Here is a 129783-nt window from a genome sequence, read left to right as displayed (position 1 = left end):
ACCCTGAGATTTCACCTCACACCAGTGAGAATGGCGAAGATCAAAAACTCAGGTGACAGCAGATGCTGGCGAGGATGTGGAGAAAGAGGAGCACTCCTCCATTGTTGGTGGGGTTGCAGACTGGTACAACCATTCTGGAAATCAGTCTGGAGGTTCCTCAGAAAATTGGACATTGAACTGCCTGAGGATCCAGCTATACCTCTCTTGGGCATATACCCAAAAGATGCCCCAAAATATAAAAAAGACACGTGCTCCACTATGTTCATCGCAGCCTTATTTATAATAGCCAGAAGCTGGAAAGAACCCAGATGCCCTTCAACAGAGGAATGGATACAGAAAATGTGGTATATCTACACAATGGAATATTACTCAGCTATCAAAAACAACGGCTTTATGAAATTCGTAGGCAAATGGTTGGAACTGGAAAATATCATCCTGAGTGAGCTAACCCAATCACAGAAAAACACACATGGTATGCACTCATTGATAAGTAGCTATTAGCCCAAATGCTTGAATTACCCTAGATGCCTAGAACAAATGAAACTCAAGACAGATGATCAAAATGTGAATGCTTCACTCCTTCTCTAAAAGGGGAACAAGAATACCCTTGGCAGGGAAGAGAGAGGCAAAGATTAAAACAGAGACTGAAGGAACACCCATTCAGAGCCTGCCCCACATGTGGCCCATACATATACAGCCACCCAATTAGACAAGATGGATGAAGCAAAGAAGTGCAGACCGACAGGACCCGGATGTAGATCGCTCCTGAGAGACACATCCAGAATACAGCAAGTACAGAGGCGAATGCCAGCAGCAAACCTCTGAACTGAGAATAGGACCCCCTTTGAAGGAATCAGAGAAAGAACTGGAAGAGCTTGAAGGGGCTCGAGACCCCATATGTACAACAATGCCAAGCAACCAGAGCTTCCAGGGACTAAGCCACTACCTAAAGACTATACATGGACTGACCCTGGACTCTGACCTCATAGGTAGCAATGAATATCCTAGTAAGAGCACCAGTGGAAGGGGAAGCCCTGGGTCCTGCTAAGACTGAACCCCCAGTGAACTAGATTGTTGGGGGGAGGGCGGCAATGGGGGGAGGGTTGGGAGGGGAACACCCATAAGGAAGGGGAGGGGGGAGGGGGATGTTTGCCCGGAAACCAAAGAATTATTATTAAGTATTAAATAAATTTTAAAAAAAAGTCCAAAAAAAAAAAAGAAAATTAAGTTTAGGTATTTAATTGGATATTTTTCTTGTTGAGCCCTAGATTCTAATTCAGTTTGATAGGAATCTAAAATAAATGTCGTTATGCTTGATTATATTAGCTATTACTTCCATCCATTTTTTTTCCTAACTCTTTCCATTCCTCCTAGTCTCCCTGTCTACCTCCCTTCATTTCTCATCATTTTTCTTATTTTCTATTTCTTTTCTGGATATTAAGACTAGGCCATTAATTCACTGGAAGCCTCAGTGTTTGATTGTAGGAAGTAGTCAAGAGAGAGGAAAAAATTCTAGTGTTAGGCAGATGGCACAGTTAGTAAAGTATGAAAAAAAAGCTGTCTGTGCAAATATGAAAGCCTCAGTTTTTTCTTCAGAATGAAGGTAAGAAACTCAGGTATAGAGGTGCACACTTGTGACCCTAGCAATGGAATACAGAGACAGGAGTGCAATGAGGCATGCTGGCCAGTCAGCCTACCTCATTAGTAAGTTCCATGTCAATGGAAGACCAACCACATTTCAAAAACAAGGTAAATAATGTGGAAATAAACAAGTCTGACACCTGATTTCTACATGTACATGCACACATGTATGCACACAAATGTGTAGCTGAGCACATGTGCATGAATACATGAATACACATGAATGAGTAGATTAGCACATGTACATGCACATACATATATACATACAAATGAGTAGGTAAGCCCATGTATATGCACACATATAGAGAGATATAGATAAGCACATGTACATACACACATTCATACACACAAATGAGTAGCTGAGTATGTGTACAAAGATGGAATAAGAAAATGCATATAGTTTAAATTTCATGGTGTTGAGGGTTTTTTTAAATCTACCTAAAACAGTTTTTTTTGGGGGGGAGATCAAATATTCATTCAATATGACTTCATAATATAAACACGAGAGTATTTTATTCATGTGTTTTTTTTCAGTGAGACCATTTTACCTCATCTATGGTGAAATATAGACATCAAAAAGACTAGAGAGCTTCTGGTGTCCACTTGCATCCCAGAGCTATGACTGTGCCACAGGTCTGTGTATCCAAATGCCTCCTTAAGAGAGCTGGACTCTAAGGAGTTCTATCATTCCCTGGATCACAGGTAAAACCATCACTTTTGCTCCAATAACTGGCCAAAGAGGGGCCCACCAGGAGCTCACAGGGCACAGGAAAAATGAAGCAGCCAGGGACAGGATCCTTCCACTTTCCATCAGGTCCCAGAGCTAACCTTCTGGACATAGCTCTCTAGACACAAATTCTGCCCAGAGAGCACTGGTCTCCCAGGAGTGCTGACACACCTAAGATCACAGGCTCACAGGCTCATAGGAGGGACAACCTCCAGTCAGAGGCAGCAAGACCAAATAACATCAGAGATAACCAGATAGCCAGAGATAAGCACAAGAATCTAAGCAACAGAAACCAATACTTGGCTTCATCAGAACCCAGTTCTCCCACCACAGCAAGTCCTGGATATACTAACACACCATAAAAGCAAGATCCTGATTTAAGCACATCTCATAGTAATGATACAGGACTTTAAGAAGGACATAAGTAACTCACTTTAAAAAATACAGGAAACTTTTGGTTTTTGCCTGCACCTGGAATTGACCTGGTCCCACAGCTCTCTGTACCCAAATTCCATAGAGGAGAGAGCTGGACTCTCAGAAATGTGGACAATCCTTAGAGCTTCAGGGAAGACCACTACTTTTGCTCACATTCCTGGCCCAAAAGAATCTGGCCTAGAGCTGTCTGGACATAGGAACCTAGAAGCAGTCAGGAAGAGGATCCTTCCAGTCTCTGCATGTGCCGAGAGATTAAAGACCATTGCTAGGAGAGCTGACACACCTGAGAGCAGAGGTAAGATCACCACTTCTGCTCAGAGGGACCCATCTGGAGCCCTCAGGACACACAACCCAAGGAGCAGTCTGGGATAGACCCTTCCTTATCTGCCTGCACCAAAAGCTGACTCTATCCCACAGCTTTCTGCATCCAGATCTTACGGGAAGAAAATAGGTCTACAGGAGCACAGATACACAGACTTACAGGAGGGTCAAGACTCTGGTAGAAAGAGAAAGAGCAGATAATACCAGAGACAACCTGAAGACAAGAGTCAAGTTCAGGAAGTTAAGCAACAGGAACCAAGACTACTTGGCATCACCAGAGCCCGGTTCTCCCACCAAAGGAAACACTGGATATCTAAACGCACTGGAGAAGCAATATTTGGATTTCAATTCCTATCTTCTGATGACGATGGAGAACTTTAAGAAGGATATAAATAATTCCTTTAAAGAAATCCAGGACAATACAAGTGAACAAGTAGAAATCCTTAAAGAGGAAACAAACAAACAAACAAACAAAAACAGTTAAAGAACTATAAGAAAATACAAAACCAAACAGGTGAAGAAAGTGAACAAAACCATCCAGGATCAAAAACTGGAAATAGAAACAATAAAGAAATCTCAAAGGGAGTCAATTCTGGAGATGGAAAACCTAAGAAAGAGATCAGGAATCATAGACGCAAGCATCACCAACAGAATTCAAGAGATGGAAGAGAGAATCTCAGGGGCATAAGATACCATAGAAAACATTGACACAACAAAATATAAAATGCAAAAAACTCCTAACCCAAAACATTTAGTAAATACAGGGCACAATGAGAAGATTAAACCTAAGTATAATAGTTATAGAAGAGAGTGAAGATTCCCAAATTAAAGGGCCAGTAAAAAACTTCAACCAAATAGAAGAAAACTTCCTAAGGAAAAAGATGCCCATGAACATACAAGAAGCCTATAGAACTACAAACATATTATACCAGAAAAGAAACTCCTCCCATCACACAATAGTCAAAACACCAAATGCACAAAACAAAGAAAGAATATTAAAAGCAGTAAGGGAAAAAGTCAAGTAACCTATAAATGCAGACCTATTACAATTACACCAGACTTCTCACCAGAGACTATGAAAGCCAGAAGATCCTGGGAAGATGCCATACAGACCCTAAGAGAATATAAATACCAGCCCAGAATACTATATCCAGCAAAACTCTCAATTAGCATAAATGGAGAAAACAATCTTGTTTGTCATGATATTCCATGACAAAACAAAATTTACACAATATATTTCCACACATCCACTGCTACAAAGGATAGTAGATGGAAAACTTCAACACAAGGAGGGAAACTACACCCTAGCTAAAGCAAGAAAGTAATCTCCTTGCAACAAGAACCCCCCCCCAAAAAAAATGCCACACACATAATTCCACTTCTTATGACAAAAATAACAGGAAAAAGCAATCAATATTCCTTAATAGCTCTTAACATCAGTGGACTCAATTCTCCAAGAAAAAGACATAGACTAACAGAATGAATACTTAAAGTGGACCCAGAATTTTCCTTCATACAGGAAACACACCTCAGTGACAAAGACAGACACTACCTCAGAGTAAAACGCTTGAAAACAAATTTCCAAGAAAATGTTCCCAGGAAACAGCTAGAGTAGCCATCCTAATAGCAAATAAAATCGACTTTCAACTGTAAGTTATCAAAAAAAAAATAAGGAAGGACACTTCATATTCATCAGAGGAAAAGTCCACCAAGATGAACTCTCAAACCTGAACATCTATGCTCCAAATCCAAGGGCACCTGCCTTCATAAAAGAAACCTTACTGAAGCTCAAAGCACACATTGTACCTCACATAATAATAATGGGAGATTTCAACACCCCACTCTTGTCAATGAGCAGACTATGGACACAGAAACTAAACAGAGACATAGCAAAACTAACGGAAGTTATGAACTGAATGGATTCAACAGTTATTTATAGAACATTTAATTCTAAATCAAAATAATATACCTTATTCTTGGCCCTCACGATATCTTCTCCAAAATTGACCACATAATCCATCACAAAACAGGCCTCAACAGCTACAAGATGATTGAAATAATACTGTGCATCCTATCAGATCACCACCAACTAGGGCTGGACTTAAATGAAAACAAAAATTACAGAAAGCCCATATACTCCTGGAAGTTGACCAACATACTTCTCAATGATAACTTGGTGAAGGATGAAATAAAGAAAGAAATTAATGATGTTTTAGAATTTAATGAAAATGAAAGCACAACACACCCAAACTCATGGGGCACAATGAAAGCAGTGCTAAGAGGAAATCTCATAGCTCTGAGAGCCTCCAAAAATAAACTGGAGAGAGAACACACTAGCAGCTTGACAGCACACCTAAAATCTCTAGAACAAAAAGAAGCAAATATACTCAGGAGGAGTAGATTGCACCAAATAATCAAACTCATAATCAATCAACTAGAAAGAAAAATAACTATTCAAAGAATCAACAAAACCAGGACCTGGATAAACCCTTAGCCAGACTAACCAGAGGGCACAGAGAGTGTTTTCAAATAAACAAAATAAGAAAAGGAAAAGGAAACATAACAACAGAATCCAAGGAAATTAAAAAAATCATCAGATCCTACTACAAAGCCCATATTCAACAAAAGTGGAAAATCTGGATGAAATGGACAATTTTCTAGACATATACCAGGTACCAAAGTTAAATCAATCAGGGTCAGATAAACTGTATAAACTGTCCAATAGCTCCTAAATAAGTAGAAACAATTATTAAAAGTCTCCCAACCAAAAAAAAAAAAAAAAAAAAAGCAAAAAATACCTCAAAAACCCAGAACCAGATAGGTTTCATGCCAAATTCTTTCAGACCATCATAGAAGACTGAATACTAATACTGTCCAAACTAATCCAAAAAATAGAAACAGAAGGAGCACCCAATTCCTTCTACAAAGTTATAATTATGCTTATATCTAAACCATATAAGACCCAACAAAGAAACATAACTTCAGGTCTATTTCCCTTATGAATATCAATGCAGAAATATTCTATAAAATTTTCACAAATTGAATCCAAGAACACATCAAAAAGATCTCCATCATGTTCAAATAGGCTTCATCCCAGGGATGCAGGTATGGTTCAGTATATGGAAATCCATCAATATAATCCACAAACTCAAAGGAACAAATCCATGATTTTCACATTAGATTCTGAGAAAACATTCGACAAAATTCAACACTTCTTCATGTTAAAGGCTTGGAAAGATCAGATTATCGAAGCCCATACCTAAATAGGGTAAAAGCAATATACAGCAAACCAGTAACTAATATCAAACTAAATGGAGAGAAATTGAAGCAATCCCACTAAAATCAGGGACTAGACAAGACTGTCCACTCTCTCCCTATTTATTCAATATAGTATTGGAAGTCCTAGTCAGAGCAACCAGACTACAAAAGGAAGTCAAAGGGATACCAATTTGAAAGGAAGAAGTCTAAATATCAGTATTTGCAGATGATATGATGGTATACTTAAGTGACCCCAAAAGTTCCACCAGAGAACTGCTAAACCTGATAAACAACTTCAGCAAAGTGGCTGGGTATGAAATTAACTCAAACAGAGCAGTAGCCTTCCTCTACTCACAGGACAAACAGGCTGAGAAAGAAATTAGGGAAATGATACCCTTGACAATAGTCCCAAATAATACAAAATACCTTGGTGTGACTTTAACCAAGCAAGTGAAAGATCTGTTTGAGAAGAACTTCAAGTCTATGAACAAAGAAATTGAAGAAGATCTCAGAAGATGAAAGTTCTCTCATGTTCATGGATATGCAGGATTAATATCATAAAAATGACCATCTTGCCAAAAGCAATCTACAGTTTCAGTGCAATTCCCATCAAAATTCCAACTCAATTCTTCATATAGTTAGAAAGAGCAATATGCAAATTCAATAGCAAAAACTATTCTCAACTATAAAAACTTTTGGGGAATCATCCTCAAGCAGTATTACAAAGAAATAGTGATTAAAATCTGTGTGGTATTGGTACAGAGACAGACTTGTACATCAATGTAATAGAATTGAAGACCAGGAATGAACCCACACACCTATGGCCACTTGATCTTTGGCAAAGGAGGTAAAGCCATACAGTAGAAAAAAGATAACATTTTCAACAAATGGTGTTGGTTCAACTGGAGGTTAGCATGTAGAAGAAGGTAAATTGATCCATTCTTATTGCCCTGTACAAGGCTCAAGTCCAAGTGGATCAAGGACATCCATACAAAACCAGATACACTCAAACTAATAGAAGAAAAACTGGGGAAGAGCCTCAAACACATGGGCAGTGGGGAAAAATTTCTCAACAGAATACTAATGGTTTATTCTCTAAGATCAAGAATCAACAAATCCAAGAATCATGAAATTGAAACAACACTGTCTTTAGGACAAACCAGCAATCAACAGATTGGAAAAAGTTGTTTACCAATCCTACATCTGATAGAGGGATAATATACAAAGAACTCAAGAAGTTAGAGTCCAGAGAGTCAAATAACCCTGTTAAGAAATGGGGCACAGAGCTAAACAAAGAATTCTCAGCTGAGGAATTTTGAGTGACTGAGAAATACCTAAAGAAATGTTCAGCATCCTTAGTCATTAGGAAAATGCAAAACAACCCTGAGATTTCACCTCACACCAGGCAGAATGGGTAAGATAAAAAACTCTGGTGACAACAGATGCTGACAAGGATGTGGAGAAAGAGGAATACTCTTCAATTGTTGGTGGGATTGCAAGCTGTTATAACCACTCTGGAAATCAGTATGGAGGTTTCCTCAGAAAATTGGACATAGTACTACCTGAGAACCCAGCTATACTACTCCTGGGCATATACCCAAATGATGCTCCAACATATAAGGACATATGCTCCACTATGTTCATAGCGGCTTTATTTATAATAGCTATAAGCTGGAAACCCTGATGTCCATCAACAGAGGAATGGATATAGAACATATGGCACATCTACTTAATGGAATACTACTCAAGTATTAAAAACAATGACTTCATGAAACTTAGGAAAATGGACAAAACTAGCAAATATTGTCTTGAGTAAGGTAATCCAGTCAAAAACTACACATGGTATGCATTCACTGCTAAGTAGATATTAACCTCCAAATTCAGAATACCCACGATACAATTCCCAGACCATATGAAGTTCAAGAAGAAAGAATACAAAAGTGTGGATGCTTCCTTCTTAGGAGGAACAAAATGTGTAAGGGAGGTATGTGGTAGGAGGGATTTGGGAGGAATGGGGGCAAAAATAGAATAGGATCAGGTATGGAAGGAGACTAGGATGATAATGGAGAGGATTAGGAATTTGGTCAGAGGTGTGTAGCAATGGGGGATGGGCAACTGGGAAGAGCCTTCTGCAAGTTCCAGATTCCAGGAAAGAAAGAGTCTCTGAGGACCCAACAGAAATGAGATTAGCTGAAATGTCCAACAAAGTAGAGAGAACCTGTAGATACCATATCCAGAAGTTAGGCATGACCCTTCAGTTGGGGGATGCCGCCACCCATTCATCTCAAATTGCTCCTGTCTAAAGGAAATATGGAGACAGTGTGGAGCAGAGACTAAAGGAAAAGCCATCCAGAAACAGCCCCACCTGGGGATCCATCCAATATACACCAAACCCAGACACCATGGTGGATGCCAAGAAGTGCTTGCTGACAGGAGCCTTTTATAGTTCTCTCCTGGGAGGCCCTGCCAGAGCCTAACAAATACAGAGGCAGATGCTCATAGCCAACCATTAGACTGAGCACTGGGACCCCAATGGAGAAAGAAGTTAGAGAAAGGACTGAAGGAAGTAAAGGGCTTTGCAACCCCATAGGAAGAACAACAATATCAACCAATCAGATCCCCCAGCACAAACCAAAGAGAATACATGGAGGGACCCATGGCTTCAGCTGCATATGTAGTAGAAGATGGCTTTGTGTGGCATCAAAGGGAGGGGAGTCTCTTGGCCCTGTGAAGGCTCTATGCCCCAGTGTAGGGTGAGGAGGCAGGAATGGATAGGTGGAGGAGCACCCTCATAGAAGTAGGGGAGTGGGGATGGCATAAGGTGTTTCTGGAGAAGAATCTGGGTAAGGGGTTAAAATGTAAATAAATAAACTCTCCAATTAAAAAATGACTAGACAACTGTATTCAATTCATAAGAAATGCAATATCAGACATTTTTGTTTCTATTGAATATATCAAATTAAACGATATATATTATTTCTACCAACTTGTTTAAAATTGGAAATATGCAAATATTCATGAACACTAAAAAGATGTATAAAATTTTTTTTCTAAATCAAGATGCTGATCTTAATAGTTAAGCTTTTTCCAGAGGAACCATCTTTGTAGAATCTTTCAGTGTTAACAAGAAATAAAATAATAGATCATTATATGATGACTAGATTAATTTTAAAGATATTCCTGAAACTTATGAAACACATTTCATTATCACTTGACTTCACAATGCCACATTGAAATCCTGCTTTCAAAGGGCTACGGATTTTGTTCACCTAAAAATTCTGGAGATGTTAGTTATATTTTATTTATTTTTTGTTCTTCTCTAGTATAATACATCCCAACTACTGGCTCCCCTCTTCCCAACTCCTCCCATTGTTCCTCCTCTGTTTCCCTTCAGACTCCTCCCAGTGATATCATATTGTTATAATTAGACTCTTAGCATTTATTCTGCCCATAACTCTAGTGGCTTTCTGTCACTACAACAAAATACCTGGCACAAAAACTCTTAGGAAGGAAGGTACATTTTGGCTTGCAAATTGCAGTCCTTAACACCATTCATTTTGGAGATATCACTTCATGGTGGAAATGATTGGAAAAGAAATGATAGGAAAAGTTGCCATGATCAGAGATGGAGAGAGAGAGAGAGAGAGAGAGAGAGAGAGAGAGAGAGAGAGAGAGAGAGAGAGAGAGAACTAGTATTTTCCTTTGTTGAGGTCTTTTTGGCAGCCCAGACTGGGGAATGGGATGATACCTTCTCATCTTCCTCATCCTCTTTCTCCTCTTTCTTTCTGGAATTTCCATCAAAGATAAACTCAGAAGTGAATCTTACTCAGTTGCTCAGGACACCTCATTTCAATGAAGTTGACAATCATGATTAGCTATCACAGAAATTTTATCTTAGTTTTCTCATGTTTCAAGTACATTTATCCTGTCCATTTGTTTTCAAAACTTATGCTAGCCTCCATCTAAGACAGACCTAATTCCTATGTCAATTCTGAATTTTTTTTTATTTCCACCACACCAGGTAACATCAACTTTTCAAAGTTGATGCAGTTCTTTGCCTCACTTCCTTCAACCCAATTTAATTAACAATATAATCATATTATACCCATCTTACCACCTGTGAGATTATAAGATTCAGAGACCTAAACAATCAACTAACCTATAAACATAACATACCCAAAATAAGGAGGACAAGAAGCGATCTCTAGCTTTTCTTTCCCCGCCTTTACTAACTTGAGTATTTCTTATTTACATTTCGATTGTTATTCTCCTTCCCGGTTTCCAGGCCAACATCGCCTAACCCCGCCCCCTCCCCTTCTGTATGGGTGTCCCCCCCCCATCCTTCCCCCATTACCACCCTCCCGCCAACAATCACGTTCACTGGGGGTTCAGTCTTGGCAGGACCAAGGGCTTCCCCTTCCACTGGTGCCCTTACTAGGCTATTCATTGCTACCTATGAGGTTGGAGCCCAGGGTCAGTCCATGTAGAGTCTTTGGGTAGTGGCTTAGTCCTGGAAGCTCTGGTTGGTTGGCATTGTTGTTCATATGGGGTCTCAAAGCCCCTTCAGCTACTTCAGTCCTTTCTAAGATTCCTTCAACGGGGGTCCCGTTCTCAGTTCAGTGGTTTGCTGCTGGCATTCGCCTATGTATTTGCTGTATTCTGGCTGTGTCTCTCAGGAGAGATCTACATGAGGTTCTTGTCAACCTGCACTTCTTTGCTTCATCCATCTTATCTAATTGGGTGGCTGTATATGTATGGGCCACATGTGGGGCAGCCTCTGAATGGGTGTTCCTTCTGCCTCTGTTCTAAACTTTGCCTCCCTATTGCCTCCCAAGGGTATTCTTGTTCCACTTTTAAAGAAGGAGTGAAGCATTCACATTTTGGTCATCCTACTTGAGTTTCATGTGTTCTGTGCATCTAGGGTAATTCAAGCATTTGGGCTAATAGCCACTTATTAATGAGTGCATACCATGTATGTTTTTCTGTGATTGGGTTACCTCACTCAGGATGATATTTTCCAGTTCCCTCCATTTGCCTATGAATTTCATAAAGTCATTGTTTTTGAGAGCTGAGTAATATTCCATTGTGTAGATGTACCACATTTTCTGTATCCATTCCTCTGTTGAAGGTCATCTAGGTTCTTTCCAGCTTCTGGCTATTATAAGTAAGGCTGTATAGCTAGCTTTTTAATTGGCCTGCAGATGGACAAAACGTGAGCTAAAGTTAGATAATATAGCATTTCCTTCATTTCTTGATCAAACATAGTTAAGAAAAATACAGAATAGAAATTCTGATTTTCTACATTTAGATAAATACCCAGGGCTTTATGATTTTTAGAATAAGAGAAGAGAGTTAACCACTCCCATAATTTTCCCTCCATGTGTGTGTGTGTCTCTGTGTGTGTGTGTGTGTGTGTGTGTGTGTGTGTGTGTGTGTGTGTATGTACCGATCCTCCTTGGCCATTCGGAAGGGATGGTGTGATATGGTTTCATGCCCCTGGAATGGAGCCAACAGGGTGTAGGTTGATTGTTGCTAGTTGTAAGGCTTTTTTTGTATACTTTACTTTATTCCACCTTTGAGGGAATGTTCTCTCTGCCAAGGTTAATGACTCCATGATAATCAGAAAAAAGACAAGTCCAGGAGATGGTGTGTCTACTGTCTCAGGAAAAAGGTAAATGCTAAGACCTTCAGGACAGCACTTAAGGTTGTGGCAAGAACTCTGGAAACATGAATTCAAAAATACGTAAATTTGTCAATTGTAAGTTACATGAGGAACTTCATGGTCATGAAAGAAGAAAGGCAACTGCATTGGGAGCCAGTTTGTCAGAAAGATACATAGGTAGGCAGATACAAAGGCAGGAAAGTTCAGAGTTCAAGCCTGGGACAGAGCTAATTTATATCCAGGCATGATCAGGATAATGATCTTAGAGTGAGATCTTGCCCAGCTAACTTGTCTGTGCTTATAATGGCAGGCAGAGCTCTTAAATTATATTCATTGTTTGATATTTTTTTTTGTTTTTTTTTTCTTTTTTGTTTTTTAAAGTACTTGCTGTTTCTTCCTGAGAGTCAAGGGTCTAACACCACGGAATGCTGATTCAGGGGATAATCAAAAGGGAACTTGAAATAAATGACTAAGTTGATCTGTAAATAAAAGACTTTACTTTCAGTCTACATGAGATTAGCTAGTAGAGACCGATAGCAGTACTCTTTTAGAATTTTTTTTTCTTACAAGAGCTGAACTGTCTGGAGATCTCTGGAGAGCAAACAATTCTTTTAGAATTCTTTCTAACAGGATTTTCTATTTTGGCAGGAAAACCCACGGAGACTGAACAAAGCTCCTTTAGAATTTGTCTAGTGGAGAGAGCTGCCTCAACCAGAACGAACTGTCTTGAGCAGAAAGCCATCTTGTGCAGACTACAGTGTGTCAGTTTGAATCCCTTATTTGACTTTGAGTCTTTCTTTTCACTGCTCCCAAATACCATTTCCTCAGGACTCCTGAAAAAGCTGAGGTTCGACCTTGTCATGCATACGTGTACATGAATTCGTGTGCACTTGTATATGGATGCCAAAAGAAAATTTTGGATGCCATTTTTCAGAAATTCTTTGACACCTTTAGAACATGGTCTCTCATAGGCCTCTATCTCAGAAATAAGGCTGGATTGCCTGTCCAATAAGCACAAGGAATTCTCTTGTTTTGGTTCTCTTCAGATCTAAGATTAGAAAGGTGTGGCTCCATGCTCAGAATTTGTAAGCGGATTCTAGGAATTGAACTCAATTCTTCATGATTGTTAAGAACGTTAACAACTGAGATAACCTTCCTGATATAGGCTACGGCACTTTTAAATTTTTTTTTTAATTTTGTTTCTTCTCTATCCTCACTATAACCCCTCCTATGTCTCTGTCCTTTAGCCCCTCCCATTCCCTTGCTTCCTGTCAAATGCATGGCCTCTTCTTTTTTGTTATTTTTTTTTGATTCTTATTCCTATAGACATGCACAAGCATATGCCTGTCTAAATAAATAAATACTAATTGCTGGACCCATTATTGTTATGTGGAAATGATTTGAAGACAGTTCACTTGATATTAGTTACCCAATTAAGGGGCTTGTCTCTGGGAAAGACTAATTCTTCCTCATTTTGTTGTCATTAGTTGCTTACAATTGTCTAGAGGTGGGGTCTGTGAGATTTTTTTCTTCCATATTAACAGGTCTATTGGTATTAGACTTGTTGAAGTCTTTTTTAGGCAGCCATATTGTTATGGTAGCATGAGTTAAGCTTCCCAACTTTTTCTGGGATAGATACTCTCACAGAGTTCTTCCTAGACCCCTGGGGCTTATAATCTTTCTGCTCCTACTTCAGTGATGTTCCCTGAGGTTAGGTGTAGGAATTGTTTCATAGATATATCTTTTTGGGTTTGGGTTCCCAAACTGTTGTTCTCTAGCAATCACAGGTTGAAAAGACATGATTTGGAGAAATTTTGAAAGTGCATAGAATCAGAATTATATAGTATCTGTCCAAAAATCACTTCGCAAAGTACCCTCCACTGATAGAAAATAAATATACCCCAATAAAATGATTCTGAGAAATTTTTCCATCTTTTCTCCAACTTGGACTTTAAATCCCAGATTCCATGGAGGAAATAATTTTTATTAACTCAGCTTCTCCAAATTTACTACACACACACAGTCTTTTTCTTATTCTAGTCATTTGGGGAATACTGACATGTGAAAGAAAGTTTTCATAGAAGTCCAGCAGTGCAGGGAGAAGCTACAGAAAGAGAGGTCCCAAGAAATGGCTGAGGAGCTGTGAGTTCCAGACTAGTAATTTGAAATAAAAGCTCGGACTCCCACCTAGGAAAATATTCTTTATTTATAATGGCATCAAGGATGCTGAAGACCGAAGTACATGCAGCTGTGGAAGCAAAGAACGTAATGTAATATCCTTAGCCCTGACCCCAGGAAGCTTCTAAGTCTAAGACATAGCTGCTTCAGTGAATCCTGCTGCTGTCCTGGAGACCCAAGCCAAGCCAAGGAGTGAACTAGCTAGAAGTGAACGAGTAATGTGATATCACTGGGATACCTGGATGACTGAAATTATCCTAGGACAACAATTCAGTGCTCTGTAAGCCAATATTTTTTATTTGTTTTGTTTTTATAATTTTACATTTCTTTATTTGAATTTATTTCCCTTTCTAATTTTACTGATAAAATCATTTGTAAATTGCTAGGTTATCTAGAAATAAAAGAGATATTTAATATATTTTAAACTGAATTCAGAAATTATACAGTGTGGTGTATATATACAGTAGTATAAACAGTGAATTTATTTGTTTGACTTCTCCCACAATGGTGGGTCCCTAGAACTTTCTTGAGGTAAATGTCATACTCGAGTTATTTTGGAAGATTCCCTTTTAGGGGAATCCTGTTAGGAAGACCACCCCCTGACACACACACACATACACAAGCACACATAAATTGGTTTCCCTTGTGTTTCCCCCTTGTTCATGGGTAAAAGACAAACCATGCTTAGCAGGTAACTTCACAACTACGTAAATCCAATTTTCTTACTACATCCCTACATATTCTACTCTGAGGACACACTTTCTTAACATGAAATGTGTACTTTTAGCATTAATCACACCTTTATGTGCCACATGTATTTAAATACAACTAAAATAGAGAAGAATGCTTATTTCTCTGTTAATAGATATAGAATTCTTTGGGGATATTTTTATGCTCATTCTTTGGTCACATACAGACATGTGCCACGTGTATGTGCAAACACACACACACACACACACACACACAGAGTCCCTTATAAAACTCTTGGAAGAACCAATATAAGAACTAACAAAACAAAATAAACAAACAAACAAGCAAAAGCAAAGCAAACCATACCACCTACACTTTAAAACGTCTTGACTGCTTTTTAATATAGAACATGTTCTCTTCCCCTTCTTTAGCTGCACCACAGTTGTGTTTTTCCATTCACAGGCCTTGTAATTAGGTAACTAATCTTGTTTTTTTAAAAAGCACCCAGCCAAAATGTGCTGAGCAAGTTGTTTGTTCCTAAACCCCAAGGAATCAAAAGTAGCCTGTAACTTTATTATGATGACATTTTAATTATGACTGCACTCACAGCTTTTTTTTCCCCTTTTGATCTTTGAATCACTTTGTGATTCTGAAGGTTAAGTTTGTGAGCTTGGGGGATAATTATTTTACTAAAGAGTAATGCTGACTCTATGTTTATTTATAAATAAAATTATATGAACTTGTCTTCCAGATATTCAAAATTGCAATTTACATTTTTGCTCTGCTCTGGATTTCATGGATAAAATTTCATCTGTTTACTAAACAGCTGTGATACTACCAAAGTAAACTCTCTCCTCCCCTGTAGTTCTCTTCCCACTTGACTTGTTTGTTTGCTTATTTGTTTTTGTAAATAATGAAACTGAAAGGAAAAATGGGAAATGGAGTCCTACAGTCATACAAGAGGGATAGTTGATTGAGATCTGACCTAAATCTGAGCCATGGAGTCATAACTCTACTCTCTGAGGCAACAGGGAAAGACCCAGTTCAATATGTGTGTAGGCATGTGAGAAGTATGAAGATTCAAGAAAGGGCTTTAATAAACAATGACAAGAACTATAAATATACAGCTATGTGCAGGGTCTTGAAAGGAGCTATACAAAAAGCAGTCTCTCAAGTTTAGCATCAACATGGTCTTGGTAATAGAAGAAGGAAGTTCAGGCAGAGATACTTGAGCGGTTGCCATCCAGAGACAAGTGTGCTTGGTAGGCAGTGTTGGTAATTGTACCAGCTTAGAGGCTATCATAGACAGCATGTTTAAAAAATCTCAAGAAGAAAAAGAAATTAATCCCTTATAGAAAGAGCCCAGTGATGATATAAAGTAGTATTTCATCCCACAGAAATTATTCTCTAATATTTTTAAAGTGATTAATCTTGAACAATTATAATTCTTTTCTTGGGGTTTTATTACTTTGTGGGAGTATCTGCACACTCCTACTGATTTGCATGTTAATGCCTAATCCTCAGTTCAATGACATTCAGAGGCAGAGCCTTAGGAAATGACAGCATCTGGGTGGAGGCATCATGAGTGGGTTAGGGCCCTCATAAAAGAAGTACAGAGGACCTGGGTTGCTCCTTTCACCATGTGAGGACACAGCAAAGGTACCACCTATTATGAATGGAGCATGCTTACATAGTGAATCTTCTGGATTTTTGATCTTGGACCTCTGCCTGAAGAGCTGTGAGGAAGCAATATGTGTTGTTTGTGCATAAATTAAACAGTCTGAAATAACTTGTCACAGTACTCTGAGCAAATTGAGGATCCCTAGACTAAAAACATAGTTTTGAAGAGTGGAATCCTCAAAGAGACTTGGTCTATAAAATGTGGACTTAAAGTAAATGTGGGTGGAAATGATGAGAATTTTGTCTTCTGTGTACCAAGGCTTTGCTGAAAAAAAATTGTGTTGAATGCCTCCCAATGTGTACAAGGCAAGTATATCACCCAGCACTTATTAGGTAAGTCAAATCTAAAACTGGTAAAGTGCAGAATGTTCAAATGTCTCCCTTTGTAAATGTCATTAGTTGACTTGTTTGGTAAACAAATATTCATTGAGTGTTTCTTTTATGACAGGTGTGATTCTAAGCTCGGAAGAAACAAGACTGAAGAAAATAAAATGAAACCTTCAATTTACTGGAGCTTGTGTAACTGAGAGAAAACTCATAAATATAGTTCAAATAAAGCTTGCTTAGAAGAAAAAGGAGAGAGAGAATGAGGGGAAGGGTAGGTGTTGGACCATCGCAGTGCAGGAAGGGGAAATTTTCATAAGTATCAGAAAAGGTTCTAACATGAGCTCCACAAGGAGAGATTCCAGCCAGTGCCACATGCACAATGATTTATAAAAATCTATGACAAGGACAACTAACTATTGGATGTCATAGCATTTGATTTATGTTTAATAATTATGGATGTACAAATAAAAAACTTACAGTGCTGAATGTAAATAATTAATAAATGCTTATAATTATATTTGATTCACAGTTTCTGAATGATTGATTTATTTCAATAAGTTCTCTTTAATGTATTCTTTGACATCTAGTAAAATAATACTTAAAACCTGTGTAGTCTGTCTCAAACTTTGTTTTATTCAGTGCTGACTGACTATTTTATCAATTGAGTCTATTTTAGGCATTGAGAAACCTTGTGTAATACAGACAGGAACTGGGTTCAGCAAATATGTCCTTTGAGATGTGTTTAAGTCTATTTTGAGTCTTTCCTTCCATATCCTTCTGGGAACTTGAATTCAGCTGGCTTCATTTCTAGTCAGCTTGTACACTTTTTCCAAGTCAGTTGCTACTCTAGCTTCTTGGGTCCCCAGAAGTCAGTTCTCAAGAGTGCTACTACACACTGTTAAACCTTTTGATTTCCCAAGGCCATAGGTAATAGCCAGTTGTTCCTTAAACTTGATTTCCACAAACAACACTCATAGTAGGAACTCTTGTGTGCAAAAGACTATATCAATTGTTGGGGCAATAAAGTTACGTTTTATCACTTCCAAGAATTTTAGAATTATCACTCAGTGGGAAAGTTTCTCAGCAGTCTCCGGCCATTAACTGTGTTCTCAGTCCCTCTGCCTTCCAGCACGTCCAAATCCTTTTCTCTTTGCTGTTATTTACCCATGTCTGTTTATTTATTTATTCATTTGTACTGAGAAACTTAGCTTTCTCTTTGTTTCACTTTTGGAAACTTATCTCTGTCTTTGCCAAATATATATATATATATATATATATATATATATATATATATATATAAACTCAGTTTTGAAGTTAGGAGGTTATTTTACTCCCTTGCCTGCCTATGACAACTCTGGAAAAATATTATCTCTTTTATAGAGAATGAATTTAGAACTTAGGCAACTTATTTAGCTGGAGGCCACATAATGGATTCTAAGTTTATTTATCCCCATATCTATGCCCCAGATAAATTCTGCAGTGCCATACAGGAAATATATGACCGGCATGTCAGGCGGAGTCTTATTAGAGTCCTAGGAGAGAATTTGTTCTTATTATTATGCTATTGAAATATTTTAAGCAGGCCATGGATGTCATAAAAATAGTTTCATTTTTGGAAAAGTGTCAAAATACTATTAAATCAGAACAAGTTCCTCATGCATGAGATGATAGATGTGTAAAATTAGAATCCCTTGAGGAAAATAAATGTAAATGGACAAAAATATAATCAAAATTGTAAAATCATAAATCCTGTGAAATTAATATAACATTTTCCAAATAATCATATACTTTTTTATAAGTGGAAATTAGAATGATACAGGACAGCATTATTTCTGTTCATGTTAAGGAATACTATGTGGTAATTAATACTGATAAAACTGGCACTTTTTTTTACTACAAAGCCTTTAATGGCATTTTTAACCTTTAAAGTAAATTTTATTAAGATCTGATATTATTAACTATAGCCTGAGTCTTTCAAGTTCATTTCTGGTGATTTACTGATCCAATCAATAATTTTCCATATTTTTACATGTCCTATCCGGTGTGAAGTGTTATTTTATAAATGAAAAGTCTTAGTTTCATGGGTATTTCAGTGCAGAGAGCATTTCTATGATGGCTATTGTGCAAAGAGAATGTTATTTATTTTATGTAACACATGTTGATATTGGCTGGATTAATTCAAACAGGAAGATGCGTAAAGGTATATAACAAAGGACTCTGCCCAAATGTTGGAAGTTTATTGGAAGCAAATGGCCAGGCTCCTGTGTAATAGCAGGTGATGATTTAGCAAGAATATGAGGGTTGGGAGACTGGACATGCAGGTCATCCTAAAGCATCATCACCACAGAGACAGTGGAAGACAAGATATAGTCTGTGAATAGTGCAATTTGGCCATACCTGATCCTTTCATCAGTATTGGGAGTCCATTAAGAGGAAGCTCTTGCTCTTACGTGTTGTATCTATTCCCAGCTACATATGACGTGAGTTAATCTATTTGTCCATTCAGTCACCTGGATAAGCAACCCCCAGGAAGGCTAATTCATTCTAAAATTGGAGAAATAATTATTCCCTTAATGAGATGATTGTGCATGTTTATTTCTCAAAATCTCAGCCCTTGCAGTTGCTTATGGAGTAGCAGCCCTGTACCTCTGTTAAACCTGCCCACTTTTTGGAATTATCCAGAAAAGGAGTCACTTCACTTCTTTCTTCCTTTCTTTCTTTCTTTCTTTCTTTCCTTCCTCCTTTCTTTCTTTCTTTCTTTCTTTCTTTCTTCCTTCCTTCCTTCCTTCCGTTCTTCCTTCCTTTCTTTTGTCCTTCCTTCCTTCTTCTCTCTCTCTCTCTCTCTCTCTCTCTCTCTCTCTCTCTCTCTCTCTCTCTCTCATGCCTGTCTGTATTCCCTAAAATTCTGGGATTTTTTACACTTTTGGTATTCCTCCTAGACAGCTGCCAGGATTTATATCTTGCCTATTCTGTGGATTCTCCTTTAAGCGTTAATAATAAAACGTGTTAAAACATCTCCACAAGTTTACTTCTTTCATTAAGAAGACTGAGAAGCCCCCAATTTTCTCTATAACATTAGGATCCTTAAGGTGGGGCTCCCTAAACCTGTGGTGACACTATTAAGATGAACTGAACACAGCATCATGGTACTTAAAGGTAAAGTATAAATATGACTATGTACATCAGAAATGCTCAGTTGGTTATAACTGCATAAGTTACACAGTTCTCTTTTTCTTTCCTGAGATTATGTTCTCCCTGATTTTAATTCCCTGGGGCCAATAGCTGTCTGAAAGTATCAAATAGAAAATTTCAGGAATAAATAGGTAATATTTGAAATTACATTATTTTGAGTTAGATTGTGAGATCTTAAAGCACCCTGCTTCTCCCAGCCCAAGAATTTAGTCATCCCTTTGTTCAGAGTGCCCATATTTTAAGTTACCTGCCCACCTGTCTGCTAGTAATTTAACTATTTATTTTTAGGTCTACTTTTAAGATTGCCTGTTTTCACCCTTATTTCATTAATGGCTCCAAAGGAAAACATTGTGCTTTAAGCAATTCAGAAGTCATACTGTGTCTTCTTCAGCTCTCACTACAATCTCACATAATGCATAATATCCTTTACCCTGCAATAAAGTACTCTGAGTGAGAAAGAGGGGCAACATTCACAGTCTACTGGTATACTCATTTTATTCTATTGTAAATTTGTTGATGTGTCTAATTTATAATTTATGTCATCTGCTGTTATAGACACCTGCTTAGAGAAAGGAAGTAGTGTAATTCTGAGATAGAAATTACTTACTAGGTGAACTCTGAAAGGTATTTTACTTATTTAAATTAATTTTTGTTGTCATATCATTTGTTGTGTCTGTTGTTGCTACATCCTAAAAAGTTGGTTTCTTTATAAATATTATTGCTCAATTTTTAAAAAAAGATTTCCTACCTCACAGCAATATTAAAAGCAAATATGAGAAGTTAAATTATTTTAGTTTCAAAACTGTAACACTACATAGATGCAAAGATCCAGAATACTATAAAACTTAAAATAAAATTTCTGGAAATCATTTTAAACCTGTAATGGTAGCTAATCTCTAGACATACTTAGGCTTTCTTCTGATGCTGCACACCGATGTGCATTTTAAAATGCAGAAGAGTCACCTTTAAAATGATATTTGACAGAAGAAACACAAATTAACCACTGTGTGGTCACAAGAAGTAACTCAGACCCAGTGGTTTACTCCCACACTCTCACACAGCAGACAAACAAGGCTTTACCTGCTCTGCCTTTGGTCACCCTGGGGACAAATTCTATTAACAGATTTGCCTCCAACATGATGTTGGTTTGTGAGTACTGAAGGAAGACTTGTCCCTATAAATGGTTTTAGCATGTCAACATTTTAATTAACATCCACATGTAAGGGACCTGTTGTTGTTGGCTGATCTGCCTTTTGTAATCCTAACAAACCAGTCAATTGAAAAGACCTGTTCATGAAGTGTATAGCAGCCTGTGGCTTTGGATTTTTTTGTTTGTTTGTTTGTTGGTTGGTTGGTTGGTTGGTTTTTGGTTATCTTTTTTGAAAAGGGATATTAAAGCTGGATCCAAATTACAAATGTTTAACCTGGCAAGTAACACGATGACCTCTCAAGTAAATATTGTGTCATGAATATAGTAATATCCACACTTGGGGTTGGCGATCTGAACTGTGCTGTCTGTAAACATCTTCAAATTATATTTGAGATCCTTAATTAACCCCATTAGGCTTACTGATTGAAGTCAGCACCCAAATAACACTAAAGTACAACTGAATAAAAACAGAAATATAGTTATTTTGTGTATATTTTTTACATAATTATTTTTGTGTACATGACTCTAAACCAATCTAATGAAACTTTAAATTCACTTTCCCCGTAAGGATCATGTTTTTACCTAGTAGAAAAAAATATGAAATTAATGGTATCAAACCCAGTCAACGTATGCCTTGTTTAGAATTTGAAAGTTACCTTAAATCCTATGTGCATGGACTCAACTTAAAATTAAGAATGGAGAGGTGAAGTATGTAAGTTACTGACACATACATGTTGACATCGAAATGAAGAGTTGTATTATTATGTCTAATAAGTTTCCTTATATATATCAAAGTTTTAAAATTGAGAACTATGTAATAAATTGATCCAAAATTTTATTCCAACAACATTATGAGCTGATGGTAGGTTTCAAAAGTCCATCCTTGCCTCTACATTCACCATCCCCATCACAGTGGTATGACTCTATGTTGTAAATTCTCTATTATTTCTCTATGCGTCTTGTTTCTGAGCCTGATGTAATATTTGATCACTTTATTTGTACTACTTACATTGCTTTCTTTGCCATGATAATAGTCTTTTAGCTTTTTTTTCCAGTGCTGGTATTGAACTCAGGACCTCCCATTTGCTAAGCAGACACAAGACTGAACTAGGCACTAGTCCCCTGTCCTCAGATTTGCTGTCCCAGTTATCTATTTGCATTGCCATCATTTGCTGCTTTTTATCTACTGTCTTAGCCAGTCTTATTGTGTTCAGCAACCAGCATTTGTGTCTTCCATCACAGTTTCCTAGGCAACTTCTCCTCTTACATGTGAAAAACACTTTGGTGTGTCTTCTTTCAGTCATCATCTCTACATTTCATGATACACATCATTTCTCAGTAGCTTTGCATTCTTCCTGATTGCTATTATCATAAATGACTAAGTAGAATTTTGCTGTAGTGGTTTTGTTCCAACATTGTGTAATATATCATACTGGAAATTCTCCTCACTACCAATTCATTACTTGTGACTAGAAACTAAAACAAAATATTAATAAGAACATCTTCATTTTGATGAAAGTCTACTATGGACTGAATATCAGAGCATGTTAGTCACAGCTAGAAACTGGAGAGCACGACTACATAGTCTTATAGGAAACATTTTAAAAGTTTCAATTTTAGAGTGCTCATAAGGGAAAACTATTTTTAGATTTTTAGAAACATCCATACATATTTGTATAGCGACTGGAATAGTTTGCACATATACATATACACAATACATACATACACAATATATACAAATATATATATGAATATATATTCTCTCTGTCTCTCTGCTTCTGTCTCTGTCTCTCTATGTCTCATATTTCATGTCCCTTGTATAACTTACTCAGACCTTCATAACTTTTTCAGGCCTTTTTTATATTTCTTTCCCACTCTGAATAAAACACTCAGTCATCCTAATTTTATTATATATTAAAAAATCCATCTTTACTAAAAATATTTGCATTCTTAAACATTCTTCTCCTTCTTACTGGTTTTCTTTCCTTTTGTAAACAGCAATGGCACAATAGTACCATTAAATAAATTTATCTTCTTATCTAAAAAATGTTCAAACTGCATATATAGCATAATTTAAAAATTATAGTTACAAATTAAACTGCGGCTTTGTAAGTACTTAATCATATCCCATAGAAAGCATAAGATAGCCCATCTTGTGCATTGTATAGTCAGAATAGTGATCTGCCATGATTTTGATCTGAATGAATGAAAGTAGTAGACAAAAGCAGCAGACAAACAGCAAAGCATCCTCAAACTGGTGTTTATAGACTCCAGCAGGAGTCAGAGGAGGAAGACACTGTGACACTGGAGAAAGTGTTTGGGAGAGTGTAAGTCAAGTCTTCTCTGTCTTCTCCCATTTGCTGTTTCCATACCCAGGAACTTTATGTCATGGGGTAAACACTAGCAACACCTATTAGAAGGACTTTAGTTTTCAGCTGTTCTCAGAGGCACAATGCATTCACTCAAAAACTAGAAAGCCATCCTGACCCAAGAAGGGAGTTTGGGGTAGATATTTTTAGACTCTGACTAGAAGTCACTTACTCCATTCATTAACTTATATTTGGGCCAAGCACAAATATATAAAAAAAAATGAGGCTTTTTTTCCAGGGCCTAGGTAGTCAAGTGAATGGTGGCTAGTTACCATCTTTCTCATCAGAGCATCCCTTGGTTATTCCCTTGTCCTTCTCTTCTCGAGGAAAAGAGGAGTTTTTCAGATTCAGTAGACCCTCAAATTTATGTTCAATCCTCCACTGTGAGCACTAGGAAGATGAAGCCTTCCCAGGCACGCAGAACTGTGACATTGATGTTATTTTCACATTTTGCCTGGTTAAGCTTTCCTGCTTGTGAAGGAACAACACAGCTAAAACAATCTCTGAAGTACATATTGACCCTCATGCATCAGGAAAATCAGCTAATTTCTAACAATTAGATGAATTATGGCAGTCTAGATTTCTTGTGGATTGGAATCTATTTTCCTTAGATGGACGTTTTTACTCCCATGTCTTTTTATAGAATTTATTATATGTCAGTCTGTGTTTCATTTCTTAATTAAGACAGAAGGAATGCTTGTTTACGAGAGAATCTTGGCAATATGTACATGTATCTTAGATTCATCTCTGTATTCTAGAGACTACTGAACATAGAAAATAAAAACAACAAGACATCTAAAAAGGACTCATAAAGGGATAATATCTGCTTCCTCTTTTTTCTCTAGAATGTCTGTTTCACTGTATCTGAAATGTGAAAATAAAAGCAAGGTACAACATGACAGCATAATCTAGAGCAGAGGAAAGAACATGTATAGAGAAGGAAACAGTACACAATGTAGCTTAGATGTATGGGTTTGAAACAATAAAGCAGGGGCAAAAAAGAGGAAGAAATTCAATGGCTTGTACCCATGGTTTCATGGGACTTACCTTAAATTTTAACTGGGCTTCCAAAACCCAGTTATTGGGAGAGGAGCCATTGAAAGAAGCAGGAGTAAGTAGGTATGCGTAATGTCCATAGGCAGTGTCATTAGTTTGAAAACACATGAAAAAATGGAGGAGAAAGTAACCATGGTATTGTTTGTCCCACCAAAGAAGTACATAGGCTGAGATCACACAGACCTGTGACTTTCTCTGTTGGACATAATACTCATTAAAAATAGTTGATATTTACATAAGCCCTCAACAGCCTTTGTGAGTTTCACAGGGAAAAGCAATTGCAGTTTGTTCTTTCAGTTAGTCACATTGAGAAATGTGCATGACACCCAGATTTGGCACTGGGTCCTCATGAATCTATTGATTTGAGCTCTTTTCAAAGTGTTCTCTCAGCATCTTCTGCTGTGGCTCTTCTTTCTAACCAGGACTAATATCAGTCACTGTCTCTTTTACATCTCTGCTCCTAGCCTCACAAGCAGCAGAAGGGGGAAGGAGAGTAGAGAGGGTCAATAAAGACCCTACATAAATGCAATTCAAATTAAGATGACTGCTTCCCCAGAGGAGTTTAAAGTAGAAAGAGAGAGATCAGGAATGGAGCAGATCCTATCTCTTTCCTGAAGGAAGATGGAACATCAAATACATAAGGACCAAAAAAAAGGAGAATGTTGGAAATGTACTTTCACTCTCTTTCTGATTCCCTAGCCTGGGAACTCATCAAGAGTTTATTGTCTTACGGAAAGTAAATTTATTGTTAACATGGACAATATCTCTCTCTCTCTCTCTCTCTCTCTCTCTCTCTCTCTCTCTCTCTCTCTCTCTGTGTGTGTGTGTGTGTGTGTGTGTGTGTGTATTTATTTCCTTGTCTCTTCGCTGCAACATAACCATGTTATATAACAGTCATAACTGAAACTCATTGAATAAATTATGAACAAGGGTAGCATTGTTCAATGTAGTTCTCCAGGAGTACTAACTGGATGGGGGCAGTTCTGGCATCTTTTAGACCTGGGAAGTTACCTTTAAAAATGGGCTTGTAGTATTACACTCTGCCCACATTTCTGACTCCAGAGGAAAACACCAAAGGCCATCTGGGACCCTGGTGCACGGGGGCTCCCGGAAAGGGCGGCGCAGGTCCTCCTGGTTGCTGCCCTCACGGAGAGCTCATAAGCAACACCCCACGAGCAAACTTGAGCCTCGGGACCACAGGTAAGACCAACTTTTCTGCTCCAAGCGACCTGACTGGTGAACTCAGGACACAGGCCCACAAGAACAGCTGAAGATCAGTAAACAGGAAAGACTACACGCCTGAAAGCAGAACACTCTGTTCCCATTACTGGCTGAAAGAAAACAGGAAAACAGGTCTACAGCACTCCTGACACACAGGCTTATAGGACAGTCTAGCCACTGTCAGAAATAGCAGAACAAAGTAACACCAGAGATAATCTGACTGCGAGAGGCAAGCACAGGAACCCAAGCAAAAGAAACCAAGACTACATGCCATCATCGGAGCCCAACTCTCCCACCAAAGCAAACAGTGAAAATCCAAACACACCAGAAAAACAAGATCTAAAATCAAAATCATATTTGATCACGATGCTGGAGGACTTCAAGAAAGACATGAAGAACTCCCTTAGAGAAACGCAAGAAAACATAAATAAAAAAGTAGAAGCCTATAGAGAGGAATCACAAAAATCCCTGAAAGAATTCCAGGAAAACAAAATCAAAAGTTGAAGTAATTAAAAATGGAAATAGAAGCAATCAAGAAAGAACACAGGGAAACAACCCTGGATATAGAAAACCAAAGGAAGAGACAAGGAGTCGTAGAAACAGGCATCACCAACAGAATACAAGAGATAGAGGAGAGAATCTAAGGAGGAGAAGACTCCATACAAATCATTGACACAACTGTCAAAGATAATGTAAAGCAGAATAAGCTACTGGTCCAAAACATACAAGAAATCCAGGACTCAATGAGAAGATCAAACCTAAGGATAATAGGTATAGAAGAGAGTGAAGACTCCCAGCTCAAAGGACCAGTAAATATCTTCAACAAAATCATAGAAGAAAACTTCCCTAACCTAAAGAAAGAGATGCCCATAAGCATACAAGAAGCCTACAGAACTCCAAATAGATTGGACCAGAAGAGAAACTTCTCCAGTCACATAATAGTCAAAACACCAAATGCACAAAATAAAGAAAGAATATTAAAAGCAGTAAGGGAAAAAAGTCAAGTAACATATAAAGGCAGACCGATCAGAATCACACTAGACTTTTCGCCAGAGACTATGAAAGCCAGAAGATCCTGGACAAATGTCATACAGACCCTAAGAGAACACAAATGCCAGCCCAGGTTGCTGTATCCTGCAAAACTCTTAATTAACATAAATGGAGAAACCAAGATATTCCATGACAAAACCAAATTTACACAATATCTTTCTACAAATCCAGCACTACAAAGGATAATAAATGGTAAAGCCAACATAAGGAGGCAAGGTATACCCTAGAAAAAGCAAAGTAATCATCTTGGCAACAAAACAAAGAGAAGAAAAGCACAAAAACATAACCTCATATCCAAATATGAATATAAAAGGAAGCAATAATCACTATTCCTTAATATCTCTTAACATCAGTGGTCTCAACTCTCCAAAAAAAAGGCATAGATTAACAAACTGGATATGCAATGAGGACCCTGCATTCCTCTGCCTACAGGAAACACACCTCAGAGACAAAGACAGACATTACCTCAGAGTGAAAGGCTGGAAAACAATTTTCCAAGAAAATGGTCGGAAGAAGCAAGCTGGAGTAGCCATTCTAATATCAAATAAAATTAACTTTCAACTAAAAGTCATCAAAAAAGATAAGGAAGGACACTTCATATTCATCAGAGGAAAAATCCACCAAGATGAACTCTCAATCCTAAATATATATGTCCCAAATATAAGGGCACCTACATACATAAAAAAAAAAAACCTTACTAAAGCTCAAACACACATTGCACCTCACACAATATTAGTAGGTTATTTCAACACCCCACTCTCATCAATGGACAGGTCATGGAAACATAAATTAAACAGAGACGTAGACAGACTAAGAGAAGTCATGAAACAAAAGGACTTAACAGATACTTATACAACATTCTATACTAAAGCAAAAGGATATACATTCTTCTCAGATCCTCATGGTACTTTCTCCAAAATTGACCATATAATTGGTCATAAACAGGCCTCAGCAGATACAGAAAGAGAGAAATAATCCCATGCGTGCTATCAGACCACCACGGCCTAAAGCGGGTCTTCAATAATAATAAGGGAAGAATGCCCACATATACGTGGAAGTTGAAAAATGCTCTACTCAATGATCACCTGGTCAAGGAAGAAATAAAGAAAGAAATTAAAGACTTCTTACAATTTAATGAAAATGAAGGTACAACATACCCAAACTTATGGGACACAATGAAAACTGTGCTAAGAGGAAACCTCATAGCTCTGGGTGCCTGCAGAAAGAAACAGGAGAGAGCATATGTCACCAGCTTGATCTAAAAGCCCTAATACAAAAAGAAGCAAATACAAACAGGAGGAGTAGAAGGCAGGAAATAATCAAACTCAGAGCTGAAATAAACCAAGTAGAAACAAAGGACAATAGAAAGAATCAACAGAACCAAAAGTTGGTTCTTTGAGAAAATCAATAAGATAGATAAACCCTTAGCCAGAATAACGAGAGGACACAGAGAGTGTGTCCAAATTAACAAAATCAGAAATGAAAAGGGAGACATAACTACAGAATCAGAGGAAATTCAAAACATCATCAGATCTTGCTACAAAAGCCTATATTCAACAAAAGTTGAAAATCTGCAGGAAATGGACAATTTCCTAGACAGATACCAGGTACTGAAGTTAAATCAGGAACAGATAAACCAGTTAAAAAATCCCATAACTCCTAAGGAAATAGAAGCAGTCATTAAAGGTCTCCCAACCGAAAAGAGCCCAGGTCCAGACAGGTTTAGTGCAAAATTCTATCAGACCTTCATAGAAGACCTCATACCAATACTATCCAAACTATTCCAAAAAATTGAAACAGATGGAGCACTACCGAATTCCTTCTATGAAGCCACAATTACTCTTATACCTAAACCACACAAAGACCCAACAAAAAAGAGAACTTCAGACCAATTTCCCTTATGAATATTGACGCAAAAATACTCAATAAAATTCTGGCAAACCGAATCCAAGAGCACATCAAAACAATCATCCACCATGATCAAGTAGGCTTCATCCCAGGGATGCAGGGATGGTTTAATAAACGGAAAACCATCAACATGATCCATTATATAAACAAACTGAAAGAACAAAACCACATGCTCATGCTAGATGCTGAGAAAGCATTTGACAAAATTCAATACCCCTTCATGATAAAAGTCTTGGAAAGAACAGGAATTCAAGACCCATACCTAAACATAGTAAAAGCCATATACAGCAAACCAGTTGCTAACATTACACTGAATGGAGAGAAACTTAAAGCAATCCCACTAAAATCAGGGACTACACAAGGCTGTCCACTCTCTCCCTACTTATTCAATATAGTTCTTGAAGTTCTAGCCAGAGCAATCAGACAACAAAAGGACATCAAGTGGATACAGATTGGAAAAGAAGAAGTCAAAATATCACTATTTGCAGATGATATGATAGTATATTTAAGTGATCCCAAAAGATCCACCAGAGAACTACTAATGCTGAAAAACCACTTTAGCAATGTGGCTGGGTAAAAAATTAACTCAAATAAATCAGTAGCCTTCCTCTACACAAAAGAGAAACAAGCCGAGAAAGAAATTAAGGAAACGACACCCTTCATAATAGTCCCAAATAATATAAAGTACCTCAGTGTGACTTTAACCAAGCAAGTAAAAGATCTGTACAATAAGAACTTCAAGCTTCTGAAGAAAGAAATTGAAGAAGGCCTCAGAATATGGAAAGACCTCCCATGCTCATGTATTGGCAGGATTAATATAGTAAAAATGGCCATTTTTACCAAAAGTGATCTACAGATTCAATGCAATCTCCATCAAAATACCAATCCAATTCTTCAAAGAGTTAGACAGAACAATTTGCAAATTCATCCTGAATAACAAAAAACCCAGGATAGCTAAAACTATCCTCAACAATAAAGGACTTCAGGAGGAATCACTATCCCTGAACTCAAGCAGTATTACAGAGCAGTAGTTATAAAAACTGCATGGTATTGGTACAGAGACAGACAGATAGACTAATGGCATAGAATTGGAGACCCAGAAATGAACCCACACACCTATGGGCACTTGATTTTTGACAAAGGATCCAAAACCATCCAATGGAAAAAAGATAGCATTTTCAGCAAATGGTGCTGATTCAACTGGAGGTCAACATGTAGAAGAATGCAGATCGATCCATGCTTATCAGCATGTACAAAGCTTAAGTCCAAGTGGATTAAGTACCTCCACATCAAACCAGATGCACTCAAACTAATAGAAGAAAAACTGGGGCAACATCTCGAACACATGGGCACTGGAAAAATGTCCTGAACAAAACACCAATGGCTTATACTCTAAGATCAAGAATCGATAAATGGGATCTCATAAAACTGCAATGCTTTTGTAAGGCAAAGGACACTCTGGCTAGGACAAAACGGCAACCAAAAGATTGGGCAAAGATCTTTACCAATCCTACAACAGATAGAGGGCTTATGTCCAAAATATACAAAGAACTCAAGAAGTTAGACCGCAGGGCGACAAATAACCATATTTAAAAATGGAGTTCAGACCTAAATAAGGAATTCACAGCTGAGGAATGCCGAATAGCTGAGAAACACCTAAAGAAATGTCCAACATCTTTACTCATAAGGGAAATGCAAATCAAAACAACCCTGAGATTTCACCTCACACCAGTGAGAATGGCTAAGATCAAAAACTCAGGTGATAGCAAATGCTGGCGAGGATGTGGAGAAAGAGGAACACTCCTCCATTGTTGGGGGATTGCAGACTGGTACAACCATTCTTGAAATCAGTCTGTAGGTTCCTCAGAAAATTGGACATTGAACTACCTGAGGACCCTGATATCCCTCTCTTAGGCATATACCCAAAAGATGCACCAACATATAAAAAAGACACATGCTCCAGTATGTTTATAGCAGCATTATTTATAATAGCCAGAAGCTGGAAAGAACCCAGATGCCCTTCAACAGACAATGGATACAGAAAATGTGGAATATCTACACAATGGAATATTACTCAGCTATCAAAACAATGACCTTATGAAATTCATAGGCAAATGGATGGATCTGGAAAATATCATCCTGAGTGAGGTAACCCAATCACAGAAGAACACACATGGTATGCACTCATTGATAAGTGGCTATTAGCCCAAATGCTAGAATTGCCCTAGATGCACAGAACACCCGAAACTGAAGACGGATGATCAAAATGCGAATTCTTCACTCCTTCTTTAGAAGGGGAACAAGAATACCCTTGGCAGGGAATAGGGAGGCAAAGATTAAAACAGAGGCAGAAGGAACACCCATTCAGGACCTGTCCTACATGTGGCCCATACATATACAGCCACCCAATTACACAAGATGGATGAAGCAAAGAAGTGCAGGTCAACAGGAACTGGATGTAGATCTCTCCTGAGAGATACAGCAAGAATACAGCAAATACATAGGCAAATGCCAGCAGCAAACCACTGAACTGAGAACAGGATCCCCGTTGAAGGAATCAGAGAAAGGACTGAAAGAGCTTGAAGGGGTTTGAGACCCCATATGAACAACAATGTCAACCAACCAGAGCTTCCAGGGACTAAGCCACTTCCCAAAGACTACATGGACTGACCCTGGGCTCCAACCTCATAGGTAATAATGAATGGCCTAGTAAGGGCACCAGTGGAAGGGGAAGCCCTTGGTCCTGCCAAGAATGAATTCCCAGTGAACATAATTGTTGGGGTGAGGGTGGTTGGGGGGAGGATGAGGAGGGGAACACCCATATAGAAGGGGAGGGGGAGGGGTTAGGAGGATGTTGGCCCAGAAACCGGGAAAGGGAATAACATTTGAAATGTAAATAAGAAATACTCAAATTAATAAAAAAAAAGTGGGTGGGGGGACAAGAATACCCTTGGCAGGAAATAGAGAGGTAAAGATTAAAACAGAGGCAGAAGGAACACCCCTTCAGGGCCTGCCCCACATGTGACTGACACATACAGCCACCCAATTAGACAAGATGGATGAATCAAAGAAGTGCAGGCCGACAGGATCCTGGATGTAAATCTCTCCTGAGAGACACAGCCAGAATACAGCAAATACAGAGGCGAATGCCAGCAGCAAACCACTGAACTGAGAACAGGACCCCCATTGAAGGAATCAGAGAAAGGACTGGAAGAGCTTGAAGGGGCTTGAGACCCCATATGTACAACAATGCCAACCAACCAGAGCTTCCAGGGACTAAGCCACTACCCAAAGGCTATGAATGGACTGACCCTGGGATATGACCTCATAGGTGCAAAGAATAGTCTAGCAAGAGCACCAGCTCTTAGCTGGAAGCATACACTACATTATACAAGCATGGGTCCGCCGTGGCTCCAGCTGCATATGTAGCAGAGGATGGTCTTGTTGGGCACCAATGGAATTAGAAGCCCTTGGTCCTGCCAAGGTTGGACCCCAGTGTAGGGGAATGCTGGGGGGGGGGCAGAAGGGGGGAGTGAATGGGGAGGGGAACACCCTCATAGAAGTGGAGGGGGATGGGATAGAGAGCTAGCAAATTGAACAGAGATGTGTTGCAGTAGGGCAGGGGGAGCTGAAGGGGAGACACTAATGGGTAGGACTAGGAGGTAGTCCTAGATACCAGAAAAGCAAGGGACTCTCAGAGCCCAAAAGGGATGACATTAGCTGAAATACTCAACAAAGGGAAAGCAAAACCTTAGAGACCATATCTGCTGATTAGATAAAGCCCCTGGTTAAGGGCCACGAGACCACCTCAAAATTGTTAACCCAGAACTGTTCCTTTCTAAAGGAAATGAAGAGACAAAGTGGAACAGAGATTGAAAGAAAGGCCATCCAGACTGCCTCACCTTGGGATTCATCCCATCTGAAGAAACCAAACCCAATGCTAAGAATTGCTTGTCAACATGAGCCTGGTATGGCTGTTTTCTGAGAGGATCTGCTAGCACCTGACCAATATAGATGGGGATGTGTGCAGTCGACCATTGGACTGAGCAAATGGTCCCCAATGGAGGAGCGAGAGGAAGGACTGAAGGAGCTGAAGGTGTTTGCAACCCCATAGGAACAACAACAATATCAATCAATCAGACTACCCAGAATTCCCAGGGACTAAACCACCAACCAAAGAGTACAAGTGGAGAGACCCATGGCTTCACATGCATACATAACAGAGGATGGCCTTATGTGTCATCAATAAGAGTGGAGGCTTTTGGTCCTGTGGAGTCTAGATGCCCCAGCATAGGGGAGTGCTAGGATCGTGAAGCAGTAGTGGGTGGGTTGGTGGGTGGGGGACAACCCTCATATAAGCAGGGGGAGGAGGATGGGATGGGGATTTGTGGAGGGGAAACCGGGAAGGTGGATAACATTAGACATGTGAATAAGTAAAATAACCAATAAAAAAGGAGTTAATGATTCTAGGAGCTCTGTCTTTAGAGTAGTTACCACAAAAGTAATTTTTCCCTAAACAGCAGCACCTATTTTGTATAAAGCTTTATATTAAAACTATGCTGTATATATTTATGAGATTAATTGCAATAACTATCATCTTTCCAAGTATCATATTTTTACATTCAAAATTAATATTTTTTCTTACAAGGGCAGAACAGCTGGGCTTCCTCTTCCTTTCATGAAAACTAGAAACAGCCTCAGGGGTAGACAAACAAAATAAACAAATAGCAAGGTTATATTAAGCACAGGTTGGGAATTTGGGGCTGGCCACTAGTCTGAGACAGCAGTTGCAATCAGCACTAGTGGCAGTCCAATAGGACAATGTGGTCCTTCCTAGTACAGATTGGGGAGAGAAGCCATAACTCATGCTCTGACTGACAGTCTGGGGCAGAATTCTTGATAGCCCTCCCCCAGTCCCCTCCAGGTATTTGCTGTAGTAAAATTAAGGTTCAAGAGCTTTTCAGCAATAAGGATGAAATCACATGGTTCTTTGTTCAAGTTACAGTAGTGTTCAGTTTCCAGCAGATGGTCATTAGTAGCTGGAAAAAGGCAATCATGGATGTAGTCCACTACAGTGTGCTGTTTGATGCACTAAAGGACTACCACAGGACCTAAGGAAACATCCAGAGAACATCATAGTACTATCTATACTGGTGTTTGGAGTATGAAGAAATTTGGGAGAATGATAAAAAACAGGAGCTTTAAGTGATAATTTATAAGAGGAAATACGAAGACAAAGTTTGGAGCAGAGATTGAAGGAAAGGCCATTTAGAGACTGCCCCACCTGGGGATCCAGTCCATATACAGCCACCAAACCCCAACTATATTGCTGATGCCAAGAAGTGCATGCTGACAGAAGCCTGATATAGCTGTCTCCTGAGAGGCTTTGCCAGAGCATGACAAATACAGAGACGGATGCTCACAGCCAACCACTGAACTGAGAATGGGGTCCCCAATGGTGGAGTTAGAAAAATGATTGATTGAGGTGAATGGATTCATAACCCCACAAGAACAACAATATCAACCAACTGAAAGAATAAAAAATGCAGCTAAGAAGTCAGAAGTTTAAAAAAGCCCCAAATACCTCAAATTCCAGACCCTGCCCTCTACCTGTACTGGCTGACCATAAAGTTAGATTAAAATCTTAGAGAATAATCTTGAGAAACAGGAAGCTCCTCCCAGGAACTGATGGACCATAAAGTTTAACAATCTTGAGAAACAGGAAGCTCCTCCTTGTGATTTTTCATTAGTATTCTCGACACTTTCCAATGACACCAACCCTGCCACCTCGGGTTGTGGTTTCTCCCTTTAAATACCCTTTCTCCCAGCCTTTCGGGGTCGAACTCCACTGCCCCTGCGTGGGATATGAGTCTCGACCCCAGTGCACTGGTTCCTATCAATAAACCTCATGTTTATTACAGCAAGGATAGTCTCACGTGAGTTCTTGGGGGGTCACATCATCCCGAGACTTGAGTGAGGGTCTCCCCGCTCCAGGGGTCTTTCATTACCAGAGTTCCCTAAGACTAAGCCACCATCCAAAGAGTACACATGGACAGACTCATGGCTCCAGCTGCAAATGTAGCAGAGGATGGCCTTGGGCATCAGTGAGAGGAGAAGCCCTTGGTCCTGCCAAGGCTCGATGCCCCAGTGTAGGGGAATGTTAGGTCAGGAAAGAGTAGGTGGGTGGATGGGGGAGGTGGGATGGGATAGGAGTTTATGGATGGGAAACAGGGAAAGGGGATAACATTTGAAGTGTAAATAAAAACATCCAATAAAAAAAACAAAAAAGAGATAATTTGTAAGTTATGGGCAAAGAAAGGACTCTAAGACTCAGCCTGTGTTCTTCCTACTTAATCTGGAAAAGCAATTGCATATAATTCATCCCCAGAAAGATCACTTGGTAAGTCTAATGCTCAATATGAATAAGATGAAGAATCCTACTTGTGTAAGCTTGATGCTAATATGAACTTCACCTTGACTCTTGTATTGCATCCGTGTCCTTATAACCAGTCTTTGAGAAATATTGCTAAGAGGGCTAAATTTTTTGTTTAATTCTCAGTTTCAGAGGAATTAGCTATGGCCACATAGTGTCAGTAGCACAAGTAGCAGTAGTTCTTTGTGAAGGACAGACAGAAAACACACAGAGGAAGTCAGGGACAGACAAGAAACACACAGAGCAAGTCAGGGAGGAGGTGAGGGAAAACACACTTCCCAGAATCTGTTCTTAGCTTTCTCCCAGCAGTCCGTCTCTTCCTAAAGTTTCCAGCACATCTCAAAATAATGCCCCAGCAGATGACTTGTACTCTAACATCTAAACCTGTGAAGGGAAAAGTTCATACCCAAATCATAACACACATTCATACTGAATTTCTGCCTTAATACCTGGCCTATTCATATAGATGGGGAAATTATTATTTCAGAGGTAAAAACTATGGTAAGAAAGAAATTTTGCAAACATTGTAACTCAAATACTTTGTTAAGAGCCACTTACCAAACCTTCTAAGCAATGCCTCAGTCATAACTATATGGTATGTACACATGGGTATCTGTCCTAGGCTGGTTTGCATAATAGCTTCACTTATTAGGTTTTGTTTTCAGGCAAGGAGACAATTATCTTCTTATAAGTGAATAACTGACTAGAGTTATCATTTCATGAGAAACCACAATGAATACTATGGCAGATGGCAGAATGCTTCTAATCATTATACCAGAGTCTGGATTCTTTTATTTTCTTTTTTTCTTCTTCTCATTGCAGATAAGTTAATATTTCCATCATCATTTGGAAGCTTAGTTTCCAATGCAATGATTCAGAGGTGGGGCTTCACAGAGATACTTGTATCATGAAGTTTTCATTTACCAATGGATTAGTCTCATTAATCTGATGAGCTATTGGTAAGGAAGATGGCATTGTAAAGAACAGATCCCTGGCCAAAGCTCTTAGGAGGTAGTCCTTGTCACCCAACATTTTCTCTCCCTGTATACTCTCTAGGAGCCCAGTTATGCTTGGCCATACTTTTAACTTCTGTGGAATTCCGCCTTGCTATAGACCTATGAAAATGGGGTTTTCTAAGTGGCCCTTCCCTTTCCACTCCTTCACATTTTCATGGGTTATTTGAAAATAGGAAGAGTCTCTCTATAAACACCCAGGTGTGAGGTGTTTAGATTCCATACAAGCCCTATGAAGTCATGTTGATTCCACAGACTTGCTTATGTAATCCCAGGGAAGTTATTATCTCACATTGTTACAGCGCCTTCATGGACATAATTTGTGGTTCTCACTCAGAACTTCACCATACATTAAAACTATGATCTAACCAGATTTTACAGTTTACCAGAGCTATTTTATTTATTTATGTACATCCAAATGCAGCCCCTCCTTTATCTTCCCCTAACAGAGTCCCTCCTCCCATCCCCCCATTCCTTTCTCCTCTTAGAGGGTGAGACCTTCTGGATATCCTTGCCCCTGCCCCTGGCACATCAAGTCTCTGCAGGATTAGGCACATCTTCTCCCACTGTGGCCAGACAAGGAAGCCCTGTTGGAAATGGATACCACGCTCAGTCTATAGCTTTACGGAAAGCTTCCATTTCAGTTATTGTGGGACTCACAACTTCATGTCTCAGAGGTTCATGTCTGCCACATATGTGTCAAAGGCCTGAGTCTAGACTGTGTGTGTTCTTTAGTATGTGAGAGGTCCCAGAGGTACAGGTTAATGGACACTGTTAGTCTTCCTGTGGTGTTTCTATCCCCTTCAGGGCCTTCAATTCTTCTCCCAACTCTTTCATGAGTCTCCAACCTCTGTTCAATGTTTGGTTGTGGGCATCTGCACCTGTTTCAGTCAGATGCTAAGTGGAGCCTCTCAGAAGACAGTTCTGCTAGGCTGCAGTCTGCAAGCCTAACAGAGTATCATTAATAGTGTCAGAGATTGGTGCTTGCCCATAGAATGGGTTTCAAGTTGAGTCTGTTATCGATTGGCCATTGCTTCAGTCTCTCCATCTTTGTCCCTGAATCTCTTTTAGACAGGACAAATTTGAGGTCACCAGAGCTTTTAATAGACAGCAGTTTGCTAGGAAAAGCAATCATAAGAATGCCACAGTCAGGAGATATTCTGTATTTCACTGCCATCTATTGGAGTTTAGCTGCATCCAAAATAGTCTCAATTTCTCACATGTAGATCAATTTACATGGGTATTCTTTAAGCAAAATGAACATTATTTGATAATCAAAGATTTATGTATATGGACATCAATTCTGACTTCAATGATTATTAATCACTTGCCATGAAATGCTAAACCAAAACTATACAATTTCCAAATCACACATGCAGTAATTTTAAATTTTATTTATATTTTGTTTAAAATTTTAAATTAAAATATAATTACTTCAGGGGTTGGGGATTTAGCTCAGTGGTAGAGCACTTGCCTAGCAACCCCAAGGCCCTGGGTTCGGTCCCCAGCTACAAAAAAAAAAAATTAAAAAAAAATATAATTACTTCTACCCATTTTTTTCTCACCAGCTAGTTCCAAGTCTCCTCCTTTCAACTTCTTTCATGTCCTTCCCTGTTTTCAGATTGAGAACCTCCCTTCTCTGATTACATTGTTACACACACTCATGTCTGTCTGTCTGTATATATGTATGTATTTGATATTTATATTTGCATATATGTTTTTTAGTCCATTTTTGTTTTATGGATTTCAGGACTGGCTGTTTTAGTTGATCAGTCAGGATGATTATCCCTAGGAGAGGCTAATTAGAACCATATCTCATATAGACCAGGCTGCCTGCTATGTAGTTGAGTATGACCTTGAATTCCTGATTCTCCTGCCTCTACCTCCAAAGCACAAGGATTACAGGCATATGCCTCCAGGTCCTGACAGATGAAACCACATTGAAAGAAGATTACACTGAAAAAATGTGTGCAATGGATAAGGTAGTCAGACTGGCTAATATTGGAAAATAAAAATTTTACTTTTAGGAAAAGATATGAATATAAGCTGGAAATTTGAACAGTCAGATTAGGCGCTAGTGATACTTTAAGAAGCAGTAAATATATCTTCTCATATGCCAGCATTTTAACACGGTCTTAAGCAACTTGAGGGGTATATATAGCAATAATGCAGAGTCATATTGCACAGACCATAGTGTTTTATTTTCTTGTTGAACATTTTATAAAACAATGCTACATACCTAGAAGGTGGATAATTTACTCTTTTTTGACAATTTACTTTTAATTCAAAATATATCAATCTTCTTCAGTATGTTAGAAAATATTTGTATATTCATTAAAAGTATTTTTTAGGAAATATCTACTTATAATATACTCTGAATTAAATTAGTTTCACTATATCTGCTTTTTAATCAGTCCCTTCTGTCTATTTATTTATTATTTGCCTGTCTTATTTTTAAAATTTGATTGTTGCAGACATTTGTGTACCTCTCTCTAAATGATTTGGCATTCTGATATTAATTACAATATAAGCTTAGTTTAATCTGATGGAAGAGTTACTATCAATAAGTTAAATATCTGTGAGAGTGAAGATGACATGCAAACACAAGGATTGTCAGCAATTCTATATGAAAGAACCCCAAATTGGGACTCTCGCTCCAGTCTCGGGATGGCGGCATGCCCCAGGAAGCTCGAGAAGCGTTCATGATGGAATAACAAGAGGCAGCTTTATTAACGAGATCTCAGGCTGACACCGAGGTCTCGGGCCGACATGCCATGCCTCTCACGCAGGAGATAGAGGGCCGATGACCCCGAGCCTCTAAAGGTGGGGGTTTATATAAGGAAAACCATGGAATTTCGCGAGGTTACACAGGATTGGCTAATTCAAAGGACTCACAGTTACTTTTGGCGTGGAGTTACATCAGCAAAGAGTATGTGCTACCTAGCCGCTCAGCAATGTGGGGTGGGATGATCTGTCACACTCAGCAGGGGGATGACTCACCTCTAGGGAGTGAAGGAAGGGGAGGGGGTGGCTCCAAATGGTCCGCCAAGCCCTATAGTCTCCCTCAGGTATGTCCGGACCTTGTTTATGACTAACTTTTTGAAATTTAACTCTTCACTATTTCTATTTAGATATAGAACTGCATTAAAGAAATTTCCTTTTATTTTCAGGAAATTTTCATTGATTTTTAACCCAAAGAAAATTTTTTACTGTTTTGTTTGTTGTTTGCTTAATAACACAGACGTGGCTGCCAGCATACACTCTGTATATATTTTTGTCAGTCTTCCTGGAATTGGGAATTAACTTATGTTGTTTTATCAATAGTTAACTATGCACTCATTTCTAAGTGTGATTCCATTATATTTGTTTATAAGGTTTCTGTAGATTGAAACTCAAGCTGTTTCCAGTGTTTGTATATTTGTGTAGAGCTGAAACAACTCACTTCACAGAAAAAGACATATTAATAATGAATAAAATATAAGTATTCAGTGTCACTGTGTTCTTCAAGGAAAGGACCTGAAGGCCACACTAGATGCCATTGAACCTCAAAAGAAGGCCGAGGTTACAAAGACCCATGAGACTAAATAGCACACACAGCATTTTAGAGCTACTAGATTCATATGCACTGTTGTTGAAAAGAATATAAAAAATAAAATCACTTTGTGAAGATTTGACAGTTAGCTATTCAAATTCAATAATATTTCAATAATATTTCAAATGCCTAGAATTCCCCCCCCCACGTAATATTAAACCTGGCAAATCAAGCTGCATTTGACTAAATATTGTGCATACAGACATTTTTAATAGATCAACCTGGTCTGCATGGTGAGACTTTGTCTGGTGGGGGTATATAATCTGTACAGTGGAACATTATTATTAAGGTACATGGTAAGTAAACATTGAATATTTTGTCAAGTGAAACAGAGGAAAAGTACACATTAATGGTTACATGCAACATGTGTGAAATCTCTTGATATTTGCGTACATCAACAGTTATGAGATGAGAGAGGAAAGGAAGTCATTATTGATGAAAATTCTGTTTCTCTGTGGAGCACTGTACATTTTCTGGAATTAAATTAAATGGCTGCACAACCTATTACACTTAAAAGTGGTTAATTGTATGCTCGTGAATTTCATGTCAGTTTTTTTTTAAAGATTTATTTATTTAATGTATATGAGCACACTGTAGCTGTCTTCAGACACACCAGAAGAGGGCACCAGATCCCATTTCAGATGGTTGTGAGCCATCATGTGGTTGCTGGGAATTGAACTCAGGACTTCTGGAAGAGCAGTCAGAGGTCTTAACCGCTGAGCCATCTCTCCAGCCCCTCATGTCAGTTTTTGAAGTGCACTAATTAAATAAAAAATGAGCAATTTATAACGGCATTGCATATGACTGAGCTCCTATCAGAACAGATATGTGGAAAGATCAATGATGTTGACACTCACAAAAGCAGGGTCTCTGGGAATTACCATACCAGATTGCTGGGAAATAAATTTGTTCCCAGCCTAGAGAAACCGTCCATCTGTGGGCTGGAGTATATGTGTGTATGTATTCGCATAGATACTTTAACACTATTACCTTGTTAAATACTGTATATGAGCAAGATCTTACTAATGAAAGACTTGTAATATAGGACCACACATGGAGACTTTTCTATGATGCAACAGTGCCACCTGCACAGCACTGACAAAACTTTTAAATCCAAATGGAAATAGTCTCAACCCTATACAAAGAATAACAGGCAACTGAGTAAACCTAGAAAGGGGAGAAATGTCCCTCCCCAGAGAAAAGCATGGCTGTTTACTGCCAAATTAGCCCTGAAACATGTACAAAGGGACATTATATTGTCAGCGCCTGCACCGACACGGTACCAAGAATCAGGCGAAAGCCTGTGGGATGAAAGAAACACACACAAACACACACACACAGGTTATTCTTGTCAAGCCAGAAGAGGAAGAAAGCTTCTGGTTTTTTTATTGACTGAACTATATACCCCAAGTACATCAGGTAGAAAATATTTGGGAAGCACAGTGGGAAACCCTGGCTCGAGACTTGGTAACAAAAGACCGACTACGTGACCTGAATAAGGTAGGGAAATATCCAGGAAGACCAGCCTAAATCATAAAGACAAAGACCGAGAAAACAAAAGGCAGGAAAGATTCACCCAGGTGTGAGGTACCAGGCGAGACTGTTCCTTTGTTAGGGACAGAAGGCTGTAGCAGGGCTCAGCAGGGGTCAAACCTTGTTGGAGACCCAGAAGGGTCTTGTTCCGGCTGGAAACATTCCGTGAATGCAAACTTCTTGTGCTGTAAATTACAGGGAGAGGCTTTTAGTCTACAATCTCAGTCACAAGGCGACCAGATCCAAATCCAATACAGCTCCCACATTATATGGACTCAATATGTGTATTTAGGAACATGTATATGTATATACAATATATATGCATACAATAACAATTAATTTAAAGAGGGCATGGACTTGACAGAAAGTAGGAAGGAGTAATGGAAGAGTTTGGAGGTAGGAAATGAAAGAGCAAACCCCTAAACGGGGAGCCGCGTCTCTCGCTCCGATCTCGGGGTGGGGTGCCCCCAGGAATCACGAGTAGCCGTCTTGATGTAACAGCAAGAGGTAGCTTTTATTAACGAGATCCCGGGTTGACGCGGGGATCCCGGGTAGACATGTATCTCACACAGGAGACAGAGGAATCGACCCCGAGCTTCCAAACTCAGGGGTTTATATAGGGGAGGTAAGGGGCATTCGCGAGGTTACACATGATTGGTCAATTCAAATGGTACACAGTTACTTTCGGCGCGAAATTACATCAGCAAGGAGTACGTGCTCTCTAGCAGCTCGGCAGGCAGGTAGGGTGGCTCATCTCACTCAGGGGGTGAAGGAAGGGGAGGGGGTGGCTACAGATGGTCAATGTCCTTGGGGCTGATAGCTGGTTTGGCAAGTCCTATCTCTGGCTCTCCCTCAGGCACATCCGGCCCTGCACATCCGTACTCTGACAATGAGTAACCTTTTTAAAACTCTAGTTCTACATTCCCTTCTTCTTTTTTGTTAATAGTTCTAATCTTAGAACTTCATGGAGAACTCAGCTTCATCTAGCATAACAGCTTGGTATTGTTGTCTTAACATGGGGATTCTAATCTGGACACTATCCAAGCCTATACACCAAGGTCATGACTAGCTTTTAGAACTTCTAAACCTATACAGACTGTGATCCCTGAGGCACAGTCCCAAGAAGTATTAAGAGTACTAACATACGTAATGTTACAACATTCGTAATAGAAATCAAGCCTATCCCCACACCTATCTTGATAGAACCCAGGGCAAACATGAAATTAAGTCTAGGGAGCTTTTTGAAGATCTGAGTTTCCCTCTAGTTCCCAGCTCTCAGCCCCAACATCTAGTACACGGCTGGTAAGGGCTGAGAATTGATGGCTGTCAGGGTGGTCAGCAGCACCAGGTACGGTCCTTTCCAGTGAGGCTTGAGTATCTGGGTTCGGTGCCATCGTATGTAGCCGAGTCTCCGATGGAACTGATGAGATGTCTCTGGGGTCCCCAGGACATAGGCTGCTGCCAGCTCTAAGCAGATTTCTTTCTGTATCACCTGTAGGTCTTTTAGCCTGGCACACAAATCATTATTACTATGGCACTATGACATCTTGGTTCAGTAACATCATCTAATACAGTCAGGGGAGCTGAGGCCCCATATAAGATCTCAAAGGGGGTAAGGCTGAATCCGGAAGGGGTATTTCTTGTTCTGAAGAGAGCAAGAGGGAAGGAGTGTCACCCAGTCTGAGCCAGTCTCCATGGTCAATTTAATTTGGTCAGGGTCTCTTTTAAAATTTTATTTATTTACTCTACCTGTCCTGAACTTTGAGGTCTGTAGATACAATGTAATTTCCAATCGACCTCTAAATACTTGGCCACACCCTGGCTTACCTTGGCAACGAAAATAGGGCTGTTGTCTGACCAGATTACCTTGGGCATTCCAGACCTGGGGAAGATTTCTTCCAGTATCTTCTTGATGATTGTAGAGGCTGTCTCTCGTTTGGTGAGGAAAGCTTCTATCTATTCCTGAAAAAGTATCTACAAGCACTAGGAGATACTTGTGATTATATTTTTCTGGTTTTATCTCAGTGAAGTTCACTTCGACTTTTCACTAAACTCTCTAGGTCTCTTTGCCCTGTTTGCTTGCTAAGCATTCACTTATTGACATACCTTATACTTTCTACTGTCTCTCTTTACTGGCTAAAATCTTAAAGTCTATTACATACACTTAACTACTTGGACAACCCTTTTATCTCCTAAATGAGTCCATTTCTGTATTTGGCAAAGTGAGTCTTTTGTTTGTTCTCTAAGGAATATAGTTTTCCCTCAAGTGTGCCATTGTCTTTTTTTTTTTTTTCATTTAAGCAATTTGGGCCTTTTCTTCTGTTGTACATTCTAAGTGAGGCCATCCCTTAGTCCAATCCCAGTTCCCAGTGGCTGTCTCTTGCAGGCCTGCAACCAGGATAGGCTCCTGCATAGCCATTTTTTGAGCCACTTGATCTGCTTCGTTATTGCCCCATGCCACTGAATCTCTTCCCTCCTGATATCCTGAGCAATGAATAGTACTCACAGTTGTTGGCTTCACCAGGGCATCCAAGAGATGGTAAAGGCATCTGCGGCACTGATGTACTGGGGGGTTGAGGTTCAGCCATCCCAGATGACATTGTGTTGTCCACCATGGCAGCACCCACTTATCTCTGACCTTCATGAAAAGAACTGTTCCCGTCTGTAGACAAGATAGCCTCAGCCTTCAGCAGGGGTCAATCAACCAGTCGCAGAGGTCTTTCCTCCACCCATGGGCTTCTGTCAGTGCTTGACACTCGTGCTGTGGTGGCTCCAGGTCCGGATTGGGCAGCAAGGTGACCAGATTGTGGTCCCAACCGGTGGAGAATCTAGTCCATGGCAGCTGACCAGTGGTCCCATCTTTTGGGACACTCTATTCAAAGGCAAAACATCAGCCACTCTATCACAATTTAAGTCCTGGATTGGGTGATAATTGTTAGTGCCCGGCTGGCAGGAGTGATATGTTCCAGGCAGAACAGGACTAAGTCACACATCTCCCAGCATCAGGTACTGGTGCACTGAGACAAGTCTCAAGCTCCACATACACAGTCTGTAGATATGCATACACATGGCCTCACCCAGCCATTTCAGCCCACACAAGCCAATTTGGAGAGCAATTTTCTCATGAGCAAGGGATAGGGGCAGTTAGGGATGACCATGAATTAGTGGGTGGGTTACCCAGTCCACGCCAAGGTCCACTGTTCTTCGGGCAGTCCATAAGTATTGTTTGTTGCCAGTAGCCCCTTGCACTCAAGGTCTTTGGATATTGGCCCACTGGGGGGGCATAGGAGCACAGAGCATTGGGTCCCTGTATCCACACTTCCCTTCTATCTCTGTACATAGCCAGCACTCTAGGACCAAGAAGCTCTCCAGTGGCCCCTCTTGTTCTTTCTTGGGCAGTCCCTGACCCAGTGTCCTTTTTCTTTGCATTAGGCACACTGATCTTTAGCCAGGAATTCTCTTCTGTTGCCAGGTACTATCTTCCTAGGTTCCCTAACTACTGTGGCCAGTATGTGTTCCTCTCTTGTCTTTTATCTCTCTTTAGCTCTCTAACTTCCTCTTCTTTTTGTCTCTTTTCTTCCCTAGCTTCCTGCTCTTTTTACCTCTTTCTTTCTTTCTTTCTTTCTTTCTTTCTTTCTTTCTTTCTTTCTTTCTTTTTTCAATCTCTCTGTCTGCATCTATTAGGTGCTGTCCACTTTTGTGCACAGACCCTGAACCACACATCAAACTTATTTTCTCTGCAACTTACAATAACTCTCTCAGTGACTTAGCTTAACCCTTCAAGTTTCTGTAACTTTCCCTTCATATCCTTTCCTTATCTTAGCCAGATTGGTGGGGCATTTTCCAGCCCCTCAGAGACCCACCCTTGGAGCCTGCCAGCAGACCTGGCACTCCCTACCTTCAGGCGTCTGAAGAGAGCAGGCAGAAGTGAGGGCCTTCTATCCGTGTCTGGAACACTTTTTTTTTTATAGCCTGTTGACAGCATTTCTGATCTTTTAGGCAGCTACGCACTAAGTGTCAAACTGGCTGAAACTCCGCCTTTAAGATTCCTTACTCCCAAGCAAAATTTAAATCTTTCTCTAGCTTATCTCAGCTGGCTGTGAGCACAAGCACAGATAAAACACTGTTTTAAAAATTAACTTTGGCTATCAACCACTACACCGCCACTAGAGCGGGGTCCATAAGATTATGTTTCTTACTCACTAAGCATTAAGGGGACCAAGTAAAACTCTTCAACGAACAAAGCAAACAGTTTCATGATTTCAAACACAGTCGTCGGTCCAAGATTTTAAACACAGTCAGATCTTTTTGACTGTCAGTTGCCGGGTCCTCCTGACAAAATCTGGCTCGAGGAACGTCTCTCTCACGGGTCCCAGAGCCTGCACAATTGGGGCGTCCCCCTGTGTGCTTTCTAAAAAGAAAAAGAAAGAAAAAGACTATTTGAAGTAGGAATCTTTCATCTACTCACAGGCGCCTATTCGGGGTGGGGAACCTTCTTCCACCCGTGCACAGGGCAGGAATCCTTCTTCTGCCCAGACAGTGCACTCTCAAGCTAGCTTTCTACGGGGCGGGAATCCTTCTTCCACCCGTGCACAGGGCAGGTATCCTTCTTCTGCCCAGACAGTGCACTAAGACTCTCGTGCACAGGGCAGGAATCCTTCTCCCCAGACAGTGCACCAAGACACTAAACCGGTACCGAAAAACACAGACTACACAACTTAATTCACACATACTCACACACAGCGGCCGCTTTCCAGCACTCACACTAACGTGCCTCCAAGTGGCATTCGGGGTTCCGGGGGGTCACGCTCTGATCCCGGATGAGCCCCCAGAAAGAAGGTAAAAATGTAATCAAATTACAATTTCAAAACAAACAAACAAACAAACAAACAAACAAAAAGTCATAAACTTGGAGGCTCCTCAATAGAATTATGGAATATCTGAGGAAAAAAGAAGAGAATAATGTTGGTAGGGCCAAAAAGAGAATTTCATAACTTTTAAAATTTTATATGGAGGGGAAGGAATAAGGGAGAAAGTGGAAAGAAACCTTCCCTTAACATTCTCATTTTTAATTCCACTGTGAAATAGCACTGTTTTATTTCCTCTTGAGCAAATGAAAATTTAAAGAAAACCATACTCTCACAGTTAAGAAGAAGCTCCTGCCCATGGCAAATTAAAGTCACATCTTTCAAAAATGTCAGGGCCAGAAGCAGATGGAGATTCTACTGGTGGCCAAGGCAGAGATGAAGATGAAAACCTAGAAGGTCTAAGTTACCAGTGTGACTTGAATCAACAGGATTTTGTCAAAGAACAAATAAAAAAAACCTAGGTAGTGAGAAGATGATCCCTTTTATCCTAAACGGTAAAACCAATTTACTTTTGTAAAAGCCTAATTCCCAATACATAATTCTAAATCTTTTTTTTTATTGGAATCAGACCTCTAAAAATCCATCCTGTTATGTCTAAAAGTGTCTCATGTCTCAGAGTTTCTTGTTTCCCGTACTGAAGGCATCTCAGGGTTGGGAATAAGCTTAAAAGCATAAGGCCTTCCTAACTGTGACACCAAGACTTCCTTACATAAGCAGGGGTAAAGCCTGCAGTAAACACTTTTTATGAAAATGAATGGAGAAACACTGAAAGTCATAGCATAGTTTCTGGTGCTCCGTCCCCTTTTCCCCTCTCTGTCACCATCTGTCCATCCCTCCTTCTCTCCTTTTTGCTCCTTATACCCTATTGAAATAATCAGCAAACTTCCTTGATTTTCTGAAAATTAAAAAAACAGATTTCCTAGAACTTGAATGATCACTAAGCAAGTTTAAACTTAAAATAGTTTACCTCTGGGGCTCGGGGGAGGGGGAGATTGCTCAACATAAGAACAATTGCTATTCTCTAAGAAGGCCCAGGTTTGGTTCCAAACACCCATACAGCTGCATATATATATATATATATATATATATATATATATATATATATACACATATACATATATATATAAACTTGCATACACACATAATAAATCTTTGTAAGAACAGTTTAACCTATTATGACTACTAAATGCAGGTGGAGAATAAATATTATGTAATGTTCCAAACTACACATAACTTCTTCTCTTTCCAAGTTTAAATTTAAATGCAAACATCTGTCAAAAAATGTAACATTGGTACAAATGGTGTTTTTATGCCTTGTCATTAAGTAAACACTCTGTGGTAATTTTTCCTATTATAAAGTCTTTTCAAGACACTGGGGAACTCAGGTTATTCTGTACATGTTTGTAGTCATGCAAAGCAAGTCAGGCTGTTGTATCTGTGTCTTGAGGATTGCTAGCAATTATCGCCATTCAACTAGAATCAACCAAAATATCAGGTCACTATTATTCTCACATCTCTTTAAAAATTGACAAAAGTACACCAAGATAGTGTACTGCCTGCTAATGATGTATTCTTTGGCACTGAGTATGTGGATGAGTATTTTAAATCTGAAAAGTTTTACTTTTTTTTTTAATAATAAGCACTCTCTAATGTCTAAACCCCTAGCTGCAATTTGCAATTTCATTATCGAGGTCATGTACAGAGTGTGGCAGCTGGGCTAAATTTGGCAACAGTAATTGGTTTCTCAACACAAATGAACCAAAAATTCATTCAAAAATAAAATGTGTAGTTTTGAGGTGCTTTGGGGAGCATTTGCCTGTAGTATATCATATTTGTTCACTGCAGCTTAGATTCTGAGCATATAACATTTGTACTTTGCACTGTGTAATATCAACAAACACTTCCCCAAACCTTCAGTGCAGAATCAGGACTGCAGTGTATTCTGAATTAAGTGTGTTACTGTCCATACACACTTCTGCACTTAGAGAAACAATTTCATTAGCTGTCAAAAATTTCTTTACATGAAATCAAAATGACAGCTGAGGTACATCAATGGTCTAATAATACTTCATATTTTAGTCTTGGCATTAGTAGCTAAAGATTTATAAATATAAATTGCTATGTCAGGGTTATCTACAGCAAAGCTACAAAAAGGACTGAAATCTAAATACTATAAAGATAAAAATTAATCGAAAAGAAACATTTTATTTTTATGTAATTGACAGTCACTATTCTATTTAGGGGAGAGAATAGGCCACAGTAAAAATCAGATCAAATCACACATATATCTTTCGAGTATTTTGTTAGAATTCTTTGTAGGTAAGAATCTATACGGCTTAGAGCCTTTCTTTTTTAGAAAAGTGAAAATCTTTTATGTGACTTTTATTTATGCTAATATTTAAGCATGCAATTTACTACATAAAATAAAGTTGTCATAAATTAAGTATTTACTTTTAATGGTACTTCTGAGTAAATTAGTTCCCTTTTTAACTCAGATTTGTCTTGCTATGGCAACATCATCAGTTCTCTCATATTCAAGTCACATGTTTTACTACTTAATTTGTACTCTAATAGTGATTAGGAACATTTTCAAACTTTGTTGATTATTGGCTCATTCTGAGGAATGGGGAGGGTAGAGGATAGTTTGGTAAAAGGACTGTAAGTGAATGCTAGTCATGATTGTTTTTATTGATAATTAATGTCTCACAACAATTTCAACTTGACCATTTAATAATTAATAATTAACCTGACATCTTCCTTATGATACTAAGGGGAAATAAAAAACACATAATTTAAATATTAAATTATGTTACCAAATTGAGATTGTCGATTCATTAAGAAAAAAAGTGCTGATTTGGGCTCACAGATTAAAGGTCTCCATCCATGGTTTGGAAAAAAGAAAACCTACTCATCTCATGGTGAGAAAGCAAAATAAAGATCATCTGAAGTTTCTATCCTGACTTCAGGCCAGCCTCCATGACAGGGCACCTTCCGTGAGTCTCTAGTAAAGTTAGCATCACTTTTCAATGACTTTCAGAGCATTTCCAGATGAACTACCCAAGCCACTACAAATTAAAACAAAGATAAAATGTTGCAATAATCTATCTATTGTAGAAATGTTGTCCATACCTGTAATTCCAGAATATCCGGGAAGAGGCAAGAGAATCAGAAGTTCAAAGCCAGCTACAGCTACAGAGTCAGCCTGGATTCCATGACACCCCTGTTTCAAACAAATACAAGCTACCAAAGACTAACTAACATGACTCTGGAAATCTCTGAGGTTCATTTCATATCAGGGAAAATTTTATTAATAATAATAAAAAATAAATAAATGCTTTAGATATGATGTTTAACAGAATAGACAGGTTTCCCTTATGTTACATATTGAGCTGGGCAATGATATGAGCTGTTTGATTTGGTAGCTTTATTAATAAACTTTTATGAGATGCCCACATTTCCCCTCTGGGAATTTAATATTTCATTCACATAAAGTGAAATCCTAGGTTATTGTTTAATTTGTTACATTTCTATTCTATTTCAGTTACAATTAAATTAGAATGTTAACAATGAATTGACATTTTACTAAAATTCTATCTTTCGAAGCCTCCACTGAAAGAACCCCGGAGCGGGGAGATCCACGCTCAAGTCTCAGGATGACACGACCCCCCAAGAACTCACGTGAGACCATCCTTGCTGTAATCACATGAGGTTTATTAACGGGAACCAGTGCACTGGGGTCGAGACTCGGGGCAGTGGAGTTCGACCCCGAAAGGCTGGGAGAAAGGGTATTTAAAGGGAGAAACCACAACCTGAGGGGGCAGGGATGGTGTCATTGGAAAGTGTCGAGAATACCAGTGAAAAATCACAAGGAGGAGCTTCCTGTTTCTCAAGATTGTTAAACTTTATGATCCATCAGTTCCTGGGAGGAGCTTCCAGTTTCTCAAGATTATTCTCTAAGTTTTAATCTAACTTTATGATCAGTTAGTACAGGTAGAGGGCAGGGTCTGGAATTTGAGGTATTTTGGCTTCTTAGGGGTGAGGTTGCATTTTTTTAAACTTCTGACTTTTTGGCTGTATTTTTTTTTTTTTATTCTTTCACCACTAGATTACTGAATATATAGCAATTCAAAATTGTATCAGGGGTATCATTCCTATACAATTGTTTATCTCTGTCAAATGTCAATTTGCTACTTTAAACAAAAATTCTGAACATCATACTTTTAAAAAAGTCTCCAAACCTGTAGAGACCATATCCGATGGTAAGAAAGGCCCCTGTTTGGAGGATGAGGCCGTCTACTCACCTCCAAATTTTTAACCCAGAATTGCTCCTGTGTAAAGGATACACAAGGACAAAGTCTGGAGCAGAGACAGAAGGAAATGCTATCCACAGACTGCCCCACCTGGGGATCCATCCCACATGCAGACACCAAACCCAGGCACTGTTGCTGATGCCAAGAAGAGCATGCTGACAGGAGCCCGAGATGAGATAGCTGTCTCCTGAGAGGCTCTTCCAGAGCCTGACAAATACACATGGGGATGCTCACAGCCAACCATTGGACTGAGTTAATGGAGAAGTTAGAGAAAGGACTGAAGTAGCTGAAGGGGTTTGCAACACCAGAGGAAGAACAATAATATCAACCAATCAGACTCCCTCCAGAGATCCCAGGGACTAAACCACCATCCAAAGAGTACACAGCAATGGACCTATGGCTTGGTCTGCATATGTAGCAGAGGATAAGCTTCTCTGGCTTCAATGGGAGGAGAGGTCCTTGGTCCCGAGAAGGCTAGATGCTCCTGTGTAGGGGAATGCTAGGGCGGTAGTGGGGAACTTGGGGAGTGGGTAGAAAGGGGAACACTCTCATAGAAGCAGGGGGAGGGGAAATGGTATAGGTAGTTTGCTGAGGGGAAACCGGGAAAGTGGATAACAATTGAAATGTAATTAAATAAAATATCCAAAATAAATAAATGTAAACAAAAGACAAGAAAAAATAAGTCTCCAAAAGAGTAAATGTCATTTACTAATCAATGTTTATAATTCTATCATATCTGCCTAAATTAATTTACTGAAAATTTCAGGTCAATGAAAAAAATCTTTGAAAAACTCGTTGATAAGTCAATAATATTTTTTCAATATAAGCAAATCAAATACATATCTTTACAAATCTAGAAAAAATGGAAATTTTCAGGCAAAAAATTTTGGTTCATATAGTTTCACATTTTAGCTTCCATGTTTACTTTCTACTAAACCAAACTCTATTGTATATCAAATATTCAACAGGATGCTATCAAATGATTAGAAATTACATCATCAGTATTTCAACATTTTTTCTAACTGCTCTTATAGACATGTTATTATTTTTCTTCATGATGTGTAATTCACTATAATTTACAATCTGTCTTATTCTTTTACTATCATCTGGAACTTATATTAGTAAGATATTTTTAGAATGTGTTAGTAAACGTATAATTTCCAAGATTTCCTTTGGAGTCATACAAGTAGGGCATGCTTCCCTATCTCAATTTCCCTATGTTTCGCTGTACAACTGTCATTTCATGTTGACTGACTGCCTTGCTTCACCGACAGTAATATTTATAGTTTGAAATATGTGCCTTCCCATGGCATTCTATTGGATGTTATAATTATTCACATTTCTATATGTGACATTTGGAAATCATGGTTGTATTAAAGTAAAAACAAGTTATATTACTTTGCATTTATGTTTCTTTACCTTATTTTTGAGGAAGAGGACCACAAAGGGTGTTTCAGGTTTTACGCCAGACTCCTATGACCAAGTCAACTATTAACTCAACTGGCCAGAGCTGATATCTTCACACTTGAAAGAAGGACTCGATTTGTATAGAGAAATTTTTTGGATGCCCTCTTTAAATAAAGTCTTCGTTGTTGTCTTTACTGTTCTAGTACCAGACAGAGTACTTTTCCCTCCTAACTAAACCAAGAAAGGAAATGCTTCCAAGTATTAAACTGCAACAGTTTCAAACACGATCCTGTAGAGGGCAGCAGGGTGCTCATTATTTCACATGGTGGCGGGGGTTGGGTCGATGGTGGGGGCGGGGTAAAACAAAGGGCTTTTACAGAGTAAGAGTTTTCATAGATGTTCTTCACTCACTTGACTCCCAGGCTGCCAGTTAGCTTGCCTTTCTTCTTTTCTTTGATATTTTACGGCTTTTTCCTATGGTTCTCACAGTTGGACATTACATCTTTATAGACAGAATCTTCAACACAACCTTTCTCCTCCACAGCAGCCTGGCAAGGCTTTCTGCAAGATCCACACCCAGAGGAACGTGATCATCTCCCTTCTGCACAATACAGGTTCACCTAACTTTTAGGAAACTAACACAATTTTACAGCTAAATTCTGTCAAAAAAATTAAAATTCCAAATCAGTGGTTTATGAATTAATTTAAGCCATAGGCCATCATCATCCTGGGTTCTAATTAGCCCTGTTTAGCAATAAGTAAAATAAAATAACCAAAATCTCAGGGAAAAGTGAGCTTTACTTTCTCACAGGATTGGAGGAAAACACTGTATTTAAGCCGATTCCTTTAACACATACAGTGCTTCCAGCCACAGCAAATACCATCTGAATTGTAATTATCTGAAAGCAGTGGTCTGGGAATCCTCTCAAGGGTTCCAAGGCCAGAAAAACCTTGCCTTTTACTAAAATCAAGAAAATATATGTCCACCTACCAAAGACCCACCTCTAAATCTCTTTCCTAAGGTCTCAGCTTGGGGACTTTGTTACTTCATGGGACTCTATCATAAATAATTAATAGTACAGTTAGGCTTTTGACTGATTAAACCTGAACATACGCCATAGAGTCACATTGTCTTTTCTTTTTAATATAGATCTACCAGAAGAGGGAGCAGTCCATCTAGTCTCTGGGCACTTGATCCTACATCATCACCCTTCCAAACACTAGCTATGGTTTTAAGTAAGTGTGCTTTTGACACCTTATGTTGTGTTTATTAAAATAAAACATGCAGGAAAGTAATAACTCTTACTTACACTAACTAACAGACAATGAGAGCATGGAATGGACTACTTTTAATTCTTTTTCCTGAAGAAATTAATGAGCCTTTGTGTACTTGGAATGAGGCCCTGGATAAAACAGAATCATAATTCGGAGGTAGGAGTTCAGCATAACAAGGATTAGTAACTGCTTTTCTCTGATTTGCCAAAAACATTGTGACCATTTACACATTAAAAGATCAAATGGTATTATGAGATTTTTTTCATGTTTTATCTCTTTCTTTTACATTATCTTAATAAATAGTATATAATTTGCCGATATTCAGTATAAAATTATTTTAATGCAGTCATTTGAAGATTGACTAGGTATGCATTATTATATATATTATATATTATTATATACTATTAATAATATACATTGTATTATCTTAACTGACCATCTCAAAAATGTGTCAATATTTTTATAGCCTAAAGAATAATGAATCTTTGTTTCAGTCTAATTTGTGATGTGATTAGACTGTGCCTATGGACAATACTAGGCAGAACAAGTGTTTTGGGAACCTTTTCTGAGGAGACATTAGTAAATATCTACTCACTGGAGATGGAGCACCCATGAGAAAAATAAAAACCAATCAAACGAAAAACATTTCCACACTAGTGTGCTTTGGTCAACCAATGAGTTTGACTGGGATTAATTACAACATCATGGGCATCTAATGGCTGGCAACAATACTCAAGGAATAGAATCTATTTGTCTAAATAACTATTAACTGCCTAGAAATCCGGAATGGGGTGCTTCTGTGCCCCTCCCCTGTCCATGGAAGAAAGTAACAAGCTTAATTCTGTGTAGGTCTTCTTCAGGTAAATACAGGTGCTTACAACTCAAGAGGGCCAGGATATTCCACACATTGAGATTATTATATTTACCCATATATTTTAAGTAATACTTGCCCAGTTTAAATATTAGATCATGAACATATATGAACTAAAAAACTGGAACCACAGATGAACATGTGGTACACCTGTAAGTATTAAATGCAGGACTAATATTTTTGCCAGGGTTCTGGTGAGGGAATGTTTGTTAAGTCTGTAGCATGTGAGCCCCTGATACCTGGAAACTAGGAAGAACTAGTATCTCTTTGTAGCCTGGCTCATCGCCTTTCAAGACTCACATAGCTGAATGCTCTGTTATGTGGCTCCATGGTCTTTCTTGTTGTCTCTTTTAAGCCACACATACTTCTCACTTCACTCAATCTTGGCGGAGAGGCTTGGGCAGAGTGGACATGAGCCAAGGCTATTACTGGAACTAGGGCTCCACAGGGCCAGATGGGTGTGAAGACAGTTTTGCTGTGGTCTATCAGGGTGTGTGTGTGTGTGTGTGTGTGTGTGTGTGTGTGTGTGTGTGTGTCCCTTTTTTGTGAAGCTGTCTCTATTTGAACTTCCAGTTCCTTCTTCCTCATGTCCTAAATAGAAAGGGAAACAAGAGCTGCATTTCATACTGAGCTCCACTTTCCTCTGCAGCAGATGGGGTGCCTAGCTATGGTCACATTCATATTGAGTTGCTCCATAATGGTAACCGAGCATGTACAGATTGATTAAGCTGCTATTGAAGTCCCATGTAGCCCATAGAGCTATCTGTTCATAATGATATGATAGGCAATACTATTTCATGTATTACATTTACTTCTCCCCTTCAGTGCCGTTCTAACCAAGTCGGCCAGACATTTTTAACAACAGTGTTGAAACACCTTCCTAAATAATTAATGCCAGAAAGGTCTTCCTAAAGTTAAGGGAAGCCATTTTTCATCACCGTATATGATTACGAACATGAAGTGGCATTAGGATTTTAATTTCTTTAACAGTGAGAACATTAACTTGTTGATGTTCTGCTCAGCAGTTTCCACTGGAGAATGACTTGAATTCCCTAATTTTCTTCCAGATTTCAAGTTGGTTTGACAACTAAGAGTATTCCAGGGCCAGGAGGAAAGGATTCAGGAGGAAACTGAGAGGACTACAGTTCTTCTGCCTGAATCTTTCAGATGACTGACATTGCTGTTTTCTCCATACATTAGGGCTGGAAGAAGGCATGCTGAAAAGAAGACTGCAACAAGGGCCAGTGAGAGGTTATCCATGATAGCCAGGGAAGGATGGAAAGCAGCACTAAGTCAATGATTTGCTTGACCCTCAGCCCAAACCCCAGGGAAAACACTAGAAACCTATATCTGCACTTATGTTTCTTTTTTACCACCACCACCTTTTGGGGGAAAATTTAAGACACTTTTTTTGAAAACCTTTAAGACTTACTCTTCCTGTTTTGGTTCTTCTTCCATGACACATCTTCTTTTGTCCAATAATAGAGAAGCATCCATAGAGTTCGGGGTCATGGGAGGGGAATTAGGCTGCTATCCATCACTTAGAATGAGAGGAATCGGTTTATATCATTTAAATTTGTACTAGGTATAAATTATTGCTAGCTTTATTTTTTATTTAGCTTCTTTAATCAACCATCCTAGAAGAAAAAATGAAATATTTTTCGATTGTATCTTAAAAACGGTCCAAATTGTTGTCATATAAAAGAAGAAGAAATATTATTTACCCCAGGATTAGAGGACCAAGGACTATGTGTTTCATATAGTAACATAGATTGAAATATATTTCATCATTTCTTAAAATCAGCTTAAGATCCTCCTTGCAGAGTGCATCGTCCTTGTAGTTTGTCACTCCTAGACACAAAGCCTAGCACATGCTTCCTGTGAAGAAGGGAATTTATTTAGCTCACAGTTTGGAAGATTCAAGAATGTGTCATATGCAACAATGCAGATGTGGTGAGGGCCTATGGCATATGGGATGTGGAAGATGGTGGCGATGTTGCTCAGAGCAGGTGATTCTATCTTCAGCCAGGAAGTAGAGCAAAAGAGAACAAGGCAAGACTGACTTCTGCTTGAACCACTTTCCCAAGAGAACTCAAAGGGTTGTGAAACTCACATTGTGAAAGTGTATAGTGTAGGACCTAGGAGCTTTCTCTAGGACCCCTCTCTTAAGGCCCTGAAACTTCCCAAAACACCAACCTCTAAAGCAAACACTTAACACATTACCATGTGAAGGTTAGAGTGTATCTGAAGGATCTCACTAGAAATGTGTTTGTTGGGAACTTTGGTAAAGAGCTCCACTGACTTAACTTCTGGTTTCCTATCCAGGCAATGATGTCATCATTATTAGGAGAGAAATGTGTATTTCGGTGTTAATGTAAAAAAATTATTTCCTATTCTAAAAAAATTGCAAGTAACCTTGAATTGATACATGGCATTTCGCAGCAAGTGTCTGCTAAAGTTGTTAACAACTCTTTTTTTAAGAGGACAATAACATAAGATACAGAGAGCCCAGAGTGTTTATGACTTCCCTGAGGTCAGAACACTGACATAGCTTTGTTTAGACCTCCACCCACATTGTACACTCCTGTCTCCTGAAACAACCAGTAGGAGGCCTTGCTAGAATGCAATCTTGTACCACGACAGTATCATTGGAAGACTCAATCATCAATTGATGGCTTTGAGCAAATCAATGAGGGTCTCGTGCTGTCTCTTCCATTGCCTTTTCAAAGGAAAATGCCATTTCTTAAACTTACCATGAGTATCTTCAGCAGTACTATCAGGAGAGCTCAAAAGTTCTATGAGGTCCTGGGGTAAAATACCTGGAAAAGTTTCAGAAGAATTCCCCCTCCCCCATACACATACCCCCTCTCTTCTTTCTCCATTTTTCTTCTCTCTCTCTCTCTCTCTCTCTCTCTCTCTCTCTCTCTCTCTCTCTCTCCTCTCACTCCTCTCTCCTTTAAGGATATAATAGATGACAGTATTTTATAATGATATTCTGCTACTACTCTATTAGTGTAAGAACTTCATAGCTTCTGTTTATAATGGTGTATCCTCCCTATGTGTGTTCTCTATTTACCCACAAAAAATTAAGTTGATAACAGAATATGCTTGAGTTCTTAGTATGAGAATCCACTTTTCTGTGCTTTCTATCAGAAATTACAATTATGAGTACTACCCTTATTTGTTTTAAAACCCAAATTTACATAATTAAAATCAAGATACATAATTGTCTTTAGATTACCATTTTTCTTTTATTTCTTTTAGCATTCTTTTATAATTGAATCATTTGTGTTTCACTGAGTGATTTTTGAGATTGCTTGCTTATTCTGAGCAAAAAAGCATCACATAATACAAAAGTTCCAGCAAATACTTGTTTAAACTTGAACTTGCTATTTAGTTTAATAGCATTTTCTTTTGTTATGCCTAATACCGTTAAATTTTAATTTAAATCCTTTTTGGAGAATTTTATACTTGAGGACTGTGCTTATTTTATCTCTACCCCTTCCTTTCTCCTTCTCCTATGTCAACACCCCCCAATACACTTCTCTCAAATTTACAAGCTCTTTAACATAATCAAATATAGAAAGTTTCCCTTCTGTGTTATGATTATTCTGCTTTATTTGTGAAATTCTTTCCATATTTAATAATACAAAGATACCTCTCTTGGTTGGGTGTGATGGCACATGCCTGCAATCTCAAACTATGCCATTTGAGACAGAATGATTTTAAGTTCAAGGCCTGTGTGGGTTACACATGTGAACCTGTCCCTAAGACACAAGGCAAACAATTCTCTTTTATATAATCTCACTTTAAGAGTCTTTAATGAAATCAGTGTCATATTTATATTTTTATACTGAAAACAATATTTTAAGACAATTTCTTCAATTTCTTTTTCTATACAATCAGAATCATTACACACTGAACTTTCAAACACACACAGAGCAAACACATACGTATACTATACACACACATACACACTCATAGACACACACACATAGAATGCACGAATGAAGAGTTCAGCACAGACAGAGAGAGATGGGGTTGTAGGAGAGGGCTTGCTGTTTGCTGATTTACAATTCCTGAACCTGAAATAACTTTTTTAGTGACAACAAGAGATTTTGTTTATATAAAGTATTGAAAGGGGCTTTATGGCAGCACGTATGGACAGAATTGGTTTCTGCTTCTCCCACACTGAATGATTTTGGCTGCGTTTGGTTTGATTAGGCAAGAGTTATGATATTATTCTCTCTACAGTGAGGACTTCAAGAATCAGCTAGGAGGTCACTTGGTGAAATTTGGTGCAAATATAATTCACCATAGGAGAAATGATTGAGTGACCTAACATCTAATTGACATGGTGATCTCTATAGATAAAACCTCTGAAAAAAGATGAGTGGGTTACCCATAACCCTGGAGAATCTAGTGGGTTTTCTCTCTTTTTTTATTGAATATTTTATTTATTTAAATTTCAAATGTTATCCCCTTTCTCTGTTTCCCCTCTGAAAACCCCTTATCCTACTCCCTTGGCCCTGCTTCTGTGAGGGTGCCACCTTACCCACCCACCCACTCCTGTCTCTCTGCCCTGGCATTCCCCTACACTGGGGCCTGAAGCCTTCACAGGAACAAAGGCCCCCGTTCCTTTGATGCCAGACAAGGCCATCATCTGCTACATATTTAGCTGGAGCCATGGGTCCCTCCATGTATACTCTTTTGTTGGTGGTTTAGTCCCTGGGATCTCTGGGGGGTCTGGTTGATTAATATTATTGATCTTCCTATGGGGTTTCAAACCCCTTCAGCTCCTTCAATTCTTTGCCTAACTCCTCCATTGGGGTCCTCATGCTCAGTTCAGTGGTTGGCTGTGAGCATCTGACTCTGTATTTGTCAGGCTCTGGCAGGACACAACTATATCATGCTACTGTCAGCAAGCACATCTTGTCATCTGCAATATTGTCAGGGTTTGGTGTTTGCATATGGGGTGGATCCCCAGGTGGGGCAGTCTCTGAATGGCTTTTCCTTCAGTCTCTGCTCCCCACTTAGTCTTGGTATTTCCTTTAAACGGGATCAAGTATGGATTAAAAAAGAAGAACTACCCTGCCAAACTTTACCAGTCATGATTCCAACAGTATCAAGGAACATTGTTTTTCCTAATAGCTAAGAGATAAGAAACTTGTGCTTATGATGTGGCTTCTTTCTACCTTTTCCAAAGTCAAAATCATGAAATCTTGTGCACTTTTATTTGAGATCATTTGGTCTTCCCAAGGTTTGTCCTAATTAATCCAAGCAAAGGACTGATATACAGATGGACATTGTGTGTTTAGACAGACTTTGCCTTGTTGGTCTTCTTAATGTAAAATTATGATTTTTATATTTGGGAAATTAAAACTTATACATTATGAAAATTTACCATCTCAATTGATTAAAAATAATTATGGTCTACATGGAAACCTTGTGCCCACATAAAATAGTAGAGTAGGACTCATTGGTTCTAGGTTTATAGTCAGGGGACTCACCCATTCACTCCATCAAAAGATGTGTGTTTCCTTGTACTGTTCCTTCCATACCTTGTTTGTTGTTAGCATCTGTGGTAAGTAACCCATCCGGTCTTGATAGCTAGCAAAGGAAAGGCTGCCACATTGTCAGGACATGCCTGAGACCTTCATCTGGCATAGCTTTAAGCAGTCACCTCAGATTTCATCCAAAGTAGTCAGTTTTGTTGAAAGTGCCATCAAGTACATTTTTTTGCCTAGACTTAAAAACCCTAAACTTCAAGACACAACATGGTACAATGTTCATAGGTTGGGTTTTATTTATAGAAAAGTTCAAAAACATAATAAAGGCCATAGAAAATAACCAGGTATGCTCAGTCTTTAGAATTAAAGTCCTAATGTTTGAAGTATAATCCTAGCAGACTTGAATCTAGAAGCAAAAGTGATTTCTTGTTTTGGAAATCTGGAAATAGCAATGAACTAAAATAAAATAGTGTTGGTGAAGTTAGAAAAATAGGTGGAAATAGTTTCTCAGAATATGGTTATGAAGGTTGTGTCCCTAGGAGACAGTATGGCCTTCGAATGTACCTTATAATTAAGGCAATATATAATGAATTTAGTATCTTGGGGTTTTGAGATGTTATCTTTTTTGCTTTTACTTCAAAAGTAGATTGACCTTGGCTTTCATAATTTTTCATAGTTATATAAATCATGATTTCTGCATTTCTGAACAAACCATGTCAAGCCAAATTTTGACACTTTCTTGGTAAGAAATTGTTAACATTAGATTTGATTTTTGTGAAGTTGTCATGCATATGCGGAGGATGGAATTCAACTTCAGGGGCTTTTCTAACCCACTCTATTATTTTTTGACACTGAATCCCTCAATGAACTTCCAGCTTACCGAATTGACTAAGTTGAATGGCCAAGGAACTCCAGAGACCTTCTATTGCGGTCTCTCCAGCACTGAATTATAGGTTTGGTCTATCATGCCTGGCTTTTTCCATGGGTGTCAGAAATCTGAGCTTGGGTTTTCATGCTTAGATGCAGTAGACATTTTACTGACTGACCCATCTCCCCAGTCCCACCTTTGCATACTTTCAATTTTTCAATTAAATGGAAATTTGGCTTAAAATAAATGTACGTAACATAACAGCACAGAGAATGGTCATTTCTTTGTCCTATATACTTGCCTTTTAGCAAACAAAAACAAACAAACAAAAACAAAAAAAATACCACCAACAACAAAATTAATAAAGAGAATGTTTTTTCTTCATACTTTATGATCTATAATGACAGGGAACAGCTCAGTTTTATAGTAATCTAAAGGTGTTTACCATGTTATTATAGCATAAATGACTAAGTGAAAGCTATGCAGTGAGGAAGATAAGTTTCCCAAGGGCTGCTATGAGCCTTGACTGGTATTTTCATGGTGTTGATTACCAGTGCAAATCACGTAGTCCCAGAACTTAAGCAGGAAGTCATGATCACTGGGTATTCCTGAAATGTCAGGACAAAACTATTTCTGTCTAAGGAAATTATATTCACCTTAGAAGGTTCCAGAAAGAGTGATGCCAGGTTTATGCCACAAACTGAAGATCAATTGCAGTGTATGTTTTACCAAATTAAATAGCTTTAGAAATGTTTAGAAAACAGTTGAGACATGTAAAGTTGCTAGTGCTCAATGTAGCACAGAGTGTTGCAAAGAAAAAGTTGTCTTTGGAAAAAGATATAGGAAGAAAAGGGAAATTGTGGGTAAAATAGTAAAAAGATGAGGAGAAAGAAAACAGGTCTTTATATCTTTACATGGTTTTTCTCTTGGTTTTCCTTCCTTTAATTCTATCCCTGTCGCTTGGATTAGCAAACTGAGCCAAGAGTCTACTTTAAAAAATCTTGAGAAGCCAGAAGTAGAACAGGAAATCTGGTTAGATAGAGGAAGGCAATTTGCTCAACATGTGGGAGCAATGTTCAGCTTGGTAATAGACAGTCTGTGAGCTGAATTTTTACAAACATGAAAGCCATTAATTTAAAGGAGAAGTCAAATCCATCTTCCACTTGATGAAGCAGATGATTTTTCTTGCATGTTCCCTTTGAAATAATCTTGATCTTTACATTTAGAATATATAATAAAATCACAGATGCACCCCAACTTACTCTATAAATTCATTAATGAGTTGGAGAGGCTGCTGCCTTGGCAATGGTGGAAACATGTCTTGAATGCTTCTGATTCCTTGCTCAGCCATTCTGTTGGCCATCTGGATCTCAACCCCTGTTCCCTTCTCAAAACACACATCTACTACTTCCTTCCTGGCACAAGCTTAACCTGACTCTGCAGAACATTGAGTCTTTTATATAATAAGGTTGAGGGCAGAAAGTCTTTGTACTTCATTTTATTTTTCCATATCAAGAAATGTGTTTCATCTTGGATTTGACCCTGCATGCTTCCTGCCATTTTTTTAAGTCAAATAAGTGTTCATGTTGCAGAACCAGCTCTTTCTAAAATAAGAAATCCTGTTTGGTTTAAACCATTCTTTCTTTCAGGGTTATACTTTTTCTTAAACATCTCATTTATTAAAATACTATGTAACAGTGGAGTATGATTGGCTAAATCATACATTTTTAAATGTAGAAATCCTTTAGAAAAATCAATTCAATTTTTCCAAGTGAACAATTTCTTAAAAAGGAAAGGGTTGCTATGGGGCACAGCTTAATGCAATATTTTATATACTGTTTCGATGCTTTCTTTTAAAAGTGAATCACCTACATACAATTATCCTTGTATTTATTTATTGTTTGGTTAAGAGAAATTAACTGGATTATTGACAGGATTCATAGAAAAACAAAACAAAAATAAAAATAAAAACAAAAACCCTGCAACATTTCAAATGACAGGCCATTTGTGAAATGAGAAGTAATCAAAGTATCTAAACTGCAAAATAAAATAATTAGTTCAGATGTCCCCTATGAGCTTGCTACTGCCTCCCACCTCCAGTTTTTTACTTGCACCTCTAAGAAAGTAGCAGTTTGTGGGAGAAGATTGGTTATGGGAGTGCTCTGGCAAGGACAATAATTTTGAGGAAAAGATGGGTCATTCGATTCTAGTTACCTGATCTCTCTTAACCTCAACAACACTTGTTCTACATGACCAGCTTATTACTTACAGTTAAGGGCTCAGCCTTTTCTTTGATGGTTCATGTGCAGACTACAACAGTAAAATTTCTGGAGCTTAGATCAATATACTTAAGAGTATTCATGGATCTGGTAGGTAGACTGTGTGGTCTTGGACAGGCTGAATTCTGTGGCTGAGAGTCTAATTCAAGGCCTATCTGGAAAGAACAACTATACACATGGCATGCTGTTTCATGACAAGCGAGGGACTTCAAAGATGACAGGTTCAAATTGATATATCTCCTGAATGTTAGTATGGAATCAATACTCTGTCATTTCTGCCAACATTTCAGTTGAGCAACAGAAGTCATTAGGTCAAGCTCAAAGTCAATGCAAGAAAAAGATTTGTGGACAGAACTCAATCAGTCACCACAGGAGGCATGTTTAGTTTACCATGGATACTCAAAGAAAACAAAAATTTCCATAGAAAAATTCTTTTTTATCCAAATTACAGAAAATACCTATTAAATTTAATTGTATTTATTATGAGGTTGCTATGTATTTATTTTATGTAAAATAGATTATATTTGGGGGCTGAAAAGATGGATTAGTTATTATGTTCACTACACAAGGATGGAGACTTGAGTTTAGATCTCTGACACATATAAAATATGTCAGGTATTGTGACATATGCCTATAATTGCAAATTGTGTCACTAGTGATGATAAGATGGGTGGATTCTTGGAGGGTCTAGCTGCCCAGATGGTCTAGTTGAACATATGAGTTCCAGACAGTAAAAACAAACAAACAAACAAACATATAAAAAACAGCAACAACTGAAAACATTGTTTCAAGAAATATGGTGACCTGAGCTCGAGGCATTTCTTGGTGATTAAGAGTACATAATGCTCTTGTAGCCCTGAATTCGACATCCAAGAGTAGTGCCTAGAGGTTCATATCCACCTGGACTTCTAGCTTCAGGGATGTCTGAGAGTCCTGTTCTCTGCAAATATGTGAATTCATGTGCAATACTCCCCCTGCCTCCTGCACACTCTTACACAAGCAAATTATTTTAAAAACAGTTAAAATAAACCTTATAAAAATAAGGTAAGGTTCAAGTGAGGATGACATTGTACGTCAACCACTGGTGTCTATGCACAAATGCACGTATGTGCACGTATACACAAACATACTCACATACACATACAAGATATATTTCAAAGAGTCTCAAATCTAGGCACCCATTGTAATTCAATCTTATGAGTTTCTTTAAGTCTAAAAGAAATTATAGTTTTTCCTTGCTTTTCCTTAAGCATTTTAAGCTATATGCAGATTTTAGAATATCTTTATAGTTGGGCAACCATGAAGTTTTTGAAAAAATTAAGACTTGAGAAAAAAGGAAAGAAGAGAGAAAAGAGGTAACTGTAGTTGTTGATATATATTATAATTTGTAAAAGAATTTGCACAAGTGCTGCAAAGAAAGAAATATTTAGAGGCAAGAAGATACCAAAATTGGTACTGAAATTAAGATCATTAAATGAAGCAAGAAATAGGCATCTCCTGTCAATGATGCACTTTTTAATAATGACCTTATGGATGTTTCAAATATGTTTGCAAAAGCTTGCTATTTAAGCAAATAATTCAACATTTTCTATTTGCCTATATGCTTTGCTTTTTGTTTATAAAATCATTGGTTACCTAATATTTTATTTAATAGTAATTCTTCCTACTCTCTCTGTATCTTCCCCTCTCCCTCTCTTCCTAGTTGTCCTTCTCCCTTTCTCTCCACCTCTTTCTTTGTGTGTGTATTATGTATCTATTCAGTATATATGTGCTTATGCACATGCATGCTGGGGGTTTATGTCATCTGTCTTACTCATTACTTCTTCATCTTATTTTTTGAGACTGGTACTCTCACTGAACCTGGAGCTCACTGAATGGAAAATGAGTTCCAAGGATCCTCCTGTTTCTGCCTACCCAATTCTTGTGCTGCCTGTCCGGTTTTTAAAAGGGCTCTAATCTAAACTCACTTCTTTGTGGTTATACACAAAATGTGTTATTGACATCTCCCCAGTAATGATATTTAGATAGAGAGCATTGATAAGATCCATACTAATCTTTGGTCTTATTTTCAGGAAAAAGTTGGAGGTTATATATTACAAATAAAAGGGTTGCTCAAATCCTCCCTATTTTCCATGTTTTCTGTACAATTTGTCTAGTTATAATCAATTTTTTAATAACTCCCATGATATAAATTGAAAAAACATTTAATCCTAAGGTACTACACAAACACACAAACACATACTCATTTACACATACATGCCCATTCTATGGTGTAAAGTGCATCTATATGTCAGACGCTAATGTTTTTTATTCAGTTTTATTACGCATAATTATATACAATTGTAATTTAAAATGGAATATAGGCTTTAGTCAACTATCTCTTCATAAGCTGAGGCTGAGGAAGCTTTCGTGCCTTTTAGGCTGGAATGAAAAACTTGTCACAGCCATTAATTCTACTGATGAAAGGGTAGAGACTTTCCCTGTAACAATGGTCTTTCAGCAGTTTTCCCCAGTAATCCTGGAAGACCTCTATCCCAAACTCTTTGTGGAGCACATCTGCAGATCTAGATGGGGATGGCTACCCATGAATGTGCCCTACAACTTGTTTCATTTGAAAAATACACTTGCATCTCTCTATATTATGCTTTAAGGAAGTGAAAATATACTGCTCAATCCAGATGGATAGTTTTGTCAATTAATGTATCTTTTTACCTCTGGGATGTGCTCTGGATTAAAAATCTGCTGACGCTGTAATTATACATGCAGGTTATACCATGATATGTAGAAAGATAATCCACTAATTGAAAAAACATTCATAACACAAATACAGCATCCTCCTGAAATATGTGACCTTTTTCTACTGTTAGGAAACATTTTCTAAGGTCATTAGGAAAGAACTATGGAAAAGAATAAATGGCTTAGACACGAATTGCATTTATTTAAGAGAGACTTTATATCTATAAATTTTAATTTAAATGAATGTCTTAGGACAGTACTCCTTAACTAAAAAATACTGAAAATTTATTAATGTTATTTGGTCTGGTGATACTTCCTATAATTGCTAATTTCCTATCCAGTTTTTACTTTTAAAATAATTGCCCCTTTCTCAGTAGCACAATTGTTTCCCACAAACTTACTTTAGTTGTAGATGTTTCATCCCAAAGGAAAAATATCTTATGTGACAAACAAGCATGATGAGCTCTGTTTATTTTGTAGATTCCAGTTGTCTGTTATGCACACGTACCCTTAGATTCAAGTGTGTTTATCCACTTGGACCTTGGTATTTATTTAGAATTTAGCATTAGGTCCTTGGCATTGTATTTAGAAGTTGTACAGCCTTTGGAACATGAGGCCTAGCTTGCATATGGAGGCCACTAGGACTTTAAGGGTCATTGCCTGCCTTTCCGTCCAGCCAGAACTCTTTGTTTCCTGAACAAGCTCTCTGTTTCTGGCTTCCTTCTGTGACCAGCCATCATCTGCTTAAACTGTTCTTCAGCCATATATCCTGCAATTAAAGACTGTATGTGCCCTATATTGTAAACCCAAACAAACCCTTTCTCCTTGTTTCTATATGGCATTTTGTTGAGGCAATAGGAAAAAATCAAGTCACAAACATACTTTCCCAAGATCATTTTTTGTATTTCCAAAAGTTCCATTCATCTGTGTATTTAACTCTATAAAAAATTATACCATTATTGGGAAGTGGGGCAAGTATACAAGTAGCTCTCACTTGAGGAACTGGAAGAGGGCAAGAAAGTGGCAGAAGGGATGGCTGAACCATGTAGACCTGTGGCAGGGGGTGGTTTGTATTAGATCATCAGACTGAATGTTTCAGATTTCCTAGGTAGATTAGAGTAGCAGAAAAGACAGAGAAGCATGAGGAAATTACTGAATACTTTATAAATGTATAGAGTGGCCTAGCTGCGAGCAAAGCGATCTTAAAGTGGAACTAACTCCTGAAGGTAGTGAATGAGGAGCACCCAAATTGAAAAATAACAACGTGTCTCATTAAAATCTAAAAACAGGCTATTTTTCTTTCCTAGACCCCAGGACACACTAAAAGAGTTACCAACTTATAACGTGAATGTGGGTCTGAACAGTTGCATTCTCTACTAACCCAACCGAAGTATCATAGCTTCTACAATGAAATTTATTTCTCTATCTTAGTTTTGAAATTTAAGCTTTATACTGTCCGATTAGTCTATATGAAGTGCCTTCTTCACATGAGAGCACCAATCCACCCCATTTGGAACATAGACATGATTCAAAAATGACTAGCAATACAGTTAAAACATAACATAGCAGTGTTTTCTTTATGACTTTGGGATAGGCAAGTATTTCTCATGCAGGGTCCAGGACTGGTCAAATGGTTCAGGGATTAAGAACAGGTGCTGCTATTGGAGAGAATCTGGGTTTGGCTCTCAACCCTGACTTGGTGGCTTATGACCTCCTGTAATTCCTGCTGCAGAGCATTTGTTGTCCTCTCTGGTTTCCCTGGGGACAAGGTATGACAGACAGACAGACAGGCAGACAGACACACACACACACACACACACACACACACACACACACACACAAACAGCATGCAGGCACTTACACCATACGTACATTAAAGGCTTCCTTGCGTACCAGGCATCATGTAATGTACATGTACACATATATGCAGGCACTGACATGTACACAGAAGAGGAAAATAAGTCTTTAAAATAAATAGATACATCCATACAAGTTCTATTTATTAAAGTACTAAACACAAGAAATGTATCATAATACATCCCAGAGAAAAGACTTGATAGATTATACATGAGGTTATGGCACTATGGAGTAACTGGCACCTCTTCAACATGTGTGCACTTAGAAATTCAGAGGTAGGCTTGCATACATTTTAAGGTAATTCCTTACTCTCCACATACATGGATAATTACAGCATGGGGAATATAACACTAGCAAAAGAGATTCATCTTTGCAGAAACATGAATTGCAGTGTTTTAGGCGACAAGTAGCTAATACTCAAGCCGAGCCAGTGTGGCCTAAACATGCACTTCTTACTTCACATAACACGAAGATGAGGTGAGTGGCCAGGAGCAGAGAGGGGCAGAGACTATTCTGTTCAACAGATAAACAGCTCATTCCTTTAGTCTGTCCCTTGTTTGTATTTTTCAAATCTTACAGATTAGCACTTAAAGATATATTTTTGTTTGATCACAAAAGAAAACCATTGCAACCCATTTCCTCACCTCTAAATACATCCCTGCTCCTCTAGAAGTATGAACAAGGGTTGCGTGAACTTTCTCACTCTCCAGGAATCCATTTTGAAGACTTTCTTAGAATGAACAACAGTCTCTTCCTAAGGTTACTGCTGATGGGACACCCCTTGTAAAACCAGAGGCTACAGACCTGGATGGAATAAAGAAGTGGGAGACCCTGTGTTGACCAAGTGCACAACAATGTCTGCCACAATAGAGTAGAAATGTTACAATCTACCATGGCTTTATGAGGGACCGCTTCAGCCATAAACCAAAATACCATTTTGACATGCATTGTATGTGGATAAGATGTTTTCTTCTGTTGACATGTGGACTTTGCAATAGTAAATAAAAATATGAACTGTATCGTAAAAGCTTATGTAGTGAGGTGGAAATGCAAGATTCTTGAAGATCAATGTTTAATATGATGAATATTTAAATCATTCTTATATTAAAATACGATAATTGTTTTGCCAAATTTCTTAATCATCTTTATTTACAGTCATTTGCAAATATTTCAAATATATACAATTACTTTTAACAGTTTTAACTCAATTCTCTCTATGATTTTCAATGACACATAAAGTGTTCAGTGTAAACATGATCTCCATCTTTAGTAATATCACCTGTCCTTTACCACAAACTCGCCTGTTTCAGATGCAAAAGGCCTGTTTCCGGAATGCCAGGGACAAGAATTATGAATTAATATTCCAAAACGACGAATTTGCAGCCATTCTGTGTGTACGATGCTGAAGATAAAACTTGTGAATCTGAGAAGGTTTGGTGTAGTCAACAACTTCCTCTTTCTGATAGTTCTGTTTCCCATTCTTTGCTGTTTCAGGCAGCAAGGACTCCTGTCTCCAGAGACCTCTGGGCCTGACTACAGAAGAGCAGCTGGATAATAGGAAGAGGCAGGTTGGCACAAACTGAGAATTTCTACCAGGGTTTTTATTTGGTCTTGTGAAACATTTCAGATATAGAGACAGAAATTTGAGATGAGAACTCTCAAAGGAGCAAAGACAGGGAAATTAGACAATCCACTTCAAAACAAAGTGTGCTTGTACAAGCTGCACCACACTCAGTAGAGCAATACTTTTTGAATTTAAAATTAGTAAATTCCTACTCTGGGATGCAACACAGGTATCTGTCCTGGGACTGAGATTTGAGATCTTGACAGTCTATCAATGATATGTTGTTTAAAGGACTCTTTTCTCATTTTCACAAATGCCAAGTGCCAGCGATCCCTTTTGAGAAGCCAATGCTGCATGTTTTATGACTAGAATTACAGGTCTTAACTGTCAGACAATATCCGCTTCAATCTTCTTCTGAAACTCTTTTTCCATCTGGTCCTCATTAAGGCCAAAAAGAGACTTCTCCCTTCTAGAAACTAGAGACCAATGGGGACCATTAGAGAAAATTTCTCTTCATCCCACTCCGTAGATTTTCTTTTGTGTGTACAAGTCTGGAAATTCTGAGCCTACCTCCATGCCCACCTACCTCACTTCTGGAGCTAGCTCCTTTGCAGCCAGACTTGTAAGGAATTTTAACATCCCAACAGAGAACTAGAGGGAGGGTGCCTGATCTGAGAGAGGCGGGAGAAGTTAGGGGCTCTCTTCCTGGGCAAGGCCCAGACCTTGCCCGCCCCCACTCACAGAGTCACAGCTCACGCCCACGAAAGCAAGTCGACTCCTGTGGGCCACCGGCCAGGACTGGGTGGAGGTGGAGGTGGAGGTGGAGGTGGAGGTGGGGGCTGGGCAAGGAGAGTTCGGGCATCACGTGCCTGCTCAGGGACCTCAATAAATGCCCGCGAGCGCTGAGGGGCGGCGGAAGTGCCTGGCGCCAGGTCTCTGCACGCTGAGATAGCACCCAGCTGAAGCACTAGGTCCTGCGGATCTTTCCTTTGTTCCACCTCATCCTCCAGCTCTGGAACACAGAGGAGCCCACTCTGCGAGCTGCTTTCTGGGGCCACACGGCTAACTTTGGAGCCTGTGCCTCGTTGCCCCTCCCAGGTTTTCGAGGAGTTGCAGAGGAAGGGACTTAGGTCCCCAGGGGTCAGCTCCTCACTGAGACTCCAGTGGTGGCTGGCCCTTCGCCTTCGTCGACTCTGTGAAGAGCAGAGTCCAGGCTGCGAGCAGCTGCAGAGACAAGCCGTCCTGCTAGGCTCTGCTCTCGGGGGTAACATCACACTGGAGAGGTAAGGGTGACTGATGCACAAGCCGCATCTAGACTAGTCCAGCTGCCAGGTTTTCCTGGTTCCCCATTTGGAAACAGGATCTAGGAAAAACGCTGACTTGTAGAGAAAGGTCTAGGAGAGACAGGGTAGACGGATTGCAGAGCAGAACCCTTGGTTTCACCTTGTCCTGGGGGCTCCCTCCCTGCAGGGTGCAGTGAACCGTGGGCTCCAGTTTTGTGTGAGGGACATGCTCTGAAGTTCTTCTGGAGCACTCTTGGTAGGGTATATGTCAAACTTTGCCGGAATATGGGAATATGATTGAATTCTCCCTCTGTGCATCGGTGAAAAAAAAATTGCTCCAGGGACCTAAGCCATTTATTTGCAGTGAATCACAGGGCCTTTTCCAAGTACCCAGGAACATGGGTATTAATAGTGTTATGAATAGCTATGAACCAGAGATGAAATGCTGAGATATTGTGCCTTAAAAATAAAATAAAACAAAGCAAACAACAACAACAACAAAAACCTTTAAAGTTACTACAGAGAATATCAACCTCTAGACAAAAATAAAACACTATAAATAGTACTCATTGCAGGATATGTCATTTAAAACCTTGTAATTCAGAAATTATTCTCAAGCTTTGAGCTTCCGTAGCTACTTTTGCCCTCAACTTTTGGCTTAGTGGGTAGCTTGGAAAAATATTTAGTGCCAACGGTGCAGTGTGAAATTTATGGAATAATGGAGAGATAAAAATGGAGAGATGTTCAGAATCGGAGTGCTTACGTGTTGGAGTTTGCTATCATAAAATAATTTCATCTGAATCGTATGACATGTCTTATAGCCAAAAGGAGTGGAAGAGCCTGTCTTGGAGATTTTCCCGGGTAAGCCCCGAGGCCATTCATTATGATGTGTAAGGCACAGGAGTGGCTCAGAATGACCGCACTGCTATTCGTGGCTAGAGCAGTTCCAGCTATGGTGGTTCCTAATGCCACTTTGTTGGAGAAACTTTTGGAAAAGTACATGGATGAGGATGATGAATGGTGGACAGCTAAACAAAGAGGGAAAAGAGCCATCACAGATAATGACATGCAGAGCATCTTGGATCTCCATAATAAACTGAGAAGTCAGGTGTACCCAGCCGCTTCTAATATGGAGTATATGGTAAGACATTGTTCACGTGGTGTATATCAAAGAAATGTTCTTGGTGCATAGAGCAACATAGGTAAATTCCTTCGTGGTGTTCTTTAATTTTTTTCCCACTCATTCTGCTTTAATTTTTAATGTTTTCTTCAAGTATATTTTTATCTGGACACTTTTCTGTTCCTGTTTCTGTTGCTAAGAGCTCTTTCAACTTCAGTGTACCTTCAGATTTACTATTCCTAAATATTCTAAACTCTGCTCTGATCAGAAGGAAGGTCATCCCACTCCTAAATAGCCGCTGTATGGACTTTAAATGTTTCTTTTTACATTTAATTCTTTTGTGTAGGGGTCACATGCCATGATGAAGAGGTGGCAATCAGAGACCCACTTTCAGCAGTCAGTTCTCTCTTTCAGCTCATGAACTCAGGTCATCAAACTTTGATCCTCAGGCTTGGCATTTAATCTACTTAGTAGAAAGATTATGCTCTAGGGTCCCATAGAACCTTCCTGTAAATAGTGGATCTACACAACTCAGACTGAGACTTAGTGAAGAGTTCTGAATTGTTGGCACACAAGTAGACTTTTGTTTCTTGCAAAATGAAAATCACTTTATATTTGCTTTATGTTCAACTGCTTTAACCAACTTATTGTTTGTGGGCTTCAAAGTATAAATATAACCCTAGACAAAAAAATCAAATTTTAAAGAATCATTTTGTCATTAATTACTTCATATAAATCAACAGGTTTGGGACACAAAATTAGTTCTTTAAAATTATTTGCATGCCTTACATATTTAGACAAACTTTCAAACTGTATTATATTATTCCCATGAACTCAGAATGCATTGTGCTAGCAAAGCCAGATAGCCAATACTTCAGTGACAGCAAAGCTTATTTAATGAGCACATTCAAAGGCATACCTTAGACAGGTTGTGTGATGTAAGTAGTTTTAGTGTGTTCCCATTGTCCCTTTTCACCCTTTATTTACATTAGTTCTGCTGGTTATTCCTTTAGATAAATCAATAGAAACATGAAAGTTCTAACTTTTCATTGCCTTTTACAAAATAGTACAATACATTATTTTAACTTTTATTTGAAAATTGTTTTATGCTAAAGAAAGGTTGCATTCAAGATACCTCATCAGAACCTGAGATTTTTGGGCCCATGTAGCAGGTAGAAATCCTGGTGCCATCACTCACACTGACTGTGTGAATGGCCACTTACTAATGTTTCTCTGATGCATGCTCCTTAAGGCTATCCCAGGAAAGGTTGTAGTGATTAACTGAAATAGCCTGCGGTTTAATTCTTTAAGATAAATATTACAAGGTGACAATATATCATTGTGAAATATGTCATGGATTTTTAGACTTCCTAGCACTATTTATACATGGTGTCTAAAAATATTGTTCAGTTCTCAAAATTCCATGCAGGATGTGATATCACAATATTGAATACAAAATGAATATGCTTAAGGGGAAAAAACTCTCTAAGTTCCTTTAGTAGTGAGCCTTCAATAAAAGCAACTTATGGATCCTCTCTAAGCTTATTTGATGATAAGCTTAGTCTTAAGTGGATTCATGTATGCATGTATGCTTGTGTGTATGTGGTGTATGTGTTTGTAAATGTTCATATGTGTGTGTACATGCTGTGTTTGTAGGTGCATAAGCACATGTATGTACATGCATGTTGAAGTTACTAGTTGGAAATAGATTTCTTCCTCTATCACCCGCAACCTTATTTTTGAGACAGGGTCTCTCACTGAATTTGGGATTCCCTGAACCAGCAAGAGTAGGTGGCCAATGAAAGCCATAGTTCCTCTTGTCTATGCTTCTGCAGTGTTACCTTTATCAATTTACACCACCTTCCTGGATTAGGAGAGTGCCTCACTTATGACAGGGCCTAGATCCTAGTGTTTATGTGGTAAGTATTTTGTGGATTGAACCATTGCCCCAGCTTCTCCATTGGCTTTTTTATTTACAATAAAAAGAGAACTTGGCTCAATCCTACATAAGAGATTGTGATTGGTCACTGTGTGGGACTTAATAATCAGATCATGAAAAATAAGTTTCATGATTCTCATGTCTACTTGCAAAAACAAACAAACCAACAATAACTGCAGAGTACATATAATGCCTAGTCTGGGATGTTTCTTTGATTTTCATTTTGACTCATTGGTTTCTTCCTATCCATAAAATGTAGATTCAGAAACCAGCCAGGGTTTATGTTGTGTTGCCCTTAGATATTATTAACATTGGAACTATGTGCTGAGTTTAACCAGGCCTGCAAATCTCTGTGCCCCACTATAATAGTAGGAGACATTAATTTTAGAATACATATTATGAAGGGTTATTTAAAAATAATTATTCTGACTATTACTGATTTTATGATGTTCATAAAAAGGAAAAACTGACACTTGTAGACTGTTGTGAGCTCAATTATTTAAAATGCTTTTATTTTAAATATTTTATTTTCAAAAGGATAGAGCTTAAATCTCAAAGTTGGACAAAGAGCCATTTTCTGTGTAACTTTTAATGCCCTCTTACGGTCTATATGCCTTTTCAGCTTAATTGTTGAAACAACTAATCTCCATATTTATAATTGGTTTTTATTATAGTCCTACAACAGCCAAGCCACACACTGACTTAATTAATGTCATATCCTCATTCCTATCTTTACCATCACTTAATGTGCAGATTTAAATCTATTGAAAACCAGACCTTTTCTTGAAGAGCTTATAGTTTGATGGAGAAAAATAAATAGATATACTTAAAATCCTCACATACCTGGGGCACAAAATTCTTTGATCTGAGGGTATTGAAATTCTCCTTTTTGTGAGAGCTCTTCCAGACTACTTGTGAGGTGTGTCCTGTTTCACAAAGATGATCAACACCATTAAAGGTAAGAGAAGAAGTTGTGGGTAAGAAGTGGAAAGTAGACAAATGCAGATGCCAGACACAGTCTGCTTAGGGAGAATCAGACTAGATAGGTACAAGCCTAGAGCTGGGGAAGAATCTGGAACCACAGACATGGTGATGGAAACTGGAAACCCCAGGGAGAGTTTGTTTCAGCGTTAGTTAAGAAATGAGCCTTAGGGCATCAAATGAAGAGACAAGAGATTACCAAGTATAAACACCGGCTTTTGATATATGTACAGCAGCAGGCTTAAATCTTGCCTCTGTTATTTATTGGAATGTGAACTCTGATAGTCTGCTACCCTACTGGGCCCAGGCTATTCAGTGGTAAAACTGGTGGAAAAATACAAAGTCCAGAGGTGACACTGAAGTAACTCTTTTTTCAAGCCTACCTTCCTATGGATTTATGACTCTGAAGTGTTGTGTGATCATCTATATCATTCTTTTTTTTCAACATTGAAAAATAGTTTCTCTGATTTTTGCTTTATCAGTTCAATTGAAATGTTCTCAGGCTTACATGGCTCTGTCTTTACTGTCTTCGTGTATTTCCTAGTATGCATGGGGTGGCCTCCATGTAGACACATTCTACAATAACTTCAAACGAAAGCCAAGGGCCTTATAATGTCTGTTCAGTCCTCTCCAAGACACAGACAAATAAAAGTCCACACATCTGATTTCCCCACCACACACATGAGTGTGCATCTGCTAATCCAGTTCCAGCATCTACATCACAGATGTTGTTGACCCCACCTCTTCTATTTTGTTCACACCTTTGTTTCTCTACTCAAATCTGCATTGGCATCACACCTTCCCATTTAGCAGACTACACTAATTCATTTGTGTTTTATAGTCTAGTGCATCCTCTTCACCATTAGTAAAGCTGACCTTTCCTTCAGTTTGTCTGTATGGGTGATTCAGTTGAACAAACGTTCTATTAACTTCTCCTTGGTTAAGAAGTTAAAGGCTCTAGTATTAACTCAGGCAAGGAAGCACCTGTAATCTGCACCATGGACCTCAGCTATCTTGATGCACTTGCTGTTTTGAATGCAGGACATGCTTCTGTAGCTTCTTAATCAATTGAGTATCTTCCATGTTTACATGCCTGTGTTCCACCTCTTCTTATCAGACTCCTGTTTATCCCTCAAAACTGAGCTCAAATGTCATCCTTCTTCCAAAGAGTTTTCTAGTGGACCCACTCATCTACCCCATTCTAAAATACCTTATTGTACCCTATTTATAATACTTAAGTTTCAGTGAAATATATGCATGTCATTTCTTTTCTAGACTTCAGTTCTGAATACATGTGTTAAATGAAGGCATAACAGAAATAATAAGTAATAATATCTGAGACAATTGTGGAGAAGAGGCATGAAAGAGAAATTAAAATAATATACAGGATAGCTTAATTTCTAATAGTCTTTCAATTTTCTTTAATAGTATTGCTTAGAAACAAAGTTATCTTTTTAAAAGTATTTTTAACTACAAAACCTAAATTCACAGGATTTATTTTTTGTAAAAATATCTGCACTTTAAAATTAATATGCTTTACTCTTTGGAAGTTTTTGCCACTATCATGGCAATACTGGAAGAAGAAATAACACAAAAAGCCAGCTTTACTGAAGTTCGTATTCATGGTTTAACTTGCTCAAGTTCAGGAGATGAAACAGAGGCTGACTATATAAGCTTATAGAGAGAAAGGGTATAAAGGGCTGGGGAATGTTCTGGGGCTTTGTTCCTCCATTCAGCATACCTTGGGATGGTCCTTTATATGAGGCAACACCAAGGGCTCAGCAGCAAATGCAAGCTTTCCCCCTTGACTATCTAGACTCACCATGCTGTTTGCCATGGCTGAGAGTGAACATGGGAAGTGGAAGAGAAAATGAAGACTGAGATTTTATTGGGAGGGACAATATAGGTTCCTTTAAATAAATAAATATATATATATATAACAAAATTTGAGCATTTGAGTAGTAGAAAGCTTGATTTCAGGATTCTTCCAAGCATAACTGGTTTAGGCTTTAAGTGGTTGAAACTCAGTTGACTACAGCAATACAATGGTGTTTTAACAGTTGTCAAGTTGATAGTGACCAGGAGTGGGTGACAGTGTGAAGGTGGTGAGAAATGGTGGCTATATAAATATTACCTCCTTTTAGTTCATGCATCCTGAAAAATTCAAAGAAGCCTTTCTTTAAGATACATAGTGTTGACCTGGCTAGCAGGCAGCCAGGAGACAGAATTCCCTCTCCTCATGAAAGGCCTGTGTATCCAAGTCGGGATACAGAATTTTGAAGATTAGTGGCAGTTTTCACTCTAGATTATATAAGAATGGAAATCATTATTCATCCTACAAACTTCCAGGAACTTTTAGAATGTTGTGAAAGTTGCAGAATGCTGGTTATATGGCATTCGATACAATCCCTGTAGATTAAAGAAGGCAGAATCCACATTTACCTCTTCCTTTCCCAGGACAGAATAGCTAGTTGTTTCCTACCTACTCTGAGCTCCTCTTTCCAAACCAGGTTTTGACTCATATTTCCTCTATAAGGAAATTTCCTTCATAAGGAAGATGAAAACTGTAACATGGTATTCAGAACAGCATAGGGACCAATGTCTTCCCCTGTCATCACTGTGCTATCATGGGTGGATTATATAAGCTTATTTTTGAAGCAGTACTGTTAGGCTTTGCATGTGGCAAGTGGCTATGTGTTCTTCGAGAACGGTTTTTGTTAGGGGAAACTAGAGTTTAGTGTTGGAGAGTGTGTAGATATCCACATGAATTTATTAAACTGTGGTTAAACAATATCAGTAGGATTCATGGTATCCAGTCTGCAGCATAAAGTTATGGTTCATGAGCATTCACTCAGTAAAGTCAGGATGAGAACAAAGATCTCCATAGATAAAGACATTTAAGACAGGAGCTCTAGTTGGGCTGTTGGGCACTTCTGGAGCATACTTTAATCCCAGCACTTGGATCTCTGAATTCCAGGCCAGCCTAGTCTATAGAGTGCGTTTAAGAAAACCTGTCTCAAAAAGCCAAACAAGCAAAAAACCAAAACCAAGCAAAACAACAACAAAAAGATGAGCTCTTGAAACTCTTTGAAAACTAGAGGTGTGGATAAAGGGAAGGAAATACAAAGTAAATGGAGGATTAGGAAGTGGGATGTGAGGGGTGATGATGGGTTGGGCTGAATACAAAATGGAGGAAAGCTGAAAGGTAAGTAACTCTTACAAATGCTTCTTTAAAATCTCAGAGCAAAAAAGATCAAGGGTGTGTTGTGATACTTGACTATGTGGAATCCACTGAATGATGAGATGGCCCAAGGCTGGTTCAATGAAGATTGGGTAGAAGAAATTAGCATGTTTTCTTGTTTCATTCTCTTTCTGGACCAGCATCACTTTATATAGCCAGTAGTAGTAACAATGCTAAATCTTTTTAAGCCAAAAGTTTTCAACTTCAATTACAGACCACATCACAAATTTAGTGACAGTTTATTTAAAAATGCATTTTTGCATATTCAGTTGTCTATATTGTGTACCTTCATGTGAAATTGAAAATATCCATCTATATAAATATAATCATAGTTAATAATGTTATTTAATTCAGGGATATTCTCTCTTTATAGTTTTGCAAATTTTGTTTCTTTACACATCTCTCTTAGGAATTTATATAATACAAACATTCCACAGAATTTCATTGGTACAGTTAAGGATGGTGAGGCCCTTCAAGCTCAGTTTTCCCCAGAAAAACCCTGTGATGTCATCTTCACTTTGCTCTATTTCTCCTTCTGCCACAGGAGAAACAAGTCTAAGTTAGGGATTCTCAATTAGTGTGACCCTTTAACCCAGTTCCTCATGCTGTGGATCCCCAATCATAAAATTCCCTGATGATACTTCATAACTGTAACTTCTCTACTGTTATCAATCATAATATAGATATCTGATATGCAGGATATCTGATATGTAATAATATGAGACTCAAAGGGATTGTAACCCAGAGATTGAGAACCATTGACCTAAGTTTTTTACCTTTAGTCTTTATAATTGTAAGAGTACATGACAAAGGTGTAATAATTTCTTAAACAATTTATTTGTGTCCGAAATTTTGAAATTTTTATATCAGCAGATCTGGGCTGTACATTCTTCCTTCAGAAATTGTACCTGCGTGTCAGGAATGAATTGATGTTTGAAAATGCATCTGGTTCACAAACATAAGCTAAGTGAGGTAATACAAATGACAGAAAACTAACCTGCCATTATTATTATAGCTTGGTAATGCCTTTCTATTGCAACTGGATTACAATGCTTCAGCTAATCACAGAAGCAGAGACTAATGTGTCAGACAGAAAGAAGACCATACACAAAATCTGTTACTCCAGTATAGGGTGGAATAAGATTGGAGGTTTACATTCCAAAGTGAGTGTACGTTCTCCAACAACTGGAGGAGTAAAGAATGATGTAGCATAAGCGTTAAGTAGAATCACTTTTTCTCTCAAGCAAAAAGAAAACTGGATTATAGTATTTTGAGTAAATGCAGCTTGTTTTACTTACAGTGTTGTCAAATGTCATAAAATTACTCTGATTAGACAGCCATGTGTTACAAGACAGAATTAAGTTAGAAAGACCTTACTGTACTCTCAGGGAGATGCTTTGGACCAGCACGAGACTGGTAACAATGGCGTAACAGGTAGTTTCAGAATGTGTTTCATTGATATTGTTGACTCACTTCATATAGAAGGACAAATGATAAAGAAGAATTTGAGGTTATATAAGAGTTCCCAGCTCCTTGATGACTAATTGAAGCATTTCCTGTGGCAGAAGGAGAAAAACAGAGCAAAGTGAAGATGACATCACAGGGTTTTTCTGGGGAAGACTGAGCTTGAAGGGCCACACCATCCTTAATTACATTTAATATTCAGTGAAGAGTTGGGGTTTGAGGTAATAGTAATAGGGGGGTTGTAGATATTGTCAGGAGTTATACTAGCTGAGGTGGAACTGCCTGAATGAAAGAAAAAATTGTTATGGACTAAAGATTGAATGCTTTGGATTGGCCCAAATTATGGTATTTGGTGTTAAACCAAAAGGAATGGGCAACAAAGAAACAGTGCAAGGACTCGGCACAGTTGGAGGTGCAGATGACATACACAGGTTTCTTGTAAGGCAGGAGGAGAGATAATGAGTTCAACAGTTTTTCAGTGTTGTTAAAAAGTTCATATGATGATGAGCAGTGGTTTCATCAGTGTGGGAGTCCTTGGTAACCTTCATTAAAAGAATGTTAATCATTGATTTGTGCACAGAAACGCTACTGAAGAAATAGAAAAAGGTGAGGGGAGCAGGTGGTGACATCACTTTGACTTTCTGAGATGACACTGGGGAGATCAGAGAAGTGAGAAAGCAACTAATGGGTAAGATCAGAACACTTTTGCTCTTCAGTTTAGGAGAGAATGTGTTAAAATAATGAAGGATCTTACATAATATAGAGAAGGTATAGCTTCCACAACATGATTCCATTAATTTCAGCAGCAAATCTGAGGCCACGTGTGTGAAAAACATTGGATTCAGTTGTTGAAGAAAAGAGATTATATTTGTGTGAATGCTATTGGTTTCTCCAGTGAGTTCTGGAGCTCAGATCAGAGGAAAATGAAGAGGGTCTGATGAAGGAACATTGTGAAACAGTGTCTATGGCTCTTCTATGCTAGGGGTCTTTGTGAGGTTGAGTGTAAGTGGGATTTCCATTACTGTAAGCTCTGTTTCACAGTGCCTAGAGTTCATGAGGACACTGGAGACAAAGATATGACTTGAAACAGAGAATATGTAAACACACACACACGCACACGCACACACACACGCACACACACACGATAATCAGAAATACTTGAAAGCCATTATATACATACCATATAGATACATATTCATATGTATTTATTTGTGTATATATATATGCATATACATACTCATACATATAAACCATCATAGTCCTTGTTTAGTATCATCATTTATATTTTAAATATTCAGGGAAAATTATTCCTCGGTAGTCTTTCAAAGTCTCATAGAAAATATTTTTATCAAACTGATTTTAATTCTTCTAGCAATTAAGAGAAACTGAGAGTATAGAGTTTATGTATCTCTCACTGAAAGATACAAATTTTTCACCTTTATGGAATAGTTATTAATATAGACAGCATAGGATGTAAATATGTAAATATCAGTGTAGAGAATCAAAGAGTACATACAATACATCAGTTGTGTTGAAAGCATGTAAACTCGGATTTGTGTGTTTATAATAGCAGTCTTTGATTTAATAGAAGTTTTGGAGTATATTGTGGTTTCAGTTTCTTTGTTTATGTAAGATTTTTTAAAACTAATTCAACCCAGGAGGAGATTTTCATTTTTAATCTTTAAAAAACCCTAGGCATAGTAAATAGAAACAATTAGCTTTCCCTTCAGCTTTAGAAACCTAAGTTATTGCTATTTATTCAGGTTGAGTGTGACGTGCCACCCCTAATCTCATCGCTTTAACACCTGGACATCAGTTAATGATGCTGTTCTGGGAGGTTAGAGGAGCTTTGTCCCTTGGAGGCCAGCTGGCAGAAGCCATTAAGGATGGGACTTGATGGTCATGCCTACTTCAGGTTCCCATCTGGCTCACTCCTTTCTAGTCGCTACCAAGTAACAAGCTACTGCTTTTCTGGTCACTCTGACACAGGACAGATGCTCTACCATACCTTCCTATTTGTGGTAGACTATAATTCTCGGAAACCTGATCCAAAATAAATGTGTCCTTTTTGACATTGTTTCTGACAAGTATTTTGGTTCCAGTGATGAGCAAAAGAGCTAATACATTATGTAAATAAATAATGTGATTTATTGTGAGAATTTTTACATCATGTATTTTTCTAGGTTTGATTTTCTAAAACTCGTTGGGATATAAATATAGCTAATGAAATTCATTTTTAAAATTTATTGGGCTATGAATGTAGCTAATGAAGAAATTCATTGTCACAAATTGATCACATATCCACCAATCAAGATGTCACAAAATAATATATTTGTGATTACACACATACACACATACACACACACGCACGCACGCACGCACTTGCACACGCACACCTTTGCATGTGTGCACATGGAGGCTGGAGGTAAACACTGGGAGTCTTCATCACTAAGCATCTTATTTTTGAGACAAAGTATCACTATTCCTTGAACTCACAGATTCAACTAGACTGGGTGGTCAAGGTACATCCCCAGTCCATAGTACTCCCATCTTAATAACACATCAGTAATGTAATGAAGACAATGTAGTCTTCGGATTATCAGAAAGTCTATTAAAAGGTAATAGTACTCACAAAAAGAATTCAAAGTATCAGAGTTTTGGGGTTTTTTTGTTGTTTTTTGGTTTTTTGTTTATTTATTTAGTGTGTGTGTGTGTGTGTGTGTGTGTGTGTGTGTGTGTGTGTGTAACACAGGTGTGTTATGGTTACTCTACCACTTGCACCTAAGTCACCCAAGTATGTCTTGCCCACCGTTGGGGATCTGGTGAAATGAGAAGCAGAGAACAAGCACACATGGACAATTAGATCTCCTCTGGGGCAAATAATTTATTAGGAGTCACAGAAATCTCACAAGATTATATAACAGATTTCTTCTTTTAAAATTCTCATTTGGGAATTAAGATTCAAAACAATGGAGACAGAGCAAGAAGAAAATATAACAACTATTAAGTTGTGTGTTTAAACAGATTGAAAGGGTGTTATGGTAAAGAGTGTTGGAGTGGACACTCCTTTGGAGAATCTCCGAGTAACTTAGAAGAAGGGGTAACAGTCCTGTTGAAAAGAGACTAATAAATTTAGTATCCAAGAAAGGTGACTGTACAAATGTGGACCTAGCTGTTCTGTGTTCTTACTGGTCTTGGCTCCAGGTATTGGGCATACCATAACTTCTGTCCAGTACAATTGAGTCATAATTTGCATTTTAACAAGAAGGTCTTCAAAGTGTGGTAGTGGAAGCTGTAGAGGGCCAGCAAAGAGGAAAGTTTGGCTGTAAAGGCCTTGACAGTTGCAAGGCAAGAGAGGAATAAGTACAAATTTTGTAGAGAAATATAGGAATGGTGTCAGATTAGTGTCTGCTCTAGGCTGTGAAGACAGGCTCATTAATGTCTGTGATGTTGAAATAGTATTCCTGGAAAAGAAGACTACTAATACTGTCTTGAGTTTATCTGAATATTAATTTCCATTTCAAAAATTAAACTTGATAAAGAAACGAAAATTGTTTGAAATGGTTATGTTGCTACTTTCTGTATGATCCTGGAGGCTTCGTTTGGAAGTAGATTTTAAGCGAAGTCCAATTCACATCTCTGTAGTTTCTAGGAAACCTTAATAAACATCCATTGCCTCAGGGTAATGTTGCTTCCTCTGCAGCCTCTGAGCCTTCTGAATGTTCCCTCCTACTACGCAGTCCTTCAGAACAAATGAGGCAGAGTAGTTACAACCTGAAGGCATCCCCAAATTGGAAGGAATGCATTGTAGCCCTTTCCCATAGGTGGGTGTATGTTATATATGTAGTTCGGAAATAACCATGTTTTCTTTTGACATACCTCATGTACCCATTTTATAAAGAAATGGTAATTTTACTGTAGGATGACCTCATATTAGCGCTGGGTGAATAGTTCAGAGGAAGAAAAAAGACTCTTAAATAATCTTGATTTGATTTACAAACCATTTAAATAGTAAGGGTATGAGTTATTGGCAGTCTAAAGTATGAAATATTCTTTGTTCTCAAATACATGTGTACTAAAAACTATATATACGTGAACCATGCTGTCATTAGGCTTTAGTAATAATCCCAGGACAGATAGATTTTTAGGACTTTATTCTGAAAATTTAAAAAATTTTACATTGTTGGTCTTCATCTAGACATTTAGGCATAATTAAATTTGATAAATGATCACTATAAGATTATTATTAATTAATAGTTATTGAATAGGGATTTAAAATTAAATTTAATTATTGATTTTCTGCTTTAGTCCTTAGAAATATATTTATATATATATATCTATATATAAATATATACATGTATTATAAATGAGACATTATAGATTCTGTTGTTTCTTGTTTCTCTTGTTTTCAACGTGTTAAGCAAAAAAATAGTTGTTGCTTTTTTAAAAAAAAATCTCTTTTTGAGATTATAATACAGTTAGATTATTTCACCCCTTTCTTCCCTATCTCCAAGCACTTCCACATTCTCCTCCTTGCTCCTTTTCAAATTCACAGCCTCTTTTTCATTAATTGTTGTTATATCTGTGTATCTGTAAGTACATGTAAGTGAATGAATACATTTTAGTCCTTAAGACATCTTTCTGAGTTATCTTGCATTTTATCTGACACACTTTATAATTAAGGAAGGTTAATTAAACATAAAGTTTGAGCATATTTTAAATTTTATTTCACTTTCTCTATAACAGATATAAACACTCTTTTGGAAAACACAAATTTGTGAGTTTAGAAGAAGTTGTATATCCTCTTTCAAAAGTTCCAGTCTCTATGGAAAAATCTCACAGGCCAGAGTTTATAGTCAAGTGCAAAGCAAGAAGAAACTGACCTTTGGTAGAGTCTCCAGGCCTTTTCCGTGGGCTCATCTGGGTGGTCCCTGAGAGTGGGTGGTGGAGTTGAGGCTTTCCTTTACTGCTGGACCTGGGCCACCATCATATGAGGGTCTGTACTCTCTTCATTCTCAAGCTGGGGCCAAAAAATCTCACAGCTGCTGATCCCTCTGTGTGGTCTCTCCACAATGTCCTTCCCGCCAATTTTCACCTGTGGTTGGCTGCATTCTGTGCTGGCTCAAGTTAGTCAAGATGTATTTGAAAAGAGAGCCAAATAGAAGCTCTGTTTTGTAACCTAGCCCCAGAATTCTCTGAGCCTCATTGCATTTGTTAGCAGTAAGTCTCTGATTGAAAGTGAGAGACAAAACGGCAATACCTTGTGGAAGATGAGCATTTAAAAATCAACACAATAGTCTCTAGATATCTTAATTTTAGCCGTATAAGTTCTATTTGTGGTTTTCCTCTTGTTTGTGTATGTCCCTTAACATGAGGTTGGCCTACTGGTAAAGCTATGGATTAGTGTGGTTTTGCAATGTGACTTAAAGCACTGTGGGAAAGGCTACAATCTTGTGTTTCAAGGTAGGCAACAAACCTTTTTTTGTTTGTTTGTTTCTTAAGGATACTTTACTTTCCAGGTGACTGCCTGGAAACCTGATTATTTTTCCAATTTTCTGATGCAAAAATGGATACAGCATTTTGCTTATCATCTGGGATTTAACTCAAATTCACATTTCTTGTGTAATTTTTGTTGAAGAGATAACAGTCACTTGAATGATATTTTGTATAATAAGTTAAAATGTATAATTTAACTTAAACAAGTAATGAAAATAATTAATAGCATACTTATATCAGTAAATAAAGTTCTTACCGGATTAATATTTGTTGGTAGCATATACTTATGATGTTTTTAGTAATTTGGAATATTTGATATTAATCCAAAATAAAACTTTTTAAAATAAAAAATAAAAAATTTTTAGTTATAACCAACTATTGTTTACCACTCTTTAATTTTTAGTTGAATGTAGAGATGCTTCAGTACTTTGATAGATAAATAATTGTACACTATAACAAGAATATAGTTATTTAATGTAAACTTTTATTTTTTATAGTGAAACTATTTTCCATATTTTATATTCACACTTGAACAGGAAGAAATACTTATTATGAAAAATTATATGAATGAACAAGAAAGAATTCCATACCCATATGTGTTTGTAAATATATGTGCATGTACTTTTGTAAATATGAGGGTGTGTACATGCATGTACATGTGGACGTGCACCTGTGTGTGTGGGGGTGTGTGTGTAGATAGGTAGGCTGTCTCCTTCAGGAGATCTTTCAGTTTGTGGTCATATTAGGGTGTTTTCAGTTTCTAAAATCAAGGAGAGAAAAGAAAGCATGGCTTCTTGGACCCCCACTTCCTTCGCTTCTCCAATATCTCACCCCTAAACTATCTGGAAAGTCAATGTCTGTGGTTTTGCTTTTCACTTGCTTTCTAACGTCTCTGGGCAAATTTCTCCATTGCTGATCTGGAATTGCTTTTACTCATCCATTAGTACTCAGCCAATCTCCTGTCTTGCTCTCTTCACATCATTACCCATATACTCCAGAAATCTTTCTGTTCTCTATAGTGGAATTTGCCACTAGTTTTCCTTTACCCTTTCTGAGGTATTTTTCTTGGCTTGAAAAGAATATTATATCATTCTTTACCTTCCTTCCAATTTTAATAATCCTAGATTTTTTTCATTACTCTCATTGTTCTATAACCTTTTTTTGATATAGATGTTATTTATCTCTACATAATTAACCAAGTATGTATATCTTCAGGACATATTTTTCCTTAGAATTGCTTTTGCATGTTGTTATAGTCTGTTGGCATGCTTATTACTATTCTCTTGATATGCATACTGCAATCTTCTGAAACTCCTCCAACAGGTACAGACACATGCTTATTTCCCTTATCTCCTTGTGACATTATTACTCCATCATTTCTTTTCTTTGACTGCTTAAATTAAGTCACCAATCAACTTTAAAATATGTACATATCTATGTGTTATTTTGTCCTGTCTGTTCTTCTACAGCCCCATCCCTTAAATGGTTCAAATGTTCCAAACTTGGGACTCTTTTCCTGTCCTCTTATCATATGGAGTCCTGCTCTGAAAGTGCCAATGTACTCATGTATATATGGTTTTGTCATTTTAATATTATTCTCATTCACAGCCATGTTTTGAATCAGTAAAACCTTGAATACTAAATCCATAACTTGTAAATTTTCATTATGTTATTAATTTGTATTTTGATGTTTTGTAAATTAGTTTTAAATGAGCCAGTCATCTTCATTGAATTTTGTAAATAAGGATAGTATATACATACTTTATTGTAGCCAGAATCAATATTTATTCATATATCCAACAAATTCTTATTTGTCTGTATCTATATAATGAACACAGGAAATAGGTCAAAGGTATAGGCATGAATAAAACAGCTACCTCAGGCAACCCATGCTGTCTTGGGAAAGGTAGACATGAAAAAAATATTGCTATGCATGGTAAGAGTGCCAAACAAAAGAATGTAACAAAGCTTTGAGAGCCTCATAGAAGGTGGAGCTTACTTCTGGGGGAGTTGGAGAGGTAACATAGAGAACATGTTAGATAATGCAGGATAGAAAGCCAAGGATAAATTCCTGGCTGGCCAATCACCTAAGGATGCTTAGATCAGGATCAAGTCTTGAAGATACTACAGGCTCTATAAGGAAACCTTGCTCTAGATATCTGCGGGATTTTGTTGGCTACATTAAAGGAGAAAAGTCAGGTAAATTCATTTCTTATCACTCTGGCAATTCCAAAAAAATTAGGGATACTAGAAGAGGAACAGGTGTAGACAGGAAAGTTAACTAGAAATGTGGTGGAGAAAAAATTCTAGGTGATATATGAGGGAAAACCAAACCAATGCATTCACTTAAGAAAGAAGGGGAAAAACAAGAAATACATATTTGAAGAAATGTTCAGTTGTGAACATTGTATGTCTGTGTTATATTTCTATTTACCCTGTAGACATGGGATGTGGAACTGGAAAGATCTGCAGAATCCTGGGCTGAAACGTGTTTGTGGGAGCATGGACCCACAAGCTTGCTGCCCTCCATTGGACAGAATTTGGGAGCGCACTGGGGAAGGTAGTAGAAAGCACAACTTTTTATTTCTGGAAACACAAATGTCATGAATGAAATGTTGATTAGTCCATCACTGGCAGTGTCCTAATGCTGGTTGCCTAGGATTAAAAGAGCAGAGCACAAAACAAAGAAAACTCAAATATCTTACCAGAAGAGTCACCTATTTCCTAGCTTCTTTTTGTATCATTTATGTCCTCAAGACTTGTAGCTTAGACAGAGGAGTTTTCTGTCAAGCCTTGTTAATCTACATTGGTTTTAAATGTTTTCTCCCACTCTTCTTGTTACTTGTGATTTTTTTCCTTCTAACAGATACAGACCCCCAACCTTTCATGTACAAGCATGGTATGATGAAGTGAGAGACTTTAGCTACCCATATGAACATGAGTGCGACCCTTACTGTCCTTTCAGATGCTCTGGCCCTGTTTGTACACACTACACTCAGGTAGGCTTTGTGTGAGCTACAGTTGTTTCCTCCAAATTCGCTACTGTAACTACCAGAGAACATACAAGCATGTGTTTTTATTTTTCTTTTTTTATTTAATATGATTACTTAAAAATGTGGAGCATTATTAATCCTTTAGAATAGGAATAAAGATTTCTATAAGCAATAACACTATCAAACAAATCTGAACACTTACCTTAAAAGGTTATTTTAATGACTTTACACATAAAATAATTTAGTATGGCCCCAATAAATATTGTTAAGGAACAATTTGCCCTCTTTGAAATAATTTGATGCCAATAATATAATTCATGATTGATTTTCACTATTTACATGTGTAGAATTTATAATATATATGGATATGTTTTATATTTCACATTCATGTTTAGGATTGCATGGATTCCTAATCTCTAAGTCAAACAAGGGAAGACAGGTTTGAGTAGACAAAGGTCACTGTTGCCCTCTTTCTAGAATGGGGGGATTTCTGAGCATTGCAGGTTTACTTCTTATACAGACTTCTGTTGCTTTAGTTAGTAAGCTTTTTTATAGAAATGGCCATTGCATAAGATGAAGATGTAAGTTTGAATTATTTAGTAGTTTGTATTTTGAAAATGCTGACATTGTACTGCAGAGAGAGCTCTTTGCTTATAAGGTTTTTTGTTTTTTGTTTGTTTGTCTGTTTTTTATATAAATTGCATAAGAAGCACAAACCAAATCACAGACAAGACAGATGTTGGGCACATCTCATTCTAGCATGAATGATCTCTCTGGGCTTCTTTAGTTTGGTTTTATCCATTTCTTTTGATACACTACTGTCTCATTTCATCTTAGCCCTCCCTGAGCCTCTCTTTTCTCTAACACAGGTGGTGTGGGCTACAAGTAGCAGAATAGGCTGTGCCATCAATCTGTGCCACAACATGAACATCTGGGGGCAGATATGGCCCAAGGCTGTCTACTTGGTGTGCAATTACTCTCCCAAGTAAGTAGACAGGGCAATAATTTCTAATGGATAGTTTTCTTACTGTGAAAATAATTTTGTAATCCTGATTTTTCTAATTTTCAAGGTACATTCATAAAGCATATTGGTTTAATTCCATTATCTTCCATTGCAGTGATTATAGTAGATTAAGTCAATGCATAAAGGGAAAGGATTATTGAAATCTAAAGAAATAAACATTTTTTGTGTTTAAGCTTCATTTGTTTTGCCATTTAGGTGTCCAAATTTACTGATTTTGATGAGAGGTTTTCAGCTACCCATAGTTGAGATATATGTTTTACATATGTGAAGAAGACATGAAAGATTTATGTTAAAAATTTCACACATCTTTTCTGAGAATCAGATTTAATTATTAAGATGCATAGGATAGGTACATATTCTGAATTCAGTTTTTTATATATGTTTGATTTTTAAATTTTTATTAACATGTCAAGTTAGTTTGAAAATTTTCAACATAACGAGGCAGTTAAGCTTAAACCAAAAGGAATCCATACCAAATATATGCAGAAATCTCTATCTTAAGATGCCTATGTCATTACTCAGGAAAGGATTATGTAATGATGTTTGCATGTCTTAGTAGTGCTGTAAGACGATGCTTTAATGGAGTGGACCATCTCTTTAGGGGAAATTGGTGGGGTCATGCCCCTTACAAACATGGAAAACCTTGTTCTGCTTGCCCGCCCAGTTTTGGAGGAGGCTGTAGAGAAAACTTGTGCTACAAAGGTCAGTGTTCCACGGGTATATTTTCACTTTGAAACCTTTGTGTGTCAGCTCTGTATAGCACTTTGCATGTTCCTGCAGGGTGTTGCAAAAAAGGCTAGGGTTTGCCACATGTCCATGAGGCCTGGAGTGGAATCCCCAGTGCCAAGAAATTAAAAAGGAGTCTAAACCCACATTAGTTGTCAGATGAACCAGAGCACCAGTTCAAGCACTTTGAAGAGGTGATTTTTAAATATGAATAATTATTTCAACTTGTTTTTAAAAGATTCATATAAGGAATCCATTGTGACAGGGATCATGTGCCTACAGAACAGTAACAAGAGTTTTAAACAACTGCTTCTAACACCTATTTCTACCCCAGAAAGATAGTATATATCTTAAAAGGCATCTTAATGTGTTGCTGTGAGATGTCTCCTCAGCTGTCATGTTTAAAGACTTAACACATTAACATAAAATTGGTGGTGTCAAACAAATTTGAAGTCTAAATATGAAAATATGGGACTTAGGAGGTAGAATGCTTGCCTAGCATGCAAGAAGGCCTGGACTGAATCCCAAACAGCAGCAGTAGTCAGACACGCCTTTAATCTCAGCACTATGAAGGAGGAAGCAGGAAAATCAGGAGTAAAAACTCATCCTCAGCTCTATTGCAGTTCACAGCCAGCCTGAAATACCTTAAATCCTGTCTCAGAACCATGTAATATGAATAAAATGCCCTGTTAATGATGCCTGAAGACATCATTTGTATGTCAAGGATTTGGGTAAAGCCATGATCTTGGCCATCCATGTGGCTATGTTTTACCTTATATTTCCTATATTTTGATGACAAAATGGAGGTTGATGTAGATCAGGTCTATTAGAAAGGCTGGAAGCATGTTCCTTTCCTGCTCAACACTCATGAAAAGCCATGTGTTGTTTGTATTCATGTCTGAGTGCTCCTCGGAAGTGATAAGTGGACCAGAAGTACCCATTCTGTCTCCCTATCAACTGTCCCTATTTGGTTTCCTTGCCCAATTTGCAGTATGCCCTCCAGTGATGGTCTTTGTACATATACCTTCAAAGCTGCACCTTCTCTGCCCTTCACCAATAATTGGTGTATCCCTCTTAAAACCAACACTCCTCTTTGTCCACACCTTTCTTCTAGGTTCTGAGTTTAAGAATACAAATGAAAATACACACTTTTTTTTACAGCAGGACAGCAATAAGCTCTTGTTATAGGCCAACCCAGGGTGGGAGAGTTTAGTGCCAACCTTGAAACTATTCTCTATTTAAAGTGGAAATCTTTGCATCTTGAAGTTTATTTTAAAAGTCAGAAAATCCAGTCCATAGGAATTGATGCTTGAACAAATAACAAGGGCTTACCCACCCTTTAGGGGATATTTTCAGTTGGAGGAGGGGGTCGAGATACAGATTTCCTAAGCCCTGGCGCTATTAGAGAACAGGGTTGGTTTCATGTGTCTTTGTGAAAATCAAACACTGATGCCATACTAGAACTAGATTAGAGATGATTCCATTAGACATTAGCTAGGTCCAACTACACACACACACACACACACACACACACACACACACACACACACAGATTGAAGGCTAATATGTGCATTTCACTTCAGTGTGGTATACACAACCATTGCCTGTGCCAAAAACCTGTGCTGAAAAGAGTACTGTATTTGTAGGTTTTAATTATTTAGGTGTAGAAAAGCATTTGTATAATAATTTGTGCTTATGTAAGTAAAATCCATATTTTTCAATCTTTTCCCTCTGGCAGAAGGGTCGGACCAGTATTATACCCCTCAAGAAGAAGAAACAAATGAAATTGAACGGCAGGAGTCCCAGGTCCATGACACTCATGTTCGGACAAGATCAGATGATAGTAATAGAAATGACGTCATCAGCACTCAGCAGATGTGTAAGAGCTTAATCACATATCAGATGCTTAGACTTTGCATGGATGATAACTCTCCTAGCTTTATTTGCACATTTTCATAATGTCAGAATATGTTTTAGCTTGGCAATGGCAGCACATCCCTCTTTTAATCCTAGTATCCGGGAGGCAGAGACAGGTTCCAGGCCAGTCTGGTCTACAGAGTGAGATCCAGAACAGCCAAAGCTACATAGAGAAACTCTTATCTCAAAAAGAAAGAAAGGAAGTAAGAAAGAAAGAAGGAAAGGAAGGAAGGAAGAAGGAAAGAAAAAATAGCATATCTTAATAGTATGTAAACCCCATTTTAGAACTATTGGAATTATTAAAACTATCTGGGTTTTGTTTGTTTGTTTTGTTTTTAGCTCAGATTGTTTCTTGTGAAGTAAGATTGCGAGACCAGTGTAAAGGGACCACCTGCAACAGGTGGGTGTCAGTTCAATGTCCGCTGACAAGTTAAAAGAACTGTGTGCATTCTGTGCTGGTGTTCAGAAAACTAAAGTTTCTTTCTCACGACCTTCACTTAGATATGAGTGCCCTGCTGGCTGCTTGGACAGTAAAGCTAAAGTCATTGGGAGTGTACATTATGAAATGGTAAGTGGAAATGAAAATTATTCTAGGATGCAAGCTCTTCATACAGTTATCTATTTTTAATGTGGAAATTGCAACTTATATCAACTGTATTATATTTTCCTCAGAAATGTCTATTTAGGTTAAGGTTATAGTCATTCGCTTCTTCATATAGAGCTTTAATATCTTCTATCTCTTCCTTCCCTGAAAGCAATCCAGTATCTGCAGAGCTGCCATTCATTATGGGATAATTGACAATGAAGGCGGGTGGGTAGATGTCACTCGACAAGGGAGAAAGCATTACTTCATCAAATCCAACAGAAATGGCATTCAAACAATTGGGTAAGAATCCAAACAAGTTATTCTCTTGGATGAAACGAAATTGTACAGAGCTAACATATTTTTGACCCAATCGTAGAAGAATTTATTAGTTCTCTAATTTTTCAAAATTCATTTTAACTTAGTTTCCATACATACAAGGATGGGATCTTTTTGTTTTGAGGCTTAATAAAATTCTTAGTTTCCCGGGGAAAGTAAGAGGTAAAAAAAAATGAAGATATCTTTAATGCAATTCTTGACTAGGTGAAGCTAGTTTCAAGTATCACATGGTGGATGACATCATGTGATGTCCTGTGGCAAGATACTAGCATTTTTGAAGTTAAACTCTTAGGCATGCAATGGGTCATGCTACTGAACAGATATATGGTAAAAACAGAGGAGGATCTTGACTTCAACTTCTGTAGGAGTAGAGCCTGTCTCAATCGACTTAAGGTAGAAGCAGTAGATAAACTGGTCCTGAGCCTGCATGTGAATGCTCACCTCCTCACGCATATTTAATTGCTTTAACATGGAAATGATGGCAGCTCCAGTTATGGAAGAACCCTGTGGCAATGTGGAAGGAAAAACCAATGGGGAACAGCTTGGGATTATTTTAATGCTTTACAATTTTTTACTGTGCAAATTTATGTAATGATATTTTCAGGCATGTATTTAGCATAGTTGGAGCACATTCCCCCATATTTCATATGCTAATTAGAGGCAACTTTAACTCAAAAGATATCTCCATCAAACTGGCCTAGAGGGATGTCTGTGGGAGCATTTTCTCGATTAATAATCAATGTGGGAGGATCTAGACCACTGTGGGTGGTGCCAGCCCTAGGCAGGTGGTCCAGAGTTGCATAAAATGCTAGCAATCCATGAGAAACAAACTAGGAAGCAGTGTTTCTTCATTATGACCTCTGTTTCAATGTGTGCCTCTTAGTTCTTTCCCTTTGCGATAGACTATAACCTGTAAACGAAAATAAACCTTTTAATCCCCCCTCAAAAAAAATTCTTAGTTTTCAAGAGATTCAATAAGTATATTAAATGTATAGTTAGTCTCTGGGCTGAAGAGATGATTCCTTGGTTAAAATCACCTTACTCTTTCAGAGGACCAGAATTTGGCTCCCAGCACTCACACTAAAGGGAACAACTGTCTGTAATTACAGTTGCAGGGAATCCAACTACCTCTTCTTGGAATTGTCAGGCACCAATCAAGCATATGATGAACATAAATACATATGCAAATAGGCAAAACTCTTACAAGTATAAAATATATTTTTAATTATATATAACTTTTAAAGTAAAGGAATACATCTTTCAGCTATGACAGAAAATACCTTAAAGAAGGCTAATTTGTTGCATGTTATTTAATGCAATGAAATATTTTATTTCATGCAATGGTAATTTGGCTAATACAATAAATATGATTACTAAGTAAGAGAAGATTTTAAAGAATTAAGCATGCAATGTACTCTTATCATTTTTGCTTGTTTATTTAAGTGCAATTTAAACACAGGAAAAGCTTTGATTCACTTTCTGAGTGTTTCAAAAATTTAGTATGATGTGTCTCATTCTAAAAGGGAACATTTTCATGTGTGCTTCAAAGTAAAGCAGTGTACCCTTTTGAAATGTCTTTGAGTAGTGTCATTTTTTTCTACGTAAAAGACAATATTGAACTTCACAGAAGAAACTTTCCTTAGAGATTGGAACATATATTCCTTGTAAGTGTGAAATTGCATGAACTTTAACAGATGAAATTGGAATTCATTGCTGAGTATAGTGGTGCACTTCCTAATCCCAGCATTTGGGAGACAGAAGTAAGCATATCTCTGAGTTAAAGGCCAGCCAGTGAGTGTCAGGACAGTCAGGACTCATGGTGAGACGCTGTCTTGAAAAAACAACAAAAAATGGAATTCATAATTATAAAAAATAAACTTTAGAATGCTCCTTTCAAATCGGTGTCCTGACATTCTGTGTGTATAGTTATGTGGTTTTACTCATTGACAACGTCTCTTCTTAGTACAATTTATTAGTTTATTCACTTAGGAAAATGCATAAATCATGATTAATAAATTATAGTCATTATTGAAGCAGCATTATTGAACTGGTAATGTTATTCTAAGGGACAGTCTATCTTAAACTTCATTTTTGACTATCATAGAAGTACTAATGAAATATTAAATGTGATACATTTTTAGTTTCTGCATTTTGTGAAGAGAAAGATCTTAATTTGTAGGATCACTTAAATGAGGAATATTAAGCACTGAATATGAAACTGGTAGAAATAAACTATTAAGGTTTTACATCTTTAATACTAAACAAGATGAAATATCACTTGCAAATTAAACAAAGCTCAATAACATGATTTTTTTAAAAAAAAATTTAGTCTATGCTATCCTGTTAAAAATTATAATATATCGTGGTACATCTAATCTTATTTCCATTTTTTGACTGGATGATTCATACAATAAGATGTTTATTCATTTACTGAAGACCTTTTAACAAAAGTGAATAATTGAATAAATAACAGTTGTCATTTTGAGACATTTAAGACAGTTGTCATTTTGCAATTTTTTATGTTGATTCTTTAGACTTAAACTGTCTGTGAAAAAAGGACGAGTCTATAGATTTACTGTGAATAAATGATGTGTGCTTACACTATTTGTCCAGACAGTTAACAAATGTTTTTAAAGATTTAAAGTCCTAAGCAGTACCAGGAGTTACATTGTATAAAGCCCAAAGTGATTGACATTTCTTTTTTTTTTGTCCTCAGCAAATATCGTTCTGCTAATTCCTTCATAGTCTCCAAAGTAACAGGTTAGCACTATTTTCTTAACTTGTTCTCTTACTTTGTATGGGATGTTTTGTAAAGGAATTCACTTATTTTCTGCCTTCATTCTTCAGTTCAAGCTGTGACATGTGAAACCACAGTGGAACAGCTCTGTCCATTTCATAAACCTGCTTCACATTGCCCCAGGTAACCCTTTTCAGAGTTTCTTATCCTTGTAATAAATTTAGCAATTTGCATATGTGCACATGTATCTGCATAGTCACTTAATGTGTACCACTTTGGTCTGTAATACCCGTTTTTATAAAATTCTGGTTCTAAGGTTTAGAATTTTTTATGATCTAGTCTTGCTTCTTAGAGGGAGTAACAACATGTGCCCCAGAACCTCTACTGGAATTTATGCATGTGATCACATGTAGATGTGCCACACAGGGTTTGTACTAGTTCACATAATCTATTATAATAAATGTCACATTGGGTTGTATAATCATCACGAATTTATTTGTCATATTGCTGAAGATTTGAAGTCCAAGATCAAGGTGCCACTGACTTGATCACTGATGTGACTCTCTTTCTAGCTTGTAATTGTCCTTACATGATGTGAAGAGTTCTTTCCCTTCCACCCTTTTTGCAGGGGCACTAATCCAAGTGGATAAGAGTTCATCTCTTCCGACCTCATTTAGCCAAATTCACTCCACAAAGGCCCTGCCTATCTCCAGAGTAATGTGGGTTAGGATGCATGTGGGACTGTCTATAACATTCATTCTACAACAATTTCTTCTAACAGAAATCAATGTGATTCACACTTAACATTGACATGTGATTCCTAAATTAGAGGAATTTAATTGCAGCTGGTAACCTAAAATAATGCCAATTAGATAGGAAAAGGATTCTTCTTTTGCTGTGTATTGGGAGGCTCTTGCTTTCAGATGTGGTGTGAACAACTTATCTTAAACATAGACACAGTTATCCTGTATCCTTAAAGGAACTACCTCAAAAAGTATGGGAAGATGCACAATTTACAGAATTTTCATGTCCTCAAGGAACCCAATAACCTTTGAAGTAAATATTAAATATATAATTATTCTTCTTCAATATTGATGTAACCTTATATGCCTCACTGTGAATAATTCAAAATTTAAATACCTTTTGAAAGCCTAAATGAATGATGAGCAATTTTATTCACAGCTTATAAGCAAATGGGAGTCAAGTTCTGGCTATTAGATCACCCCTTATCAGGAACATATGGAATAATAGTACAAAGAGCATAAACAAGCACCTCGCCCCATCTTTCTTTACTTGAACTTGTTCAAGAAGGAAGAGGATCAAGTTGCAGCTGTTGGTGCAGACAGTTAGGGGTAAGAACACAGTTTATACACACAGCATGAGCCTAGGGAAAGGTAGGTGGTTTGATAGCCATAGGAGGAAGACGAACTCCCATTAGTTTTTACATTTAATGAGATCATTTCTAGTCAGTGGGGACATATTTCAGCTTTCAGAATCTCCAGCCATGTTCTTTATAATAATCCACCCTCCAAAAATTATTTATCATTTACCTTTAAATGGTTTTTGACTTATGTATTCAACAAAGTATACATAGTATTGAGTGTTATATGATGTTACAAAAGTTTTTGAAGTAACAACTAAAGTTATTTCTTGAGGAGGATATATCTTAATTGGTAAGGGTATTATTACTGTTTTTATTATTATTATTACTGATATTATTAGAAAACGCATGGATGTGATCATGTTCAAGGTATTTTCATATAGTTACAATGGTGAGTCATGTATACTATGTAAAATAATGTTTTTACAGTTTTAAGTAAAACTATTTGTGTGTTGTGGAGGGGAAGAACTATACACGCAGAGATACACAGAGGCACATGCAGACACACATAGGGAATACCAATTAAGAAGTAATATGGTTTTTTAAAAATATGAATTGATAGTTTCTTGAATTCTAAGAATGTATTTCATTATTATGAACTGGATGTTTCAACTTAAAACCAAACTTTTGGAAGCTTTTTAAAAATTAGCATAGTCAATCAGATATTAAATGTCAATAGGCTATCACAAGAAAGAGCATTCCATGCAGAGAAGAGAAATGTAAAGGCCCTGAGGCATGAGCACATAGCATATTTTGTATGTTGCAGGAATAACTAACCTTGACCAGAACAAGGAAATGAGGTAGAAGAGTCATGTATAAATTTACCAAATGAAGAAAATATTGTAAGGATCTGCTCATTTATTTTCAATTAGGGAGAAGGCCTTTGGGATTATTAGAAGGGATCGATGGCATGTTAGGACTTCCATCTTTAGTTTAAATACATGTAAATTGATGGAGGAGAATCAATTCAAGCAAAGTCAAAAGGGAGGTTGCTACTGTAAGTAACACAATGGCTGATCTGTACTTACCATGATTTAAGCTCATTGAGGGATACCCTGAGCATGGTTGCATTAAATGCAAGTGGTAAGAATTACTGTCCAGTTGCATGTAAGGCACTAGATAAAGAGGAACCTCTTTACAATAAAGGCTTTGTAAAAGATTCCTGCAATAGTGGATTTACATTGTGTTGTGATGGGAAGTGCACAGAAGAGCAGGACTTGATAGGAGATAAATTTTATTTTGTGCCAGATAAGATTGAGATATTTGTTAGTTGTAAGAGGAAGTGTTGAGAAAGCAGCAGGCATTCACAGTGCAAATAAAGACATTCCAGCCAAAGATGTGAACCGGAAATTAACTGTTTGTAGATGAAACTAAGACCATGACCCTGAACAAGACACTTAAGTTGTGAATGAAGCAGATAGTGAATGACAGTCTGGCACACTGATTTGCCGAGTCATGCCTTTATTAAATTCTGCCAACACTGAGTTTCAAATGCAGTTCCACGGGGCTTTGTTTATGCTTTTTTCTGCTTTAAATCCTGAAGTCTGCTGACTAAACATAAACAAAAACCCAAACAACAACAACAAAACATGGACTTAAGTGAAAGGAAGCACTGTGCCAAGTGCTGGCTCATGCCATAGATCTCTTGTAGGAGAGATGAAGGTAAGTAGACCCTTCATACTGACTTCATTTCTATATAGATTTCATGTATAAGAAGCACTGAACATACCAGCTCTTTATGTGTTTGTTTTTCAGAGTATACTGTCCTCGCAACTGTATGCAGGCAAATCCACATTATGCTCGTGTAATTGGATCTAGAATTTATTCTGATGTAAGTATGCTAACTTATGCAGTTCCCAATATCTGTGAGGATCTAAATATATGTGCTTATTTAGGTCTGCATATATTCCCTATATAATCATGGGATTGTTTCTGAACTGCTATACATATTTTCAGAATAGCTAATTATAAATGAATATTTACATAAAATATGCTTGTATAATTATTTATTTTCACTATTTTACTGCATGTCTTTCCTGTTTATCAGACCCTAAAGGACAGGGCCTGGAGGCATTCTTAGGAAAAAAAATTCAGTTTGTTTCTCCCCAATCTTTCTTTTGGTTCTTCTGTGTCTGAAATATGAACTGGATATATATATATATATTTCTTTTTCATATGCTCATTGCCGAGGAGGCATTTGACACATAATAAAAGGTCACATACAGGTAGTTTGTTGTTGTACATATAAAAGGGAACTAACTGCAAGCACATTGTAATGTGGGACTTCAGGGTAGTTAGAACAGGAGCTCTAGTGGCAATGGCTTCAGAATGAATACACTCATTGCAGGTGCCTTTTGGAGTATTGATCACTAGAGGGTTTTAGGAATATCAGTTCTAGTGAGAACTGTTGGTGAGTGTAGATGCAGCAGGCACCAGAGACAGCTTTGCTGGGTTCTGTACACATAAAAACTACTGTTATTAGGAGGGAGGAAGGCAGAGCAAGTGAGAGGAAAAAGGAATAGACTATCCCACAGAGATAGAGATTTTGTATTTTCATGATGATGGATTCAGATTTCATGCAGCGGATATTTGGAAGGCTTTGCAGATTTTAAAGGAGTTACAAAAAAAAATATAGGAAGTCTCATGGTGATGTATGAAGTCAGTGAAGTAGTCTAGAAGTTTGATTCCACAAGGAAACCTGAATTATGTACTTTTCTCTTACTTTTTTTTTTTATCAGTCAGTTAAGGACCAAATCCTTCCCAGTTCAGCTCCCCTTTTGATGTTGATCCCAAGCTTCTGGCCTCATGTTTGCTTCAGGAATTCACTCATCCATGCATTTGGGTTCAGATTTTTACACCTAAAATACATCTTTTTGAAAATTATGTCATTGTCATGCCTTTTATTTCTCAAGTGTTACTATTTGCTTTGTGAGGTGGATAGTGAGCTAAGATGCCAGCCTTCTTTCAACTCTTTTTTCACTTTGGCCTCACTTTGTTACTAGGCAATGTGACCTTTGTGATGATTAATTGTGAAGTTCTTTGGAGGCAGCAGCTGTGTGATTCAGTTGCTGTTTTTTGTCTGCCAGGCAACACAGAGTCAGGAGATAGAACACAAAAAGGAGTCACTCTTTAGAGGTTTTTCCTTAAAGTTCCATAACTTCTCATTTTAGTCATGTCTGATGAAGTCTTTCAAAATCCCTTCCCCACTATTCTGCCTGTAAGGGAAGTTAACCGTCTACCCTGAGATGATTTTAAGACCCTATCTAAAACCTGCCGATAATATGAGCTTAGTGAGCTGGAAGATTCTTATCCCACAGTAACTGCAGAGCTGTAGACTAAGCCTCCCAATCTTCTTAGCTCCATAAGATATGTAGTCTCTCCAGTTAAATTTGGTATGGAATGGTAGGGAGGAATCACCCAGCTTTCCTCCTGTTGCCTTCTCTTCCCCTGCAAGTTGCTCTCTTTCTGCTTGTAGAGCTCAATGAATGTTATGTTTCCAGCTACTATGGGTATCTTTTTTGTAGTTTACTACAGAGCATACTAATTCGGACTATGCTCAAAATTCTGCTATATTCACGAATGAAATGCATCATTTCAATAATATATTCTTCTAAAGTATGGGTAGGAAGAAACTTGACCTCTGAATGCAGGGAGAATGCCTGTTGACTGCATGCTTGAGAGCGAAACAGCACTCTAAAATACCTACAGGATTAATCATCATCACATGGAAGCATTTCTGGTGGCTTGAGGGGAGAATGCTGATTACACTATTTCAATAAAACAAGAAGAATACTGAAATGTGCAAAAATTACTTTTAATTTAGTCTATTATGAGCATCTTGCATTCAGTGACCAATGAAGCATTTAACCTGCTGTGTGAGGTGCCTCCACCTCAGAGGAAGGACGTGAAGTCTTTGACATTCTGCATTTCTAAGAGAGCAAAGAACAGAAGAAGGATTAGACATCCTAGCCTTCAGGCTCTAGGAGCTAATAAATCCTGACTGATGCCCAGGGGTCAGCGCACTGTGATAAAGCAAGGTCAGGCACAGTCATGCACACTAGTGTGAACTTTAGAAGTTTTAGAATTCATCCCTATTGTGAACTGAGAAAAGAACCCAACGGACACCTGCAACAGGTTGGGGAAAGACTATTGGGAGGAAAAATGGATTGTAGGTTACTGAAACAAGCCAGGTCCTTCCTATCCTTGATAACCAGCTATTGATTCATTTCCATAGAACATTTTGATGGAAGCCAATATTTAGATTGAGAGAAGACTTTCATGGTCCAAAAGTAAGGTTTTTTACTTTGGAAGACAGTAATTATAAACATTGAAAATTTGGATCAGAGACATTAAATAAAGCTTCCCCTACATGGAATTCTTGTTTAGCTTGAATTTTGTAGCTGAGTATGTGAGCACAGCATAGTAAAATGTCTGTGCATAGATTATTTTCATCAGGAAAAATATTTATTATATTCTGACAAATATATCTTAGATATGTGAAGAGCTACGGTTGAGTTGCTTATACGTAAAATTGGAAGTAGGGAGGGAGGGTCATTTCCTCTATATTGTGACTGTTCCATCACACATGTCCCAGTATCTCCCAGCAAAAGTTGAGAATTATGAATGGTGACAAATAGTGCTTGAAGAAATGGAAGGAATTAATTTGGTCTGTATTACTTTGGTTTTAAAATTCTGCTGGGACAGAGCAAGTATTTCCAATATTGGTGGTGGTGAGATTTCATATGCCAGCTATGTTTAGCCTCTACATTCAAACTTGCAAGAACTGGTTTGATGTATTACTTCCCAAATACCACATTATGTGTGAAATATTATGCAATAGCTGCTCACTGGCTATACTACAGAGTGGTAGCTAGGCAAGTCAGCATGGAATTTCTTCCTAATGGTAGTGATTGTCTTCACTTGCTCAGCTGTCTAGTATCTGCAGAGCCGCAGTACATGCTGGGGTGATTCGAAATCATGGTGGTTATGTGGATGTCATGCCTGTGGATAAAAGAAGGATGTACACTGCTTCTTTTCAGAATGGAATCTTCTCAGAAAGGTAAAGTCTAGCAAAACATATACTATTTTACATTTTAGTAGACTCTTTTACTTGTTGCTACTCCACAGTTCTACTTAGAGTACTGTCTGAGTGACTGAACTATGTGTTTCCTTTGAGCCCTTGCATGGCTGCTGTTCCTTCTGGGATGAGAGGAGCTGTAGTACCATATGTGGCTGTCTCTGGCAGGCTTATGAAGAAACAACATGGAAATCAGATTACTCGGAGAACTACTCTTTTTTTAATTGATCTTATAAAAAGGAAATTACCTTCATCCTCTTTCAGATTTTCTAGATTAGCTTTTATATTTCTTTAGAAGTGTGCAAGGCACTGAGTATTTCACTAATCCAGTTATATGCCAAAATATTTGACCAACACAATGAGTCTTCTTTTCCCTAGAATTAATTTCTATTTTTTTACTGCTTTATATTTTTTATTAGATATATTTACACTTCAAATGTAACCCTTTCTCTTTTTCATAGACACCCTATCACATCCTCCCTGCTTTTATGAGGGTGTTCCCCTTCCTCAACCTCCCTCTTTCTCGAATACCCACCCTGACATTTCCTTACTCTGGGGGGGGGAGTCCAGCCTTGGCAGAACCGTTGGCTTCTCTTCCCACTGGTGCCCAACAAGGCCATCCTGTGCTACATAGCCATGGGTCTGTCTATGTCTACTCTTTGGGTAGTGGTTTAGTCTGTGGGAGCTCTGGTTGGTTGGTGTTGTTGCTCTTATTGGGCTGCAAGATCGTTCAACTCCTTCAATGCTTTCTCTAACTCCTCCAATGGGGACCTTGTTTTTAGTTCAATGGTTTGCTGCAAGCATTCACCTCTGTATTTGTCATGCTCTGGCTGAGCCTCTCAGAAGACAGCTATATAAGGCTCCTGTTAGCATGTAATTCTTGGCTTTATCAATATTGTCTAGGCTTGGTGACTGTATGTGGGCTGGACCTCCAGGTGAGGCAGGCTCTGAATGGCCATTACTTCAGTCTCTGCTCCAAAGTTTGTTTCCATGTCTCCTCCTATGAATATTTCTGTTCCCCCTTTTAAGGACTGAAGCATCCACACTTTGTTCATCCATATTTTTGGGCTTCATGTGGTATGTGAATTGTATCTTGGATAATTGGAGCTTTTGGACTGATATCAACTTATCAGTGAGTGCATACATAGTGTGTGGGGTTTGTGCGTGTGCATGTGCGTGTGATTGGGTTGCTTCGCCTAGGATGATAATTTCTAGTTCCATGCATTTGCCTATGAATTTCATGAAATCATTGGTTTTGATAGCTGAGTAGTTCTTCATCGTATAGATGTACCATATTTTCTGTATCCATTCCTCTGTTGAAGGGCATCTGCATTCTTTCCAGCTCCTGACTATTATAAATAAAACTGTTATGAACATTGTGGAGCACGTGTCCCTGTTGTATGTTGGAGCATCATTTAGGAATATGCCCAGGACTGATGTAGCTGGGTTCTAAGGCAGTACTATGTCCATTATTCTGTGGAATTGCCACACTGATTTCCAGAGTAGTTGTACCAGCTTGCAATCCCATTAACAATGGAGGAGTGTTCCACCTTCTCCACATCCTTGCCAGCATCTGTTGAGACCTGACATTTTGTTGTTAGCCATTCTGCCTGGTGTGAGGTGGAATCTCAAGGCTGTTTTGATTTGCATTTCCCTGATGAATACGGATGTCAAACATTTCTTTAGGTGCTTCTCAGCCATTTGTTATTCCTCTGCTGAGAATTCTTTGTTTAGCTCTGTACCCTATTTTTAAGTAGGTGTATTTGATTCTCTGTAGTCAACCTTCTTGAGTTCTTTAATTAAATTGGATATTAGCCCTTATCAGATGTAGGATTGGTAAAGATCTTTTCCCAATCTGTTGGTTGCTGTTTTGGCCTAATGACAGTGTCATAAACATAGTTTGTTTGCATAGTGGATTACTTTTATGGATTTCCATATATTGAACCATCCCTGAATCCCTGGGATGAAGCCTACTTGATCATGTTTATGTGTTCTTGGATTCAGTTTGCAAAATTTTATTGAGTATTTTTGTGTCAGTATTCATAAGGGAAATTGGTCTGAAGTTCTCTTTCTTTGTTAGGTCTTTGTGTGGTTATGGTGCAAGCATAATTGTAGCTTCATGAAAGGAATTGGGTAGTGTTTCTTCTGTTTCCATGTTGTAGAATAGTTTGCAGAGTATTGATATTAGGGTCTTCTATGAAAGTCTGATAGAATTCTGTACAAAACCCATCTGGTCTGGGCTTTTTTTTCTGGTTGGAAGACTTTTATTAACTGCTTCTATTTCTTTAAAGGTTATGGAACTGTTTAGATGATTTATCTGATACTGATTTAACTTTGGTACCTGGTATCTGTCTAGAGAACTTTCCATTCACTCCAGATTTTCTAGTTTTGTTGAAATAGGCTTTTGTAGTAGGGTCTGATGATCTTTTGAATTTCCTCAGTATCTGTTATGTCTCCCTTTTCATTTCTGATTTTGTTAATTTGGATACACTCTCTGTTCCCTCTAATTAGTATGGCTAAGGATTTAGCTATCTTATTTATTTTCTCAAAAAGCCAGCTGTTCATTTGGTTGATTCTTCGTATAGGTTTTTTTTGTTTGTTTTGTTTTGTTTTTGTTCCTTTTTGGTTGATTTCAACCCTGAGTTTGATTATTTCTTGCCTTCTTGGATATATTTGGTTCTTTTTGTTCTAGAGCTTTTAGAACAGGGTGCTTTCTCTAGTTTGTTTTTGGAGGCACTCAGAGCTATGAGTTTTCTGTTAGCATTGCTTTCGTTGTGTCTCATAAATTTTGGTATGATGTGCCTTCATTTTCTTTACATTCTAAAAAGTCTTTAATTTCTTTATCTCTTCCTTGACCACCTTGATTTCTCTCATTGAGAAGAGTGTCATCCAGCTTCCATGTATCTGTGGGTTTTCTCTCGTTTTTGTTTTTATTGATGACCAGCCTTAGTCTGTAGTGATCTGATAGGATGCATAGAATTATTTCAATCTTCTTATATCTGTTGAAGCCTGTTTTGTGACCAATTCTGTATAGGTCAATTTTGAATAAGGTACTATGAGATGTTGAGTACAAGGTACATTCTTTTGTTTTAGGATGAAACATTTCTGTTAAATCTGTTTGTTTCACAACTTTTGTTAGTTTCTTTATGTCTTTCTTTACTTTCTGTTTCCTTGGGTGTACTTTCCCTCCTTGTGTTGTAGTTTTCCATCTATTATCATTTGTAGGGCTGAATTTGTGGAAAGGTATTGTTTTGGTTTTCTCATGGAATATCTTGGTTTCCCCATCTATGTTAATTGAGAGTTTTGCTGAATATACTACCCTGGGCTGGCATTTGTATTGTCTTAGGGTCTGTGTCACATCCTCTTAGGATCGTATGGCTTTCATAGTCTCTTTTGAGAAGTCTGGTGTAATTCTGATAGGTCTGCTTTTATATGTTATTTGACATTTTCCCTTACTGTTTTTAATATTCTTTCTTCATTTTGTGCATTTGGTGTTTTGACTATTATGTGACAGGAGGAATTTCTTTTCTGATCCAATCTATTTGGAGTTCTGTGGGCTTCTTGTATGTTTATGGGAATCTCTTTTTTTAGGTTAGGGAAGTTTTCTTCTCTAATTTTGTGGAAGATATTTACTGGCCCTTTAAGTTGGGAGTCTTACCTCTCTTCTACACCTATTATCCTTAGGTTTGATCTTATCATTGTGTCCTAGATTTCCTGGATGTTTTGAATTAGGAGCTTTTTGTGTTTTACATTTTCTTTGATGGTTATGTCAATGTTTTTTATGGTATCTTCTGCCCCTGAGATTCTCTCTTCTATCTTTCATAATCTGTTGGTGTTGCTTGCATCTATGACCCCTGATCACTTTCCAAGGCTTTCTATCTTCAAGATTGTCCCTCTTTGTGCTTCCTTTATTTTTTCTATTTCCCTTTTTCAATACTTGATGGTTTTTTCAATACTTTTACCTGTTTGGTTCTGTTTTTCTGTAATTCTTCAAGTGATTTTTGTGTTTCCTCTTTAAGGGCTTCTGCTTGTTTCCCTGTGTTGTCCTGTATTTCTTTAAGTTAGTTATTTTTTGTCCTTCTTAAAGTTCTCTATCATCATCATGAGATGTGATTTTAAATACAAATTTTGCTTTTCAGGTCTGTTTGGATAGCCACTGTTTGCTTTGGTGGAAGAACTGGGTTCTGATGATATCAAGTTGTCTTGCTTTCTTTTGCTTAGGTTCTTCCACTTGCCCCTCTCCATCAAGTTGTCTCTGGTGTTAGATTGTCTTGCTGTCTCTGACAGTGGCTTGACCCTCCTTTAAGCCTGTGTGTCAGCTCTCCTGTAGACCTGTTTCTTTCAGCCAGATCTGGATTCAGATAGCTGTGGGACCAGGTCAACTCTGGGAGCAGGCAGAAGCGAGAAATGCCCTGTCCCAGACTGCTCCTGGGTTTGTGTGTCCTGAAGGTACTAGGTAGGTTCCTCTTTTGTCAGGAATGTGAGCAGAAGTCAATAATTTCTTTTAAGATTTTAAGGCCTAGGATTAGTGTGATGTAAATGAACTCTTTCAGGCTATTTTATGTTGTCCAGCTCATTAGTGAGACATATTTTTATGACTTGGGAAATTTTATCTACTCAGTTTATTTATTATTATTGATTATTATTTATTATTTTATTTAAAAAAGAAATAAATGTTTAATAGATTTTTAAAATCATCAGTATTCCATTAATTTATGAAGATACCTAAGTTTTAGATATTTCCTAAAACATATTGCAAAATTATAGCAGAAAGGATTCAGGCTTCTAGTAGCTTCTAAGAGGACAAAGACTATCATGTGAAGAGTTCAGATTAGCAATCCCAATCAAGATTCACTCATTAAGTGTCTTTTTTTCCATATGGGAGTATATCAGGAAGTCATGGCTGAGAAGGAGACTTTCTGCATCCTGGATCATGACCTTGCTAAGCAGGCAGAACTCACTACACTTTTATAATCTAAGTTCTAGGTTTCTTTAAGCCTTCACACTTCTGAGATTCAATTTAAAACTTATTTTAAGGATACATGATATCCTAACAAAACTGAGGATAACAATTAATTTTTAATTACTGTGAATATCCAGCACTGTCAATGTCTCTGGTGGAGGCTTCTGTACCAGCTGAGTAATGCTGAGTGCCTTGAACTCTAATTAGTATGTATATTAACTGAGGTTCAAATTGGTTAAGTGGTTAATGTGCCCAAGTTCATATAACAATCAAACACTAGGATTAACACATTCTGTATAAGTTAAGAGGTGTAGATTCCAGAGTATCACTATGTACAAGGAAGAAACACATCCACTTCCCAGAGCCTGTGTTCTGTATCCTGCAAAAAGAAAAATGATTTTACATTAGCCTGATACGTACTTGTACACCTAACATGTCATGTCAGTGTGTCATGTATGCTAATTTCCTCACTTTCTCTCTCTAAAATCCTTTCCCTACTTATTATATGAGAATAAATATAGAAAGGAATTTTATTTTGTCCTTTGGAATATTCAAATGTATCGATTGCAAATCAGAATTTTGTATGAAACACAAATAAGTCATATATTAGAATAAAAATACATAGTTTTGGATTACTTTCATTGTTTGCTTAAAATAAAAATAACCTCCAAATGACATTGGTTGGAGAGAAAGACACCACACACAGACACACACACACACACACACACACACACACGCACACACACACAGAGAGAGAGAGAGAGAGAGAGAAAGAGAGAGAGAGAGAGAGAGAGATTTCTGTACTTAGGTCTTTTTAAATTTAATCATTAAGTTTCACTATCATTTTTCTATTTTTCTCAAAACTATCAAGGTTATGACTTACACTGAGTGATGGTGATACAGTTTTTATTTGTATTGTATTAAAGTTAGGAAATGATAGTAAGCTAGTACTCTACAGCGTTGCTTAACTATCGGCCAGGTTCTAAATTATAAATAGCTACTAATGTGATAAACCAATTGCAAAGTGTAGTCTCAGTATCCCTACAACAGGGGTGAAAGAGCAGTTGCCTAACTCCACTATATTAAAACTTAAGGAAGCAATTCATGATAATATACCCCAGATGCTGTGAAACTCTGGAGTAGCCACTGCTCTTCATTAGCTTCTCAACTTAGTTTAGTAATGTTTAGTCCAGCAGGCAACATCTATCTAGAGGATTATGTAATCCTTACCAGGGCTTCCCAGAACAGTAAATTATGGCAGTCTGAGACAGTTGAGCCATCTGACTTCATGGAGCTACTTGCTTGAATGTCCTCACAGAGCATGACTTACTAGGAGGATAATATGTATGGATGACTTAATGTCACTTTTGACATTGCAGTTTACAGAACCCTACAGGAGGAAAGGCATTCCGGGTATTCGCTGTTGTTTGACTGGGAACACTTGGAAGGTAAACAGAAAGCCTGCTCCAAGTACCACATTTCTGACATCTATATACAACTGTAACAATACTGTACAGAAGAGAGCAAGTATTGCCAGCCCACCTCCAAAGTACCAATGTATGCCATTCTTGATAGACAAAGTCTCTAAAATAAAACATGGGACATTAGCTTTAGGGAAAGTAATGAACATTTAGTAGTTTTAGAAATCCTGTGTTAAATATTGCTATATTTTAGCAGTTATTTCTACATTTAATTTCATAGTCATGATGTTCTACATTTCTTATATTATATTATATGGTGCTTTGTATATGCCACTGCTGAAGTATATTTAAAGTGACTGTGAAAGCCCCTAGAGAATTATCTGTTCCTTGAAAAGCAATCAGGCCTAAAATTTAAAGAAACTTTTAAGTCACTTTTTTGTTTTCAGACGAGTCCAGTATTGTGTTATGACTATTCTAAATCTCTATCTGCCTTACCCTTAGGACTGGCCAGTTTTTCTCTTGTGTTAAGTTGCATTGTGTCAAATGTTAAGTCTTGATATTGCACTCGTTATTTTGTATTAAAGTAATCTTTATATATCCAAGTGAAAATATTTGGTTCCTTGGGAGGGGTCACACTGCCATGTTCCCCAGGCAGTGTTGGGAGAACACTCCTGGTGTCATATAGTAACTAGAGGGTGAGATGGCAGACAGAGTTTGCTAGCATTGTTAGAACTGAAAAATACACTTTTGTTTGTATCCTGGCAAATACTCCTGCAGGCCAGGAAGTATAATTTAAAAAAAGTCTAATGATGATGAACTGGTGCATTACATTATTATTATTACCACTGGTTTTCATAATGGCAAACAACTTTATGTATAAACCTTTCATTAGTGTGATCCTATGGTAGTGATTTATTTGTTTATGTAAAAATATATTGTGCTTTGATACTTAAATTGTGTAAAATGTTAGATTTTTTTATTCCTGCTGGTGAACTTGTTTTCTATAAGCACATTAAAATTAATCAGTTTCAGAAGATTATTTTTACTTTTAAATGCATACTTTGACTTAGAATCATTCTAAAATAAATAACCAGAGTTGATTTTACTTTTCTAAATTTGACTTACTGACGTCAATATAAATAAGTGCTTACTAGTAGAAATGCACAGAGTCCACCTAATCATGCAGATATTTGTTTTGAGGAAAAATAGTCATTTACTTAGAAACATTATAAGAAAGAGAAATGTTGAATAAGAGGAGAGCTATGAATTTTATAAAGGAGAAATGAAGTATCAGAAAATAAGGTAATGATTATAATTATGAAAGAGCCATATAGAAAATAATTCAAATAATTTTAAATGAGTAGGGATGTAAAAGCCAATAAAATGGAGATCATTTTCATGCAGGGATCAGGGAAAGCCAAATAGGTAATACAAAAGAGAAATGAAAAACAGAGACTCAGAAATTATTTCAGAAAAGTAGTTTAAGAATAAGGCAAAATTACAAGGTCATTTGTTGTGGATTGGCCGGCAGTTAAATTGTTCAAAAGGTAATCAAGAGTAATAAAGCATAGTTTCCTAGAATTATTTTTCCCAAAATACACATTACCAATATATTTTCCATACTGGGACATTTTCATTGTATATAGAACTAGATTTCATAAGGACATTTTATACAAGTGTTTAATTGTAACTTTCTTGCATGTATATGCATGCATGCACCTGTCTTTCACCCAGTTTGTGTTCTGGTCACTGATCTCCCTAAAGAATGTCCATTACTTTTGACAGTCCTTCAGACTGGTCTCTAGTTAGGCTTCACTGGAAATCTTTCCTACTGGTGCACTATCTCCACCTTACCTTTATCCTGCTTTACTCCTTTCCAGGGCATCAACCAAACCCCAGTAGAATTGTTCCCTTCTTTTAATTTCCAATGCCTAAAAAAACTAACCCTATTTTTAAGGCACTTACTATCACATAGTTTATTTTCTCTATAAAATGTGTCTTTGGGTAGCCCACTTAACTCTTTAAATTTCCATCTTACTGCCTATAAAGTGGGACATGTGAAACCTTATAGAGATTGAAACATCATGTATGGTGTGGCAAAAGATATTAGGCATGCAACATGCCATCAAAGTATGTTAGTTTTTATTATATTCATTTTAATATTCATTTTCTGTGGTAAAACTGTTCATCTATTGAAATAATCTGTGTATCTTAATTTTGTTAGGTAGTTTGCATATACCAATGGCCATTTTTTCTCTTCATATTTTATTCTATGAGAATTTCATATTATGTTCACAATTCATTTTAGTCATAGCATCCATAAATCCCTCCCTCCAAGCCCCCTGCGGTCATTTCCCCAACACAACTCCTCAATTTTAAATCTTTGTTTTGTATAACCCACTAAATACAGTTAACACTTCCCATACATGAATAGGTATGGTGATTGGCAAGGAGTGACTTTCCTTCCCTTAATAGCCATCACCTGCTAAAATGGGTTTTCAAATAGAATTGAGAAATTAAGAGCCTGTTTCCCATCCATGCTGGGACCTTTTGACTGACTTGAACTCTTGAAGGTCTGTGCAGGTAACCACAGCTGCTGCACATGTGCAGCATGAAGTCACATCTAGAGGTCAGAATGACACAGCACTCCTCCCCATCCTCTGGTTATTAAACTCTTCTCTTTCCCTCCTCTAAGCCTGGAATGGCTGTGCCAGGACTGAAGAACAGATTTCATCTACAGCTTAGCACTTTCGATCACTTATTCCCAGCACCCTGCACCATGAACAGTTACACCTTGATGTTAACTGTTACCCACTTCAATAGGAAACTTCCCTCACCAAGGTTGAGAGCAGCACAAATCTATAGATATAAACACTAATATTTAGTAGAAAACACTTTGACAACAAAGATTACCAGAAACACAATACCAAGAGTTTCACTCTTAGAACTGATAATTTCCCTAGCCATGGTGACTATGTTTACAGGACTAAGCTTAATTCCTCTCTCTGTAACAGTCCTTCAGTTCAATCAGGAGAGCAGTTGGAATTTCCCATGGAAATTCTACTATTTTGCATTCTTGGACATATTTTGTCTGGCAAATCATATTGTATCATGCAAAGTACAGAGCTAGGTAAGACCATGATGCCTTTTATTCCCAGCAAAAATCTGCATTAGCCAGTACTGTGAAACCTAGCCAGTAGTGAGTTTCTTGGTCAGTTCTAGATTAATTTTCCTTTGTCCTGGGACCTAAATGCATGGTGTTTTAAGAAAAGGGTCTTACCCATAGTTATAGTGGGCAACCAGGAACTATGAAAACAACCTAGATTGTTTTGAGTGCCTCTGGGGTACACCTCATCAATAATTCAACCTATGCATGACTAGTGTTGAGATTTCATTTAACAATCTCTGCCTTCTGGGAGCATGTTTTTCTTCACCCATGCAGGATACGTCTGTTTAAATGCTTTTAAATAAATATTTATGCATAGTGTGTGTGTGTGTGTGTGTGTGTGTGTGTGTGTGTGTGTGTGTGTGTGTGTGTGTGACTTACACATTAGGAGTCCATAAGGCTTACTCATGCATGCTTAGTTTTTTTCTCTATTTCTCTTTTCCTTTACCCTTGATTTCCATCTTGTATTTAATAATGTAATTTTAAAATCTTTACTACTTGTTAATATTTGTTTAATTCTTGGAAAACCATAATTTTTCCTAATAATATGGGGAGCTAATCAAAGAAACAGTCTATGATTTTTGAATCTCCAAACTTCATATTTGGAGTTTTAGATAATTTTCATACAAAAATTCTGTTGTTTAGTTGATATAAAGAAATTATGAGGTATGAGTCCTATTCTGGCAACACAATATTAAAAAACTAAATAAATATAGCAGTGAAATGTTTCATTAATTCATTAGCATTAAGACTGACCTGAATCTTAACAAGGCAGGTGGGAACTGTTTATAATTCAGCAGTTAATGCTGAATAAATCAGTTCTCTTTCTTCTTATCACTGCATCAAAATACCAAAATAGTGACTAATTTTTTCTAATTGAAACCGTATTGGTTATCAATTATGGTTATATTACAGTCAGGACGATGAAAAGCAGAGGACCCGTATATATGTAATTCATAAGTTCAATTCAAAAGAAGCATGCAGAGAAGATGTGGAAATCACATTTTGGTATTCTAAATGCATTCATTGACTTAAAATATAATGCAAAGGGAGAAATCACAGATTGAGTCTTTACGTTAAAAAATAATTTTTTAAAAAATAATAATTTTTAAATGACTCACATGAGAATACCATGGCTAGGAACAATAAAGTGCAAAACAAGTAAATAAACAGTGTTGCCTTGCAGAACATTCTAGTTTCATTTATTAAGAAAATCTTCTACAGGCTATATTGATCACTGTAGAAATTCTTAGAAACAAAATTGTTCTCCAAAAATAGATTCTCGTTAGCAAGATAAATATCATGCTTTAATCAAATGCATGGTATGATCTGTGAAGATTGTAGCATTGTGTACCTACAAAGGTATAATGATAGTAAAGACATTTCTGAGCATTGATAGTAAATACTGAGTACTTACAGATGCAGAGGTATGATAATGGAGAACAATTCTTGCATTAAAAACAGAAGGTGCAAGTTATTGCAGAGACATTCTAGACACAACAATTGTCTTAAAGACAATAGTCTAGGTACATCATGAAGGCAGATACACAGAGATATTTATCTTATCAGTCTGGAGTAATAAGTGCCAGTGCAGAGAAAACTCGCCATTATCTCTTCCCCATCTAGCATCATACTCACCTAGGGATCAAACATCCTCAACCCCTCAAAAGACCAAAACAGTGTATCATTTTATAGCTCAGACAAGCCTAGAGCTTTCTGTACAATGCAAGTTGTTTTGAACTTATGAGCAATCCTCTTTCTTAGCCCCAGAATACTGAGATCAGGTATGGACCTCCATATCCAACTCTATAAGGTTAAATATATATTGCTAAATTTAAAGAGACACCACTATGACACAATACACAATACATTCAGTGGCTTCAGCATTTGATTGAAAAATATATAGATATGAATGACATCAACCTAAGGAATTTATATTAATTGTGAATAGTTTGACACTATTGGGATCCAAGAAGTCTGCCAGTTAATATAACTGGCATTTTTGTAACAGTGGTTTGCACATGAGAAAGAATTACATACATTCAGGGGAAGAGATGTCATTGTAATCTTATACATTATTTATTTTTAATAAGTATCCAGAGATAGGAGATTATATTCCTGCTTTGGTACTAGTACACACTCTCAATGTTGAGTAACATTGTTTGGGACCAGAATTTATAAATAATTCATATCTCCATTTCTCTATATTTAAAATCTTTATCCCTGCTATCTGATGATCTTTGTTAAATGATACCATTCTTCATCAACTAGATTATGACATCACTGAAAAATAGACATTTTATAATCCTGAAAAATATCATGAATTTGCAGTATGCAAGAAGATTGTAAATGAAGAATAGAGATTTTGATTTTATTGAAATTGGTCCATAAAATACATTGACAAGAAAATGGCTGAGATAGCACCAGAAAAGTAGAAGGCTAATTGTCCTCATTACCTTATTATTGCTGTGAAAACACACCATGAGCAATACATATTATAAAGAGCATGCTTAATTTGGCTTATGGCTCCAGACAGCTGGAGTCCTCGTGCCTGACTGAAGCTGTGGCAGCAGGAACAGCTGAGAGTGCACATATTGAACCACAAGTAGGAGACAGAGGGCATATGGGCAATAACAGGGCTCTCTTAAACTTCAAAGTTCACCCCCACTGAAACATTACTGAAACCTCTAATCCTTCTCAAACAGTTAAATCAACTGAGGACCAAGTATTCTAAAATGTGAGCCTTGGGATGCAATCACACAATCAACCATAAAATTTGATTGAGTGGACTACTTTTTCCAGAGAATAGAATGAGTAATTTTTCCTCCCTCAATTCATCAAAGAACAGAATATTATAAATTTTATGAATAAAAATACCATACTCATAAAAGCATGGATATCCTGAAAACATGGTAGCTATGTGATTGGCTAATATACTTTACACTTCCAGAATGTATCTTCTTAGACATCATTCATTCTTCCTCAGACTTCTGCTGCCCTAAGACCCTCAAATATGTTTAAGACATGAAAGTGGAAGTGCTAATAAAACGTAAACACAAGTAGACAAATCTCATATCACCTGACACCAAGATGCAAATATTACAAAGTCATATCAAAAGACATCAACAACTTCAACAACTGTTTATAAGAACTATGCTTACCAAGCAAGAGTAGGCTACTATTGAAACGAAAGTACCAGATTTTGGTGATTAGCTAAAACTCAGTGACTTGATTCCTGGTTGTGAGAGAAGATTGACTTTAGAGGTCAAGTGTGACCTAAAAGTAAGAATTTTATAACCAGTGTAGAAGAAGAAAACATAACCAAAAGTGTTGTATTTGAAACTGCAACAAAATATGTATATTCATCCAAATGTGTGATAATATTAAATTGTGATGGCATGTGAAACTCAGGGCAAATCATGACTGAACATGGAGATTTAGTAAAGACATTTTATGTTATCATATCAGTTTTGTTTCATTTTTTGTTAGGTACTATGTAAGATTTGCTAAACTTTTATTAAAGGTAATATTATGTTCATAACTTTCTTATAATATATGAGGTTTAAATGGAAGAACCTCATTAAAATTACCTAGTTCTTTGAAAATACTCTGCAGATTATTATTACATGTGCATAAACATATGCAGAATAGGATGATGGAGTTAAAATAGTAGATTTTCTCATAACTTGCATGGATTTTATTTCAGATTTTCATGAATTGTTCTCAATTATCTTTAAGAAAATGTATTGGAATATGATTTAGACATAGAGAATGGGTACTGAAAGTTTTTTGTTTCGATGAATTTTTTTATAGTTGTTGTAATTGCAGAACTACAGACTGTCTCAAGAGAAATGTATACTTTCAGTTATGGAATCTGAATGGTGGTACTAAGGTCTTGGAAATACCATAATGGTTCCTTTGATGGTGTTAGGGATAGTGATCATCTCTCCCATGTCCTTCTCTTGTCATAACTTTGTTAGCTAGCAATTTATTCATTCCTTGGATTTGGCACAGATCATTTTCCACAGAACCTTATGTTTGGGTATGGCTCTGTTACAGATTTCCCCTTTCAATAAGGGTGTCAGATGAGTTGGATTAGAGATCCACTCTATTCTCATCCTCATCTTAAGTAATTACATCTGGAATGGCCCTGTGTCCAAATACAGTTACATTCTGAAATACTGGCCATTTGAACATAAGCATGGGAGATAAGCAACAGAATTTAAACCGTAAGTATTTACAAACTTATACATTAATATATGCCATCATGAAAATCAAGATGAAAGCATTTCCATGGTCCTCCCCAAATTTTCCTGTGTTTTTCTGACAAGTCTCAATTTCCTGAGATTGTGGGAATTAACTTTTGAACACTGATATTTATCAGAATTTTCTGCAGTTCCCTCGAATTGTGATTATCAGTATCTACTGGAACTGCTTTAAATCTAACTCCTTTTGTTATTTTTCATACATTTTTCTTATCATTGGATATTATTTTCATCTTACAAATGCACATCAGATTGCTTATCCTTTCACCTGCCAACTGGTATCAACATTGTTCTGTGTCTCATCTTATGGGGAACAAGGTACATGGACACTTCATGAACAATTCTTCACACATATATTTACTTTCATTCATTTGAGGTAAATAAGTAAACTTTAGGTCATATGGTAGACATATGACTGAGTTTAACTTGGTTGAATTATTGTTTAAGGTGTTGTTTATTCCTGCAGTAATGTGAGAAGACCTTTGTTTGAAGATAGGCAAACTTGATAATTTTACTCTAATTTGGGTATTCAATGCATGTGTAATGACACCTTCTGAGCTTTTGCATTTATGTAACAGCTAAGTCTATTGAGTATCTTTTCAATCATCATTTGTTTTTGTACCTTATAAGCTCAGTGCTTCTTCAAATCTTTTGCCCATTTAAAAGTTGTATTATTGAGTTATAGCAGTGAGATTATTTTACATATCCTTGACTCAAGGTCTTTGTATTAATACACAATTCAAATATTTTCATCCTCTTAGTAGCATACTAGCAGAAATTCTAAATACTGATGAAAAGCCAACTTAATAATCTTCTTTGTTTCATATACTTTTTGTGTCATGCCTAAGATAAATATAACATGTTGCAAGGATTTTCTCTTAAGTTTTCTTCTATGTATTTTATAATTATGTAGTTGTATTGATTTAGTTTTGGTGCATTGTGTAAGTTAGGGGTATTAATTCATGTTGGTTTTTTTGCCTACAGTCATTTAGTTTTCCATATACATTTGTTGAAAGGACTATTCTCTCCCGACCTTATATTAGGACTACATTAGAAAGCCAATTTCTAGAAATACTCTTCCAACAATGTCTCATGATGATTTAAGATAAACAACTTATATCATCTTAAATGTTCCTACAGCTTTGTTAACAAAAGGAAAAAAATCAAGTGTAGTTTAGTGATAGTTTATTTACTCCATATATCAAAAATATTATTACTATTGACTTTAAATTATTTGGAAATTTTATTCTGAGATTAATTTGTTTGATACTATTATCACTCCAGGCTTTTTATGACTGAGCATGAAAGATCCATTTGTACCATTTATTTAACTTTTTTAGAGATCTAATTTGTATGCATTGTAGTATATGCATTATACTGAGTATACGATTTCCTAATGACTGGCAAATACATAGCTAACTAGCAAACACCACTGTTTTCTTTGGTGCAGAAGCTAATTTGATGCTAGTTTGCTGATCTTGTCTGTCACTATTCTAATTCTACAGTCACCTCTCTGTCTTCTGCCATGATTGTATTAGCTCCTATAGAATTTCAGACATGAAATTAATGTAACTTTTTGAATCTGGCTTATTTCATATATGATAACATTTCACATATTGACACCATGTTGTTGTATGCTTACATAATTCCTTGCATTGTTCTGAATAGCACCCTGTGATATGAAGGTACTATGCTATATTTCAACATTACTCATTAAAGATGTCATAAATAAAGCCTTTTAGAGAATGCTTGCAAAGTTATTGGTATGGTTTGTATATGCTCAGTCCAGAGAGTGGCACTATTATAAGGTATGGCCTTGTTGGAGAAGGTGTGTCACTGGGTGTGGGCTTTAAGACCCTTATCCTAGTTGTCTGGAAGTGAGTCTTCTCCTGGATATCTTCAGATCAAGACATAGAATTCTCATCTCCTCCCATGTAATGCTTGTCTGGATGCTGCCATGCTCCCTCCTTGATGATAATGGACTGAAACTCTGAACCTGTAAGCCATCCTCAATTAAATGTCCTTTATAAGAGTTGCCTTGGTCATGGTGTCTCTTCACATCAATGAAAACCCTAACTAAGATAGTTCTGGTGTGTGTGTGTGTGTGTGTGTGTGTGTGTGTGTGTGTGTGTGCGTGCGTGCGTGTATGTCTGTCTGTCTGTCTGTCTGTCTGTGTCTGTGTCTGTGTCTGTGTCTGTGTGTCTGTGCATGCATTTCTTTTATAAATCTCTAAACAGTTTTCTAAAATGGTTCTACAACTTTAGTATAGCCTCCAAAAATATATGAGAACTAGCTGATAACCGTCTCCTGTTTTATTGTCATGTCAATATGTATGCAGTGAGATTGCACTATAATAAAGTAATTTTTTTAATAAAGTTATTTTTAACCACTCTATTTCTTGTAGTTTGAAATGGTATTTTTATTATGGGATTCAAGTAAGTCTTGGTTGTTTTGTGTGTGTGTGTGTGTGTGTGTGTGTGTGTGTGTTTATTTTCAAAATAACACATTTAATTTATTTACATTTTTTTCACTTTACATCTCAAATATTAGCCACCACCCCATCTCCTCCCAGTCCACCTATCACACAGTTCCTCCCCTCATTTCCCTATCCTCTTCACCTCTAAAAAAGGTAAAGTTCCAATGGGTATCACCCCACCCTGGCACAAGTCACTACAGGACTAGGCAAATGCGCTCCCACTGAGCCCAGACAAGGTAGGGAAACAGGATCCATAGGCACTCAACAGATTCAGGGACAGCCCATGCTCCAGTTGTTGGATGACTCACATGAGGACCAAGATGCACATCTACTACATATGTGTGGAGGACCTAGATCCCAGCCCACGCTTTCTCTTTGATTGGTTGTTCTATGTCTGGGAGCCCTTAAGCATCCAGGTTAGTTGAATATTGGTCTTCCTGTGGAATCCCATCCAATTCAGAAACCTCTGTCCTTTCCCCAACTCTTCCACGGACTCCTCAAGCTCCATCTAATGTTTGGCTGTAGGTCTCTGCATCTGTTTCCATTTATGCTAGGATACTGTCTGTCGTAACAACAAAATTAACATTAATAGTGTCAGGGGTTTGTTCTTACCCATTGGTTCTTTCTCAATTTGGGTCAGTCATTCATTGGCCTTTCCCTTTGTCCCTGCATAATTCACATTTTTGGGTCAAAGGTTTTGTGAGTGTGCTGGTGTCCTTATCCTTCCACTGAGAGTCCTGCATGGGTTCAGGAGGTGGACACTTCAGACTCCATATTCCCCACTGTTAGGAGTCTCAGCTAGAGTCACCCCCATGGACTCTCTGGGGCCTCCCATTGTCCTGGGATTAAAGCTGGACTTCAACAACAACACAAGCAACAGAAAGCCTACACACTGTATTCAGTGATCACTGGGTCCAGCAAGAAAAAAAGACATTAAATATGTTCTAGAAATCAATAAAAACAAAGACAAAACATACCTAAAATTATGGGACACAAAGTAGCACAACCAAGTGGAATAGGTGTCAGGAAATAATGAAACTAAGGACTTAAGTCAATCAATTAGAAACAGAGAAGAATACAAAGAGTCAAGAAACCCAAGACCTGGTTCTTTAAGAAAATCAACAAAATAGACAAACACTTAGCCAAACTAATTAAAAGGTAGAGAGACAATACCCAAATTAACAAAATCAGAAATGAAAAGTAAGACATAGCAACAGATACTGTAGGAATTAAAAAATCATTAGGTCCTATGAAAACACAGGACACATCAGTTTCCATCTTGGGACTGGAGATTAATAAAAGCATGTGATGATAAGTCTGTAAGGAATCCTTAAATCAGAGTAGTCCTAGACTGATTGACAGTTATCTCTCTGTGATGGATTTCAGCCGCACTGAAATGCTTTCTGTTATAAAAATTGCCATGGTCATGATGTCTCTTCACAGCAATGAAATCCTAACTAAGATCTGGTCGTTCTGCTTTCCACTTACATGGTATTTTCTGTCTGAATGGAAATAATGATTCAGAGGGCATACTGTTTGAATGCAAGATGTCAAGCACTTACTGAGAAATGTCTAGGCATGGTAAGAAAGAAAAAGGAGAGACACAGGGACACTATCAGACACAGTTATGCCTATTATCCAATTAGTGGAACAATCAGATATCAGTTTACAGTAACTAACAAATAAAAAGAATAGGGAAGTGGAAGAGGTACAAGAAAAGGTATTGAGGAACAATTAATTTAAAAAGAGGCCATGCATTTGAATGAAAGCAAGGAGGGGTATATAGAAGAGTAATAAGAAAGGGAAGAGAGAAATGGTATAACTATATTATAATTTCAAAAATAAATGAAATAGTATTTTTACTCTAATAAAAACTAAAAATCAGAACTGGAATCTGTCAAAAGCAAACATTTTCAACTGTAATATAACTGATGGAATGAAGACTTGTCCAATGCTAAGATGCAAACTGATCATATGATGATCTAGTGGGTAACTGTCTTTATTCTAATTAGCAGAACAAATGAGACTGTTAATAGTAATTAACCTAGAAGTTAACAGATCTCCCAGTAACATTGCCTTCTTTACATGTACAATTGACCTGAAGTCCCTGAAAGGAGTGCATGCAGAGTCCTGAGATGGAAATATTAATCAGACATTATCAAGAAAGAACAATATTATATATTTATATAGGAAAATGGCTATACATATTAATAAGTAGTGATAACATGTAATTGAAATGTACATTATCTCACAATTACCCCTTTAATATATATTCAATGAAGTAACTTTCATTGCCCATACTTGGAAACTTGGAAGTGTTTTATGCTTTTTCTTCTTCTGAAATGATCTATAATCACTTTAAATTGCCAAGTCTAAGTTTTCATGTTTCATCTTCTCATTTGTACTAAATATTATATTGCCAAATTATAATGTGCTGCTTAAGATAATTGAAAAGTTCCCTGTGGTACAGAGGTCCTCTGTGTTCCAGATTCCAGCATGTTTCTATCAGATGCCTCTCATGTACCACCTATCCTGGACTTGGACCCTGGTGTCTGTAAATGAGAGAAATACTCTAGGTTTTTCCAAAAATAAAAACTCTGCACCCTTGAGAACAGCTGAAAGATTAATAATTTCTAACAGAGGTCAGAGTCATTATTACTTATTCCATGACATAAAAGTGTCTGCTGAGGGAACGAGAAGCCGAAAGCTCACCAGTAGAGTGAGGTCACCATTGGGAACTTCAGGAGATGGCCTGAACATGGCTTCTCTAGAGACTTTACGCTGAGAGTTTGTAAACCCCTATTTAATAACATAACTTTTATTTCCTCTCTCCCTCAGACTACTGTAGACATTTCTGCTGGATGTTGTACCTGACTTGATGTTTTGCTGTCTGCTCTTCTTACCTGTCTGTTACTTGCTTTTAGATCTATTACTTTTGCTTGCTCCATGTAATAAATTTACTCATTTTGAACACATTAAAAAGTTTATCCTTGATCATTTTTTGAGACCATTCAGGACAAAATTATTTCGCCCTTTTTTAAAAATAAAAGATCAATCAAATATTTGTCAATTCAACTCAAAGTTAAGTCTTTCCTTCCCTCTCATCTGTTATATGTGTAGCTACTGAAGCTGCTCTACTTCTACAGGTCTTCTGGTTTTAAATGTGTCTATTCTACTTCAGGTCTATTGCATCTGACTTCAACAGTGGTCATCTATCTTTCTTTCTTTCTATCCATCCATCATTTATCATTTATCTATCATCTAATCTATCTATCATCACCTATTATCTTACTTTCTTGTCTCCCTCCTTCTCTCCCTTCCTCCTTTATTTACTCCTCTCTTTCATTCTTTCAATTTTTTATTCTTAGGGCTTTTTTATTTAACTATCCTTACTTATTCTATAAGGTCTCATTCTATCTCACAGGACAGAGTCAAGCTAACAAGCTCTAGTTATATCTTCCAGCTTTTGTACAATATTGTTTGCAAAGGTGAAGAATTGAGATGTTTCCATGTGGCTTACTCTTATCTCTGAAGACTTCTTATAATATAGATAAGAATATATTATCTCAGATACCCTATTGCTGAGAAGTTCTGGAACATTTCATCCTAAAACTAAAGAATATAACAACTTCTCAGCACCTCACGGTACTTTCTCCAAAATTGACCATATAATCAGTCACAAAATGGCCTCAACAGATCTAAGAAGATTGAAACAATCCATGCATCCTATTTGATCACCACGGACTTCAATAACAATACAAACCACAGAAACCCGACATACTCAAGGAAGTTGATAACTTGGATGAAGAAGAAATAGAGAAATCAGTTTCTTGAAAACCAAATCCAAGTACACATCAAAAAGATCGTCCATCATGATCAAGTAGGCTTCATCCCAGCAATGCAGGGGATTCATCAACATAATTAACTATATAAACAAATTCATGGGAAAAAAAAGCATATGATCGTCTCATTAGGCACTGGGAAAGCATTTGACAAAATTTGGCACCACTTCATGGCAAAAGTCTTGGAAAGGACAGGAATTCAAGGTCCATACTTAAACATAATAAAAGCAATATACAACATTTCAGTAGCTAACATCAAACTAAATGGAGAGAAACTTGAAGCAATGCCACTAAAATCAAGGACTAGACAAGGCTACCCACTCTTTCCCTAGTTATTCACTATACTACTCTAAATCCTATCTAGAACAATCAGACAATAACAGGAGGCTAACGGGATACATATTGGAAAGGAAGAAGTCTAAATATCACTATTTGCAGAGGATATGAAAGTATACGTAAGTGACCTCAAAAATTACACCAGAGAAGTACTAAGCCTGATAAACAAGTTCAACAAAGTAGCTGGATATAAAATTAATATAAATAAATCAGTAGCCTTCTTCTTCTAAAAGATAAACAGGTTGAGAATGAAATTATGGAAATGACCTACTTCACAATAGTCACAAATAATATTAAATACCAAGGTGTGACTCTAACCAAGCAAGTGAAACATCGGTATGACAAGAATGTTGTCTCTGAAGAAAGAAATTGAAGAAAATCTTAAAAAAATGGAAAGATCTTCCATGTTCATGGATTGACAGGATTAATATTGTAATAATGGCCATGGCCATCTTACCAAAAGCAATATACAGATTCAACACATCAAAATTACAACTTACTTCTTCACAAAGATAGAAAAAGCAATACCCAACATTCAATTGGAATATCAAAAAAAAGGATAACCAAAATTGTCCTCAACAATAAAAGAACTTCAGGGAGAATCACTATCCCTGACCTCAAGCTGTATTACAGAGCAATCATGATAAAACTGCATGGTTTTGGTACAGGGATAGTCAGGTAGGTTAATGGAACAGAACTGAAGACTCAGAAGTGAACACACACACTTATGGCCCCTTGATTTTTGACAAAGGAGTGAAAACAATCCAGTGGCAAAAAGGTAGCATTTTTAATGAAGAATGGCTGGTTCAACTGGCGATCAGCATGTAGCAGAATGTATATTGACCCATTCTTATCACCCTGTACAAAGCTCAAGTCCAAGTGTATCAAGGACCTCCACATAAACCCAGACACACAAAAAACTACTAGAAGAAAGAGTGAGGAAGAATCTCCATCACATGGGCACTGGGGAATATTTCCTGAACAGAACACTAATGACTTATGCTCTAAGATTAAGAATCACTAAATGGGACCTTTAAAATTGCAAAGCTTCTGTAAGGCAAAAGACACTGTTATTAGGACAAATCAGCAACTAACAGATTGGGAAAAGATGTTTACATCTCATAGAGGCCTCGTATCTAATACATACAAAGAAGTCTAAAAGCTAAACTCCAGAGAGTCAAATTACCCTATTAAGAAATGGGGTATCAGGAAGTCCCACACCCGCGGATCCTGGCCCACAGCAGCTCTCTGCTCCCAGACCCGGTGAGAGAGAGACCCAACCGCCTGGTCAGGTGGGCACTCCTGAGGCTGCAGAGCAGAAGAGACCACCAACACTGCTCACCCCTGCCCACATCCCTGGCCCAAGAGGAAACTGTATAAGGCCTCTGGGCTCCCGTGGGGGAGGGCCCAGGAGCCGCAGGACCCCTGCCTGAGACACCGCTGGAACCTGAAAGAAACAGACCAGATAAACAGTTCTCTGCACCCAAATCCCGTGGGAGGGAGAGCTAAACCTTCAGAGAGGCAGACAAGCCTGGGAAACCAGAAGAGACTGCTCCCTGCACACACATCTCGGACGCCAGAGGAAAAAGCCAAAGACCATCTGGAACCCTGGTGCACTGAAGCTCCCGGAAGGGGCGGCACAGGTCTTCCTGGTTGCGGCCCCTGCAGAGAGCCCGTGGGCAGCACCCCACGAGCAAACTTGAGCCTCAGGACCACAGGTAAGACCAAATTTTCTGCTGCAAGAAAGCTGCCTGGTGAACTCAAGACACAGGCCCACAGGAACAGCTGAAGACCTGTAGAGAGGAAAAACTACACGCCCGAAAGCAGAACACTCTGTCCCCATAACTGACTGAAAGAGAGGAAAACAGGTCTACAGCACTCCTGACACACAGGCTTATAGGACAGTCTAGCCACTGTCAGAAATAGCAGAACAAAGTAACACTAGAGATAATCTGATGGCGAGAGGCAAGCGCAGGAACACAAGCAACAGAAACCAAGACTACATGGCATCATCAGAGTCCAATTCTCCCACCAAAGCAAACACGGAATATACAAACACACCAGAAAAGCAATGTCTAGTTTCAAAATCATATTTGATCATGATAATGGAGGACTTCAAGAAAGACATGAAGAACTCCCTTAGAGAACAAGTAGAAGCCTACAGAGAGGAATCGCAAAAATACCTGAAAGAATCGCAAAAATTCCTGAAAGAACTCCAGGAAAACATAAATAAACAAGTAGAAGCCCATAGAAAGGAGACACAAAAATCCCTGAAAGAATTCCAGGAAAACACAATCAAACAGTTGAAGGAATTAAAAATGGAAATAGAAGCAATCAAGAAAGAACACATGGAAACAACCATGGATATAGAAAACCAAAAGAAGAGACAAGGAGCTGTAGATACAAGCTTCACCAACAGAATACAAGAGATGGAAGAGAGAATCTCAGGAGCAGAAGATTCCATAGAAATCATTGACTCAACTGTCAAAGATAATGTAAAGCAGAAAAAGCTATTGGTCCAAAACATACAGGAAATCCAGGACTCAATGAGAAGATCAAACCTAAGGATAATAGGTATAGAAGAGAGTGAAGACTCCCAGCTCAAAGGAGCAGTAAATATCTTCAACAAAATCATAGAAGAAAACTTCCCTAACCTAAAAAAAGAGATACCCATAGACATACAAGAAGCCTACAGAACTCCAAATAGATTGGACCAGAAATGAAACACCTCCCGTCACATAATTATCAAAACACCAAACGCACAAAATAAAGAAAGAATATTAAAAGCAGTAAGGGAAAAAGGTCAAGTAACATATAAAGGGAGACCTATCAGAATCACACCAGACTTCTCGCCAGAAACTATGAAGGCCAGAAGATCCTGGACTGATGTCATACAGACCCTAAGAGAACATAAATGCCAGCCCAGGTTACTGTATCCAGCAAAACTCTCAATTAACATTGATGGAGAAACCAAGATATTCCATGACAAAACCAAATTTACATAATATCTTTCCGCAAATCCAGCACTACAAAGGATAATAAATGGTAAAGCCCAACATAAGGAGGCAAGCTATACCCTAGAAGAAGCAAGAAACTAATCGTCTTGGCAACAAAACAAAGAGAATGAAAGCACACAAATATAACCTCACATCCAAATATGAATATAAAGGGAAACAATAATCACTATTCCTTAATATCTCTCAATATCAATGGCCTCAACTCCCCAATAAAAAGACATAGATTAACAAACTGGATACGCAACGAGGACCCTGCATTCTGCTGCCTACAGGAAACACACCTCAGAGACAAAGACAGACACTACCTCAGAGTGAAAGGCTGGAAAACAACTTTCCAAGCAAATGGTCAGAAGAAGCAAGCTGGAGTAGCCATTCTAATATCAAATAAAATCAATTTCCAACTAAAAGTCATCAAAAAAGTTAAGGAAGGACACTTCATATTCATCAAAGGAAAAATCCACCAAGATGAACTCTCAATCCTAAATATCTATGCCCCAAATACAAGGGCACCTACATACGTAAAAGAAACCTTACTAAAGCTCAAAACACACATTGCACCTCACACAATAATAGTGGGAGATTTCAACACCCCACTCTCATCAATGGACAGATCATGGAAACAGAAATTAAACAGTGATGTCGACAGACTAAGAGAAGTCATGAGCCAAATGGACTTAACGGATATTTATAGAACATTCTATCCTAAAGCAAAAGGATATACCTTCTTCTCAGCTCCTAATGGTACTTTCTCCAAAATTGACCACATAATTGGTCAAAAAACGGGCCTCAACAGGTACAGAAAGATAGAAATAATCCCATGCGTGCTATCGGACCACCACGGCCTAAAACTGGTCTTCAATAACAATAAGGGAAGAATGCCCACATATACGTGGAAATTGAACAATGCTCTACTCAATGATAACCTGGTCAAGGAAGAAATAAAGAAAGAAATTAAAAACTTTTTAGAATTTAATGAAAATGAAGATACAACATACTCAAACTTATGGGACACAATGAAAGCTGTGCTAAGAGGAAAACTCATAGCGCTGAGTGCCTGCAGAAAGAAACAGGAAAGAGCATATGTCAGCAGCTTGACAGCACACCTAAAAGCTCTAGAACAAAAAGAAGCAAATACACCCAGGAGGAGTAGAAGCCAGGAAATAATCAAACTCAGAGCTGAAATCAACCAAGTAGAAACAAAAAGGACCATAGAAAGAATCAACAGAACCAAAAGTTGGTTCTTTGAGAAAATCAACAAGATAGATAAACCCTTAGCCAGACTAACGAGAGGACACAGAGAGTGCGTCCAAATTAACAAAATCAGAAATGAAAAGGGAGAGATAACTACAGATTCAGAGGAAATTCAAAAAATCATCAGATCTTACTATAAAAACCTATATTCAACAAAACTTGAAAATCTTCAGGAAATGGACAATTTCCTAGACAGATACCAGGTATCGAAGTTAAATCAGGAACAGATAAACCAGTTAAACAACCCCATAACTCCTAAGGAAATAGAAGCAGTCATTAAAGGTCTCCCAACCAAAAAGAGCCCAGGTCAAGACGGGTTTAGTGCAGAATTCTATCAAACCTTCATAGAAGACCTCATACCAATATTATCCAAACTGTTCCACAAAATTGAAACAGATGGAGCCCTACCGAATTCCTTCTACGAAGCCACAATTACTCTTATACCTAAACCACACAAAGACACAACAAAGAAAGAGAACTTCAGACCAATTTCCCTTATGAATATCGACGCAAAAATACTCAATAAAATTCTGGCAAACCGAATTCAAGAGCACATCAAAACAATCATCCACCATGATCAAGTAGGCTTCATCCCAGGCATGCAGGGATGGTTTAATATACGGAAAACCATCAACGTGATCCATTATATAAACAAACTGAAAGAACAGAACCACATGATCATTTCATTAGATGCTGAGAAAGCGTTTGACAAAATTCAACACCCCTTCAAGATAAAAGTCCTGGAAAGAATAGGAATTCAAGGCCCATACCTAAACATAGTAAAAGCCATATACAGCAAACCAGTTGCTAACATTAAACTAAATGGAGAGAAACTTGAAGCAATCCCACTAAAATCAGGGACTAGACAAGGCTGCCCACTCTCTCCCTACTTATTCAATATAGTTCTTGAAGTTCTAGCCAGAGCAATCAGACAACAAAAGGAGATCAAGGGGATACAGATCGGAAAAGAAGAGGTCAAAATATCACTATTTGCAGATGACATGATAGTATATTTAAGTGATCCCAAAAGTTCCACCAGAGAACTACTAAAGCTGATAAACAACTTCAGCAAAGTGGCTGGGTATAAAATTAACTCAAATAAATCAGTTGCCTTCCTCTATACAAAAGAGAAACAAGCCGAGAAAGAAATTAGGGAAATGACACCCTTCATAATAGTCCCAAATAATATAAAGTACCTCGGTGTGACTTTAACCAAGCAAGTAAAAGATCTGTACAATAAGAACTTCAAGACACTGAGGAAAGAAATTGAAGAAGACCTCAGAAGATGGAAAGATCTCCCATGCTCATGGATTGGCAGGATTAATATAGTAAAAATGGCCATTTTCCCAAAAGCAATCTACAGATTCAATGCAATCCCCATCAAAATACCAATCCAATTCTTCAAAGAGTTAGACAGAAAAATTTGCAAATTCATCTGGAATAACAAAAAACCCAGGATAGCTAAACCTATCCTCAACAATAAAAGGACTTCAGGGGGAATCACTATCCCTGAACTCAAGCAGTATTACAGAGCAATAGTGATAAAAACTGCATGGTATTGGTACAGAGACAGACAGATAGACCAATGGAATAGAATTGAAGACCCAGAAATGAACCCACACACCTATGGTCACTTGATTTTAGACAAAGGAGCCAAAACCATCCAATGGAAAAAAGATAGCATTTTCAGCAAATGGTGCTGTTTCAACTGGAGGGCAACATGTAGAAGAATGCAGATCGATCCATGCTTATCACCCTGTACAAAGCTTAAGTCCAAGTGGATCAAGGACCTCCACATCAAACCAGACACACTCAAACTAATAGAAGAAAAACTAGGGAAGCATCTGGAACACATTGGCACTAGAAAAAATTTCCTGAACAAAACACCAATGGCTTATGCTCTAAGATCAAGAATCAACAAATGGGATCTCATAAAACTGCAAAGCTTCTGTAAGGCAAAGGACACTGTGGTTAGGACAAAACGGCAACCAACAGATTGGGAAAAGATCTTTACCAATCCTACAACAGATAGAGGCCTTATATCCAAAATATACAAAGAACTCAAGAAGTTAGACCGCAGGGAAACAAATAACCCTATTAAAAAATGGGGTTCGGGGCTGGGGATTTAGCTCAGTGGTAGAGCGCTTACCCAGGAAGCGCAAGGCCCTGGGTTCGGTCCCCAGCTCCAAAAAAAAAAAAAATGGGGTTCAGAGCTAAATAAAGAATTCACAGCTGAGGAATGCCGAATGGCTGAGAAACACCTAAAGAAATGTTCAACATCTTTACTCATAAGGGAAATGCAAATCAAAACAACCCTGAGATTTCACCTCACACCAGTGAGAATGGCTAAGATCAAAAACTCAGGTGACAGCAGATGCTGGCGAGGATGTGGAGAAAGAGGAACACTCCTCCATTGTTGGTGGGATTGCAGACTGGTAAAACCATTCTGGAAATCAGTCTGGAGGTTCCTCAGAAAATTGGACATTGAACTGCCTGAGGATCCAGCAGGCGAATGCCAGCAGCAAACCACTGAACTGAGAATAGGTCCCCTATTGTAGGAATCAGAGAAAGAACTGGAAGAGCTTGAAGGGGCTCGAGACCCCAAAAGTACAACAATGCCAAGCAACCAGAGCTTCCAGGGACTAAGCCACTACCTAAAGACTATACATGGACTGACCCTGGACTCTGACCCCATAGGTAGCAATGAATATCCTAGTAAGAGCACCAGTGGAAGGGGAAGCCCTGGGTCCTGCTAAGACTGAACCCCCAGTGAACTAGTCTATGGGGGGAGGGCGGCAATGGGGGGAGGGTTGGGAGGGGAACACCCATAAGGAAGGGGAGGGGGGAGGGGGATGTTTGCCCGGAAACCGGGAAAGGGAATAACACTCGAAATGTATATAAGAAATACTCAAGTTAATAAAAAAAAAAGAAAAAAAAAGAAATGGGGTATCGAGCTAAATAAAGAATTCTCAGCTAAGGAGTATCGAATGACTGAGAAGTACCTAAAGACGTATCTAAAGTAACTTAGTCATTATGAAAATGCAAATCAAAACAACCCTGAGATTATACCTTACACCAAGCAGAATGACTAAGTTAAAAAAAAAAAACAAAAAAACAAAAAAACAAAAAAACAAAAAACCTCAGGTGACAACAGATGCTGACAAGGATGTGGAGAAAGAAGAACACTCTTTCATTTTTGGTGTAATTGCAAGCTGGCACAACTACTTTGGAAATCAGATTGGAGTTTCCTCAGAAGATTGGACATAGTATTAAGACCCAGCTATACCACTCTTGGGCATATACCCAAAAGTTGGGCCAACATATAACAAGGACATATGCTCCACTATGTCCATAGCAGCCTTATTTATAATAACCAGAAGGTGGAAAGAAACCAGCTGTCCTTCAACAGGAATGGATACAGAAAATGCGGGACATTGGAGTATTACTCAGCTACTAAAAACAATGACTTCATGAAATTCATAGCCAAATGGATTCAACTAAAAAAGTCCTCTTGAGTGAGGTAACCCAATCAGAACAAACAAACACACACATACACACACACACACACACACACACACACACACACACACACACACACACGGTATGTGCTCATTGATAAGTCGATGATAGAAAAAAAGTTCAGATTATGCAAGATACAATCCACAGACCACATGAAATTCTAGAAGAAGGAAGAACAAAGTGCTGATTCTTCAGTCTTCTTAGAAGAGGGAACAAAAATATTCATAGGAGAAGATATGCAGGCA

At 37.7% G+C, this 129783-nt stretch overlaps 1 protein-coding gene across 4 annotated transcripts; it reads left to right on the top strand.

The window, feature by feature from the left end:
* The first annotated feature begins 69557 nt into the window (after positions 1-69557).
* Crispld1 (cysteine-rich secretory protein LCCL domain containing 1) lies at positions 69558-116853 on the top strand. Of its 4 annotated transcripts, XM_008763477.4 has the most exons (16): positions 69795-70264; positions 71086-71405; positions 86947-87065; positions 87372-87504; positions 88368-88483; positions 89124-89224; positions 90987-91127; positions 91505-91565; positions 91667-91733; positions 91921-92051; positions 94804-94847; positions 94935-95007; positions 97961-98036; positions 101134-101264; positions 107625-107693; positions 114892-116853. In XM_008763477.4, the coding sequence occupies exons 2-15, from the start codon at positions 71148-71150 to the stop codon at positions 107674-107676; spliced, it is 1503 nt and encodes a 500-aa protein (XP_008761699.1). In that variant the 5' UTR covers positions 69795-70264; positions 71086-71147; the 3' UTR covers positions 107677-107693; positions 114892-116853. The 4 variants fall into 4 exon arrangements, with proteins under 4 accessions (NP_001128435.1, XP_038966068.1, XP_008761699.1 ...); NM_001134963.1 differs by lacking the exon at positions 114892-116853 and having other exon boundaries at positions 69558-70264; positions 107625-109837; XM_039110140.2 differs by lacking the exon at positions 107625-107693 and having other exon boundaries at positions 69794-70264.
* Positions 116854-129783: the final 12930 nt, after the last annotated feature.

This window comes from Rattus norvegicus, chromosome 5 (genome assembly GCF_036323735.1).
Source record: "Rattus norvegicus strain BN/NHsdMcwi chromosome 5, GRCr8, whole genome shotgun sequence".
NCBI lineage: Eukaryota > Metazoa > Chordata > Mammalia > Rodentia > Muridae > Rattus > Rattus norvegicus.
Note: the sequence above shows the minus strand (reverse complement) of the source record. Positions and strands in the feature narration are given on the sequence as shown.

Bases quoted from the DNA above. Each gene is read 5' to 3' on its own strand.
- Crispld1 (XM_008763477.4), top strand. From the start codon at position 71,148: ATGATGTGTAAGGCACAGGAGTGGCTCAGAATGACCGCACTGCTATTC. The intron at 71,406-86,946 runs GTAAGACATTGT...TTTACCCTGTAG, and splicing joins CTTCTAATATGGAGTATATG to ACATGGGATGTGGAACTGGA. The intron at 94,848-94,934 runs GTTAGCACTATT...TTCATTCTTCAG, and splicing joins CATAGTCTCCAAAGTAACAG to TTCAAGCTGTGACATGTGAA.